Source organism: Cyprinodon tularosa, unplaced genomic scaffold, assembly GCF_016077235.1.
Source record: "Cyprinodon tularosa strain WSP-4 unplaced genomic scaffold, ASM1607723v1 ctg596, whole genome shotgun sequence".
NCBI lineage: Eukaryota > Metazoa > Chordata > Actinopteri > Cyprinodontiformes > Cyprinodontidae > Cyprinodon > Cyprinodon tularosa.
The window spans coordinates 270,133-414,311 of NW_024039336.1; the positions used below are offsets into that span (position 1 = coordinate 270,133).

The 144,179-nt window shown below is 40.4% G+C and overlaps 6 protein-coding genes and 2 long non-coding RNA genes across 10 annotated transcripts in view; 3 read left to right on the forward strand and 5 right to left on the reverse strand.

The window, feature by feature from the left end:
- Positions 1-3,967: 3,967 nt before the first annotated feature.
- Positions 3,968-32,224, forward strand: boka (BCL2 family apoptosis regulator BOK a). 2 transcript variants are annotated; one of them, XM_038306884.1, is made up of 5 exons: positions 3,968-4,124; positions 4,276-4,542; positions 18,141-18,269; positions 27,225-27,388; positions 31,548-32,224. In XM_038306884.1, exons 2-5 carry the CDS (start codon positions 4,329-4,331, stop codon positions 31,671-31,673), a joined length of 633 nt encoding a protein of 210 aa, XP_038162812.1. In that variant the 5' UTR covers positions 3,968-4,124; positions 4,276-4,328; the 3' UTR covers positions 31,674-32,224. The 2 variants fall into 2 exon arrangements, with proteins under 2 accessions (XP_038162812.1, XP_038162813.1); XM_038306885.1 differs by having other exon boundaries at positions 3,975-4,124; positions 4,311-4,542.
- Positions 32,225-34,983: 2,759 nt separating this feature from the next.
- atg4b (autophagy related 4B, cysteine peptidase) lies at positions 34,984-48,995 on the forward strand. Its single transcript, XM_038306887.1, has 13 exons — positions 34,984-35,118; positions 38,783-38,884; positions 38,978-39,049; positions 39,128-39,226; positions 39,326-39,427; positions 39,506-39,578; positions 40,920-40,999; positions 41,784-41,971; positions 43,613-43,691; positions 43,842-43,987; positions 44,081-44,137; positions 48,211-48,304; positions 48,389-48,995. The coding sequence occupies exons 1-13, from the start codon at positions 35,109-35,111 to the stop codon at positions 48,460-48,462; spliced, it is 1,176 nt and encodes a 391-aa protein (XP_038162815.1). The 5' UTR covers positions 34,984-35,108; the 3' UTR covers positions 48,463-48,995.
- A 70-nt stretch (positions 48,996-49,065) lies between these two features.
- Positions 49,066-53,307, reverse strand: dtymk (deoxythymidylate kinase (thymidylate kinase)). Its single transcript, XM_038306883.1, has 5 exons — positions 53,082-53,307; positions 52,884-52,992; positions 49,553-49,643; positions 49,276-49,473; positions 49,066-49,202 (listed from the first exon to the last, which is right to left on the reverse strand). Exons 1-5 carry the CDS (start codon positions 53,209-53,211, stop codon positions 49,092-49,094), a joined length of 639 nt encoding a protein of 212 aa, XP_038162811.1. The 5' UTR covers positions 53,212-53,307; the 3' UTR covers positions 49,066-49,091.
- Positions 53,308-57,941: 4,634 nt separating this feature from the next.
- Positions 57,942-64,356, reverse strand: agxta (alanine--glyoxylate and serine--pyruvate aminotransferase a). Its single transcript, XM_038306890.1, has 11 exons — positions 64,019-64,356; positions 63,652-63,844; positions 61,717-61,781; positions 61,527-61,627; positions 61,370-61,440; positions 60,839-60,923; positions 60,669-60,767; positions 60,500-60,569; positions 58,712-58,807; positions 58,173-58,301; positions 57,942-58,086 (listed from the first exon to the last, which is right to left on the reverse strand). The coding sequence occupies exons 1-11, from the start codon at positions 64,175-64,177 to the stop codon at positions 57,979-57,981; spliced, it is 1,176 nt and encodes a 391-aa protein (XP_038162818.1). The 5' UTR covers positions 64,178-64,356; the 3' UTR covers positions 57,942-57,978.
- A 2,416-nt stretch (positions 64,357-66,772) lies between these two features.
- Positions 66,773-84,684, reverse strand: zgc:103559. Its single transcript, XM_038306889.1, has 11 exons — positions 84,471-84,684; positions 84,227-84,378; positions 80,161-80,275; positions 79,917-80,063; positions 79,781-79,829; positions 79,412-79,505; positions 75,112-75,298; positions 74,884-75,022; positions 67,232-67,404; positions 67,127-67,159; positions 66,773-67,036 (listed from the first exon to the last, which is right to left on the reverse strand). The coding sequence occupies exons 1-11, from the start codon at positions 84,615-84,617 to the stop codon at positions 66,887-66,889; spliced, it is 1,386 nt and encodes a 461-aa protein (XP_038162817.1). The 5' UTR covers positions 84,618-84,684; the 3' UTR covers positions 66,773-66,886.
- A 16,830-nt stretch (positions 84,685-101,514) lies between these two features.
- On the forward strand, positions 101,515-103,207 carry LOC119797714. Its single transcript, XR_005282616.1, has 2 exons — positions 101,515-101,599; positions 102,930-103,207. It is a non-coding gene; the product is annotated as an uncharacterized LOC119797714 (long non-coding RNA).
- A 9,394-nt stretch (positions 103,208-112,601) lies between these two features.
- On the reverse strand, positions 112,602-118,936 carry LOC119797704. Its single transcript, XR_005282613.1, has 3 exons — positions 118,720-118,936; positions 113,047-113,185; positions 112,602-112,982 (listed from the first exon to the last, which is right to left on the reverse strand). It is a non-coding gene; the product is annotated as an uncharacterized LOC119797704 (long non-coding RNA).
- A 22,671-nt stretch (positions 118,937-141,607) lies between these two features.
- Positions 141,608-144,179, reverse strand: part of LOC119797705 (gastrula zinc finger protein XlCGF57.1-like) — a 4,549-nt gene continuing 1,977 nt past the window's right edge. The window contains exon 2 of one of the 2 annotated variants that reach the window (XM_038306878.1): positions 141,608-144,179. This exon is cut by the window's right edge and continues 615 nt beyond it. In XM_038306878.1, coding sequence (XP_038162806.1) covers positions 143,224-144,179 — 956 coding nt within the window. In that variant the 3' untranslated portion in view covers positions 141,608-143,223. The other variant, XM_038306879.1, reaches the window with a different exon arrangement.

The following is a 144,179-nucleotide window of genomic DNA, read 5'->3' on the forward strand; positions in this document are numbered from 1 at the left end:
GGTTAAAGCTGGAATTACACCACAAATGACATTTCTTCTGAAGGCAGAGAGCTCCGCTGGATCTGATCAAAGTCCGTTTCTATAGAGTTAAATTCATCTATAAACTGTTCAGATCTCATCTGCAGAACATTTTGTTCGACCATTAAACTGAACTGAAAAAGCTCAAAGGTATGAACTTTTTTATCAGTCTAAATCTTAATCATTAATCCATATATATGTATGTAATGTTATCCTCCCTGCAGCTCCACAGAATGATGCTGCCAACACCATGCTTTATTACTGGCATTGCGGTATTTCAGTTAAGAGAAATTTGTACTTATTTCCAAATCATTTTTCTAGTGTTTATTGTTGTTGTACACATGAACATTAATGAAACCTCTGTAGCTTAGAAAATAAAAAATGCTAAATGCTGAACTGGAACAAAGGAAATGGAGCATTTGTTGGAATATGTATACACTTACAAAGTCGGTTTTATTTATTTATTTTAGTTTGTAAGTTCCCTTTTTTCCCAATTAAGTTATTCGCTGAGATATACATCTACACTGCAAAAACGATCTAGAAATAAGTTTATTTACCCTTAATTTCAGTGGATAAATAACATGATCTGCCAATTAAATGAGTATTTTTACTCTTAGATTAAGATCATTAGTAAATATGCACTTGAAATAAGAGACTGCAGTTGTTTGTTCTTATTTTAAATGTAAATTGTTTTGTTTTATTGGCAAAATGTCTCACTAACCTCCACAATTCAAGACAAGAAAAATGACTTATGAAGATCTTGTATTTTTTGCAGTGTTTGGGTAGAGATGAGGTCCAGATAGTGTCAGAGGAAGTCTCCATTTGTGGGGCGGGACTTTGTATCTGCAGAGTGGGCGGAGCCTTCTGAACCTGATGTCAGTCAGTCAGTAGGAAACAAAGTAGAGCATTCCTCTGACATGCCCCAACAGCGCCGATGAGTGGGAGGAAGTGGCTTTCTCCAGAAATGCCATTATTGCTTGGCTGCTAAGGAGATCTGTTCAAACTGGTTTTCTGCTCTGAGCTCAGAGGGCGGGGATGAAATCACACCAACAAGGCGGCTGCCCTAAAACTCATTAACTGACTCTCCTTCACTGGGAGGATTTCCAATGTGCAACTTCGCTTTTATAGTCTTTGCATTTAAAATATTAAAAAGAAATGATAAACCTTTTAAAATGACCGGTTTGGAATTTCACAGGATCATAAAACATTATCATTGAAATGTTTTACGGCAGGATAAGTATGTCAGTAAAGATATATTTTAACTAATTTATAGAGCTAAAGGTCTCAAGCAAAGAAAAGTCTTCAGGTCTTTGTTCAAGGGAAAACAAACGAGCTTTTTCTGAAAGAAATGTGAGTTTAAAGGACCTACATTCCCACTTAAAAACATGCAGTATTTGGTTTTATGCGGTAAATTTCCTCTTGCTGTTTAGTCTCCATTGTTTTTATGTTACCTCTGGGTCGATCTGCGTGCCTGCATCTGTTCGTTCCTTTGATGGATAATATCTGATTTTTCTGTCAGAAAACAGCTGACAGCTCCCATGTCAGAGGATGAAGAGAGCACATCCAGTTAGTCACAGTCAGAGAAACAGGACTACACTGGAAAACAGGCCAAGCTCCAACATCTAGAAACAAAGGTGTTGATGGCAGCAGCACAGCTGATATTTCTCTCCAGGATGGAGTCACAGCCAAACAGGAACAGACCAGATGAAGCTACTATGAGGCTTAAAATGTTTACGTTCTCTGTTTTATACGTGTTTTCATTTGTTTGTTAGTAAACATAAACATTTTTGTATTTTTACCTTTACATTCATTTACTATAATATTCATATAAAGAGTAAATATAAAGTTATGCTAAACATATTTTCAAAATTTTCAAAGGGGGTAAAGCAGAAGTCGCGCTCTGAATAGAATATGAACATTGGTTTTAGTTAAAGTATTGGAAGGAGGTAACTTAATGGATGCGTAGGTAAGTACTGCCAGCAGATGGCGACGGGGTGCAACACTGTTAATATCTGTTGGTGCAAAAACTCTTTCAGGCCCAAAAAAGACGAAGCAAACAGTGATGAAGATTCTCAGTCATCCAGGTCAGAGTTATTCCATAAAAGGTTAAGAATCAATCCACTGGACTTTGTTTCCAAGTTTGAAGACGTTTCTCTTCCATCCAGGAAGCTTTTTCTATTTAAAATGTCAGAAATAGCGTTGAGTTCCAGGTTTTATCCAGCAGCCCAACTAAAAAAACCTTGTTTTGGTTTAGAAAACATGCAAATTGAAACAGACGAACGGGTCCCCCCCTTTGGAATGGGGGTCGTTTGGCTTCATTAGCCTGCAATGCCCCATACCTGTCTATGTCTCTGAAAGGGGGGTCGTTAAAAACAGACAGGTATGGGGCATTGCAGGCTAATGAAGCCAAACGACCCCCATTCCAAAGGGGGGGACCCATTAGTTAGTTACTCAGTACTCTGAGTAACAGTATTTTCTTGTGATAAAAAATGTTAACATAGCGCTACTCTTACTTGTGTAAAATGTATTTCCCATTAGGCAATTCTAGGCAGCTGCTTAGGGCCCCAAGTTCCTGGGGGCCCCATAAAACTCTGTTTCCATGTAGAATTAATAACTATTCCTTATTTGTGCACATTAATTATGTTTTTGATAAAAATCCTTTGGCTAAAATGCCACCAGAACGATTACAATATTAAGTGTGTCTCAGCCCCCCCCTTCAGTGTCCACCATATTGGATCAGTCCATTTGCTGCACATGTTCAGAAAGGTCCAATCAGACAGCAGCAAACCATTTGAAAACAAACCATGCAAAGAGCAGTGTTGCCAACTTAGCGCTTTAGTCGCTATATTTAGCCACTTTTCAGACCCCTCTAGCACTTTGATTTCTAAAAAGCTCCTAGCGCCAAATCTAGAGACTTTTTTCTGCTACTGGAGACTTTGGAGACAACATCTAAAAGCAGCGAACTCTGCTCTCCAGAGCGAGTAGATTGGTAACCCCGCCTCCTGCTCTCCTCTATCTTGTCTGCTGTCATGATTCATGCAGCTATGATTTCATCCAAATGAAAAATGGAGAACAGATAAGCAGATCATGGCTTGTCTACAGTGAAAAGAAGGACTGGGTTATTTACTTTGGCCTTTTTGGAAACACAGGAAGGAGCAATCAGCTAAGTGAGCTTAGTGCTTGGAAAAAATCTTTCATTCCTTTAGAGACAGCATGAAAAGTCAGCTGAGTACAAAACATAGAGAGGAAAACAAGAAGAAAAGGGACAAGAAGAGAGGGACACAACCTAGAACAGATAATGGATGTCTATTCTATTAACATTTCTCTATCTGGAGAATGGGGCTGTTTGATGTGTTGTTTTATTTCAGAGGGTCCCCTGCCTGTCTTTGCCTAGGGCCCCAAATTTCCTAAATCCGCCCCTGGCTACAAGTGCTATATTGTTGTTTTGGAAAAATAAGGGAGCACTATAAGAATATTAATTTAAAAACAGAAAATAAGGTTAAATTATTTATGTTTATTCTTTACAGACAGACTCTACAGCTGCAGCATAATAACCTTCCAGAATCTTCCAAAAAGCTTCTATAGAAATATTCTAGTGAATGTATGTATGTGACTTTTTTTTTTCTATTTTTGTTTTGTAATTAATTTCCAGAAGTTGAACTTATTTTCACAGTAATCGTCCCAAAGACTCCACCCTCATCTGGAACTGATCTCTGAGGCTTTATGTTGGGTTTCCTTTTTAAAAGGAGAAAAACTGTGAATCAGTGTGGCCTCTACCGGTCATAAAAACCGATGGATGATTAACTTCAGGCTCATTGTGTGTGTGTGTGTGTGTGTGTGTGTGTGTGTGGGTGGGTGGAGGTGGGGGTGGGCGGGGCCTGGATGGTTGCAGCTTATCTCCGCCTTTGGACTCCACAATAAGTGTCCTTAGAAGGAGAGCCTGTCAGGCTGAGAACTGGGGAGTATTTTTATTTTTGGGGGGGGGAAATGGGGGGCAGGGGGGCTGACTCTAGATCCTCATCCTAAAATGTAGAAAAACTTCTTTATCAAACGAAGTTTTTCGCTCAGTAACAATATTTATGCATTTTTTACCTTCAGTATTTTAGGTAAGTTTATTTAATAAACCTTTGCTTTATTTCTGCAGATGTTTGTTTGCTGTTGTTTTTCCAGCTGTTATTTATCCTGCTTGTTTCTGACTCGCTGGGAGTTTAATCCGGACTATCAATCCTCAGCCTAATCCCTGAGTTTGTCCTGCAGGTTAATCTGCTCCAATCTGTGTCTGATCATCGCAGCGCGGCGCAGGGCGCGTCATGGAGATGCTGCGGCGCTCCTCCGTGTTTGCGGCCGAGGTGTTTGACCGATCCCCCACCGACAAGGAGCTGGTGTCCCAGGCTAAAGCTCTGTGCAGAGACTACATCCACTCCAGGCTCCACCGCGCCGGGGTCGGCTGGTCCAAAGCTGAGCAGGGAGGCGCGGCGGCGGGGGGAAAGCTGGCGGAGGTGTCCGCGGTGGTGCAGTGGCTGGGTGAGTCTGTCCCTGCTGCACCGGCGGCTCTATGCGGGGGCCAAAGGGGGCCCCCTGGAACTGGTGCTGGGGCCCCTGCAGTGGTGGTTCTAGACCAAATGTAGCAGGGGGGCAGGAGGGGACCAGCGTGTTTCCATGGGGGGCCAGAAAGGTATGAAAAAACAGAGCAAGGGATTGAAATATATTAATATAGCTGCATGAAGTACATTTTCTATTAAATTAGGTTTGATTCAAATTCTATGTCTCATTAGATCAATATACATTCAGAATTTAGGAATTTTACATATTTTTGACTTAATTTAAGTGAAAATAACTGTTTTTTTTATCAAATCTGAATTAGAACTCAAGAAAAACTAAATTCAGCTGTAAACAGAGTATTTTTTTTAAATTTACCTTGAGAAAAACATTTAGCAGATGAAAACTGGAATCCTATCTATCTATCGCCATAGCAGGGGCCAGGGCATGATCTATTCAATTCAATTCAATTCAGTTTATTTATATAGCGCCAAATTCACAACACATGTCATCTCAAGGCACTTTACAGTTCAACCAGATCATACAGTCAAATTGATACAAAGTTTTCTATCTAAGGAAAACCAGTTGATTGCATTGACTCATTGACTCAAATACAATCCCCCACACTAAGCATGCTTGTAGCGACAGTGGAGAGGAAAAACTCCCTTTTAACAGGAAGAAACCTCCAGCAGAACCAGGCTCAGTGTGAGCGGCCATCTGCCGAGGCCGACTGGGGTTCAAGGAGACAGAAGCAGAGATACAAAAAGCAGCTGTAAAAGGCGGCCCCGTCCAGGAAACACACAGCCAGGCAGACGAGCTCCAAGGCAGCTCCCATGCCAGAGGACGAAGAGAGCACATCCACTCAGTCACGGTCAGAGAAACAGGACCACACTGGAAAACAGGCCGATCTCCAACATCTATTAACAAGGGTGTTGATAGAAGCAGCACAGCTGATGTTTTTTTTCAGGATGACGTCACAGCCAAACAGGAACAGACGAGGCAAAGCTACTCTGAGGAAAAGCAGAGAGAGCAGAAGGTTAGAGATTAAACTAACAGATTCTGCAGAATAGGAGAACAGAGAGAGAATGAAGCAGAATGATGAAATGGGGGTCCCTATGTCCTCCAAAAGTCTAAGCCTATAGCAGCATAACTATAGAGATAGCTCAGGATAACCTGAGCCACCCTAACTATAAGCTTTATCAAAAATGAAAGTTTTAAGCCTAGCCTTAAAAGTAGACAGGGTGTCTGCCTCACGGACTAAAACTGGTAGTTGGTTCCACAGGAGAGGAGCCTGATAACTAAAAGATCTGCCTCCCATTCTACTTTTAGAAATTCTAGGAACCACTAGTAAACCTGCAGATTGAGAGCGAAGTGCTCTGTTAGGAACATAAGGAACAATCAGATCTCTGATATCAGATGGAGCTTGGCCATTTAAGGCTTTATATGTGAGAAGGAGGATTTTAAATTCTATTCTTGATTTAACAGGAAGCCAATGAAGAGAAGCCAGGATTGGAGAGATATGATCTCTCTTTTTCATTTTCATCAGAACTCTGGCTGCAGCATTTTGGATCAGCTGAAGGCTTTTAACTACAGTTTGTGGACTTCCTGATAGTAAAGAATTACAATAGTCCAGCCTTGAAGTAACAAATGCATGGACTAGTTTCTCAGCATCACCCCTGGACAGGATATTTCTAATTTTTGCAATGTTCCTCAGATGAAAGAAGGAAATTCTAGAAACCTCTTTGATCTGGGATTTAAATGACAGGTCCTGATCAAAAATAACACCAAGATTTTTTACTTTATTATCTGAAATCAGTTTAATCCCATCCAAATGAAGTGACTGACTAATCAGCTTCTTTTTCAGAGACTCTGGTCCAAAGACTATAACTTCTGTTTTGTCTGCATTCAGAAGCAGAAAATTAAGAGTCATCCAGGTTTTTATGTCTTCAAGACATGTCTGTAATCTATGTAATGGGTTAGCTTCATCTGGATTTATAGACAGATATAGCTGGGTATCATCAGCATAACAGTGGAAATTAATCCCATGCTGTCTAATAATTCTACCAATTGGGAGCATGTATAAAGTAAAGAGAATTGGTCCTAGCACTGATCCCTGTGGTACTCCACAGGTAACCTTTGAGCGTGTTGAAGATCTATCATTAACATGAACAAGCTGAATTCGATCAGATAGATAAGATTTAAACCAGTCTAGTGCTGTTCCTTTAATTCCAACAAAATATTCAAGTCTTTCTAAAAGAATATTATGGTCAACTGTATCAAATGCAGCACTAAGATCCAACAGGACGAGCACAGATACAAGTCCATTATCTGAGGCCATGAGAATATCATTAGTGACTTTCACCAGAGCTGTTTCAGTGCTATGATGAGCTCTAAAGCCAGACTGAAACTCTTCAAAAAGTTCATTATGGTGGAAGTGATCGCAAACTTGTTTGGCAACTACTTTCTCAAGAATTTTGGATAAGAAAGGAAGATTGGATATAGGTCTATAATTGACCAAGTCATCTGGGTCAAGAGACGGTTTCTTAAGCAGAGGTTTAATTACAGCAATCTTAAAAGCTTTAGGTACATATCCCTGTAACAGAGATAGATTAATCACATCTAAAATGGAGGAGGAGATCAAAGGGAATACCTCCTTAAATAACCTGGTTGGAACTGGATCTAACATACAAGTTGAAGGCTTAGATGAAGACAATAATTTTGCTAATTCAGAGAGTTCAACTGGATCAAAGCAGTCTAAACCCGGTTCAGATTCCATGACTACCTCAGGTACAATCGCGGATAGAGGAGTGCTTATGATCTTATTTTTAATAAGATCAATCTTATTTATAAAGAATCCCATAAAATCATTGCTGCTAAGAGCAGGTGGAATGGACGGTTCAACAGAGCTATGGCTCTGGGTGAGTTTGGCAACTGTATTAAAAAGGAATCTAGGATTATTCTTATTCTCTTCTATTAATGAGGAGAAGTATGCTGCTCTTGCTTTACAAAGGGTCCTCTTATACAGCAGTAAACCATTTTTCCAGACTAGGAAGGACTCTCGCAGGCCTGTGGAGCGATATTTTCTCTCCAGTTTCCTAGCATTTTGCTTCAAAGTACGCAGCTCTGCATTAAACCAAGGAGCAAGCTTTCTATTTTTAATGGTTTTCATTTTCAAAGGAGCTGCGTTGTCTAAGGCAATACGCAGAGAACTAGCAACCCCCTCAACAAAATCATCAACCTGTGAAGGGGAATAAGCTAAGCTTTTGCACTCTGCAGCACTGCTCAGTGACACAGAGCAGAGAGAAAGTGAAGCAGATTCTTTAAAATTTATAACTGCACTATCTGATAAAGATCTACTAAAATTGAACCTTCTTTTGGGGGAGGAGAACTCTGTTAAAGTAATCCTGAAGGTTATTAGAAAGTGGTCAGAGAGGACAGGGTTGTGAGGAAATACTGTTATTTCTTCACATTCTATGCCGTATGTCAGCACAAGATCCAAAGTATGAAGATGAGAATCCGTGGGACTATTCACATTTTGAACAAAGCCAATAGTGTCTAAGATAGCATTAAAGGCTGCTCTTAAGCTATCGCCTTCAATGTCAGCATGGATGTTAAAATCTCCCACTATGATGACCCTGTCAGTATTTAATACCAAATCAGAAAGGAACTCTGAAAACTCATCTAAAAATTCAGAGTAAGGACCTGGTGGACGATACAAAGTTACAAAAAGAAGAGGTTTTCTTGCCTTGAAATTTGGATCAGGGAAATTAAGGGTTAAATGTTCAAAAGAGTTGTAGGAATTAATTGTTTTGGGAGTAATCAGTAAGTCAGACTGGAAGATTGTTGCTACTCCTCCTCCTCGCCCAGAACTTCTGGGTATGTGAAAATTTAAATAGCTTGAAGGAGTTGCCTCATTTATGCTCACATAATCCTCTTGCTGCAGCCAGGTTTCTGTAAGGCAAAACAAGTCAATGTGATTATCACAAATCAAGTCATTAACTAGTAGACTTTTAGAGGAAAGCGATCTTATGTTAAACAGACCGCATTTAATTGTTTTAACTTTTTCCCCAATTGGAGTTATTTTGATTTTAATTAGATTATCATGATTTACTCCTTTGGGAATCTTTGCTAATTTTTTAGATTTTGGTCGTGGGCAAGACACTGTCTGGATGGAGTAAAGAGTGGGTAACAGTAGAGAAGCTGCAGAGATGTGTGTTAAACTACAACTCTGCAGGGGCACTGGCCCCCATTGGCCCCAGTCTAGTACCACACGGTCCCTCAAGGAAGTCTGTCCCTCACAACATCAGAGAGTCATGTCAGCATTAGTTGAATGTCTTCCATTAACAAACCATGCTGCCACTTGTGTCTCTGCATATATATATATATATATATATATATATATATACAGGTGCTGGTCATAAAATTAGAATATCATGAAAAAGTAGATTGATTTCAGTAATTCCATTTAAAAAGTGAAACTTGTATATTATATTCATACATTACATACAAACTCATATATTTCAGATGTTTATTTTGTTTAATTTTGATGATTACAAATGACAACAAATGAAAATCTCAAATTCATCATATCAGAAAATTAGAATATTACTGAAGACCAATAAAAACAAAGGATTTATAGAAATGTTGGCCAACTGAAAAGTATGAACATGAAAAGTATGAGCATGTACAGCACTCAGTATTTAGTTGGGCCTCCTTTGGCCTGTATTACTGCAGCAATGCGGCGTGGCATGGAGTCGATCAGTCTGTGGCACTGCTCAGGTGTTATGATAGCCCAGGTTGCTCTAATAGTGGCTTTTAGCTCTTCTGAATTGTTGGGTCTGGTGTATTGCATCTTCTACTTCACAATACCCCATAGATTTTCTATGGGGTTAAGGTCAGGAGAGTTTGCTGGCCAATTAAGAACAGGGATACCATGGTCCTTCAACCAGGTACTGGTAGCTTTGGCACTGTGTGCAGGTGCCAAGTCCTGTTGGAAAATGAAATCTGCATCTCCAAAAAGTTGGTCAGCTGCAGGAAGCATGAAGTGCTCTAAAACTTCCTGGTATGTGGCTGCGTTGACCCTGGACCTCAGAAAACACAATGGACCAACACCAGCAGATGACATGGCACCCCAAACCATCACTGACTGTGGAAACTTTACACTGGACTTCAAGCAACGTGGATGAAGTGCCTCTCTTCTTTTCCTCCAGACTCTGGGACCTTGATTTCCAAAGGAAATGCAAAATTTACTTTCATCAGAGAACATGACTTTGGACCACTCACCAGCAGTCCAGTCCTGTTTCTCTTTAGCCCAGGCAAGACGCTTCTGACGCTGTCTGTGGTTCAAGAGTAGCTTGACACAAGGAATGCGACAGCAGAAACCCATGTCTTTCATACGTCTGTGTGTGGTGGTTCTTGAAGCACTCACTCCAGCTGCAGTCCACTCTTTGTGAATCTCCCCCACATTTTTGAATGGGTTTTGTTTCACAATCCTCTCCAGGGTGCGGTTATCTCTCTTGCTTGTACACTTTTTTCGACCACATCTTTTCCTTCCCTTCGCCTCTCTATTAATGTGCTTGGACACTGAGCTCTGTGAACAGCCAGCCTCTTTAGCGATGACCTTTTGTGTCTTGCCCTCCTTGTGCAAGGTGTCGATGGTCGTCTTTTGGACAACTGTCAAGTCAGCAGTCTTCCCCATGATTGTGTAGCCTATAGAACTAGACTGAAAGACCATTTAAAGGCTTTTGCAGGTGGTTTGAGTTAATTAGCTGATTAGAGTGTGGCACCAGGGGCCATCAATTTTGAACCTTTTCACAATATTCTAATTTTCTGATATGATGAATTTGAGATTTTCATTTGTTGTCATTTGTAATCATCAAAATTAAACAAAATAAACATCTGAAATATATGAGTTTGTATGTAATGTATGAATATAATATACAAGTTTCACTTTTTAAATGGAATTACTGAAATCAATCTACTTTTTCATGATATTCTAATTTTATGACCAGCACCTGTATATATATATATATAAGGGGTGGAACGGTTCACAAAATCCACGGTTCGGTTCGATTCGGTATATGTTGATTGTTAGACCGAAATCCCATAAAAATTTATGAAATTAATGAAAAAATCCCCCCAAAAATAATGGATCGTAATTATTTTAAATGATCCGTGGAAACCCTGGATCATTTCCGCATGTTTTGCTGCTTTGAATTTAATCATCTGGCGCATGCCCTCTACGATCTTCAAGGAACTCAGAGCGGAGCGGACGGGAGCCACAGTGGAGGCTGTAGGCTTTGCTTTGAGCAGCCGGTCTGCAGCGCAGCGGGGCGGAGCGCTGACGGAGTATGAGGGATTTCGGGGTTAGCATGACATGTTGGTCGTGTTGCTGTTAGCATAAACAAAACGTGTTGCACAATGCTCGCACACTGTTGCACTTTTATCCCCAGCTTTCTTTCCGCCGTCATCGTAGGTCACTCTAAATGCAAAGTGGTCCCATACAGCAGACCTATAAAGTGCTGCTGGCGCGTCTTCCAACTCCTGTTCTTTCCCACTCGCCATACCCACACAATTCTCCACAACAACTGATTTTTTTCTGCTACACCCGGCTACGCTGCTTCGCTTCTTCTTCTTCTTGTTTACTACTGGTGGTTGGCTTTGGTCGCAGTACCGCCACCTTCTGCTCTGGAGTGTAAACGCTTCGCCTATGAGAAAAAGGAGCAGCGCATGAACCAAACGCAACACACGCGAACCGAACCGAGACAGTCGAACCGAACGGTTCGGACGGTTTTCATAAATCGTCCCATCCCTAAAATAAATATATATATATATATATATATATATATATATGCAGAGATACAAAAAGCAGCTGTAAAAGGCGGCCCCGTCCAGGAAACACACAGCCAGCAGATGAGCTCTGAGCCAGCTCCCATGCCAGAGGATGAAGACCTCAGGGTCTGCAGACTTGCATTTGTTCGTTCCTTTGAGAGATGATATCAGATTTATATCAGAAAACCCTAATCCTCTGACAGCTCCCATGTCAGAGGATGAAGAGAGCACATCCAGTTAGTCACAGTCAGAGAAACAGGACTACACTGGAAAACAGGCCAAGCTCCAACATCTAGAAACAAAGGTGTTGATGGCAGCAGCACAGCTGATATTTCTCTCCAGGATGGAGTCACAGCCAAACAGGAACAGACCAGATGAAGCTACTATGAGAAAAAGCAGAACGTTAGAGATTGAACTAACAGATTCTGCAGAGTGGGAGAATAGAGACAAGTTTCTAAGTTGATCTTCCACCTTTAAACACCAGACCCTCGTGCCATGATTTATGTTTCTGTACGGGGTCGCTGGGTTACCGTTATGGGAAGCAGCAGCTGGTGGAAGTCGCATGTTTCTAGCAGGGAAACTTCAGTCAGACATTGTTTGACCAACGACATAAAAAGACGAGAAAAGGAAGAATGAATTTATAGTCCCACAGCGGTAAACTTTGACCTCTGTGTTTAACCCATCCCTTAGGGAGGGGATGGCTGCCACACTGAGCAGAGCACGTGTCTGGGGTCAAGGGTCTTGCTCAGGGTGACAGTCTGATTTTCAGGCCGGTAAATTTCTCCACTGTGAGGTCAGTTAAGTTATTATAATGCCATAGAAATGAGTCTGAACCACAGATTTGTTACCAATTTACTAAATTTATACTACTTTTTCTAAATATGGTCAAAATACGTCCCTCTGTATGGAAAATAATCACATGTGACAAAGTTGTTCCTTTTTTTGGATTTTGTTTGAAATTTTTCGGCCTTTAGTTAACCGTAAAATCCCTTTCCTTGGTTCTGGACTGGTGGGGATGGCTCACGCTCTTCAGGCCAGAGAGGAGAGCTCCTGTCTCAAGGGGAGGAGTTCAAACATCTGCAGCCGTACAGCAGATGCTGCAGCGGTTTGTGGTGGTTAAGAGAGACTGGTCAGTCTACATTCCTACCCTCAACTACAGTCTTGACCCAAAGAATGAGATCCCAGATACCAGCTTTAGCATTATTCTAATAGGAAGGTCAGGAGAGGCTCCTAGCCTCTCTACATAAAGCATCTGCTCCCTGGATGCACAAAGGAGCGCTTCCGCAGATCCTCCCAGCCGTCGTTAGACTCTATAGCCTTTGCTGCTCCCATCAGGCCCAATAAGTGTTTACAAACTGGTTGCACTGGTTCTGCATATGATCTGTTCACACACATTTTCCCCTTGATATATAATTTACAAATGTTTTGGCAGTTTTTTTCATTAACCTATTCTGGATTTCTCTCTAAAATATTGCTTATTGCAGTTTTCCCATCATTCTGTCAACCAGCAGTTTGTATTTTTCTTCTTTTTTTTCTCTAAAGTTAAAGATTTTTATTTTTTTAAGTCAAAATTTGCTGCCTCCAGGGAAGAGGCTTCAAGCATTTGATGCAGCTCCAGCAGATTCTGAAACAGCTTCTTCCCCATCGCCATCAGACTGATGAGAAAACTCTAAATCAGAGGCCACTGATTAGCGGATCCAGACCCACCCTGATTTAAAACATTTATAAATGACAGCATGTTGTCCGAGGACAGTGTCTAATTTCACTTGCTCCTCTTCTCCTGTTAATACGGTAAAGCCCTGGGGAGCGTCCAGCTCCAGGCTGCACGTGATCCAAATGAGCCAATGAGTTGTCAGTCTGGGTTGCTGCTGCTGCTACTTTTAGACACAGCAGGCAAACCTGTGGCAAGCCGGGCGATGGGAAAGAAGGAGAAGACCATGAGAAGAAGAGAGCAGAGAAAGTGTGGACTGCTGGAAGAACTGCGGTGAACTGGTGAAAGAAAAGTGAAATGGCGTGCTCAAAGATGACCCTGCACATTTAGAGGATGTTTGGCTCAACCTGCTGCTGTGAAGCAGGATTCTCCACCATGAACAGAATCAACAATAAATCTGGATCCAGGCTCAGAACGAGCTCCTTGATATGTGCTTGAGAATGGCTTAGTCTCCGGTTAAACCCAGGTTTAAAGCCCTGCAGGGCAGCCTAAAGCCCACTGCCAACATTAAGACAGAAAAAAGTATAACATGGATGCATTATTTCAGTTTTAAATTCTGTTTAAAGTAACAGCTTATAATTAAAAATGTCTCCAGACCTTTACTGGTTGATAATTTTCTTTATTTGGACCCCAGGGATTTTTAATTGTTGTTCCAAATCATGTCACAGACTCTGCATCACCCTGATGACACCAAAACCAAAATACTGCATATTTGCATCATATATATTTAATGCTCTGAATTTCCATTTCAATGCTTTTTTGCACCATGTTTTTTTCTCCCAAATTGTTTACATTTGATCACTGCTGCACTTTATGGAATGGAAATGTTCTGAAAGCTGTACAAAACCAAATTTTGTTTTGTATACACTCTGTGTGTAACAAATGACAATAAACCATAGTTTTTACCTCTGAGAGAGGCTTTTCTATCCAGCTTTAAATGCATAATCATCCTTTCCACTGTATAAAGGCTGCTGTCTCGCATATCTTGGGTTTCGATCCTGTTTTTGCCGCCTCTAGTTCCCTTCCTTCAGCTGACGGTTTACTCAACCTATCGTCGTCTTTTATTTTGCACCTGAGTGCCTCCCTGTTAGGGCTGTTGACTTAGAAGAGAATAATGATTCATTTTGAGCATTTGGAAATGTATTTGACATTTTAACATATTAGTAAATATATTTGTGGGTTTGTTTACTGTTCATGCCATATGTGACTGCCTCATCTGGTGTTTCCCTGTTCGGTGGAATAAAAAAAGCTTCTAGTGAAAAGAGAAGAATAGAAGAATGCAGGCAGGTTTGGCATAAGATTACAGGTGGAATCGAGCCATGTTTCTGCAGTCTGAAAGGAACACCCTCGGTTTCTAGTGAAACACCTTAAGGGAATTCTCTTCTTGTAAAAGATTATGCAACATTTTCTCCCTCTGGAGTTCTTACCTAATACAGAAACAAGATCTCTGTCAGATCAAAGTTTCGCTTTACATTTTATGTTTTTGACGTCACCTCAGTGTTAGTGTTGGAAATTTAACCGAAGCTTTATTAATAGGAAATTAAGCCTGGTGATTATGTTTATACTATTTGGATGGTTGTTAAAGTTTAATTAGCTGGAGACGATTAATCCCTGGAACAAATTTCATACCAATCTAGACTCTAAACTATGAGGTCAATTCACTTCCATCATTGTTGCAAATGAAAAAAACAAGATCTAGAAATGAAAGTTTCAAACATATAAATAAAAATAAGTTTTTGAGAGAAACTTTGCTGTTTTCTTAGATTTGTTTCTTAAAATAGACATAACCATTTTTATAGATTTTGTGTTTAGATTTTTTAATTTCTAATTTTCATATTTAGTTTTATGAATTACTTTCAAATTGTATTTTTCAGATCACATTTTCTTCTTTACTTCTGCGGGGATGTTTGAAAAGAATTCAATTCTTAAAATTTGATCTGAGAAACAGAAATGTGAACATATTAAACCTTGAAAATTTTTTTTTCTTTTTCGAAAAAGTTACATTTGAAAACATGAAATAGGAAAAAAAAACATTTTAAAAGAACATTGAATTAACATCAGAGAAAGCAGCACAGTTACATTATAAAAAAAAATTGTTTATGATGCTTTTAAAATTTCCATTTACAAAACACTCCATAGAAAACGTTCTTTTTGGATGAGATTTTTTGGAGAAATGTTCTGTAACAGACATTTCTTAACACTTTGATTCAGCGTGTTTTAAAGTTGATAATTAACTGTGTTTTGTTCTTGATGTCATTTTATGATTGGGTTCACCTTATTATTCAGACAATTCAGTCAGCTCATCCTCAAGCTGTGCAGATCAGGGGGCCACCCCTAGCCAATCACTGCCCACCCTCAGCCAATCACTGGCAACCCTCAGCCAATCACTGCCCACCCTCAGCCAATCACTGCCCACCCCTAGCCAATCACTGCCCACCCTCAGCCAATCACTGGCAACCCTCAGCCAATCACTGCCCACCCTCAGCCAATCACTGCCCACCCTCAGCCAATCACTGCCCACCCTCAGCCAATCACTGCCCACCCTCAGCCAACCACTGGCAACCCTTAGCCAATCACTGGAAACCCTTAGCCAATCACTGGAAACCCATAGCCAATTACTGGCAACCCTCAGCCAATCACTGCCCACCCTCAGCCAACCACTGGCAACCCTTAGCCAATCACTGGCAACCCTCAGCCAATCACTGCCCACCCTCAGCCAATCACTGCCCACCCTTAGCCAATCACTGGCAACCCTCAGCCAATCACTGCCCACCCTTAGCCAACCACTGGCAACCCTCAGCCAATCACTGGCAACCCTTAGCCAATCACTGGAAACCCTTAGCCAATCACTGGAAACCCATAGCCAATTACTGGCAACCCTCAGCCAATCACTGGCAACCCTTAGCCAATCACTGGAAACCCTTAGCCAATCACTGGAAACCCATAGCCAATTACTGGCAACCCTCAGCCAATCACTGCCCACCCTCAGCCAATCACTGGCAACCCTCAGCCAATCACTGCCCACCCTCAGCCAATCACTGCCCACCCTCAGCCAATCACTGCCCACTCTTAGCCAATCACTGGCAACCCTCAGCCAATCACTGCCCACCCTTAGCCAACCACTGGCAACCCTTAGCCAATCACTGACAACCCTTAGCCAATCACTGGCAACCCTCAGCCAATCACTGGCAACCCTCAGCCAATCACTGGCAACCCTTAGCCAATCACTGGCAACCCTTAGCCAATCACTGGAAACCCTCAGCCAATCACTGGCAACCCTCAGCCAACCACTGGCAACCCTTAGCCAATCACTGGCAACCCTTAGCCAATCACTGGCAACCCTCAGCCAATCACTGACAACCCTTAGCCAATCACTGGCAACCCTCAGCCAATCACTGGCAACCCTCAGCCAATCACTGGCAACCCTTAGCCAATCACTGGCAACCCTTAGCCAATCACTGGAAACCCTCAGCCAATCACTGGCAACCCTCAGCCAACCACTGGCAACCCTTAGCCAATCACTGGCAACCCTTAGCCAATCACTGGCAACCCTCAGCCAACCACTGGCAACCCTCAGCCAACCCCTCAGCCAACCACTGGCAACCCTCAGCCAACCACTGGCAACCCTCAGCCAACCACTGGCAACCCTCAGCCAACCACTGGCAACCCTCAGCCAACCACTGGCAACCCTTAGCCAATCACTGGCAACCCTTAGCCAATCACTGGCAACCCTCAGCCAATTCTGGCCACCCCTTTGGCCACCTCTATAATTTTTCAAGGGGGATATTATAACTTATTTAACATTTTAATTTATCACATTCACATTATTTTACTAACAATAAATTTGATTAATACGGAAGTGATTTTCAGAATTAGTATCCAGAATTTGTTTCATAAGGTAAAGATGAAAATTATATGTCTCTGCAAGTCATCCAGAAGTCTTCAGTTAAATCAAACATAAATAAAAACTAAATCCATGTAATGTAGGTATTAGTATATATATAAATATTATATTGAACAATTATTGATCAAAGTAGTTGGTTTTTTTTCTCTCCATAAAGGTAGGTAATAGTTGGAATGGATAAGATGTTCTCCCCCAGAACTCAGAAAAAAAAAGCAGGGGGTCAGAACCAGTTTGGTATGACTGCTTTTATGGGCTCGGAATCTTTTATGGGCTCGGAATCTTTTATGGGCTCGGACTCTTTTATGGGCTCGGACTCTTTTATGGGCTCAGACTCTTTTATGGGCTCGGAATCTTTTATGGGCTCGGACTCTTTTATGGGCTCGGAATCTTTTATTGGCTCGGAATCTTTTATGGGCTCAGACTCTTTTATCGGCTCGGCTGCTTTTATCGGCTCGGACTCTTTTATCGGCTCGGCTGCTTTTATCGGCTCGGAATCTTTTAACGGCTCGGACTCTTTTTTTCAGCTCGGATGCTTTTATCGGCTCGGAATCTTTTAACGGCTCGGACTCTTTTCGGCTCAGATGCTTTTATCGTCTCGGAATCTTTTATCGGCTCGAATACTTTTAACGGCTTGGATGCTTTTAGCGGCATGGATGCTTCTAGCGGCTCGGATGGCTACGATGTAACCTCAGCTGAAAACCGACATGTATCTCACCTTTGAAGGCCCAAAAGCCGCAGGCAGGTGGAAGACGAATGGAGACGGCTGCTTATGTAGACTCTGTATCACCCCTGATTACATCATTAACATTTAATCCTCAACAATGCCCATGTATCAAAAGCCACTCGTCCATTTTAGCTTTTGCTAACGCTAGCTTATCAACGCCATTCCTGTCATTAACCCAAATACACACAGTCGTTCTTTTGTTTTTTTTTAATTCTTGTTTCTTTTACATTCATACCTTATTTGTAAAATCCAAAAGCAAAAATCAGGGTTTCATTACCAGCTACCTGTTTCTACTACCAGGGAACTTTTGTTAGAGAAGTAAAAATAATTGTGTGAACCTGATGTTAGATTTATGAACCCTTCATGCAGAGAGCCAGAAGGAATGACTGAATCCAGGTTTTCTGTCCCATCAGGCGATGAGTTGGAGTACCTCCGCCCCAACGTCTACCGCAATGTCGCTCGCCAGCTGAACATCTCGGTGGCAATAGAGGGCGTGGTGTCCGACGCCTTCATGGCCATCGCTGCAGACATCTTCTCAACAGGTATGTCAAACCCCCCGTGCTGCATGATGAGGTTCTTCAGGATTTTAAGTGATAATCTATCATACAGTAATGCAGATAAATGTTTGACTCTTTCAAATGGGGCATGTGGAGCTTATGATACCCCTCAATAAATGAATTCCCCTTTATGCCATAAAAGTGCACTGCTAGCTTAGCTGCTGACTAGCGTTAGCCTACATTTTACCAACATTTGATTAGTGAGGGGAATATTTAGCAAGATATTCATGCATTTATCTTCTAAGGGGCTGTGGGTAGCGCTGCTGCCTTGCAGCAAGAACGTTCTGGGTTCGATTCCCAGTCCAGGTTCTTTCTGCATGGAGTTTGCATGTTCTCCCTGAGCATGCGTGGGTTCTCTCCGGGTACTCCGGCTTCCTCACACAGTCTAAAAACATGACTGTAAGGTTAACGGGCCTCTCTATATTCTCCTTAAGCCGGACGTACACTGTACGATTTTTTTGCGCTTTTCGGACCGATTCTCCAGTCGTGTGAGAATTTTTCAGATGGTGCCGACCTTCAGCCTGATCGTGCGTCCTGCACCATATAGTGTACAGGGGGTAACGAGGGACGACTAACCTCTCATGACCATCTACAGGTCAGGAATCGTAAAGTCGGGATAAAATCAAAAATTTTTGAAATTCAGTCGGTGTTCGTGGACAAATTCTGCTGATGAAGCTGAGCTACGAGCCGATTTACAAGAACCTTATTTACTGCGCACGTGTGACAAGGAAGTTCTTCTTCTTCCAGATTGATGAGTCCGACCATCGCCATCTCTTTGCACGGAGTCCCACGTGGTTTTTACACGTACAGCGTGAGCAGGTAGATCGCATCAGAGCGTCGGGCCGCACAGTGGGAGAACAAACATCGTGAGCTGTGAACCTTTTAACCCCGTGGTTTCGTCGTACAGTTTGAGCTGTAGCTGCGTGCAACGATTGAAAATATCGCAGTGTATGCATGGCTTTATGCGTGCGTTGGGTGCATGTTTGTCCTGTTTGTCTCTGTGTTGCCCTGCGATGGACTGCGAGGGTGAACCAGCACCCCTCGCCACCCCAGCAGAGATTAGCGTGACAGAAAACATATGAATGGATGTTCATTTGATTACACTTAACAACAGAAATGAAATAATAATGAATTAAAAAAAGGAACTGGACTGACGCTTTGACAGTTGGAAACATGAAATAGCATCATCCAGCTGCATGGAAATGACAGATGATGTTAAACTCTGGTTTGATGCTTTTTGATGTTTTGGAAGGAAAACCTTTGTTCTCCATTTTTTATTTATTTATTTTTTTCAGAAACAATTTTTCATAATTTAAGTTGATAATATTTTTTGTTATGTATTCCATATGAAAAGTGATATAATGTAAGGCATATTTAAGGATGTCGGGGTCTCTTAAATCTTAACGAATATAAATAAAACAGTTAGCTTTGAATTTTTACCATGAAAAAGATCGAATATAGCATTAAGCTTTTAATCTCCCCTTTAATCTTTTTTTTTTTGTTGTATTGTTTTTTGTTGTTACAAGGAAGACAGTTTACAGCTGATGGGAGACTGGGTAGAACTGAATATCATTTGTTAGAGAGTACAACATACACTGCAAAAAATGTAAATCTAAATAAGTAATTTTTTCTTAAAATAAGTGCATTTTTTCTTGAATTGAGGGATAAATGAGACACTTTGCTAATGGAACAAGACAATTTACATTTGAAATAAGAAAAAACTATTGCTTAGTCTTATTTTAAGTGCATATTTTCTTATTATCTTATTTTAAGTGTTAAAAATACTTATTTTCCTGCTCAAATTAAGGGTAAATATACTTGATTTAATACATTTTTACTTAATTTCAGATCGTTTTTGCAGTGTAGAACTAAGGTGGAGGTTTACCTTCAAGCACAACAACGAAACTAAGTCTTGACTCAGAGCTACGTGATGTGATCAGTGCATATTTGTGTTAGAATGATACATGTCCAAACCTAGGTTAGGTCAAATTCAAAATGTTAAGAAACGACAGAGCAGCAGGACTTTAACACTGCATGCTCCTAAACCAGCTGCATTAGACTGAACTTTATTACACAACAGAGACCTAAAAACAAAACAAAAAAAGATGCTGCAAGAGACATACCACAGTATAAATGCCACAAACTATTGACTAATTGTTTGAATCCCAAAGCTCTCCATCCTTTTGAGTTTTTAGTTTCAAAGACATTTAAAAAAACATGCATCGTATTCCTTCCACGTCGCATTCACTAGCCTGTGATTGTCACTAAATCTAGATGCTGTAAAATTTAAGTAAAGTAAATATTTTTGATTTTAAAGCAGTAATGCTCTTAAGACTGAAGGGAGGTGTTTGTTATTTTTGAGAAGCTCCTTTCAGAAGGAGGAACTTCTGAGTTTTAGGCAAACACAGCAGAGATACGGAGCAAAGGAGAAACACTTTGTACTTCTCTTATCATGCAGTTTTACTCAATTGCAAAGTAGATTAATGACTTTCACTCAATATAATAAAACCTGCTCTGAAGTCAGAATAAAGCTTTTTTTCCCCTGTTATTTTGAAGCATTTTAGGAACGCCGTCATCCCCTGCCAGGAAGGGAACTTCAGTGGAAAGCGTTCATGCCATATTAGGCTAAAATCAGACAGACAGTTTGGACCCCACCCAGGAGGCTCGGGCTTGAGCCTTCGGGTTTCTCCTCTGAGGATATAACAAACAGAGGATCTGCAAAGGTGACTTAGAGTTTATCTTCACTAAATCAAGTTAGTCGGTTCATTAGGCTGCAAAACAAGGAAGTCCAATTAGACATGAGTTATCTTTATTCTGAATGGTTCTGCTGGTTAGAATAACTGATGAGCAAAAGAATCCAAAATAGGATGGAGTTGTAGTTCGAAGGCTTCAAACGTTCAATATATGGAGAGAAAAAGTGGTTAAAAGGCTGTGATAAGAGTCCAGACGAGTCATGGTGTGGAGGGGAAGTCCTGAGCAGCTTCAGATCACGACCACAAACGCTCTATCCGCAACCGCTTAGTCACTAATGTCATGCTGCACTTCTTGGGCAGAGATAAAAGCTCTTGCAATATGTTGGGGAGGGGGGGGGGATCCATCATACAACATGTCAACATCCCCCTCCCCTGTTCCTGTCTGCTTCAAAGTCCGTACTGCTGGAAGGTAAAATAAACATCCTTTATTGACCTCATGGGCTGAAAAAATATAGAATATCAGAGATAGAATCTGAAGAAATTTGAAGAATATTTTGAGAAAATAAAAAATGAAAGCTGCAGTTGATCTGAAGTTTATAAAAATGAAAGGCTCTTCTGTAATTTGACCTCCTCTACATTTATTCATGGGTTATGCTCCATCTTAGCCCTTCTTTTGGGACCAGCTGAGCATCAAGCAGGTGATGTTATAAATGCTGAAAATGCTCTCATCTTCAGCTTTAGGTCTTAAAATGTAAATCCATCCCTGTTGAGGTAAAATGAACCCATCCAGGTTGTATCAGTCAGGTGACGTAGCTTAGCATCCATGATTAGAGGGGCTACATTTTAGACCTTTCCGTGTTGATTTGGGATGCAGAACACTGAGGCTGAGAGCAGCAGTGAAGCTCCCGCCCTATAGAACAAATACTCTATATGACAGATGTACGGAAGAGGATTAGGGCCACTGGAAAAAAAAAAGTTAACTGATTTTTATATTTTATTTCAGTTTAGTTTGGGGAAAAAAGTCGGAATTCTGACTTTAATCTCAGAATTCTGACTTTTTTCTCAGAATTCTGACTTTTCTCTCAGAATTCTGACTTTTCTCAGAATTCTGGCTTTTTTCTCAGAATTCTGACAGCTAACAAACATGTTAGCATCAAGCCGTAGCCATGTCTGTTTTAGAGACTAGCTCTCTTGTTTTAATGACCTTCTGCTCCTCCATTAATGAGGGGACCCCGCAGGCACGTAAAAAGTTGCCTAATTCCGTCGTTTTCCACCAATGTGTCACTGGCCACCTCTAACAACTCACATCTTTGTCAGTGAAGCTAAGTGCTCCACATCTCTTCCTTCATGGTGCCCATCTACATTAAGATCCACAATTCTGGGATAAAACTCAGAATTCTGAGAGAAAAGTCAGAATTCTGACTTTTTTCTCAAACTAAACTGAAATAGAATTTAAAAATTACTTAACTTTTTTTTTTCTTTCAGTGGCCCTAATCCTCTTCTGTACAGATGGGACCAGACTAAAGCTGAAAAATTTAAATTTAAAACAACTATCCGGCATGGTGTCGGAGGGGTGGTGATCTGGGATCCTTGTAGTGACTGAGTTGATCCTGATCTTCTGTGTTTTCCATTTCAGACCACAGACTGTAACTTTGTGCAAAAAAAACAAAATTCAAACCTTGATGAACTCAAGCCAATTTTGAAATGAAATGACAGTAAAATTATCCCAGAAAGATCAGAGAAACTGAGAAAATCATGTGCATCAAGTATCTTCAAACTCAACTCTATTTCTGACATTTTTAATGGAAAAAGCTTCCTGGATGGGAACAGAAACGTCTTGAAATTTGGAAACAAAGTCCAGTGGATTGATTAACTTTATGTGGAACTACTTGAGTTAAATCCCAGGTTGTTCTATTAGGCTTTCTCTATTTCATTTTAATAACCTCAGTGGAGAAGCTGACGTCTGTTTCTGCCTGTTTCAGGTATGAACCAGCTCATTATTCTTGATGAATAAAACCCTTAAAGGAGAAGTTCACTTTTTAACACTTTAAGCCCATTTTCTGTAGTGTCCAGGATGAAATCGAATGATCGACACCAAAATTTTGACAATTGGTCCTGTCTCTGCTTTTTGGCTAATGCAGAATCCCCCCCTGGCTGCTTCAGAATGGCTTCCATTGTGCATGTCCGATAATGTCCTTAAAACAACCCTAAACGTTCTTTTTTTAAATATGCTACTCACCGGGTCCTCAGCGCTGTTCAATGACGTTCCAAAAAAAGTTTCGTAAAGAAAAAACGTTCCTGTAGTGTTTTATTTAGCATTTTGTAAATCCCATTGAGTTCTGTTGGAATAGTCAATATTCCGCTGCCACCGGAAACGGAAATGGGGCCGGTTTACACAGTTGTAGTCTTTTCGCTTCACTCTGTGTACTCCGACGTCGAGAATCAAGAATCCACCTTTCGTATTCCATTTTCAGAGTTTTTTAAAGTGTTTAACAGAGACGTTAGCACCTCGACGTCGGAGTACACAGAGTGAAGCGAAAAGACTACAACTAAGTGTAAACAGGCCCCATTTCCGTTTCCGGTGGCAGGGGAATATTGACTATTCCAACAGAACTCAATGGGATTTACAAAATGCTAAATAAAACACTACAGGCACTAAATCGCACTCCAGCAGTGAAGGCTGTCCCACATCAGGAAGAGGAGGTTCTCTGCCTTGACACAGCCGACGTGTGGAAGACTCTGAGGAGGGTCAACCCGCGGAAGGCCCCAGGTCCCGACAACATACCTGGGCGGGTGCTCAAGGAGTGTGCAGGTCAGCTAGCTGGTGTCCTCACGGACATTTTTAACACCTCGCTGGAGCAAGCCACAGTGCCAGCATGCTTCAAGTCTGCCTCCATCATCCCAGTGCCAAAGAAACCTCAAGTCACCTGCTACAACGACTACCGGCCCGTCGCACTGACTCCCATCATGATGAAGTGCTTTGAAAGGCTGGTAAAGGAACACATCGTCTCCAGTCTCCCCACAACACTCGACCCGTTCCAGTTTGCCTACCGGCGAAACCGCTCCACTGAGGACGCCATCTCCTCTGCTCTTCACCTGAGCCTGGCCCACCTGGAGGAGAAGAACACCCACGTGCGGATGCTGTTCCTGGACTTCAGTTCAGCGTTTAACACCATCATCCCACAGCACCTGGTGGGAAAGCTGGAACATCTGGGCTTCAACACACCCCTTCGAAACTGGCTGCTGGACTTCCTCACCAACAGACCTCAGTCAGTCCGGGTCGGTCAGAACACCTCTGATGTCATCACCCTCAGCACGGGCTCCCCTCAGGGCTGCGTCCTGAGCCCCCTGCTGTTCACCCTGATGACATATGACTGCGTCCCCAGGTTCACCACCAATCACATCGTGAAGTTTGCGGACGACACCACGGTGGTGGGCCTCATCAGGGACGACAACGACCGGGACTACAGAGAGGAGGTGGAGCAGCTGGTGGACTGGTGCAGTGAAAACAGTCTGATCCTGAACGTGGAGAAGACGAAGGAGATCATCGTCGACTTCAGGAAAAACCGCCCCCACCATGCTCCACTGCTCATCAACAGCTCAGCTGTGGAGGTGGTCAGCAGCACAAAGTTCCTGGGGGTGCACATCACGGACAACCTCACCTGGACTGTAAACACTTCATCTCTAGTGAAGAGGGCACAGAAGCGCTTGTACTTTCTGCGGAGGATGAGGAGAGCCCGCCTGCCCCCGCCCATCCTCACAACCTTCTACAGAAGCACCATAGAGAGCGTTCTGACCAGCTGTCTCTCTCTGTGGTGTGGAGGCTGCAGAGCTTCTGACTGGAAGAATGTGAGGAGGGTGGTGAGGACAGCGGAAGGAATCATTGGGGCTCCTCTTCCCTCCATTAAGGACATTTCATCACAGCGCTGTGTGTCCCGAGCCCGTAATATCATCAAAGACCCCTCACACCCCCACCATGGACTGTTCTCCCTGCTGCCCTCTGGAAAGAGGTTCCGCAGCATCCGCTGCAGATCCACCAGGTTGTGCAACAGCTTCTTCCCCACTGCCATCAGACTGTTGAACCTTTGATCCACAATCCGAACTCTGCACCTATTGCACATTATCGGGCATCAAATGCTGCTGAACTTTTAACTTTTAGCCCTTTAAATTGTTCATCTCATTGTATTTTTCAATAACGCATTTTTTGCACAAATGCCATTTTGCACTGAACCACTGCAACTTGCACACTGTCTCTTATCCTCTGCACTGTTCACACTTTGACCACTGCTGCACTTTTTGTATTTTTCTATAACTCGTGCCATTGTGAAATATCAATGCAACGTTCATAAGCTGTATGTAACGCAATTTCGTTCTGTATGCACCCTGTGCATACAAAATGACAAATAAAGAAGTCTAAGTCTACAGGAACGTTTTTTCTTTACGAAACTTTTTTTGGAACGTCATTGAACAGCGCTGACGACCCGGTGAGTAGCATATTTAAAAAAAGAACGTTTAGGGTTGTTTTAAGGACATTATCGGACATGCACAATGGAAGCCATTCTGAAGCAGCCAGGGGGGGATTCTGCATTAGCCAAAAAGCAGAGACAGGACCAATTGTCAAAATTTTGGTGTCGATCATTCGATTTCATCCTGGACACTACAGAAAATGGGCTTAAAGTGTTAAAAAGTGAACTTCTCCTTTAACTAAGAAGAACTGACACCTGCTCATGTTGATCTATCTATAGAAATGGGCAAAACACAGTCACATGGTGTTTCATCCACATGCCTTTCAAAATGGAGCTTTAACATTTTTTATAAATACTTTTAGTTTTATATCTGTGTAAACAAATAAAATTAGATTTAAAATTCCACCTGACATGTGTGACTCTGCAGGAGTAATGCAACAACAGCGATTCATTTTTAGCCCCGCCCCCTAATGGCCGACATCTTCGGAAACTATAGGCTCAGACCTTTCCAAGGAGGGGTCAGAGGTCATTGTGTGACAATTTAAGGTGATGTAACTGACCTGTGTTTCATAAGTTTGCTCTGTTATTCTTATTTTCCATCAGTTTGGTGATATTATTTGTAAAATTCAATGAAATAACGGGTAAATCTTAGGAGCAAAGGTTTTTTTCTCATACAGAAAGTCTCCAATAATGGAAATCGGCATATTTATCTGGCCAGATTCCCTTTTATGAGTGTAAAATGCATTTGGCACAACTTGGCCACTTTTGGCACCACTGTGCCAAAATCCCATTTCCTGCTAGCACACTGTTCACTAAAACCTCTGTGGAACAAACATGCTTCAACTTATTCCGTCCAGATTAGCTTGAGTTACAGTCAAGATGTGGATCTATAAAGTCTGATGTTTTCCAATGGGATTTTTATGTTGTTTTTTTTTGCAGTGTTTATTTTGGAAATAACTTTGTTTAATCACCTCTAAATCAGACATGGTGCCATTTAAAATAACTGTTCAACCTGAAAAATATTCCTCAATGCTTTTCTGTCATATAAATACAAACTGTTCTTTTTCCAATTTATAGTTTGGGGGCTGAACTTTAACATATATATTTCAGGTGGAATTTGCTCCTAAGACCCTCTGGGATAAGGGGTTAATACGTAGATATTGTTGTTACAGAGCTGTTCTTCCAGTTGGTTTCGGTTGCTGTTGAAGATCTTTTGCATAAACTGAATGTAACTTCTCACGCCAAGCAAACTATGTCCTTAATTGTAATGCAGCTACTTTGAAATTCTTCATTTAGACTTCCTTTAAAACTAAGGTTTAAGGTAAAGGTTTTTCAGAGATTTAAACTGATGTGGTAGAAATTCAGATTCCTCCATTAAAGAGAAACCTGATCTGAGGACAGTGGATAAACCAAAGAGACCGTCTAAAGATGAAACCATAAATGGTGTTTTAGTGAAACTCTGTTCTTCTCTCTGATGAAGCGATGCTCTCTGTCTTAAAGCTCTCTGCCTGAGTGTTTTCTCTCTCCGTGGTTCTCAGAAGCACTCGGGTCTAAACCCTTGGCGCAGCAGAGGTTTTAATAATAGTTTCATGTTTCCATTAAACTCCAAACATTCAATAAGAAGCTTGTTTGTTCTGTTCGCTTTCCACAGAATCCTGCAACTGCTCCACGTGTTTCAGTTTCTAACCTTAGCAGATCTGCATCCCTCCATATGTTTGTTCTTTGCTCATTAATGCGGTGAAGTTTGCTCTGAGCTCCACATCATGTGTGTCTTTAACCAGGCGTGACGTGGGGGAAGGTGGTCTCCTTGTACGCTGTGGCGGGAGCTCTGGCGGTGGACTGCGTACGCCATGGTCATCCAGCTATGGTCCACACCATCGTCGACTGCATGGGGGAGTTCGTCCGCAAGAGTCTGACTCCATGGTTGAAGAAGAGAGGCGGCTGGGTAAGGAAAAACATTTAATTCACCCGTTCACTTCAGATGCACTTCAGGAGAACCATGCTAGTGCAGTTTTATTAATTAAAGTTGGTGGAAGCAGGAAATTCCAAAATACCAGAAAGAGTTGGATATTTAAAGCTTTGCATACGCCTCTTATTGCACAACTTACCTCCAGATATCCCAGTTTGCATAATAATAATCGAACTTTATTAATCTCACATTGGAGAAATTCACTCTCTGTATTTAACCCATCCCATTGGGGAGCAGTGGGCTGCCATAGTGCGGCGCCCGGGGAGCAGGGTGGGTTTAAGGGTCCCGTCACACCTTGCTGATTGAGCCACCGTACGCCTGACGTCTCAGAAGCTCCTAAAACGCAGGCAAACGCTGAACTTTCTGTCTATTCTTTCAATTTTGGGTGCATACATAGAATAACTTATGCATAACGCACGGCACTGCCTCATTTCATGTGTATTACGCAGCATCAGTTAAAGCTGCTCCCCTCATGATGCCACCTGCCCCCCCCAAAAAAAATACAAAAAAGAAAAGAGAAAGAAATAAAGAAGGTTTTTGGTGGCAGCAGATTGAGCATCATGTCTGCTAGAAAGGATGCTTGGATAATAAAGGTACAGATTTAAGTTACTCTGGAATGTGGAAAAGATTTGCTGCATGCTGGGATTTCAAAATAGAATCTATGAAGAACTCCTTCAGGTGTTAGGGTCCTGTAGATGCAGATTTATCCAGCCCTGATTTATCCGTCCCAGAATGTCCTGAAACGCTGAACTTTCTATTTATTTTTTCTATTTTGGGCGTATACATATAGTATTCGTAACGAGTCCAGAACTTGTGTCCAACGACAGCCTAACTTCTGCATAACGCACGGCAGCATAATGCCCATGATGACCTGAGGAGGGCAGTGATGCACCAGGAGGCGCCTGGTCTGCATAAAAACATGTCTTTGATCGCTGTATTGACCTAACTGCTGTTTACCACCTGCCAAAAAAATTAATTAATAAATGGAAAGAAAGAAAGAAAATAACCATGGTAACAACGCTGAAAAACAACTCATTAAATCACATCAGTGGCTCACTAACCAGTTAAAAATGGGAACCCTGTTGGCTGGTTTTATTCTACACTGGTCATATAAAGTCCAAAAGGTTCTGTCTAACTCAGTTATTGCTTAATGTTGTTTACTGCAATGTTTAAAGGTGCAGAGTCACGTTATATGACTAAAGACCAAAAACCATTTGATCACGATGAAAAAGCTTTTATGCACCAAGCGTCCGTCCTCATCCTGTTTAGTCCTTTTTAACCTAAATAGACTTCCAGCAGTGAATGCGATAAGCTGAAATAAACCCATGTGGCGCCATCTGCTGGCAGCTCTGCCGGAGAGCCAAATGGAGATGTTCAATACCTATTTACCCCTTTAGTTTATCCCTTAGGGGAACTACGGAGAGCGTGAAGGATCATTAGCCTATATGGAGAAAGGGAGAAATGTGGATGGATAGATAGCTACATGTTGCAGTATCTATAACAACCCAAACACAGGATTTCAGAATTAGACATCCCAGGTTATTAATTTCATTCACTCGCAAAAGTAACGCAATAGTTACTTTAACTAGTAACTAGTTCCTTTATTGTGGAGTAACTCAGTTACTTTTCGGGAGAAGTAACTAGTAACTATAACTAATTACTTTTTCAAAGTAACGTGCCCAACACTGCCCTTTCAGAGACATAGACAGGTATGGGGCATTGCAGGCTAATGAAGAAGCCAAACCACCCCCATTCCAAAGGGGGGGGACCCGTTCATCCGTTTCTATTTGCATGTTTTCTAAACATAAACCAGGCTTTGTTGGGCTGCTGGATAAAACCTGGAACTAAACGCTATTTCTGACATTTTGAATCGAAAAAACTTCCTGGATGGAAGAGAAACGTCTTCAAACTTGGAAACAAAGTCCAGTGGATTGATTTTATTTTTATTTTTTGGATTTTCTAAATGTGACAGAGAACTTTTGCCACTTTTCCGCTATCCATCTTTTAACTTTCAGGACTTTGTTTTTAAAACTTTTTTAAAGAAAGAAGTCATTTCTTTGCTTCTCTCATTAAAAAAAAAAGCTTTTGCCCTAAAAATCTTCGCCTCACCGTTCTTGCAGTTCCACTTCCAAACACCAGTAGTCAGTGTTGAGTAATATCTATACTGGTGGTAACTGCTTCCTTTTGATCTAAACTATTTATTTTGAACTGAAAGTTCATCTTTAAAAGAACATATCTTTCTTTTCATGGTATTACCATGTCAATACATATATATATATATATATATATATATATATATATATATATATATATATATACTTTTTTGAATTAAATCTAAATATTGATATAAAAAATATACATTGAAAGTTTTCTGTAAATATTATAAAAAGTTCTAATGCTCTCATTTTTCCTGTCCCATTCTGACCTTTGACCTCCAGGATGTTCTGATCCGTCGTTTCTATGGTTACCACTCTGGTTCTTTGGTGTTTCCATCTAGAACAGTTTATATTGATCTTGTTTTTGGTGTACTTCTGGTTTAGTTGAGCTCTGAGCTAACGTTTGCATCAGTTTCATCAAAGCTAATCTAATCTATATATGTCTGATTGGATCGGCACTAATGGAGATAAATATAAAGGCGATGGTGATTGGCCTTCTGTGTGCTTCAAAATATGTGCACTGCAAACACAATATAGAAAGAAGTTTAAAAAATCTGAAATGAAGTGTATTAACCCTTAATTTGAGTTGGTAAATGAGATAATTTGCCAATAGAATGAGTATTTTTACTCTTATAATAAGTTAATTGGATAATATGCGCTTGAAATAAGACAATGTTGTTTTTCTTATTATTTTAAATATAAATTGTGTTGTTCCGTTGGTAAAGTGTCTCACTAACCTGCTCAATTTAAGAAACAATTCTCTTATTTTAAGAAAAAAACGTATTTAGATTGATTTTTTGCAGTATATGTAAGAAGCAGCAAAGTCAGGCACTTGCACTGGAAAAACCATCTAGAAATAAGTAAAAATGTCTTAAATTAAGTGTATTTACCCTTAATTTGAGTAGGTAAATGAGATAGTTTGCTAATAAAATGAGTATTTTTACTCTTAAAATAAGATAATTAGGTAAAATGTACTTGATATAAGACAATCCAATTGGTTTTTCTTATTTTAAATGTAAATTGTCTTGTTCCATTGGCAAAGTGTCTCTTTTACCTCCCCAATCCAAGAACAAATGCACTTATTTTAAGAAAAAAAAATGAATTATCTAGATTTTGATGTTTTTCCAGTGAGAGATGAAGACCAAATGATCAAATGAGCTTCTCTCTTAATTTGCTGGAAAACGAACCAACAGGCGTCGTTTGGCTCACAGCCACGGTTCCCATGCTTCTGCCGTTTTGAGGACAAGTGAAGTGAAGGGTGACAAAAATGATGAGCAGCGTATTGTGCGGCTGACCTGCAAAGGCCGATGACCCGTTTTTCAGTGAGGCACCAACAAACCAGATCCAGAGGGTTCTTCTACGAGAGGTGGTGACAGCATGTTTGAAACCTCAGCGGCCGTAGGAGGATCTGAGGAGGGAGACGTGTTTAGTGTCACGGCTGATGCTGAACTGCGCTTGTCTGGCCTATTTCACTCTCTGTCAGGCTGGTTATATAAGCTGCTCCACACCAGCGTTCAGAAACCTTCAAACTTGTCCACATTTTGTCACATTACAACATTAAACCAGTTTTACAGAGATTTTATGCGGAGAGCATAACTGGAAATTTAGTTTGTTTTTATTTATGGAAAAGCAGACGTTTATCTCGGTATAAATCCAGCTGTGGAGGTTTTAGAGGTTTGTTAGAAAACTTTAAAGATAAAGACGACATCAAGGAAGAAAGCAGACAGATCAGGAAGAGATAAGAGAAGAAAGGTTGGAGAAGAAATTCCTGCGGATTTAAACGACACAGTGATTTGTTTTAATCTGCTTATTTAAAGACATTTTTACTTCTTTCTAGATCTTTTTGCAGTGCAGACGGTCCCTCTGGAGGACTGGAGTCAAGCCCCCCAGTCTAAGATTAGAACTGTTTGATGAATTTCCAACCCTGTCTTCCTCCAACCACAGCTGGAACATCTGTTTGTTTTTGTGTCTTCTTGCAGGCGGATATAACAAAGTGCGTGGTGAACACCAGCCCCCCCTTCTACTCCCACTGGTTGGTGTCTGCCGTCTTTGCCTTCGGACACTACCTGAAAGCTGTGGTGTTGTACCTCCTCAGGGAGAAGTGAAAGACTGAGTCACACTCTGGGACTTCCAGCACGGTGTGCCATATCAGCCCCACAGGAGGATCCACTGGATGGGATAATGTTTACACTCTTCTGCACTGAGCCTCAGTCGACGGTCGCCTGACCTCGGCCGGCTTCGGCCCGCCTATTTATTGTTAGCTCTGCCTGCATTACGGCACACTGCTTTTAGAGCTTACACCATCACACCTCGCACTGTATTCCTCTATAGGGGACTTGATCTCCCCCTAGTGGCCATCAAGGGTAAATGCTTCACATTTATATATATTTTTTTTTAATTCACACTTCATCATGGTGTCACTTCTTCATGAAATTACTCTCACTTTTCAGGCTTGATTTAGTCATTTCACAAGAATGTGCAGAACTTTACTATGGAGCTTTTTCTGTATTTATAGGATTTGAAGGAAAGCGGTTAGCAGTTGTTCTGAAATAAATGCCATAGAGCACAAAGATCAACGACAGTGTCTTGTAAAAGTATTGTCATGTTACATCCATGCACTGTGAGGTATTTTTACTGATCCGGTAGAGCAGGAAAATAACACGTGGGGTTTAGATTTTAATGTAGAAGTTTAAAAAAGACATTCTGAAAAGTTTGACTTTGTTTTTGTTTTTTTTTCCAAACCCTAGAAGGAATATGTTGCAGAACTTCACCTTCCTGCAAAAACCGCTCATTTTATAGCTTCTAATATTTTATATATCTAAAGCTGCTTCAAGTGTCCCAATAACTATAAGGGACTCTATTGACTAAATAGGAGAGTTATGAAAGATCAAAATCTAAATGAGTCATTTTTGCTTAAATTAAGTGCATTTTTTCTCGAATTAAGGAGGTAAATGAGACACTTTGTCAAAGGAACAAGACAATTTACATTTAAAATAAGAGAAAAACAATAGCTTTGTCTTATTTCAAGTGCATATTTTCTCATTATCTTGTTTTAGGAATAAAAAATAGCCATTCCTTTGGCAAATCATCTTTTTTATCAGCTAAAATTAGTGGCAAATAGGCTCAATTTAAGAATTTCTTTTACTTAATTCTAGATGTTTTTTTGCAGTGAAAAGATCAAAATCTAGATAAGTCATTTTTTTCTTAAAATAAGTGCATTTGTTCTTGAATTGAGGAGGTAAAAGAGACATTTTGCCAATGGAACAAAATAGTTTACATTTAAAATAAGAAAAGGCAATTGCATTGTCTGATTTCAAGTGCATTTTATCTCAATATCTTACTTTAACAGTAAAAATATTCATTCCATTAGCAAATCGTCTCATTTACCTACTCAAATTAAGGGAAAATACACTTAATTAAAGAAATTTGTACTTATTTTTCAGATTTCTATTTCCTCATTTATAAACCATGTATTATTTTCCTGCTAATTCAGTTCTATTCAGTTTATTTCTATAGCTCCAATTCACATCATGTCATCTCAGGTCACTTTCCAGTTCACCAGATCATCCAGTCAGATTGATTCAAAGTTTTCTATCTAAGGAAAACCAGCTGATTGCATCGACTCATTGACTCTTCAGCAATCCCTCACACTAAGCATGCTTGTAGCGACAGTGGAGAGGAAAAACTCCCTTTGAACAGGAAGAAACCTCCAGCAGAACCAGGCTCAGTGTGAGCGGCCATCTGCTGAGGCCCACTGGGGTTCAAGGAGACAGAAGCAGACATAGAAAAAGAAGCATAGATACAAAAGGCAACTGTCAACCAGCTCCACAGGCGGCCCCGTCCAGGAAACACACAGCCAGCTAATTCATAAACCTGGTTGATTTTATGTTGATCTATTGCATAAAACCATAATTAAATACTTCGATGTTTGTGGACGACAGAAAGTCAAAGAGGATTAAATACTTTAACGAGGCTCTGTTTACCGTTAAAGAAGTATTCGCTGGCACCGTTTTCCCAAGAAGGGAAACTTCACATCACATACCGTACCCCGCCCTTTTTTGTCTGTTTTCTCTTTCAGTCGAGAACAAAGAAATGTTTAAGAATCATTGGAGATTGAGCGCTTTTCTTTCTAAAAAAAGCTTCATGTTGTGTTCCCAATGCCATACTCCAGGCAGGCTTTCCTCTCTTTCTATGGTTAACGCTGAGGCTGTCCTGTTGCTGCACTTTAAAGGATCCATTATAAGTTGTGGTGTGTTGTCTACGAGCACAATGATGTACATTTTATTCCATGAATAATTTCACTGCTGTGTGTCGCATTAAGCTGCCTGAATAAAGTACGTATTTGTCATTCAATGCAACTATAATAAAAGCTTGAAAAACAGCCGTTCTGTCGGTGCAAGTGTTCTGATCTATTTTCTGTTAATGGTTTAAGTTACAGAATAGCCAAAGGCAGTTCTAGACAGGGGCCTGCTTCAATTGGCCCCTGTTATGGCCCCTTTACTGAAAGCGTAATATTATCACACTGGAAAAAATGGAAATCCTGATAAGTCATTTTTTTTTCTAAAAATAAGTGCATTTGTTCTTGGATTGAGGAAGTAAGAGACATTCTGCCAATGGAACACAAAAATTTACACTTAAAATAAGAAAACACAATTGGATTGTTTTATTTTAAGTGCATATTATCTAATTATCTGTTTTTAAGAGTAAAAACACTAATTCCATTGGCAAACTATCTCATTTATTTACTGAAATTAAGGACAAATACATTTAATTTAAGAAATTTTTACTTGTTTCTAGGGTATTTTTCCAGTGCAGTCAATGTTTCTTGAAAAAGGTGTAATTCCCTTCTTTTGATCAGGAAGGTAGGAAAATATACAACTGAAATAAGTTGATTTAAATAAAAAAATGCATCTCCATTGTCTACATACACGTGTGTATTTTTTTTTTTTTTTTGTATTTTTGTTCTATGCACCGATGAACACCTGTCCCAACCTCGCCCCCCTGGTAAATTTAGTCTAGAACCACCACTTCAGATGACCATACACTTTTTCATGAATACTCTAAATAAGACGGTTTCTTTTATAATCTGTTCAGTAAGGTGTTTCTGTGTCCTGTAGGTATTTTCCTACCTTCTGATAGACTGGATTTTTTTTGTTACATAAAATAAAAATGTTTTTTTTAATCTGCACACAATTTTTGTGACAAGTCATGTCTTTTATAGAAGCAGGGAGTGTTTACATCCCACTACTATGACACTTGCAAAGTGACAGCAGTCTAATAATGTAATAACTTTCATATGACACGAGTAACCGCTCACTACTGTACACTTACTAACCGTTAGAGGGCGCTAGTGGGCTTTATTTTAGAGAAACACCCCATTGTGTTCTGCAGAGACAGCTGACTTACCCTGCCAGTTCCTATTGGCGGTTGGACGAAATGTCCCGCCCCCTTTCTAAAATCCGCAGTGGTTCTCTCCTCCCATTGGTCCAACTAGTCGGAGTGCAGAGAACAACAAACAAGATAGTGTGAAGATCATCGGGATGGATGCAGGTAGGCATTTTCTGGAAAACAGTGGATTTTTTTTGTCTCGTTAAGAGCCTAAAATAAAAACAGAAGTGTTCCAAGTATCACCATTAAATACATGAGTATTTTCCTCTTAGTTCAGCTCATTACTGGCAGAGCTATATAAGATATTATGCTTTGTAGCCTTCTTAGCCAGCTAAAGTGATGACTAAAGCTAACTGAGGTTAGCCTACCTTCATCGGTAAATTAGCCGTAAATCTTCGCTTTCACAGCCTTCTCCGTCGCTTCATTAACTCCTGTCTCGATGCCGGATTGTCTGCCGTCACATTATCATGTGTTTCTGGAAAGTTTTCTTAATAAGTTTCTCTCTTTGCCTTTATTTTGGCTCCTGCGTTACGCCCAAACCAGCATCTGCTGGATTCTCCATCAGCTGTTCAGTCACAGCTAAATCATTAAAACTCTTCTCATCGCTTTATTCACCAAATAAATCCTTTTAAACTTCATAGAAGTTTAGTTTAAATAATAAAAAGAAGAGTTAGGACGTGTTTTCTGGCATCTCTGTTAAATATAGACTAATCAGCATTTTAATGATATTACTCAGCAGTGTTCATGATTTCACTCATAAATCTACTACAGTTTCATAAAATAGATATTTTATTAGAAAAGTCCTTAAAATGTTTGTTTTTTTTAGGTTGATGACATCCCAAAAAGATCAAATAGACCTTCCTGCAGAAACACTTTAAATATATTTGAAACCAGGGTGTAACTTTGTCATGAAAGTTGTTGGAGGCTGATGGACCTAAAGTTACACTTTTATTAGGCTAATTCTCCAAAAATGAGCTCAAACATCTATTTATTGAATGCTTTCCTATTATGGAGAACACAGGATAACATAATAAATTATATTTATATTTATAGAGAGATTCCTTTTAGTGCATCACATATATAGGGCCCAAAAACATTAATAGATGAAATAAATAATGAATAATAGTCGATTCCGATGCAAAATTTATTTATCATGCATCCCTAGAAGTACAATTTAAATTCCATCCATCCATAAATTTATGGATATGCTGCATTTTAAATAAAGCATATTTTCTTCTTGTAAACTTTCTGGTAATCTCAGAGATATATTTTTATTGCGTGCTGCATATCCCAGTAAATCTGTTTCCTCTTTAAACCTGCAGCTCTCCCTACTTTGTGCTCTTTTTAAAAAGATTTATGAACCTCTTTGCTAATTGAATGATGCCAGAAACAAAATGTAAAGATCTGTAGAAGCTCTGCAGTCTGATTCTGTCTGTTCAATAAGAAAACATGTTCATTTTAAGCTGTAACTGGGAGTCATGGTCCTCTGAGAAGCTTTTTTAACTAGTAAAGAAGAACAAACTATGTTTTCTCAAGCTTCTTGCATTATAATACTTGTATAAACTTACGATTATTGCCATTTTTAGCTGGAAAAGCTCCGTATGTCAAACAAACAGATTTTTCAGTGGTACGATCTCTAATTTTTTAACCAACCCGTCTCCTAACTTTTACCTCAAAGTAGCTGCTGGTTAATATTCACTGAGCGCTGCTGTGTCTCTCCTCCCCCATGCAGCTTTTTTGTGCTTCAGTGAAATGCGACCGCAAGTCAGATTTTTGTCATCGTCTCTCATGAAAACTGATCAAACTGAAATGTTGGTTGACTAATAAATTAGGAGAATGTTTCAGGGGAAGGAGCTTGTTTTGTTTAAATTTATGTACATTTTAGGGATGGGTTATCAATAAAATCAGTTCATAAATGTTTCTGTTTACGGAAATAATATTTTCCACCAGTGGAATTTTTGGGCTCCATAGCTCAGAGTGACATTAGATCATCACCTTTTGTTATTAGATGTGTATTTATAGCTAATAAATAAATAAATATAAATAAATGATAAACACCACTGGCTGCAAACATTTATATTTGTTTCTTGTGAAACATTTTTAGATACCAATTTTCACAGCTTCCCCTCCTAAGGGGAAGATTGAAATAAAAGCAATTTTTTTATAAAGTAATATATGTTATTTGTCATTTTAATATGCAACTCAAAGGATTAAAAAATTACCAAATTACATCTGGTAGGAGAGAAAAAATGCAGATTACATTTTTAAGCCCTAACACATGTATACATTTAATTCATTTCAGTTTATTTATATAGCGCCAGTTCACAACACAAGTCGTCTCAAGGCACTTTACAGTTCAACCAGATCATGCAGTCAGAATGATTCAAAGTTTTCTATCCAAGAAAAACCGGCTGATTGCATCGACTCATTGACTCTTCAGCAATCCCTCACACTAAGCATGCTTGTAGCGACAGTGGAGAGGAAAATCTCCCTTTGAACAGGAAGAAACCTCCAGCAGAACCAGGCTCAGTGTGAGCGGCCATCTGCTGAGGCCCACTGGGGTTCAAGGAGACAGAAGCAGACATAGAAAAAGAAGCATAGATACAAAAGGCAACTGTCAACCAGCTCCACAGGCGGCCCCGTCCAGGAAACACACAGCCAGGCAGACGAGCTCCGAGCCAGCTCCCATGTCAGAGGATGAAGAGAGCACATCCAGTTAGTCACAGTCAGAGAAACAGGACTACACTGGAAAACAGGCCAAGCTCCAACATCTAGAAACAAAGGTGTTGATGGCAGCAGCACAGCTGATATTTCTCTCCAGGATGGAGTCACAGCCAAACAGGAACAGACCAGATGAAGCTACTATGAGAAAAAGCAGAGAGAGCAGAACGTTAGAGATTGAACTAACAGATTCTGCAGAGTGGGAGAATAGAGATAGAATGAAGCAGAATGATGAAAAAGGGGTCCCTATGTCCTCCAGCAGTATAAGCCTATAGCAGCAGAACTATAGAGATAGCTCAGGATAACCTGAAAGTTTTAAGCCTAGCCTTAAAAGTAGACAGGGTGTCTGCCTCACATGTATACATGTCTTCCATTTAAAGTACATTTTAAGACTCCAGATCAGAGGTTCCCAGACGTTTCAGCTTCTGATCCCAAAAAATTTACCGGAGTCGATTCGTGACCCAAATCTTTAAGTTTATAAATGTTTGTAGATAATATTATCAAGAGCTTCACAACCAAAGTAGTTGGTTTTTAACAATTTTAAGTGACCTTTATATGATCTTTGATCACCATCCATCCATCCATTCATCCATCTTCCTCCGCTTATCCGGGGTCGGGTCGCGGGGGCAGCAGCCTAAGAAGGGAGACCCAGACTTCCCTCTCCCCAGCCACTTCTTCTAGCCCCTCAGGAGGCGTTCCCAGGCCAGCAGAGAAACATAGTCCCTCCAGTGTGTCCTGGGTCTTTTTATATTTGATCATTTCAAACATAAATGTTTATCACTCAGCTGAATTCCTGTTTTAGATCGCAAGAACCCAACTGTTTGATCAAGGTCCCTGAGTGAGGAGACAACCCAGACTTTGATAATCAGTGCTCTAGAAAGGCCCCCCGACATTCTTCTGTTTTCACATCTAATGTGCGCTATCATTACTCAGAGTATAGGAAGTTGTTTATTAAAAGCCTCCTGCATAAAAATAAACATCCTGGAGTTCTGCTCATCCAGCTAATGGATCATCACGCCGCTTCAGTGTCTGAGAGCTTCCCGGGTATCAGCCAGACGTCGCAGATTTCAGCGCATTACCACCTCCCCTTGGTTTGTGTTTGCAGCTACATTAACGTACGACACACTTCGGTTCGGAGAGTTTGAAGATTTTCCTGAGACCTCTGAGCCTGTGTGGATCTTGGGGAAAGAGTACAACGCGCTCACAGGTGAAACCACTCTGTGCTTCTCTTCTCTTGATGAATAAAACTGGAGCAAAGCGCTTTTTCCATGCTGATGTTTGATGTCTTTGATGAACGCAGAGAAAGATGAGATTCTGTCGGACGTCACATCACGACTGTGGTTCACATACAGGAAAAACTTCCCGCCCATCGGTGAGTCGCTCAGCAGCCGCCTGTTTGACTGCCGCTCCCGTCTCCTATGTGCTAAGCTGCAGAGGAAATGTGTTACAGGAGGAACGGGGCCGACGTCGGACACAGGATGGGGGTGTATGTTACGGTGTGGCCAGATGATTCTGGGGGAGGCGCTGATGTGTAGACACCTAGGCAGGGGTGAGACGTGCGACACGTAGCAGCTAGATTTCAGCAAATAGACTGTACCAAGCAGGGCTGGTCCAGGCAGATCCGAGATGTGGCTTTTTTGTTTTTCAGACTGGAGATGGGCCAGAGAGCAGAAACAAAGAGAAGAATACATCAGCATTCTCAACGCCTTCATTGATAAAAAAGACAGCTACTATTCCATCCATCAAATCGGTGAGCTGTCATCCTCAGAGCTCTGCGCTCTGCCTCTCACTGGTTTCCATTCAACTGTTTTTGTGGTCTCTGCTGCAGCCCAGATGGGAGTGGGAGAGGGAAAGCCGATCGGACAGTGGTACGGACCCAACACCGTCGCCCAGGTCCTGAAGTGAGTCAGGTTCCACGTCCAAAGCTGCTTTTGTTTCATCTAAACCATAAAACTGTATTTCTACAGAATGACAAACTGCATGTAGGTAAAGGAAGCCTTTGGCTTTAGAGGAGCACATCTATAGTCAGGATCTAGATTTTGTCTAAATATAAACCCTGCCTTAGGTTTTGGAGGAAAAGTCGCTCATATTCAGAATTCAAACTGCTGAAAGTTCTTTAAATATAAAATTATTCCATCCTGTTCAATAAATGATCAGTGTGTTTAGTTGAGAGTAATTTTCATTTGGATGCGCTTTACTGGAGGCATCCATGTTTGTTCTTTGACAAACGTGGATGTAGGAGAAGGAAAAGTCCGGTCTGCAATAGGGGTGTGCAAAATAATCGTCATATCGATGCATCGCGATTCTAATTCTTGTGATCTACTGCATCGATTCTTGAAGGCAAGAATCGATTATAAAAAAAAAAAAAAAAAAGAACAAATAAAATACATGAATGGTTGGCGCACATCAGCCAAACCAAGTGGAATACAACTTCCAGTCCAGCAGATGTCGCTGCGGATGTGTTGACGCCCGCTGCTTTGTGTCACAAGCATTTCTGGCTGTGGGATACTGCGACGAGTCATATTAAATAAAACATGGAGGACACTATGAAAATTCGCCCCGCGGCTCCATCACATTTCAAGTCAGATGCTTGGATGCATTTTGGCTTTAAAAACAAAGAAGGTAAAAAAGAAATTGATACGATGCACGTCATTTGCAAAAGGGGGAAATATACATTTGAATGTTTTCATTTCATTGGTTTAAAGGACCACTGAGGCCATGCAAACGACTCTGATTATCCTTATTTTGTTATTTTAAGTTTGGTGAATCCTAAGATCTTTTTGTCATCGTGTCCACACCAGTAATAGTAATATTTCTGTCCAGTATTTGTTTCCATGGCAACACCTCCAAAAGTCGTTTCAATAAATACAGCTATGTATGAATTCAGTTGATCCAGATCACACCCAGCCAGTCAGCCACTGGTAAGGGCTGCATCTTGTTCTTACAGTGTTCAGTGAAAATATCGCAATGCATCGCAATATTTCAAGTATCGTGGTGCATCGTGATAGAATCGCATCGTGACTTCTTTGCCAATACCCACCCCTAGTCAGCAAGGAATAATAATACCTGCAGTAAAGCAAATTCAAATGAAAATTACTCTGAATTTAAAATTTGTTGAACAGTATGTAATGATTTCATATTAAACTACTTTCAGAAGTTTGTATTCTGAATATGAGCAGAACTTTCCTTTAAGCTACTCTGTGTGGCTGGAAAAATTTCCATTCTTCTTCTCCTCCTTCCAGGAAGCTGGCTGTGTTTGATACGTGGAGCAGGTTAGTCGTCCACGTGGCGATGGACAACACTGTGATCATCGAGGAGATCAGTGAGTGCAGACCCCCCCCCACCCCCCATGAAGGGTGGACTTTGTTTGTTGACAAGAAATATCTAGTGAATTTTGTCACATTATTGTTTTTCTCATCCTCTTCCTTTTTTCAATCAATATTTATAAAATATGACACATTTTTTTCACATTTCACCATTTCAATTTTTATTTTTATTTTACCAAATTGCATTCTTTTGATTTTTTTTTCTTACAGATTTTTTTTCTTTCTTTTCTTTTTCTTTTTCACACATTTCTTTCAGATCGAGTTTTAGGAATTGCTTTCTTTTTAAATTGTGTTTTAGCAATCACCTTCTGTTCACTTCAAACTCCAATTAAATCCAGCAGACCAATAGCAGTGCTCCTGCAGAGGAAAGCCCGCCCCCAGATGGGAAAAAAAAAGATTCATAAAACCCAATTGAAAAGATTGCAATTTTAATCTGAAAAACAGAAATAGGATTTTTTTAAATATCAAATCAGCAGAAAAATGTATTTAAATTCAGAAAAAGAAAATCTGTAAACATGTTTTTTTTTTTAAATAAAGTATAATATAAAAAAAGTTGCCAAAGAAAACAGTAGTTACTCTTAAAACATTAAATCTTTTAAAGTTTAATGTTTAGATCGCATTTTAATGTACAAAACATGTTTGTTGTTGGTGTTTTATTGCAAACTTTCACCTTCATGAAAACTTTCATTTCATCAGATTCTGCTCTCAGGACTCATTTTAAATAAAAAAAAAATAGTTTTGTTTGCATATTATTTGAGGAATTGATTCGTTTACCCACAGAGCGTCTTTGCATGCCGTGGCTGGACCTAGCAGGTGAAGCGGAGGGCGAGGCGGAGGTGAACGGCTGCCTGGAAGGAGCGTGCGCTCTGGCTGAGGAGGAGGCGGCTCTATGGAGGCCGCTGGTCCTGCTCATCCCGCTCAGGCTGGGCCTGAGTGACATTAACGAGGCCTACATTGAAACCCTGAAGGTCAGAAAGCTCCACAGCAGGACTTCTAATCCCACGTTTGATTGAAGGAGTTTGTTTACCATAAAGAGAGAAGAAAATAAACTTTATGATCAAATGGACAGTTTAACTATTTCTTAATCATAAACTTTTGTTTTGAAATCATGAAATCACAGAAGCAGCTTTATTTTTAACTCCCTGAAGGAAAGCTGCCACCTTAAAGGTTTCATACCCCTCTCCCCCTTTTTTATTTTTACATTTCTTGATTTTATTGAAATGTATTTTAATTTGGATTTGATAGATCAACACTAATTAGTGCATAATATTTAATTGGAGGTAAAAAAAAAATGCATGTTTTTAACAAAAGAAAAAGAATAATCCAGCAACGTGTGGCTCGGTTTGTAGAACCGCCTTTTACTACATTTAAGCTTTAAATCTGTTGGTCTTTTGACTGCTTAATTTTTTATTTTTGGTTATTTTGTTTATTATGATTCTATCTAGGGCTGAAACAATCGGATTAATCAATTATTGAAATAATCATCAACTAAACTAGTAATCAATTTAGCTTTAGCTGACAGAGCGATCAACTTAGAACAGGAACTATACCAACATTTTAAATAAATATGTAAATATCTTGCATTTAAGATATAAAAAAAATCTCTTAGTCCATCGAATCGCTCTATCCAGAACTCCTCAGGTGGAAAAGTTTTAGTTTCCACGAAGTATCTGAATTCTGGAAAAAAAATTCTTGTCATTAATTAATAAAAAAAAAATATATATATAAATAAAAAATCGACAAATTAATTTGCTAAATGGCGTTAGTTGCAGCCCTAATTTTTATCCTACCACAGAGTATTAGGGCCACGTTAGAGATTTATTTTATTTTTTATTTTGAGAATAAAGTCATAACATGAGAATAAAGTCGTGACTTTATTACGACAATAAAGTCGCGACAATGCAGGAATAAAGTCGTAATATTACGAGAATGAATTCATCATTCAACGACCCGTTTCAGATAGAAAGCTTGGAGCTCCGCCCAGCAGATGACGGCCGACCAGCTCCACCAATCAGCAACCAGAGTCACTTTGACATCCTGCCCAGTTTGATGCTGCTGCTAAAAGATTTATTTGTCAAACTGATGCTAAAGTAGAACTTCACATGATGCTCCACATTCCTCATTTTTGAGCAGACGGTGCTTCTTGTGAGAGCTGTGATAAAATACAACTTGTTTCACTTAATTTTACGACAGAAAAAGAATCTCTAGCCTGGCCCTAATACTCCGTCGTATTATCCAGACCTGTGTTGGCTGTTTTTTTTTTTCCCTCTAATAGAACGACTGGATCTAAAGTCGGATTCATTCAAACATCACTGGTCTGTAATCATGTGGCTTAATTTATTTGAATCATTATTTTCTATTTTCCTTCTTCAAAAAAGGTTTTTATCCTCCACAATTATGCACTATTTTGTGTTTCTTCGTTTCAGGGCCATGAATAATTTGTAAGACGTTCCTTTAAAACAAAAGCTTGAATTCAGAGCGACAAAATTAAAATAAAGTTTGTGGATTTTTATTGCTGTAAAAAAAAAGAAAAAGTGAAATGCAAACGTTGAGACTGAGGTAAATTCATCTAGAGTCGGGGTGAGACCAACCCTGTTGTCTTTTCACAGCAATGCTTCATGCTGCCTCAGTCCCTGGGTGTTATTGGGGGGAAACCCAACAGTGCCCATTACTTCATTGGTTATGTCGGTATGTCTGATCTCATGTTTGTACTTTAAACTCTCAGCTGTGCATTGTTTAAAAAAAAAAAAAAAGCTCAGTCACATTTTTTCCTCCTTTTCTGTCCCTAAATGTTCTCAAGAAGCCATTTTGGTTGTGAACTGGTGTGTTTGTCTCCAGGAGAGGAGCTGATCTATTTAGACCCGCACACCACGCAGCCGGCGGTGGAGCCCAGCGAAGACGGCCAGGTCCCCGATGAAACCTACCACTGTCAGCACCCGCCCTGCCGCATGCACATCTGTGAGCTGGACCCGTCCATCGCAGCGGTGAGGCTCACGCCGTCTCTCACAGCGAGGAGATGGTTGATGAAGAAAACTGGAAAGTTTAGAGTGTGTCTTTTTGTTTTTTCTATTCCCCAGGGCTTCTTCTGCCAAACAGAGGATGACTTTGATGACTGGTGTCTGCGCATCCGAAGGGTACGTCCCATCTCCCCAAGGGGGGAAAGTTTAATAAAGCAGGCAATTTTAAATAAATACAACCTAATTAATCATTTTGTATTGATTCACTGAAAAATTATTGGTTTTAATGCTGATAAATATGGCTTCCAGCTAATAAAAATAAACAGGATTTAAGAACAGAAATGGGTCTGGTGGCGGCCATGTTACAGTCTGCACCTTCATGGGGGAGGGAATAGCTGACTGGCTCAGTCATCCATACTGCCCGCTCACACTGAGCCTGGTTCTGCTGGAGGTTTCTTCCTGTTCAAAGGGAGTTTTTCCTCTCCACTGTCGCTACAAGCATGCTTAGTGTGAGGGATTGCTGAAGAGTCAATGAGTCGATGCAATCAGCTGGTTTTCCTTAGATAGAAAACTTTGAATGAATCTGACTGGATGATCTGGTTGAACTGTCTCTATAAAGTGAGCTGAGATGACATGATGGGAATTGGAGCTATAGAAATAAACTGAATAGAATTAAAATACTCTTGAATTCAGTGAACAAAGGAGAGACAATCATGGTGGACCTTTCATTATAGAGCAGAGGTCTTCAACAGGGGGACATGAATGTTTTGGTTGATTAGACTTTTTTTTTAATATTCCCTCCTGCAATTATTATCCACAAATTGAAATGTCTTTAAATCCAGACTGTAGTAAACAGATAAATGGAGGCAGAAGATGTCTTCAGTCATCAATGCTCACATTCAGAGACACACAGGAGCTCTTTAAGCTGGACACCGTTTCATTCACAACACCTGTCCCATCAACCAGGAATCAGAAATACTTTAATAATCCCAGGGAGGGATTACTTTAGCAGGGTTCCCGCGGGTCCTTAAAAGTTTTAAAAGGCATTGAATTCTTCAAATTAAAATTAAGGCCTTAATTGGTATTAAAATGTCTTAAATCAGTCTTTCGTAGGTCTTAATTTTTAAAACATCATAAATAGGATCATTTTTATTACAATTAATTTTTGTAATCTAAATAAAACATAAAAATTTACTTTTTTATTTTATTTAAAAAAAATAATGTCTCACCATTATTGGTTCCGTCCCGATAGCGGAACCAATAAAGCGTTGTTGCGGCCGGGACATTTGGGAGATGCACCATTAACTTTTTGCCTGGAAAATATGAGCAAGTGTAAATGGAACCAAAATTGTCTCCAGCCAAGAGTTTTCTCCATGGCTAAAACCAGGGAACATACATGAGGCTCAGTGGATTTATGCAAGAAGCCATTCAAGCTCAGAACGATGGGAATTAAGGCAGTGGAGTCGCACATGTGAAGCACGAAACACAAAGCGTCAAAATGGAGTTACAGAGAAACAGCCGGTATTTCTCAGTTTAGTTCCACCCTTGTCTCTGCAACGCCTCCACTTATCACCAAATCAAACATACTAAGAAAACCATACAAAGAAAAATAGCTGCTAAAAAGACTTAGCACTGGTTATGTTGGGGCTTTAAAATCCACTGAGCCTCATGTATGTTCCCTGGTTTTAACCATGGAGAAAACTCTTGGCTGGATAGACGATTTTGGTTACATTTACAGGTGCTGGTCATAAAATTAGAATATCATGAAAAAGTAGATTGATTTCAGTAATTCCATTTAAAAAGTGAAACTTGTATATTATATTCATACATTACATACAAACTCATATATTTCAGATGTTTATTTTGTTTAATTTTGATGATTACAAATGACAACAAATGAAAATCTCAAATTCATCATATCAGAAAATTAGAATATTACTGAAGACCAATAAAAACAAAGGATTTATAGAAATGTTGGCCAACTGAAAAGTATGAACATGAAAAGTATGAGCATGTACAGCACTCAGTATTTAGTTGGGCCTCCTTTGGCCTGTATTACTGCAGCAATGCGGCGTGGCATGGAGTCGATCAGTCTGTGGCACTGCTCAGGTGTTATGATAGCCCAGGTTGCTCTAATAGTGGCTTTTAGCTCTTCTGAATTGTTGGGTCTGGTGTATTGCATCTTCTTCTTCACAATACCCCATAGATTTTCTATGGGGTTAAGGTCAGGAGAGTTTGCTGGCCAATTAAGAACAGGGATACCATGGTCCTTCAACCAGGTACTGGTAGCTTTGGCACTGTGTGCAGGTGCCAAGTCCTGTTGGAAAATGAAATCTGCATCTCCAAAAAGTTGGTCAGCTGCAGGAAGCATGAAGTGCTCTAAAACTTCCTGGTATGTGGCTGCGTTGACCCTGGACCTCAGAAAACACAATGGACCAACACCAGCAGATGACATGGCACCCCAAACCATCACTGACTGTGGAAACTTTACACTGGACTTCAAGCAACGTGGATGAAGTGCCTCTCTTCTTTTCCTCCAGACTCTGGGACCTTGATTTCCAAAGGAAATGCAAAATTTACTTTCATCAGAGAACATGACTTTGGACCACTCACCAGCAGTCCAGTCCTGTTTCTCTTTAGCCCAGGCAAGACGCTTCTGACGCTGTCTGTGGTTCAAGAGTGGCTTGACACAAGGAATGCGACAGCAGAAACCCATGTCTTTCATACGTCTGTGTGTGGTGGTTCTTGAAGCACTCACTCCAGCTGCAGTCCACTCTTTGTGAATCTCCCCCACATTTTTGAATGGGTTTTGTTTCACAATCCTCTCCAGGGTGCGGTTATCTCTCTTGCTTGTACACTTTTTTCGACCACATCTTTTCCTTCCCTTCGCCTCTCTATTAATGTGCTTGGACACTGAGCTCTGTGAACAGCCAGCCTCTTTAGCGATGACCTTTTGTGTCTTGCCCTCCTTGTGCAAGGTGTCGATGGTCGTCTTTTGGACAACTGTCAAGTCAGCAGTCTTCCCCATGATTGTGTAGCCTATAGAAGTAGACTGAAAGACCATTTAAAGGCTTTTGCAGGTGGTTTGAGTTAATTAGCTGATTAGAGTGTGGCACCAGGGGCCATCAATTTTGAACCTTTTCACAATATTCTAATTTTCTGATATGATGAATTTGAGATTTTCATTTGTTGTCATTTGTAATCATCAAAATTAAACAAAATAAACATCTGAAATATATGAGTTTGTATGTAATGTATGAATATAATATACAAGTTTCACTTTTTAAATGGAATTACTGAAATCAATCTACTTTTTCATGATATTCTAATTTTATGACCAGCACCTGTACACTTGCTTACGGAAGAGGATTAGGGCCACTGAAAAAAAATAAAAAAAAGTTAACAGATTTTTAAATTTTATTTCAGTTTAGTATGGGAAAAAAATACTTTAATGTCAGAATTTTCTCGGAATTCTGATTTTTTATTGTCAGAATTCAGTCAGACTTCTGAGATTAAAGTCAGAATTCTGACTTTTTTCCCATACTAAACTGAAATAAAATTTAAAAATCTGTTAACTCTTTTTTTTTTTTTTTTCACTGGCCCTATTCCTCTTCCGTACTTGCTCATATTTTCCAGACAAAAAGTTAATGGCGCATCTCCCAAATGTCCCGGCTGCAACAACGATTTTATTGGTTCCGCTATCGGGACGGAACCAATTTTTTTTTATATATAAAAAAAAAAATTGCAATTTTAACGTTTTTAGATTACAAAAATAAATCGTACTAAAAATAATCCTATTTATGATGTTTTAAAAATTAAGACCCACGAAAGACTGATTTAAGACATTTTAATACCAATTAAGGCTTTAGTTTTATTTTGAAGAATTCGATTGCCTTTTAAGATTTTTTAAGGACCCGCGGGAACCCTGTGATCGTGACACATTTTTTAACTGATTAATGCATAAATTTATGAAATCACGGCTAAGGTATTAGTTTAGGATTAAACTAATACCTTTTACCTATTAGTTTAGGATTAAACTAATACCTTACTAATAAAGATCCATTCTGGATCCGTCCAGACTGGATGTCCTCCATGTCAAAGAGCTGCGGATCAACAGACCCACATTTCTGTTTTAAAATCCTCTTTCTGATAAACTGACTTTAGGATTTCACTTCACTGAAAGAGCCAGAAATAAAACGACTCGGTGCGTAAACTCTTCTGATGCATCGGTGTGATGATGTCACTTCTAGTTGTCCTGTAGGAAAGGCGGCCTGCCCATGTTTGAGTTGGTAGACAGTCAGCCCGTCCACATGGTCAGCGTCGACGCCCTGAACCTTACTCCTGGTAAATCAGCTGCATTCTTATTGAAAATAAAAAAGCTCTAAATAAGAGGAAGGATTTGATTTGTTTTTTAAATTTCCTCTGCAGATTTCTCAGACTCGGACAGACTGGAACGGTTCTTTGATTCCGAGGATGAAGAGTTTGAAATCTTGTCCCTGTAAGGACCTTTGAGGAACAGCGATACGGACAGTAGGCGAAGGTTCGTCTCTTCTCCAGATCAGAAGAGAAGCCCGGTGGGGTGGGGGGGTTGAACATTTATTAGAGACCTGCTCCAGAGGAAGCTCCTCCCATCAGCCGTGTCCCGTAGCTGGACTGAGGCTGCAGCCGGAGCTCAGGATCATCTGTATGCACATCTTCACACGCCTGAGTTCATTCCAGTCTTAACACTTTAAATGTTTATGCTGAAGTGACCTGGTGCCTTTCCCCTCCCCCCGCCCCCCCTGAGTAAAATCGCCATTACGGTTTTATGTTGACTAGACCCACAGCGGCTTACGCAGTTCATCCACTAATCCCTGCAGTCTGTAATGAAACCAAATTTTAGCTGCTGACGCAAAGTATCCTTGCCAAGTCTACCATGTACTCTCTTTCTGTTTGAAAATTATTTATTTAATCAAAACATAGGTAAGCGATGGAACAAGAGACGTGTAAGGACTAAAAATAAATCAACTGTTTCTCTCTTTCTGGTTTAAAAAAAGGAAAGTTTATATTACATGTGTCATGATCGGAATGGAGGCCATGTTTTCTGCAGAGGCGTCTTTATTTGCTCCGTTTTTCCTCCACCTGCTCAGACTCACTTCCACAGCTCCCCGAGGGGCGTGTTCTCCGTCCGCTCGATGATGTCCAGGCTGTGCGCTTTGATGTCGTTGTGAACTTCTTCAATATTCTGTGATGCATCAATTACCTGCAGAGCAGATTAACGGTATTATTAGATTATTTGTTAACCCAGACTGAACGGGAGCAAACCACCTTCATACCTTCCAGTTCACTGAAGGATCCTTCATGATCCGCTCAAACTTCTCCTGAACCGCCTTCTGGAAGCTGCTGGTCTCGTACCTCTCTGAGCCAAACTGACCCCGGGCCGCCGCCTCCGCCGGGTTCATCTTCAGGAACATGACGAGGTCGGGCTTGGGCAGCCCCCGCTCCGGATTCATGCACCAGTCCTGACACAAGCCCTGCAGAGGAACCCGAGGAAACGTTAGCAGACGGACTCGGTTTCACCGCATCCCTGGGAAACAACAGGAGAGAACTCACCAGCTTGGCGCTGGTAAAAGCTACGCCAGAGAAGGAGTACCGGTCCACAACCAGAGTGACGCCCTGCTCCAGCTTCTTCTTCATCACAGGCCTGAGACGTCAGGAGGAAACACACAAACTACAGTTTCCCACAGTCCACCACAGAAACTAAAGGTTTTTAACAGAATGGTGTGGCTGGAAGGTCAAAGGTCATCGGTTTCATGTTTTTCAGACCAACTGAAGTTCAAATATTTTGACAGAAGTTTGCTTTAAAAAAAATGGATGTATACAGTATTACATTGGAAGGAAGGAAAAGAGAGAAATAAAGGAAAAGGAGCGATAGAACCGCGGTATGGAGTGAATTTTGTTCCCTTATTGTTGAAAGCAAAGAACGTGTTTTCTAACCAGAAAAAAAGTCCAGAAATTAAACTTTGAAAAAATAACTTCTCATTCAAAATTTTATTTTGAGAAGAAAGTCGTAATATTACGAGAATAAAGTAATCATACAGCAACCCGTTTCAGAAAGAAAGCTTGGAGCTCCGCCCAGCAGATGACGGCCAACCAGCTCCACCAATCAGCAACCAGAGTCCACTTTGAAATCCTGCCCAGTTTGATGCTGCTGCTAAAAGATTTCCTGATTTGTCAAACCGACGCTAAAGTATAACTTCACATGATGCTCCACATTCCTCATTTAGGGAAGAAAGGCCTTCTCGCAATAATAGTTATAAAATATAAATTTATTCTTGTAATTTTATGACTTTATTCTCGTAATGTTACGAATTTATTCCTGAAATAGAAAAAAAAATCTAGCCTGGCCCTAATACTCCTTTATATGGAATAACTTTGTAGTTTTCTCATATTTCAATATTTTGAGACATTTTGTTTTCAGACGTCTCTTTTTCAGATTGTTTTTTTACGTATTTCATTCTTCATATTCTGTTCACATCAGGGGGCGGGGCTTTCCTCTGGATGGAGGAGCAAAGACTCATTTCTATTGGTCTGCTGGACGTTAATTAATCCAGAGCGAGCAATCGTCATTGGCTTTTGTAAAAACTCAATCTGAATACAGAAAATAAATATATTTTCAAAGGTTAAAATATGGAAAAATAAGTTTTAGATAACTAATTTGAAAACTAAAATATGAGAAAACTCCAAATCTTTTTTCTTCTTAACAAGTTTTTCAAAGTTTACTTTCTGGATTCCGAGAAGAAAACAAGGACTTTGTTTGCAAAAATAACGGAACCAAATTCCCACCATAAATGAACGGCTGATTTTTCTTTGGAATGCTAATAAAAACAATGAAGGTCTGTATTTTCAGACAGATTGTTCTAGAATATAATAACCTTTAGAGTTTAGCTATTTTTATATCTATGTCCTGCCATGAGTTTGGATAATTGACATATTTCTGATTCCATAAATAAAACCAGATTTAAAAATTCAGCTCTTACAGTTGCTAAAACATTTCGTCAAATCTTCACAAAAATATTCAAACCCTTTAAATCTTTTCAACAGCAAAATAAAATTAACAGCTGCACTCCTGAATAACTGAAGTAAAAAGAGGAAGAATTATGGTTTTAATTCCAGAAGTGCAGCAGACGTACATATTCAGCCTGCTACCAGTAAATAAACCCCAGTCGAATTGTCTCCTACACTAGGACTAGTCAATCACTAACTCCAAGTCTTTTTATTTTTATTTTTTCTTATTTAACCAATGTTTCTTTCTACCTTATAGTTAAACATGTTTTATTCTGTCATAAAATCCAAAGCAAAACACATTGAGTTTGTAACGTAAGACTCGTTGCTTAAGCTGTTGGAACAACTTAATCTCAGAAGCACTTGAAGCTTTTATTTGTTCAGCCTTAGATAAACATTTTTTATATTTAATTACTACCATAAAAATGTAAGTCTCAATCAGGGTTTAGACAGGCCAAAATAAACAGCTTTCCACCTTCTGCCATAATGTCTCACATTCATTTTAATATTACACTGTAGGGATGGATAATGAGGCATTTAGAAGCCAAACTGTATTGATACTGTCTCACCGAACACTGACACCTGCTGGACATTTAAAGACACTACAGGCAGCTGATTTTACAGGCTTCACTGAATTGATATGAAATAGTACAATGATGCAATCTAAGTTATTGTCAGTTATATTTTATTATTTTATTTCTATGTTTAATTGAAAATAACTGATATTTTTTGATGCAGCCAATAAATAATGTAAACATATAATGTGAAATTTAGGGGGAAATGTGAATGAGGACGCTTGTGGACAGTTAAAAACAGTGAATAAACTTAGAGTAATTTTGAAATAAAGTTTAATTCAGATAACTTGAGTGATAACTGAGAGGAAAAGGATGACAGAACGAGAAAATTAAAAACGCAGCGGCTGAAATGTTCCTATTCCTTTTAGGCTGCTCCAAAAATGTCTTGATCATTTTAATGATAAACTGTAAAAGATGAGACATTTTTAGCAGATGCATCATGTTGACAGTTATGCTTTTAAACAGATTTAGTGAGTTTCTGGAAATGACACGCGCAACAACTCAGTGTTTTGCTCTATGGGCTTCGATGCATCGGTGCTGCTGGACCCATCGATACTACTACTACTTTTTATAAACATCATCAAACCAGCAGTCTTATTTATTTAAACTATTTTGGATTTAAAAATATTAAATAAAACATTTTTCAAACATAAAATAAAAAAATTAAAAAAAACGACAGTTTCAAAATGTTATGGGGGAAACAGATTATATCAGGTGGCTAAAATCTTTGATTTCCCTCTCATAACTCTGGCAAATAATGATCAAATGTCACCAAATTCAGAGGATTAATTGTTGATGAATAGAGGAATAAACACAGTGAAAGACTTGCAGGTGAATTAATTTCTTCCCATATTAAGGAGAAGGGGGGAACAGATTATTTCAGGCAGCTGAAATATCCTCTCTCCTCTCATCCTCCCATATCTTTGGGAAATAAAGAGCAACTGTTTCCAAATTCTCGTGGGATAGCATGTAATATACTATAAAATGTCCTGATGAAGGTTCTCAGTCATCCAGGTCATAGTCATTCCGTAAAAATTCAAAAAAGATCCACTGGACTTGGTTTTCAAGATTTGAAGACGTTTCGCCACCTCTCCAACTCCAACTATAAAATGTCCTTAATCTTTCATATTTTATTTATCAGGAAGTGTAAACCGTCATCTTCCCCCTCAGGGCCCCTGATCTCTTGAATCCTAGATCCGCCCCTGCATCAATGAGTCATCAAACTCTCCCTATAAAAGGTTAATGTGATAATCTGCTCCTTCCTGTGTGGCATCAGTGAGGTGGAACAGGTGTGTGCATCTTACACCAGCTCCCAGCGGTTGGCAGAGAACAGCAGGTGGACGGTGTGGTCCTCCAGCTCACTCTTCTTCTCCAGGTAAGCGCTGATCACCTGTCCGATCGCCGTGCTCCTGTCTACAGAAAGGAAAGAGAAACATCTAGAAGTTCAGCCCTCCTCACACAGCTGGAAATAAGCTAACACATCCCTGCTAACTTCTCCTCACCGGGAAACCGGATCATCTCAGCGGGGCGGCCGCTCTGCTGCAGCGCCTGGACCAGCCTCTGACACTGGGTGGTTTTCCCGGCTCTGTCCAGCCCCTCCAGGACAATCAGAGCGCCTCTTTTAGACGCCATTACAGCAGAACGGCTTTAAATATCAGCAAAGATTTCCAGATTGCACTAAAGAAAGAACGCCCAGAACAATTTACCCGCGGTTCATTTACCCGGAACTATTTTCACAAATGTCTTTTTATACTTCCGGTCAGAGTTTGCCGCGCCGCCTACTGGACTGGGGTGGAAGGGAAGAGCGCCACTTGCAGGCAGCAGAAACAAAAAGGAACAAAGTTCTTTAATTTCAGGGGCGGATCTAGAAAAATATTTATGGGGTGGCAAGAGGGGGGCAGGAATTTTTTAGGGGTGGCAACATATGGCATTTGTTTACACTGAATTTATTCACAGTTATCACAGTTTGGTGAGAATAGTATGTAGAGTAAGTGTTTCATGTGAAACAGTTCATATTAGAAATACATCGTACAATGAGATCTCACTTAATAGGAGATAGAAGAATGATAACACTACTTCTAGAGGGGCATTATCACAGGAAAGGTATTAAGGTAAGACACAGGTGCTGAGTCGCAGATGTGACAGATTGACTGTCAGAGAGGCAGCTTTGCAGCATTTGCACAAGAAGAAACTATAGAAAGAAAAAGTTCCCCATCAGAGATCTATGGACTGAGCTGTACTAAAGTCAGCATAACTACACAGTAGAAATAAATGGGTCAAGGCACCAAACAAGGTACCAGACATCCATGTAATGTTTACTCTGAACACACATTTACCCCATTTGTTTCTCAGTAACTTGACATACAGCAGTTAAGGCAACATGAAAGGGACATTTCATGCATGTAAATATGCTGTAGATAGAGCTGTATATGGAGGACCAACTCTGCCATATTTAAAAATAAATACAGAAATAAATAAATGCTCAATAAATAAATAAACATACAATTAATTGCCACCAAAAGTACAACCAACAAATAAATGTAATTAGAAATTATATTATAATGGCAGGCAGAAATGTTAAAAGGGCAGGCAGAAAGAAATAGCGGCGAAGAAATAACTAGGGTAAAAAAATATCAAGGAAGAATAAAACAGACAAAAATATGATAACATGCACATAAATAAATACTTAAAAATATAAGTAATTAAAAAATGAAGTTGAAGATAATAAATGACAAAAAAAAAATAAATAAGGTAAATTTTAAAAAGGCAAAGAAATAAAGAAGCCAATTAAAAGTTATTAAGAGTTATATACCTTTATGACTAGCTGTATAGTTTAATTTCTACTTACATTTGTTTGTTGTTTGTATTTTTGGTGGCAATTAATTGTATGCTTATTTATTAAGCATTTATTTATTTATGTATTTATTTTTAATATGGCAGAGTTGGTCCTCCATACTGCTGTATCAACAAATCAACAAAAAGGCGGGTTCTGTATGTTACATCAAAATCTCCACAAATCTGAAAAGAAGCAACATAAAAATACATTTTGCTTGTGAGTAGGTTCATACAGGTCATTTCTGGATAGTTTCATATTATATATACAAAAAAAGAAACAACAACACTGCTTCATATTAAGCAGGATTTACACCAGTATCACATTTTTAACTTTTAACACTTTTGGTTTTATTAAATTAAATATCAGATTTTCTCAGGTGCCAAAACAAAATGTAACATCTCTGTAAAGGCTCACCAGAGAGCATAACATAAAGTTACCTTGACTATAACAGCTGAATGCAGTGATTTCCATGTTGCTCAGCAAAACGCTTCACAACTTTATTTAGATCCAATGCCTTTGTGCGTTTTGATTTGAGTGCAACCAAACTATATAGTCTCTTTTCTGTCATAGTTGACCGCAAATATTTCTTTATGAGCCTGAGACGTCAGGCCTAACTAACATCATAGATAGAGAAATAACGTTCTGCAACCTGATTTTTATCATCTGTAAATCAGCATTGCAGCTATGCTAGCAACATTGTACTTTCATTATGATTTAATTTCTCGATAGATAGTTAATCAGTTTTTACCTGTTTCATCCCGTGTCTCCTCTCCCCATCACCCCTGGCTCCCTCGCTTTGCCCCGCTCGGTTTTCAAAACTAATCAGTCTCACTCGCTCTCGCGTCATCTCGTGCTGCATTCACTGCAGTCCGACATTGGAAATTAGCGGTCGCAATTCTCAAATGATCCATAATTTATAAGCCTCGCCACCCCTACCGGCAACTGGGGTGGCAGCTGGGGTGGCAAGGCAGTCATTTAGGGTGGCAGTTGCCACCCTAAGCCACCCCAGTAGATCCGCCTATGTTTAATTTTATCTTTAAGTTTGGCTGTAAGGTTGTGTATGCAGGGGCGGATTGAGGAAATTTGGGAGCTGAGACACACTTTATATTTTAATCGTTCTGATGGTATTTTAGCCAAAGGATTTTTATCAAAAACATCATTAATGTGCAAAAATAAGGAATAGTTGTATTAACCATACATGAAAACATAGTTTTATGGGCCCCCCAGGAACTTGGGGCCCTTAGGTAACTGTCTAGTAATGCCTGCTGGTAAACAGTGTGTATCTTACGGTTATGTACGTAACGGATTCTTTTTTCCCCTCAATATTTCCAGCCAGACTATTTTAAACCGCTCCTCAGGGCCACAAGGCCAGCAGAGGGCGCCAAAGAGTGTTTTTTATTTTACTTTTTATTTTTGGTGTGTTTTGTTTTTATTGCATAAAACAACTTCAAAATTCTATTTAAGTTAACACAGAACCGTGCCTGCTTTCTTATAAGCACAGTTTACTAAATGTTATAAAAAAAATTATGATTTTTTGTCATTAAAAGAATAAAGAAATTTAAAAATAATACCCACGCAAATCCCTCATCATTTAATTAATTTAAATACTGCTGTAATTTGGATATTTTCTGCTACCCATTCTTGCTGTGGCTTAAACTTCACGCACAGTATATATCTAATGAAATTCAGAGCAACCAACTGCAGTGAGAAATAAGAATAAATCCAGTAATTTACTGCTCTTAAATTTTAACCTTTTTCTGAAGCACCGTTTATTGATTAAACAGTATGGAACAGCTGATATTTTTGTAATCGATTTAGGCGATTCAGTGCTAAGTCACTGTTATCTGAGTTTGCTCCATTAAGTGAAGTGAAATGTTCCAAAGAATCATGCATGGCGATATAACAGATGTCAGGAATTCTGCAATTGCTGCAACTGGGCAACTCTAGAAAAAACAAACATTTCTGGCGGCTTAGAAACTTAAGTTTTGGTGTAGATTGAGCCTCTGACTGTAACAGTCCTGTCTGTACAGGAGGAGCTACAAAGCCTTAGATCAAAAGGTTCTGTTTAATTAATGAGGCATCTTGAAGCCAAACTGTATTAATCCTGTATTGAAGATGTCTCACAGAATACTGACACCTGCTGGACATTTAAAGACACTACAGGCAGCTGATTGGACAGACTGAACTGAATTGATTTGATGACCTAGAACAAGGATTCTATGGAGGACCAACTCTGCCATATTTAAAAATAAAAACATAAATGGTCAATAAATATATAAGAATACAAATAATTGCCCCCTAAATACAATAAACAAATAAATGTAGGTAGAATTTAAATTATACAGTGAGACATAGATTTTTATATCTCTGTTTTATAGCTTCTTTATTTATTCGTCTTTGTAATAATTATGTTATTTATTTATTGTCTGTTATAATCTTCAAATTAATTTATTTATTACTTATTTTTTAAGTATTTATTTATGTGCAAGATATAATATTTTTGTCTATTTTATTCTTCCTTTGTATTTTTTTACCCTCTTTATTTCTTCAACACTATTCATTTCTGCCTGTTGTTTTTACATTTCTGTCTGCATTTCTGCCTCATTATGCAAATGAGGAGGGGGGGTGTCTTAGAGAGTCAACTTCGAGTTATCAAGTAATCAAGTTATTGTAGGTTAAATTGGATTATTTCATAATTATGTTTAATTTAAGAAATATCTTTGATATTTTTAGATGCAGCCAACAACTAATGTCAACATATATCATAGCGTGAAAATTTATTGGAATGTGAGAATGAGGATGCTTGTGGATTTTAAACCCATCCATCCATTTTCCTTCATGATTATCCCAATGGATGCTGCTGTCTATCTACAGATGTCTACGGGTGAGAGGGGGGGTTCATCCTGTCTCCAGTCCATCGCAGGGCAACACAGAGACAAACAGGACAAACAACCATTCACACCTAAAGAGAATTTAGAGAAGCTAATTAACCTAACAGTCATGATTTTGTCGATTTAAGCGATTGTGGGAGAAAGCCGGAGTACCCAGAGAGAACCCACGCATGCTCAGGGAGAACATGCAAACTCCATGCAGAAAGGCCAGGCCAGGAATCGAACCCAGAACCTTCTTACTGCAAGGCATCAGTTTTTAAATAATATTATTAAAACAATAAGTACAGTAAAAACAGTAAATAAACTAAGACTAATTTTGAAATTAACTTTAATTCAGATAAGTTGATAACAGAGAGGAACAGGATGACACAATGAGAAAATTTAAAGGAAAAGTCCACTCATATTCAGAATTCAAAGTACTTTAATCGTGTCTTCAACATGGTGTCTCTGTCATTTTATTGTTGATTAATATGCAAATAAAGAAGGAAGAATTCAGTCTCACCAAAACAGATGTTAGTTTTATTCATTTATAATTCACAAAGTTTCAACAAATGTTGTGATGAATGGTTGTTTCATCGGCACAAATGTTAACGGGTCCGAATAAAGATTACTGCAGCCTATACAGATTAATTGTTTTTTTTGTGCTTATTTTTAATTTTTGACGGGTTTATTTTACACTTTGCTCCGGTGGCAGTGCTGCAGGGCATCTCTCAGCACTTCCAGCAACATATCCACGTTTGCCTTACTGCTGTTGAATCCCATCAGTCCCACACGCAACACCTGAGAGGAGCAGAAACAAGCCCAGCAGTCTTAGCTGGTGTGAACATCCCCCCCATTGAGCAGCTAAATGCCTCCGTCCCTCTTACCAAACCAAGTGAAGGTCCCAGCCCTCCAGAAATCTCTAAGTTGTGCTTCTTCATGATGTAGGAGGTGATCTCTTTCCAGTCGTATCCAGGAGGAGAGACGATTGTGGTGACGGTGGGCAGTCTTGCACGCTGTAACCAAGTTTATCACATTATAATGAAGCACTGATCTTTATAGAGGTTCCTCTGCCTGTTTCCTCTTTAGTAAAAAAAACTGCAGATTTACACTGCAAAAAAATCAAAATCCAAGTAAGTTAATTTTTCTTAAAATAAGCATTTTTTTTCTTGAATTAAGCAGTTAAGTGAGACACTCTGCCAATGAAATAAGGAAATTTACATTCAAAATAATAAAAAATAAACTGCAGTCTCTTATTTCAAGTGCATCATATCTAATTATCTTACTTTACACTTATTTTAAGAGTAAAAAATGCTAATTCCATTGGCAGATTATCTTATTTACCTGCTCAAATTAAGGGATATACTTAATTTAGGAGATTTGTACTCATTTTAACATAGTTTTTGCAGTGTATTCTGAACTTCACCTTTTCTTTGACAAACAGTTTGAGACCCAAGCTCTCCAGGCCGGTGTGGAAATACTCGGCCACCTTTTGATGCCTCTCCCACGAATTCTCCAAACCCTTACAGAAATCAAACAGCCGTTAGAAGAAAGAAAAAAAGACATCAACAGAGAGTTTATAAGAGGGAAGAAATTCTGTTACCGTATTTTAACACATCAGCCAACATAACGACTACCGTTTCACATGTCAATGTGTTTTATAGCAATGATGCAAAGCAAACAGAACATTTTCTGGTGAAGATTTTCAGTCAGATTCATTCGAAAAAAGTAAAAAAATAAAAACCCAAAAAATCCCAGAACATTTCAAACCAAACAGACCTTAAAACAGAGACTAGTTCATCCTAAAGACCTAATCTGAACAGAGTGGTGTCTGCAGGTCAATGCAGTGAGGAACGCTCTGATCTTTATATTGGAGAAACCAAACAACCTCTCCACAGACACATGGCCCAACACAGAAGAGCGCCCTCCTCTGGACAAGACTCTACGCTACATCTACCCCGATGGACAAAGGACATTCTTTGGAGGACCAGAATGTTCACATTTTGGAGAAAGAAGACAGGTGGTGTGAGAGGGACGTGAAGGAAGCCATCTTTGTTAAGAAACAAAAAACAACCTTAAACTATCATTGCAACCCCCAACCCCGTTTATAGGAGAACAGAAGACCTCTCCCATTCAGCCAGGCCAACTATTCCCTCTAACGACCCCCTTTCAGAGACATAGACAGGTATGGGGCATTGCAGGCTAACAAAGAAGCCAAACGACCCCCATTCATTTGTTTCAATTTACATGTTTTCTAAACATAAACCAGGTTTTGTTGGGCTGCTGGATAAAACCTGGAACTAAACGCCATTTCTGACATTTTGAATTGAAAAAGCTTCCTGGATGGAAGAGAAACGTCTCCCTTTTCAGTTCAAAATTTTTCTACTTATTTTAAGAAAAAGTGACTTATTTAGATTACATTTTTTTGCAGTGTGAGCTTCTATTTAAAAATAACAGACAGTAGTTAGAACCTCAAAATATGCCGAGCGGGTCGAGGGAGACTTTAAAACAACATGACTGGGCAAAGTTCTGACCCAGACGCTGAATATAGATCTATATTGTTCAATTCTGAAATCCATGCATCTTCTTTCTAAGTAGAGTATCATTAAACCCACCCTGGATCTAACCTGACTCCGCCAGATGGATTTGCTCCGCATATCCATCTGGAAACCTTCAGTTGAAGTAATTTTGGGAAGGGGCGAAAATACTGGTTAGCTGATTGGCCTATGTTGGTGATAGACGGGCCAAATAAACCAATCAGATCAACGAAGCATATGACGTACTAACAGCCAGGCTACTCTTGCCGAAACCAGTCGGGAGAAGAGCAAAAACATCTTTTCCTCTGAGAAAAGCCTCCAGTGTTTTGCTCTTCTTTCAGTGAAGAAATACTCTGTAATTCCCATAAAACTTGCTCGATAGCCACGCTAACGCTAGTTTCATCGGCTGAAGCCGCCATGTTCTTTAGACTGAACTGTCGCGCTTCTCGTTGCGTCACACCTCAACCCGCCTCAAAGCCAACGCTGATTGGACGTTCGTTTGGTGAACGGCTCCAAATTTTCTTTAACGGAGAGTCTCCAGACTGATTAGCGAGTGAAACCTTGAAAGCTCGCGAGATCAGGATGGTCTCACAAGGCTACCCTGGCTCATCACAGAACAACCAAATAGAATATACTGAGTTTTATGCTTATTTAATAAAATCCATTTTAAATCCCACCTCATCAGCAAGGACAGCCAGGCTCTCCCTCAGGGAGTAAAAGGCGGTAACGGGCCCCGTATGGTGGTATCTGTAAAGCAGACAGAGCTTTGCAAAGTGATCTCTCCCTTGTAGGCTCTGTGCGCCCCCCCCCCCCCCCCCCCCCCCCCCCAATCGTAGCAGACCTTACATCCTCTGTGGTTTATCATCACAGCCCCAGTAGTTTGCAAGCCAACTCAAATCCAGGAAGAACGACACAGGCTTTGTTCTCCGATTGAATACTTTCTGGCTGTGGGTCAAAACCTTCCCTTAAAAACATGTTTCTTTTTCATCACGTTTGAACATAATGCGTTTTCTCACCATGCTCTCTCACTGAAGGAAATGGGGGCTGTCCCAGGGGGGGCATTCAGAACCTTTTGGGAGCCGGTATACAAGATATCGATCCCTGCAAATAGAAGCATTGATGGAAAAGCCTTTAATTGCACCGATACCGATACCAGTATTGAGTAGGGCCCCGATCCAGCACTAAAATGGTGGTATTGTATCGGCGAGTACCAACCTATAGGGCACCGATACTATTTTGAGAGCCTAAAGTTTCTTCAACTATTGTCACCCATTCCAGGTAGGCAATAAAAAGTTCTACTGGATTCCCTTTTAGTCTTTTTTCTGCTTCACAAAGGTAGGCAGCAGCTTGACAAACCATGATGGCAATTATTTAACATCCAAGTAGTACGCAGCTCTTCATATATACACACATCAATTTCAAATGGATGGTGTTGGTATCGGCCAATGCTGCATAGCCAGGTATCGGGGCCAAAAAATGGCATCAGTGCAACACTAATTGATACTGCAGCGAACAGAGGCTTTATTGGACTAGTTGGTGCTGTAAACCTTGCTGGTCCATGTAGACGGGGGCTCCTCCTATCGAAGCCACACAGTCAACAAGAAACAGGCAGCCATACCTGAAGGACATAAAGCAGCAAAGCTCAGACATCATCTCCTGTCCTGCATCAGAGATCAAACAGTAGATGTGATCAGCAGGTCTTACTTGTGGCACATGTCACCGATGCCGTCTAAGGGATGCAGGACGCCTGTGGACGATTCTCCGTGTGCGAGGAAGAAGAGGACTGGCCTGTGTTTGGATAAAGCCTGAAGACGGACAACACAACAACTACAATAACAGTCTGTCGCTTCTTTGCTTTAATCAGTCTGATCGCTTCTGTGATGTGCAGCAGTACCCTCTCAATCTCTGAATTGGTCAAGTAGCCTCCAGGGGGCGCCACAATGGTCTCCACTCTTGCACCTGTTGGATGGACACACATTCTGATGGGATTTATACACAATATGGTGTTGATTATAAAAGGATGTGAGGGATGTTTGTTTGGTGACAAACACTAAAAAAAGAAATACTGTTTTGCTCCATTAGGTGAAATTAAATGTTCCTCCAGCTGAAGGAGAGCATCCCCGCAGCATGGTGCTGCCTCTACCATGTATCACTTTATGTGTAGAATGTGGAGTTTATCGCCCATCGTAGAAATGAACCCCCTGCCTGGCCCCTACAGGCCCATACAGTCTGAAGATGCAGAAGCTTATTAGAAAGCGTAACAAAAGGCTGAAAGGAGTTTCACCGCAGAGCTAAGCCATGCGTATGGGGCGTCTCTGCGTTGCCATGGTACCAGATACTTTCCTTTTCCACTGGAGGGAAGACGGCGTTAAATCTGTAACAACGTTGACCAAAATGCATAGAACTTTCTTTACAATAACACTTTGATATTTTAGTTTTCAGTGTTGTGCATGAACCTTTTCAATGAACGGCGTTCAATTCAATTCTATTCAGTTTATTTCTATAGCTCCAATTCACATCATGTCATCTCAGGTCACTTTCCAGTTCACCAGATCATCCAGTCAGATTTATTCAAGGTTTTCTATCTAAGGAAAACCAGTTGATTGTATCGACTCATTCACTCAAAGGCAATCCTTCATGCTAAGCATGCTTGTAGCGACAGTGGAGAGGAAAACTCCCTTTGCACAGGAAGACACCTTCAGCAGTTCAGCGTTTACTGAATCTGTTCAGATTTTTAGTGAACGGATCAGTTTTGAAGTAATGAACATGAACCAGAGCCAGTGTTGAATAGTAACGAAGTAAAAATACTTCACTACTGTACTTAAGTATATTTTGGAGTACTTTATACTTTCCAAGGGTATACATTTTTTTTGAGAACTTTCACTTTTACTTCACTACATTTACAAACTTAATTGCATACTTTTACTCCGATACATTTTCAATGTTTGGTTTAGTTACTAAGTAAAAAAAAAAAACAAGAGAGAGAGTGTTTTGACCCCCCCTACTGACTATAAAGTCGGGTCTTGCCTGGGCTCGTTCATCAACACCAATAGGCTACATTACTTGAGTACATCTATTTTTTTACAGTAATTCTTATACTGAAGTACAAGCCATTTTAGATACTTTAAGACTTTTACTCAAGTAACATTTCAGTCAGTGACTTGGACTTTTACCAAAGTCATATTTTGGAGAGCTACTTATACTTTTACTTGACTCCGAAATTTCAGTACTGTATACAACACTGACCAGAGCGACGTTCACTCTGAGAATAATGAGCGACACACACCGCTCACGACGGCGTTCAGTTAACGACTCTCCTCATTGGCTAATGTCAGGTTTAACGGCAGTTATTACGGCAAACATCCTGACAGAGCAGCATGTCTACTGCTAGTACCAGTCTGATCCATTCAGACTCATCTGCTGGGATTTCTGATGCCAGTTTGATTAACTAACAAAGGGAGACTGCGACAGAAGAAAACTGTTCCCACCGGGACTAAACAATCAAGTCTGTACATCAGCCACGTGAGGAACGGAATAAATAATTTTGGATCCAGATCTTTTCAGCAGAACCTGAATGTTTCTGAAGCTCTGTGTCGTTTGGTTAAATAAAAGCTTCACTGCACATCCAGTAAACCTGGACTGCATCAAGAATTTCCATTTCTTAGTTCTATTGTGGAGGCCAAGGGGCCCTGTCGCCCTGGGCAGCACTGAACCTAGATCCGGCCCTGGTTTTCATGACGCAGTTTGTTCACTAATGTTTGCTGACAAACCTCTGGGGCCTACAGAGAGTACATTTCTGTCTATCAGACTTGTTTCCCAGCAGTCTTACCAATCCGTTCGGCCATGTCGGCGGCTCGCTCCCCCCAGATACCGTTGACCCCCACCAGCACGTTCTCCCCAGGCTCCACCGTGTTGAAGATGGCACACTCCATTGCTGTGTGGCCGGTGCCACTGACAGCAAAAGTCGTCCTGTTTTGAGTCTGGAACATGTACTGGATCCCACTCTTGATTTGGCTCATTATCTGTTGTGAAATTTAAACCTCTTTAGGCAAAAACTGAAACATCTGTCTCTGTGTTAAGCACGTTTGTCATGTCTCCATATTTCAGAGAGAGCAATTAATCTCTAAATGTTGATAGATGGAGCTTAGAAGCTCCATCTATCAACATTTAGACAGAGGTCAAACCTCCTGTTTTACCTCAAATGTTTCGGGGTGCATGTGTCCGATGACGGGGTTGGCTCCAGCCTCCAAGATGCGTGGAGGAACATTGGAAGGTCCTGGTCCAAACATGTAACGCTGAGGGACAACCATGCGCTTCTTCAGGCACTGAGGCGGAGGTATAGAGACGGGCGACATGTTTTCACGGCAGGATGAGCAAAAATAGAGATGAAAAAGATTTAAGTGTCGCCTCAGCCAAATTCCCTCCTCTGACTGGCCAGTGGAGTCCACAGGTCAGGATCTGCTACCGTGTTTACCTTTTTTTTTATCTTCTGTGAACTCTGAATACTTAACCAGCTCAGAAAACACGTACTTTCCTATGTCCAGTGATAGGGGACACACCAAACATGGTCCTGTTTGTTAATAATTTACCAGTAGGATTACTGGCTACCAGAATTAACTGTTTGTTTCCCATATTCTTTCAAACCCCCTGAGTTGTTTCTATTGAGAAATATTTCACAGTATTTCACTGAATTACTACAAAAACAAACAACAAAAATAAAAAACATCTGAATGCAGCTTTAATCAGGTGTTCTGCAAAAAATATTGAGAAGAAAGAATTTCATGTTTCCAAAGAATCTTGAATTTAATAAAGACGAGCTGATAAATGTCCTGTTTGGCCTCATTGCTTCTTTATCTGAGCAGCAATACCTTCTGCAAAAAGTACCTGGCTTTAAATAAATTAGCAACAAACAAATGCGTTGTCCTATTTTTACCCTGTTAGCATCTTAACTACACTTTGCAATATGTAATACTTCTAAATATAACGTGATGATTGATGCTAGTTACTTGAAAAGGGGATTATATTTTAACTTCTTTTTGCAACTTACCTGCAGAAGTACAACTAACCACTAGTTTAGTTTAAAGCAGCTCTATGTAACGTTTTGATTTAGGCTTTAGCTTAATTTGGGAAATCTTCTGATCAAAACTTGGAGTGTTTTGATGCTCCATGCATACTGTCCTTCAAACAATTACTGAGTGCAGCTTTACAACAGTTAAAGAGCTAACTAAACTAAACTAAACATATTTGACCCTTACTTGATCAAATATACTCTAGGATTTAATGTAGAGGGGTGAAGCTGGCCTTATCTTTATAAGTAACTCCATAACTTCTTAATCTGGACTCTAAAACACTTAGGAATACGGGGTACATTTCAGGTTATTCTTGTGTCTTATGAAAAAAAGTTCTCCGGTCAGAGAAACAAAATGGTCCCATCTGGAAAAAAAGAAATGTCTCAGAAAAATAAAATTTGTCAGTCTCAGAAAGTTAAACCTGTTAGGTTTCAGAAAAAAAAAAACATTGTCAGGTCTCCAAAAAATAAAAGCTGTCAAGTCTCAGAAAATAAAAGCTGATGTAGGGTTTCATAGGGATTATGTTGGCCTTGTTAATGCAGTAAAAGCCTTAATCTGCTGGTCCAAAGTCATCTCCAAAAACAGAGAACTTTTCTGACTCTTGTGACTTAATCTGTGGCCTGATGTGGTGTCCTGAAACCCCCTCTCTCTTCTCCACCATTGTCCTTCCTGTTAGGAATCCAGTTTGTGTTGGTTGTGTTTTTGTTTGTTTTCCCTCCACCACCAGGTGGCGCCTGGTTCTCGTTGGCCCTCTCACACACCTGCGGATGGTTGCCTCATTAACGGAGGACTCTTAAGCTGCTGACTGCCACTACCTCGACGCCAGAGTGTTGCCAGTTTTGGGTACTCTAGCCAAGCTGAGTTTTGCTGAGTCAAACTGAGTTTTGTCAACCTGAGCCTTAATCCTGTTGTTTTGTCTTTGCCTCTCGGCAGGAGGTCATCCTGCAAACTGGATGTTTTGGACCTTCTCCCCCTGGAAGGACTGAGCTGGGGATTCAAACTGGAGGTTTGGATACTTTTCCCCAAAGGATTGTTTGAGCTTCACACTGAATAGGGGATTCATCTCCACAAGATCCGTTGAAGTACCAAAGGAAATCTAAGTGGCAGTCAGCTCCTCCGTTCCTCAAGGAAACACCTTAACCTGGGTAAACCCTGTCCGCCCTCCAACGAGCAACTCAATTACTGGAACAACCCACACCGACTGGATTCAAAGAAAGACACCTTTTCTGGAAACGTGAGTCCTGTTGCCTTTACTCCCTTTTGCAAATCAAAGCTCAAATTTCCCACTGAACTTGAACTAACCACATGAACTTCCTCTTCTCTTTTCAGTCCCGGTTCGCCGGTGTTCAGAGCAGCACTGGACCCATCCCTACCAGTTCTCAATAAACCTGTTAACCCTTCCCTTGTCTCTCTGATTGGTTTTCTGCATGTGGGTCAGATCTTTGAATAAAATCATGACACTTCCTTTCCTATGCAGCTTATTAACCGGCTCTTTTGTTTCAGTAAATCAAGACCCCAAGTGAAAAAACATCACACACATAAATAACACAGGCTATTATGTTCAAGCATTTATTTGTGTTTTAATTATTTTTTCCACTCTACAACTAATTGTTGAGTTAAAATGCTGCTGTTCCTTTATTAAGGCTTGCCTCTCTTTGCTCTTTAGCTCACATGTTTCATACAGTCAATAAGGTCAAACAAAATGAAAGTGACACAAGTTGCAGGATGGAGCCAGTGGGTTTGTCTTTAGAGGTTTTGTATCGATGAAGCCTCACTGCAAAATACCTGCTGCTCAGACCTTCCTCTAGATATTGAAGCATTGGATTTAACGCATTAACTCATTGAAATTAAAGCTTAAAGACTAAATCAAAAACTATTAGCTCATTATCCAGCTGTACCTAGATGTTTATTAGAAAGGATAGAAAGACAAACAGCAATTTAAGCTCAGAATTAAGTCCATAATTTAACAAATGAGTTTTATAAACAGAGCCTCCTTCAGAGCTGTGAAGGACTCGTCCTCTGAGGGATGAGGAGATGTTTCCCTAGAGGTTCAGAGCAGAAGCTCCCGTCTCTGAACACCAGCTGTCCCCTCAGGATGGTAGCGCGCACCACACCCTGCAGTGTGAAGCCCAGGTACGGGGTCAGCTGCGCACACACACATACACAATCAGTCGTTTGAGTGAACATCTAATCTTTGCAACATGTTTTTCCTTTGATTTATACAGGTTTAAATACCTTATTTCTGTGCTGTATGATATCTTCTTCAATCTGTGAAGTGAAAGAAAAGCTGAAACCAAATGCACTCTTGACGGCGGCTAACATCGAATACCTCACACTAACCTGAAAAGCTGTCTCTGGGTCCCATATGACCAAGTCGGCATCAAATCCAGGGGCCAGGGTGCCCTTCAGGTGGCCCAGCCCGCTCAGGTAGGCTGTGTTCCTGCTGAGGAGTCTGACCACATCAGACAGCTGGAAGTCTCTCCTACTGGCTGAACTCCAGAACAGAGGCAAACCTGAAAAATGGCAGCAGTCAGAATGTCAGAAACTTCCTTTAGTTCCTCTGCTTCCATGGGGCTGCATGAATGACCTTTCTACAGGCTGTCTGTTGCTGGGCTTTGACTCATGGAGGCTAGGCGGACGTTCAACTGAAGAAACTCATTGCTTTCCTTCATCCACCTGCGACTCAGCCAATCAGCTTTGAACCACACCTCAACGAAAGCCAATCGGCATCCAAAGTTCATCTTAAAAGGCCTCCGATCCACAACTTGTCTGCTCTGTGCTCAGGCGGCGGATGCGCTTTGACTTAATTCAGATCATCCCCCCTCCAGCCCCTCCTCCACCATCGTAGCTAAAGCTTCATCAGAGTTTCATCCCTCCTGGACTCTCAGTGTGTCCCGCGTCTCAGGTTCTCAGGAGGGTTTTTTTTTCCTATGAGGACTTTTTCCTCTCCACTGTCGCTGCATGCTTGCTCATCATGGACAGGTTCTCTCAACCTGTGTTATCCAAGCTGGACCTCCATCTTCCAGGTCTCTGATTGAAGCTCTAGTATCAGCTCACGCAGTCCACTGGATCTCCCCATAAAGCTGGAGTCTGTTATTTTTTAAATCAATAAGTTTTAAAGTCTGGACCTTGTATTTACTGTTGCAGCACACAGATTAGCTTTTTTTTTTCTCTAAAATACTTCAATATAGAGAGGAGTTCTAGTTCGACTCATTGACCTGACAATGTTTTTTCTGAGATCTGTGATCATCTGACCACAAATCAATTCAATTCAATTTCAATTCAATTCAGTTTATTTATATAGCGCCAAATTCACAACACATGTCATCTCAAGGCACTTTACAGTTCAACCAGATCATACAGTCAAATTGATACAAAGTTTTCTATCTAAGGAAAACCAGTTGATTGCATCGACTCAAATACAATCCCTCACACTAAGCATGCTTGTAGCGACAGTGGAGAGGAAAAACTCCCTTTTAACAGGAAGAAACCTCCAGCAGAACCAGGCTCAGTGTGAGCGGCCATCTGCTGAGGCCCACTGGGGTTCAAGGAGACAGAAGCAGAGACACAAAAAGCAGCTGTAAAAGGCGGCCCCGTCCAGGAAACACACAGCCAGGCAGACGAGCTCCAAGGCAGCTCCCATGCCAGAGGACGAAGAGAGCACATCCACTCAGTCACGGTCAGAGAAACAGGACCACACTGGAAAACAGGCCGATCTCCAACATCTATAAACAAGGGTGTTGATGGAAGCAGCACAGCTGATGTTTCTTTCCAGGATGGAGTCACAGCCAAACAGGAACAGACGAGGCAAAGCTACTCTGAGGAAAAGCAGAGAGAGCAGAAGGTTAGAGATTGAACTAACAGATTCTGCAGTTAGGAGAACAGAGAGAGAATGAAGCAGAATGATGAAAAAGGGGTCCCTATGTCCTCCAGCAGTCTAAGCCTATAGCAGCAGAACTATAGAGATAGCTCAGGATAACCTGAGCCACTCTAACTAGAAGCTTTATCAAAAAGGAAAGTTTTAAGCCTAGCCTTAAAAGTAGACAAGGTGTCTGCCTCACGGACTAAAACTGGTAGTTGGTTCCACAGGAGAGGAGCCTGATAACTAAAAGATCTGCCTCCCATTCTACTTTTAGAAGTTCTAGGAACCACTAGTAAACCTGCAGATTGAGAGCGAAGTGCTCTGTTAGGAACATAAGGAACAATCAGATCTCTGATATCAGATGGAGCTTGGCTATTTAAGGCTTTATTTGTGAGAAGGAGGATTTTAAATTCTATTCTGGATTTAACAGGAAGCCAATGAAGAGAAGCCAGGATAGGAGAGATATGATCTCTCTTTTTCATTTTCATCAGAACTCTGGCTGCAGCATTTTGGATCAGCTGAAGGCTTTTAACTACAGTTTGTGGACTTCCTGATAGTAAAGAATTACAATAGTCCAGCCTTGAAGTAACAAATGCATGGACTAGTTTCTCAGCATCACCCCTGGACAGGATATTTCTAATTTTTGCAATGTTCCTCAGATGAAAGAAGGAAATTCTAGAAACCTCTTTGATATGGGATTTAAATGACAGGTCCTGATCAAAAATAACACCAAGATTTTTTACTTTATTATCTGAAATCAGTTTAATCCCATCCAAATGAAGTGACTGACTAATCAGTTTCTTTTTCAGAGACTCTGGTCCAAAGACTATAACTTCTGTTTTATCTGCATTCAGAAGCAGAAAGTTAAGAGTCATCCAGGTTTTTATGTCTTCAAGACATGCCTGTAATCTATGTAATGGGTTAGCTTCATCTGGATTTATAGACAGATATAGCTGGGTATCATCAGCATAACAGTGGAAATTAATCCCATGCTGTCTAATAACTCTACCAATTGGGAGCATGTATAAAGTAAAGAGAATTGGTCCTAGCACTGATCCCTGTGGTACTCCACAGGTAACCTTTGAGCGTGTTGAAGATCTATCATTAACATGAACAAACTGAATTCGATCAGATAGATCAGATTTAAACCAGTCTAGAGCTGTTCCTTTAATTCCAACAAAATATTCAAGTCTTTCTAAAAGAATATTATGGTCAACTGTATCAAATGCAGCACTAAGATCTAACAGGACGAGCACAGATACAAGTCCATTATCTGAGGCCATGAGAATATCATTAGTGACTTTCACCAGAGCTGTTTCAGTGCTATGATGAGCTCTAAAGCCAGACTGAAACTCTTCAAAAAGTTCATTATGGTGTAAGTGATCGCAAACTTGTTTGGCAACTACTTTCTCAAGAATTTTGGATAAGAAAGGAAGATTGGATATAGGTCTATAATTGACCAAGTCATCTGGGTCAAGAGACGGTTTCTTAAGCAGAGGTTTAATTACAGCAACCTTAAAAGCTTTAGGTACATATCCCTGTAACAGAGATAGATTAATCACATCTAAAATGGAGGAGGAGATCAAAGGGAATACCTCCTTAAATAACCTGGTTGGAACTGGATCTAACATACAAGTTGAAGGCTTAGATGAAGACAATAATTTTGCTAATTCAGAAAGTTCAACTGGATCAAAGCAGTCTAAACCCGGTTCAGATTCCATGACTACCTCAGGTACAATCGCGGATAGAGGAGTGCTTATGATTTTATTTTTAATAAGATCAATCTTATTTATAAAGAATCCCATAAAATCATTGCTGCTAAGAGCAGGTGGAATGGACGGTTCAACAGAGCTATGGCTCTGGGTGAGTTTGGCAACTGTATTAAAAAGAAATCTAGGATTATTCTTATTCTTCTCTATTAATGAGGAGAAGTATGCTGCTCTTGCTTTACAAAGGGTCCTCTTATACAGCATTAAACCATTTTTCCAGACTAGGAAGGACTCCCGCAGGCCTGTGGAGCGATATTTTCTCTCCAGTTTCCTAGCATTTTGCTGCAAAGTACGCAGCTCTGCATTAAACCAAGGAGCAAGCTTTCTATTTTTAACGGTTTTCATTTTCAAAGGAGCTGCGTTGTCTAAGGCAATACGCAGAGAACTAGCAACCCCATCAACAAAATCATCAACCTGTGAAGGGGAATAAGCTAAGCTTTTGCACTCTGAAGCACTGCTCAGCGACACAGAGGAGAGAGAAAGTGAAGCAGATTCTTCCAAATTTATAACTGCACTATCTGATAAAGATCTACTAAAATTGAACCTTCTTTTGGGGGAGGAGAACTCTGTTAAAGTAATCCTAAAGGTTATTAGAAAGTGGTCAGAGAGGAAAGGGTTGTGAGGAAATACTGTTATTTCTTCACATTCTATGCCGTATGTCAGCACAAGATCCAAAGTATGAAAATGAGAATGTGTGGGACTATTCACATTTTGAACAAAGCCAATAGCGTCTAAGATAGCATTAAAGGCTGCTCTTAAGCTATCGCCTTCAATGTCAGCATGGATGTTAAAATCTCCCACTATGATGACCCTGTCAGTATTTAATACCAAATCAGAAAGGAACTCTGAAAACTCATCTAAAAATTCAGAGTAAGGACCTGGTGGACGATACAAAGTTACAAAAAGAAGAGGTTTTCCTGCCTTGAAATTTGGATCAGGGAAATTAAGGGTTAAATGTTCAAAAGAGTTGTAGGTATTAACTGTTTTGGGAGTAATCAGTAAGTCAGACTGGAAGATTGTTGCTACTCCTCCTCCTCGCCCAGAACTTCTGGGTATGTGAAAATTTAAATAGCTTGAAGGAGTTGCCTCATTTATGCTCACATAATCAAACCCAATAATTGCTCCTACACCACAGTTCTTATTGTTGTATCTGGTATTTTGTCTCAACATGGTTCTTAAACACAAAATATGTTAATGAATTAAGTCAATTTCTCTTTTTAAAAAAAAAGTGTTTTTTTCTGTTTTATTGAGGCAATTTGCCAAAGGAATAAGATAATAGAAAAATAGAAAAAAAAAATAACTCCATTATCTTATTTCAGCTGTAAAATAGCAAATTATCTAATTTTTTAGGGAAACAATTTTCATTTCACCTGTTGAAATTAAGCCAAATCCAGCTATTTTAGGAAGTTTGAACATATATTAATAATAATAATTGAATTTTATTAATGTCACACTGGAGAAATTCCCTCTTTGTATTTAACCCATGACCTTTGGGAGCAGCAGGCTGCCACCGTGTGGCGCCCGGGGAGCAGTGTGGGGTTTAGGGACCCAGAGTGGGGCTTGATCTCTTTTCAAAACATTTTTTTCTTTCTGAGAATTGAATAGTTTTGGACTTTTGGATGAACTTTCTAAAAAGTGGGAAATCTGTTATTTGGAAAACATAAACCTTCCTGAATTGATGTGCAGTAATGATTTAAGGTCACTGATCTGTTTCTACCATTGACTAACAAAAAATATTATTCCTTGAATGACTACAAAGCACCCAGATCCAGCTCTAGTTAGGTCTACATCATCAGCCCTCCACCACCGTGCTTTACATCTGAAACACAAGAATTTAAGTCCAATCAGCTCCACTCTGGTTTAATCTGCTTCTCGTGTTGAGTCTGTTAATTATTAACCTCCTTAATGCCATAGTGTGAATTGTGCTCAATTATTATTGAAGCTGTCGTGGTGAAGAGAGAGCTGAGCGAAAAGGCAAGGCTCTCAATTTACCGTTCGGTCTACGTTCCTACCCTCACCTATGGTTATGAAATTTGGATCATGACCGAAAGAACGAGATCCCGGATACAAGCGGCTGAAATTAGCTTCCTCCGCAGGGTGGCTGGGCTCTCCCTTAGAGATGGGGTGAGGAGCTCGGTCATTCGGGAGAGGCTCAGTGTAGAGCCGGTTCTCCTCCACATCGAGAGGAGTCAGTTGAGGTGGCTCGGACATCTTCTTCGGATGCCCCCTGGACGCCTTCCTCGGGAGGTGTTCCAGGCACATCCCACTGGGAGGAGGCCCAGGGAACGACCCAGGAGACTACGTCTCTCCAGCGTGTCCTGGGAGCGCCTAGGGCTTCCCCCAGCAGAGCTGGAGGAGGTGTCTGCGGAGAGGGAAGTCTGGGAGTCTCTGCTTAGTCTGCTGCCCCCGCGACCCGGTTCCTAATAAAGCGGGAGACGACGAGTACGAGTATTATTGCAGCCAAGAACACTTTTGGAAAAAATAATTTCCTTTAAATGTGCAATCCAGAAAGGCAACAAAGGACCCCCCCAAAAAAATAAAAATAAAAAGAGTGTTATTTTGTTTTTCAATTTTTCGATTTTCAATCAATTTATTTCCAACTGTGATATTTTTTTTAATTCTCTTTTCCAGATTGAGTTTTCTGAATTGCTTTTTTTTTCTTCCAATATTAATTAATTTAAAACTAACACAATCTATTGTACATTGATTAATAAAAATCTTGTTGCTAACATCAATGCAGACCAGTAGAAATGCAACCCCCCACCCCAATCCAGAGGAAAGCCTGCCTGCAGAAGGGAAGAGAATGTGAACTGTAGAACACAATTTGAAAAGAATGCAATTAATATATATGAAATCCATAAAAACATCTGGGCAGATATTCTTTTTTTAAGCTCCATTAAGCAGACACTAAATACCGTTAACTCTAGAGATAGATAACTGCAAAAAAACTGCAATAAAAAATAATGGCTTAAAGAGGCATTACAGAGTTTTCTAATGATAATGCCACCTATGGCCCAAACACAAAACTGCAGCACTCTTCTGCTCCATCTCTTAGTTCACATTTGATTCACCTTACTAGCATTGCCACTGATGTCTGAGTTGAGCTGGATGCCGCTCACTTCTGAGTATCCACAAAATCCATCTTGACTATTACGCTTCCATTGTTTGCTAGGTTGGACGCGTTAAACATGGCGCCACGCTAAGTAAATTCAGGAGAACAGGCTACAGGCTTAGAGACGTATAAACTCTGAACTTCTGAAGCGTCAAACACTGGTTTAGTCTTAAAGTTGTAGGGAAGTCATATTTAAAATTCAAATAATTCTGGCTTAAACATGTATATAAATGTTCTCTTTATCAGACCATATTGTCCCAAAAGTTAGAAAATTTCTAATTAAAAAAATCCTGTCTTAAAATCTGTGTTGTTTTTTTGTTTCCTTTATCTTCTGCAGGCCAGTTAGTTCTACGTCAGCCTGAACACCTAAATTCAGCCAATCCTATATCAACGCTCATCTGTCAATCACATGTTTTCGGTCATAGCATCTTGATTCATGTGTCGCAGCTAATATACGCAACGGTTGAAACCAGAATCCTTTCCTTTCCCATTGAGTTGCGTCCCAGTGTTCAGGGGGATGGACGTCTGTGTCTTCGGCAGGCGTAGAGCTAACAGAACTGGCAGCGTTGCGAGGCAAGGGCTCAAACATGTACGGCTGGAAGCCTTCTACACCAAACCAAGTTTCTGCCGCCCTGGCGTCCTCTTCCACAACATCTTCGTCCCCGCTTTCCTCCTCTAAATAAAAAATGGATGACGGAGGAGACTCATCCACGACCTCCGACACTAAACTCTCCTCCTCTTGCATGTTTCCGCTGTCCATAGCGTTCCTTGACAGCGTCGTTTCTAAGGCACCAATTTAGTGCTACTTGGTCCCAATGGAATTTCCCATTGGTAACCTGCTAGCACTAAGTTGCTAACTGGTTAGCAAGATGCTTCAGACAAACCGACCACAGCCATAATTTCTTTCGAACCTTCCGCCACAACAATCCCGCCCCCTTGATAATCGACCAACCACATTCACTTTATTCACTCGTGTAAAGTCGTGCACCACTGGGAGAACTCGGAAATGCAACGGTTGGAACAGCCGCTTCCCTACGACTTAAAGGGTCAAATAAAAAGGCTGTTTCAAAGATATTGTTCAGTAGAAATTACATAATGTCTCTTTAACATAAAATACAAGATTTATAAAGCCACAGAATTACATTTTTACTGTTTTTTTAAACCTTTAAGTGATATGATGATCTAGTGTGTAACTGATTTCGTGACTTTGACAGCAGCCACCAGTTCAATCAACATCCGAACACCGTACCAAACTGCAAAGATGAAATCCCTCCCCAAGCCTCCATAAAGTCGCCACGCTCCGGTTTCTTAAGGTCAGGGGTGCAGGGCGAGTGATCAGACACCACCATGTCGATCTGTCCTGTTTTCAGCGCAGACCATAACTGCTCCTAGAAAATAAAATCCACATTCAAATCATTGCTTTTACTTTTCCACAAGTGAAATGTATGTTTTTGGAGTTAAAGAAGAGTCTATCTACCTGGTTGGCAGAGTCTCGGATAGGTGGACAACACTTAAACTGGGTGGCCCCCGCAGGCACGTTTTCAGCCGATAAGCTGAGATAATGATGGGTCGTCTCCACTGTTAAGGGGGCTCCAGCTTGTCGAGCTTTCTGGATCAGTTTCAGAGCCTTTGCAGATGACAGGTGAACAATATGGCATCGCACCCTGAAACAGGAAGATTGTTGGAAGAATAATGAAACTTAAAAATCCGCCTTTTTTTGTCAGTTCAAAAACATACTAGCGAATCCTATTGCTATGCTACTAGATGAAACAAATAGTTTTAAAAGTACTAAACAGGATAAAAGTCTGTATTCAAAGCACAAATTTAGAGATACTTTGGTGCTGACTACTTGTAAATGAACGATTTGTGCGTTATAGGTTAGATTATTATTATGCAGGTTGTGGATGATAGATGTAGACATTTTACATTTTTATCTTATTTCATTTTTTGTCAATTCTATTTAATTCTATCGAAATGTCTCTTTTCAGTTGTACATTTAGCTGTTTTTTGTCGCATTGAAATTTTTTTTTTATATTTATGTTTTTTAGAAGGAACACAAAGGAATAACTGTCTGTAAAACTCAGCTAACTGGAATCTGAATAATAAACTAAACTAAAACACGACACCTAAATGGAAAAAAATGTAGAGATAAAAAAAATATATACCGTAAATTCTCTAATATTGGCCTGTATTCCATTAGCGGCCGGGACTCTAACATTGGCCGGTCTCGCTGTCAGAGAAGGTTAATAATGGCCGGTCTCTAATACAGGCCGGGGCTATAAACGTTTTTTCTGGGCATACCTCAACATTATACTTGTGGTAGTAACATACAAGTACCACAGCCCTGCGCAGCTGGACGACAGGCCCTGACTGCTGCCCGTCTGCGCGAGGAAGAGAACAGACACGCAGCAGAACAGGAGGAGCGCGAGTGATGAGGAGATTAAAGGGAGAGATGAAGAGGAGGAGAAAAACTGAGGAGGAGAATTAAACAGAATTGGAGGATTTTTTTTTTTTTTTTACTTCAAACCAAGCGAGACATGGTAACTGTACTTTTTCAATAAATGAACCTAGTGTTTTATAGGTTCAAATAGACACAAAATCTCATTTTTATTCATTCCACTGGTAGTCTGTTTTGCTCAAATAGCAATAGAGGCCTGTCTCTAATTCTGGCCTGTATCCAATAAAGGCCTGGACCGCGATGCACTTGAGTGAAATAAAGGCCCGGGCCTATATTAGAGAATTTACGGTAAACTAAAACACAACACCTCAATGGAAAAAAAATCCTCTTTCGACAAAATGGGAATGTAGAGATAAAAAAAATATATACCGTAAATTCTCTAATATTGGCCTGTATTCCATTAGCGGCCGGGACTCTAACATTGGCCGGTCTCGCTGTCAGAGGAGGTAAATAATGGCCGGTCTCTAATACAGGCCGGGGCTATAAACGTTTTTTCTGGGCATACCTCAACATTATACTTGTGGTAGTAACATACAAGTACCACAGCCCTGCGCAGCTGGACGACAGGCCCTGACTACTGCCCGTCTGCGTGAAGAAGAGAACAGACACGCAGCAGAACATGAGGAGGAGCGCGAGTGATGAGGAGATTAAAGGGAGAGATGAAGAGGAGGAGGAAACTGAGGAGGAGGATTAAACAGAATTGGAGGATTTGTTTTTTCTTTTTTACTTCAAACCAAGCGAGACATGGTAACTGTACTTTTTCAATAAATGAACCTAGTGTTTTATAGGTTCAAATAGACACAAAATCTCCTTTTTATTCATTCCACTGGTAGTCTGTTTTGCTCAAATAGCAATAGAGGCCTGTCTCTAATTCTGGCCTCTTTCCAATAAAGGCCTGGACCTCGATGCACTTGAGTGAAATAAAGGCCCGGGCCTATATTAGAGGATTTACGGTATATATATTTATACCCTTTGAACGTTTCTGTATTTTGCCACTGGAGACTTCTATGGGGGCTGGGGCCGGTTAGGCAGATGGGGGGAAGCAAGAGGCCGCCAGTGTCCAGGCTACCGTCACCGAGTCGGATTTGGTCGGTTAGCCTTTCTTGGCTGTTTGTAGTTGTGGGTTTTCTGTCATTATCCTGTTGACCTGCAACTGAGGCCAAGCTCTCTGACTCTGAGAATCACATTTCTATCTAGAATCCTTTTATAGTCTTGAGATTTCACTGTACCCTGCAGAGCTTTAAGACACCCTGTGCCAGATTGAACAGAACCACCTCCGTGTTTCACAGTTGGGACAGTCTCTTTTTCTTTATATGCTTAGGTGTTCCATCTGTTTACACAGAGCTGATATGTCTTTGTAAAAAGCTCCAGTTTTGTCTCATCTGTCCAAAGGGCGCTCTTCCAGAAGATTTATGGCTCGTCAAGATAAAGTTTGGCAAATTAAAGCTACAGTGTGTAATTTTCAGCGACATCTAACGTCCAGACTGCAGACCGCAGCAACATGAACATCTCCCCCCCACCGCTTCTCCCCCCCAACAGTACGGCGAGCGGTACGGGACAAAATGTCTTCCACGACGTCAGCATCACCTACCTTCTCAAGTGATGAGGTTTGTTTACATAGATAATTTTACAGATAGTATTTCATTAGTCTGTGTAGGGTATAGATTTCTGTACCGTCTCAGTTCATCTCTCTCAACTTGCCATAGTTACTTTCGAGCGTAATGGGCGATCTCGCAATTGCTAGCTTGTTGGCTCTGCGCTGCCGTAGCGCAAAGATGTCTGCCTCCATGGCTGCGAGACCCGCTCCTATGTAATTATAAATAACGAATTCTAAGGCAACGCAAATATTAAGGTTAAGAGGCTGAGCTCGTAGATGATGATAAATAACATAGTTATGTATAATATATTACATTTCTGACTGTATATCCCTGTAATTATTACACACTGTAGCTTTAAGTCAACTTTGGCTTAAATAACAGGGTTGTGGCCCGCTTACAGCCTCCTCTAGGTCTCTTGGTGTACTGACCTGTCTCCTGGTAGTGATTTCAGCCCCTGGACACTACGCTAACAGACACAGCAAGGCTTCTTGCCAAAGCTTACATTGATGTGCCATCCTGGATGAGCTGCACTACCTAAACCAATTGTATGTGTTGTAGAATCAGTCTCATGAGTGTGAATGCACCAACATGTGAAAGCGACTGACCCCCGGCTCACACCGACTCCGGTCTTACCTTTGCGGTGCGGTGGGTGCGGCGCCGCAGTGATTCCAAGTCATTAAAAAGACGTAAACCTCTCTCACCGGCTGCTGAGCTGTCCGGCTGCGGTTACCGAGACACTCCGGCGCTGCAGAAAATTCCGCAAGAAAGCTATCCTTGCGGCGTGCCGGAGCCCTCCGCAACAAGCTCTCGCTAATATCCTTATTTGGGCCGTGTTATCGCGTGAAGTTACGTGAACACAAGTGAACTTCTGTTATATCTCCGGACCTGTTGCCGGAGCCGCAGAGCCGCACCGCACCGTAGTCAAAAGGGCGGTGTGAGAGGGGGTGTGCGGGAGTTGCGGTTTCCGTCGGCTCGGTAACCGCACCGGAGCCAGTGTGAGCAAGGGGTAAAGCATCAGAAAGCAAAGGCATTGATCCTTCATAGAGTGAGTCTTGCTAACTGCCACTAATTTCCACCTGTTGTCTATCCCATTTGCTCAACCGCAGGTGAAATTGATCGTCAACCAGTGGTCCTCCTGAGTGGACAGTTTGATTTCACAGAAGTTTGTTTTATTTTATGTTATATTGTGTTGTTATGTTCCATATTTTTTTGTTCCCTTTATTTCCTGAGCATTGCATATCGGCCCACTCGCTGGTTACTAGATTAAAGACACCCGCTATGCTAATCAGTGAGCACCCATTGATTTAACATGCCCCTTACGTCATAGTATTTTCAGTATTTTCTAGTGTTACCATCATTCTTTTCAAGGTCTGTTTCCGATATATATTTTTTAAACGATTCTATTGAAGCACGGTTGAAAAGCAATGTGTGCCTTTGTTTTAGTTACTTTTTATAGCACTTTTATTTATCACTATGTTTGTCTGATTCAACTTGTTTCTGACACCATTGTGGGTTTTTCTTTCATTATAGAGTTACTGACAATTTCATCCAGACGTGTTTATGATAAAAAACGAAAAATGTTGGTCTTATTCTATTATAGTGTTAGTATCCCTTTCCAAATGTTTGTCTTTCTCTCATTTTGTTAGTATTGAACTAATAATCCAAATTATAATTTCAAAGCTTTGTTTGTAAAGAACTGTATTAACGTTCCAATCTCTTACTGGTATCGCAGACAGAGTTCTGTAACAGTCCGGATAGCTTCTATCTCCATAACATCTGGTCGGGACTGAAGGAAAGTGGAGTACTTGGAAGGGTCTAAACGCAGGAAGGGAGGGTTATAAAGAAAATTGAATGAAAACAAAAGTTATTTCTTTATCCTAATGAAATTGGTATTCAAAGATTTCTGTCTAAATTAATTCTTGATTAAATTAAATCCTAATTAGTTTACTGTTGTAAATTATTACAAAAATCTTTAGCAGTTTTGCCTAAAATAATTTTTTTCCTGTTCAGACAATGAATGTACCAAAGAGCAGAAAGAAAGTATTTTCACAGTCTACAACTTCATTTCATTTAAAGTGTGAGACTTTTACCACCATCAGTCTTCCCTGATGTTGGCTGAACATCCAGCTCTGCGTGAAACTAGAGGAGACAAAACAAATGTTTTAGTTCGTCACTAGAGGTTTCATCAGAGACGGTAATCATTCAGAGGTAAGTGGAGGAAATCACCAGGAGGACACTTCCTGTCCCCTGAAGCTGCTTCATGGCTGTATGGAGGTCAAACTCCTCCACATGGGGAAACTCGTCAACGCCGCTGTTGATGAGGAAACATTTGAAGCCAGCAATTCCAGCCTGGATCATGGGCCGAAGTTCAAGCTAATTGGACGGGTTGATATTTTGGTAAGTCCTTGGTATAACAATATTAAAGAGATATGGTACTCGTTTTATTTTCACTACATTTGCTCCACTGTACCTGATTTCCAGGTACAACGCCTCCCCAGAAGGCCACATCCACAAAGCACGTCTCTGTGGCCCCCTTCAGCTTCTCGTGAAAATTTCTAAGTGTCGTAGTTGGAGGGATGCTGTTTCTGGAGAGGTGAGAAGCAAATGCTTTCTTAACAAGCAGCAAGCAGCAGAGGCATCCCGTCTGACATCGGCTTCAAAGCTGAAAACGCTGTAAAGCTTTGAAGCTAAAGTAAAGAAAAAATGGACAACAATGACAATCCAGCTGAAGCTATGGAAGCTCATTGGTAGAATTCCCATATGACAGAAAGAAGGCTGACGATTCACACCATCTATCATCCGGAGGGGGGAACATTTATTTACAAAACCGAATTCATACAGCTGTCTTAAACACTTCATACATTCAGCGCTATGTCCTCACATCTGTAATTTCCCCCAACCTTCACTCCATTGTGGGCGGCATTTATAGTTTCCACATCGCACTGTGTGGATGCACGTGCACGACTGGATGCTCTTCCTGGAAATATCTTAGCTCATGACCTGATTGCGTGCGAGTCAGCCAGGAAGAACCCTGTTTTTGCCAAGATTCGTACGTGACTCCCTGTTTACATGTTGCATTCTCTGTGTTGCTAAGTGGGCATAAGGTCAGAAACAGGACTACATAACGCAGTACTACTGCTTCCATATTTGGCAAGCCAGCCAGATATTTATATTCTACAGCATTAGAGACTTTATTATTGCTAAGACTCATACTTGAACTTCAAGATGTACTGTTTTGTTGCTAAGTAAGTATAGGGCCATGTTGTAGGATACATTCTGATTTCTGATTCTGATATAGGACAATAAAACTGCTTCTACAAAGCCTACAGTTGAGACTAGATATTTACATTCCATTCATTGTCTTCTCTAACGTTAAACCAGACGAAACTTTTACCCTTTTACTATATAATGAAATAATCTAATTTAACAAAGTGTGAAAGTTTGAGAGAGAGATTATGCTCTTGAATGCCTCAAAACAATTAATAGGCTACAAACCCACATGTAGACATCAATAATATTGTCAACAACTCGAAACTTTGGACTCAATATTCAAGCAGACAGATTCAGATGATTTCACACAAGTCTTTATTTTAACAGAAAGCTCTTCAGCTGGAGCGGATTACCGGATCCCCTGAAGGAATGGAAACTCAGGTCAGTGACTCAGAATTAAAGGCTGGCATCGACTAAGAGTTATAGTCCCTGACCTGGTCCAGAGTTCAGTCCGATCTGAGAGGAAGGTGATGAATCTAAGAGAGACTGTCCACCGCTTACAGCGGGCGCTGCCTTCAGAGCTCCGGGTGAGGGGCAGAGCCTACGCCAGCCGACGCCGGGGAGCAGCAGTGTCTAGAATGGAATATCCTGAGCCGAAGTCGAAGGAGAACCAGGTTTATGGACCAGAAGATCAGAGAGCCCAAGAGGTGCCAAGGGAGAATCCAAGCCGAGGAAAGAAGGAACAGTCCAAGTTCACTAAGCCGGTAGAATCCAGGAATCAGTCCAGAACTGATCAGACTAACAGAGCCGCAGGGCCAAAGCAAAACTCGGGATCCACAAAACAGAAACAGGTCAGAATCAGAAAGTCAGAACAATAATCAAAACGCTAGAGTTACTCTCACCAAACAGCTGGAATAATCTAGCGCTGATGGCAGGAAAGCGAAAGGCATAAATAGCTGAGGGAACCAGGTGAATCAGAACGGCGCTAATCAGCTGCAGGACCAATTAGACAGGTGAGCAGCGGCAGATGGAAAAGCACAACCATCAGCACCTAAACCATGACAGATATATAATTATATTCTGATCATTTTAAAGAGTTTTTTCTGTTTGTTTTTTGACTATTTCTCCAGCTTTTGAAAATACTCTCCCATGGGGAACTGGTGTGATAAAGTACTGTCTGGCTCAGTGGTAGTGCTAGTTTTATGCTCTGCCCAACATTTAGGTGGAACCTCTGCTCAGTTCAGATGAGGAGCAGATCAGTATAGAGCACCTGTAAAACCAAGGTGAAAACCCATTATTACATTATTCATCTTCCCTATAATATATTTAGCATCAGTAAGAACTGCACCTCTAGGATAACATGATACTATAAATACTATACTACTGACAGTATATGCCGTCTGTTTAGGCTTTCTAAGCCTAAGGCTGAGCTCCCTCCCATTTGCTGCAGCCTACTGCATCATAATTTTCACATTCCCTTTTTCCCTTATTTTTTGATTCAACTTTTCCTATAAGACTTTTCCTGTTTGGGTTATAAGTTCTGTAGCTTGATATGAAGACTGCTGCAATTTCCCACCAAAATTCCTTCTTGCAGATTCCAAAAAAAGTTAAAATCAATCCACTGGACTTTGTTTCCAAGTTTGAAGACTTTTCTCTTCTCATCCAGGAAGCTTTTTCAATTTGCATGTCAGAAATAGCGTTGAGTTTCTTTATCCAGCAGCCCAACAAAGCCTTGTTTTGGTTTAGAAAACATGCAAATAGAAATGGACGAATGGATCCACCCCTTTGGAACGGGGGTCATTTGGTTTCTTTGTTAGCCTGCAATGCCCCATACCTCTATGTCTCTATGGCCCCGTTCAGACAAAGTCAAAACGAACACGAAACGCTAATATTTTCCAGAACGTTTGTCGTAAAGACGGAGACGTAAAATAAATGTGAGCGTCCACAGGAATGCATGAAAACGCTGCAAAATGTATGCCAGGCCTGTAAGTGGCGCTGTGGTGCCAAAGCAAAAATAGGCGACGAAATGTTGGCCATGCGCACTAATATTTATACATGGTTGCCCTGCGGGTCCATTTTCGTGGTTCAGTCAAATTCAGGTGCTGAACTATGTGGTCGATATTGCTCTGTTCTTCCTGGAGATATTCCAGAAGAAGAAGATTCTGTTGTAAGCCCGACAGCAGGGTGTGTAGCATTAGCAGCAACGGCGCCATTGTTGTTGTGATACTGTGTCGCGCATGCGTGTTTAGAGGCGACGCTATGACGCATGCGTGTAAGAAAAAAAATGCGATTAGAGCTTAAAGATGGAAACGCGAAAAAGGCGTTTCAAAATCTTCCCACTCTGAAGGCTTGATAAAAAAAAGATCGTTTACAGACCCCCGAAACGCCGGCTTCGTATGGATGAGAGGCTGGTTTGGTGAAAAATTTGTCCGTTTAGGCCAGGGTTTGACTTTGTGTGGACGGGGCCTATGTCTCTGAAAGGGGGTCGTTAAAGGGAATTGTTGGCCTGGATGAATAGGCGACGTCTTCTGTTCTCCTGTAAAGGGGTTGGGGTTGCCATGATAGCGGGAAGGAATCAACTCAATTACTGCATTTGTAGGTTTTTGAAAGCTGAAATCTGAGTTCCCCCCCCCCCAACATAGAGGGCCTGGCCTCAGAAACAAAGTCCAGTGGATTGTTTTTTAACTTTTTTGTAATGACTTTCACCTGTGGTCTGAGAATCTACACCAGCATATTCCTTTTAAAGAAACTATTTTTTGCTCTGTATGGCCCTTTTGGCTGTACCTGCGCTGTACCTGATGTGAACATATACATTGATTTTAATCATGTGGATTCCTTGCAGGGCTCACACCGCAAGAAATCCAACGCCATCAGTGTTCAACTTTACTGTAATTCTTCATTGAATCTTTCAATCCAGCATGCTGCTTCTAAGCGTACATGTTGACCTTGGAACAGAACATTAATCAATGAGAGTTGGAATACTATGTTCAGCACGTAGTTCATCGATCATTCGTATGATCTTTGTAATCCTGTCATACAAGACGTCAATATATTTTTCTTTTTATTCTCTCTAGCCCCTGTGATCTTTATATAGAACAATTATTCTCCAGTACCATTAGTGTTTTAGATTTCTCCTCACTGCCACACACCTAACTACCATAAAAGAAAGATTACAGACTGTTGCAGCTCTCGATGGCTGCTGAGGGATGGCATGCTATCGTTTAAATCAGGTGTGCTGCTGCAGAGAGAACATGCAGTTTTGTGAACTACTAACACACAGTTTTAACATACAACTGCAGTGATCAAAGGGTGTATTTGAAACTTACAAGGGCATGTCCACTATAGTTGTCACTCCTCCCGCTGCGGCAGCCCTGGTGGCCGTCCAGAAGCCCTCCCACGACGTGCGACCTGGCTCGTTCACATGAACATGGCAGTCTACAACGCCGGGCATCACCACGCTGTCACCCACATCCAGCACCTGCAGTCAGGCTCATTAGTCAGTGATGGAGATTCATGTCTATTTCTGACCAAACAGACAGGAAGGATTCAAAGCGTTGACCGCCAGCTTACCTCACAGCCGACATCCTCAGTAAAATTACTTCTTGAGAGTATTTGCTGTATTTTTCCATTTTTAATTATTACCACAGCCGGACTGACTTTGTTACCAATTAGTACCCTGTTACTCTTAACCGCACTAACTACTGATCCAAGCTCCATGCCTTTTTTCTTTTTTTGCTGAGAGTTAATGAGTACAGAAAGACTCTTGGAGCTCAGCCTTTGTGAGGAAGATGTAATTTCAGCATTTCAGTGGTTGAAAGCAGAGGCCCCGCCTCCTGCTCTACAGGGCACACCATCAGCAGTTGTTTACTTTTCTTCTTTTAGTGCAGCTGGCTGAATCACAAGTGCAAATAATAAGCTTCCTGAACGCTGGGAAAAACATTATGTAGTCTATTGTTTTGATATTAGTGCACTTAAGCTTTTAGAGTTTTAAACATAAAAATGTTTAGTTATTTATTTTTGAATATAAGGGTTTAATTTAGTCTCTCTTAAATCACAAAACTAATGGATAAAGTTAGTCAGTGTTCTAGTGTGAAGCAGTCTGACAGATTAAATCTGTTTCCTGAACTGATCGCAGTCTTCTTGATGAGATATTGGAGAAGCAATAGCCTGAAGCTTCTGTGCTGCTGTGAGCGAGGAAGCTGGACAGAAATGGTTCAAACACGCTGCAGGTTGCTGAGTCGGGTTCTTAGATGGACGGGTACATCATGTTCCAGATTTTTTTAAAAGGAAGGGAAGGTTGTAGATGAGCCGGAAGTTTGTGGGTTCATTGAATCAGGGTCAATGTTCATGTCTGACAGGAGTTCAGAGACATGGGTTGGAGAAATTGGTTGAAAAGTTGGTATGTTACTGAATAAAGGGAAGGGATAACTGCATATGTCAGATCTGGGTAGAAAGCAGGGCATGTGTCCAGTGTAAATGATGAGGAAATAATGTAAGGGTGTTTGAGGATTTTACTGAAGAAAAAAGAGTGTCTGAGTTATTTGGGTCAGAGAGAACGAGGGAGGAGCTGGACCTGGCTGTACGGAAAACATCATTATATTGTTGGAGATAATCCGTTCAGGATGGATTTGGTGAAGTTCTGGAGTGCACAAAGGAGCAGTGTGAGAGAATGGAAGCGTGATACTATTAATAGGAACTAGTGTGTCAAGACAGTAATGTATTGTAGTGGATAAGAGGGATTGCCAGACTGTGGGGGAGGGAAAGCAAAAAGCTTTATGGCAAGGCTGAGGATTCATAGTGTTATTGTCTTAAAAGTGCAGAAGGAAATTGTGCATTTAGTTTTTGAACTGAGTATCACTATACATACAGCCAGGTGTTCAGATACAGGTTATAAAAAGCAGAAAATGGGGGTTAGGAGACCAGTACATGCACTCTGGATAAACCCGATTAGATTAACAGAAGTAAAAAGATTACATCAAAGTTTTCAAGGTGATAAAATCCCAAGTTATCAGAAATTCATTTTCTTATTAAGTTCTACTTAGAGGCTGCACAGTGGAGCACTATTTAGCACAGTTGCATTGAAAAAAAAAGGTCCTGGGTTTGATTGCTGTGTTCTCCCTGTGCATGCAGGAGTTTTCTACTCCAGCTTTCCCAAAAGTCCAGAAAAATTACTTTTAGGTTAATTGGCGTCTCTCAACAGACCTTACGTGTGAAAGTGTTTGGTTATTAGACTCTGTGATGCTTACTGCCGATTTGTGCAGCCTCTCTATCATAGACTGCTGGAGATAGACACCAACCCCACCCTGACGGATAAGCAGGACAGGATGAATGGCTGGATTAAGTTAGTTTAATCAAAATACTTCATTACGACAAATCAAAGCATTTACTTCACTCTATTTAAAGTGTTTAAGTGTATCAAACAAAACCTTTTTTTTTTTGCAAAAACTATAAGGTTCAGTTGTTTTTAATTCTTCTGTGATCCAATAAACATTACAAAGTATTGAACAACTGTGAGGCAAGTTGTGTCTTTGCTGCTGCTTCCATCACATCACCTTCATTTATAGTGCTGATGAAGGTTCCCAGTCATCCATGTCATAGTCATTCCGTAAAAATGACTTGAGAAAGCTTCCTGGAGAGGTGGCGAAACGTCTTCAAATCTTGGAAACCAAGTCCAGTGGATATTTTTTGAATTTTTACGGAACTTCATTTATAGTCTGCCACTCAGCAACATTTTCAAACCTCATTCCTGGTGTTGCAGCACTAGTCTCACCCATTGCTAACCCGTCAGACAATGAGGTCTAATTGCCAAAATATACACAAACACCTCCTCATTACTTTTATTATTTGACACCCAAATAATTCAGATTAATCAAAAGGTTTGAGTTGAATGTACCAAAAAAATGTAGCAAAAATGTGACAAAATATAGAGTTTAAACTACTGAGTCTAATTAATCACTTTCATCATTTTGGGTTAGAGTGACCAACATTTTCACTGCAGAAAATATTTTTAAGGCAAGGCAAGGCAAGGCAAATTTATTTGTATAGCACAATTCAGTACAAAGACAATGCAAAGTACTTTACATGATTAAAATACAGGAAGATAAAACAGAATCAAAGCAAGCAGGAAAAAGTACATAAATAAATAAAAAATGCAGAAACAAAAAAGAATATTAAAAACAGTTGGACTAAAGAAAATATGTTTTAGTTGAACTGTTTAACTAGAACAGTGGAAGGCAATCCTAATCAAATGTGTTTTTAGTCTTGATTTAAAGGAACTCGGGCTTTCCGCACTTTTCCAGTTTTCTGGAAGTTTGTTCCAGATAAGTGGAGCATAGGAACTAAATGCTGCTTCTCCATGTTTAGTTCTGGTTCTAGGTCTGCAGAGCAGGCTGGAGCCAGAAGACCTGAGTGGTCTGGAGGGTTGATACACTGATAGCAAGTCTGTGATGGATTTAGGTGCTAAGCCATTCAGAGATTTATAGACTAACAGAAGGATTTTAAAGTCTATTCTCTGAGATACAGGGAGCCATGATTTTCGATTTGTTTGCATTTAATAAATATTTGACATGGTCTATATTCATTTTAAAAAGTGGAGAGGAATTGTATTTATGTAGGACTGTGTTCTGGACTTTTGCATCCAGGAAGTAATAAGAGCTTTGTTTGGTCTTGACCCTTTAGGGACAAGCAGTGTTGAAAGAACTGCAAATGTTTCAGTTTTTTTCACCCCTTGAAGGCTTACAGTCGTTCAGTGACTTTTTTCTATTTGTTTTCTGTGATACACTGATCTTTGTACCCTTTATTTTGTATCATGCATGCAGTTCATGTCAGTTTTATTTGTATTTGTACTTGTGTGCTAACATCCCCAGGTGTAATAATGTGCAATGTTCTAATGTTTAACCTGCTTTCCCAAAGCTGATCAAGGTCGATTCACCGCTGCTCTCCGTTTTCAGCAATTTTATTCACACTAACAAGACATTTACCGTCTGTTACACTTTGCCATCGCAGTACAAACCGAAAAAGTTAAAAAACAATCCACTGGAATTTGTTTTCAATGTTGAGGACGTTTTGATTCCTGTCCAGAAAGCTTTTTTAAAAATATGTCAAAAATAGCGTTGAGTTTGGGACTTTATAGAGTGGACCAAAAAAACAAAGCCTTGTTTTGTCTTAGAAAACATGCAAATTGAACCAGACGAACGGGTCCACCCCTTCTGAATGGGGCTCGTTTGGGTTCTTTGTTAACCTGCAACACCCAGGCTATAAAGGTTCGAACTCAACGCTAATTCAGACATTTTGAATTGAAAAAGCAGCAGGGATGCATGATATTGGGATTTTGGCCGATATCCGATATGCCGATATTTTAAAACTCATGTAGCCGATAACCGATATCGATACCGATGTTAAAGCTGGACAAAAATAAGTAGTCATCTAAAATAGCAGTTTTGTTATCCATTTCTGACACTTTGAAAAATAATATACTCAAATATATTTTCATATGCTGATATCAAATAGATTTTTAAAAACGCGGTATCGATCTATTTTACATTCAAAATCTGGTGAAATTTCATCGTTCTGTTACAAACTCTCGTGATATTTTGCAAATTCTTGTGAGATTTTGTTAGTAAAATAGATCGATACCGCGTCAGTATATAAACATATAAAAATATGGCAAAATTTGGTGAATTTTCGTGGGATTTCGTAGCATAACGATGACAGATAGCAATATTTCATTAGTAAAAGAGATTGATATGGTGTTTTTAAATGGCAATATATCAGCATATGAAGATATTGGGATATTTTAATGGATCAATATTTTTTCCCTCGTCTTTAGAAGTTATTAAGTCAGCAAAAAAGAAGTTTTAGAGGAAGAAGAAGAAGTAGAAATTTTTATTTTTTTTAGACTTTAGAAACTCAGAAGCTGATCAAATATCGGGTTAAATATCGGTGGGGTGGCCGATGTCCGATATTCAGTTTTAAGATTATATCGTGCATCCCTAAAAAGCAGTTAGGATGGGAACGGAAACGTCTTGAAACTTGGAAACAAAGTCCAGTAGATTGTTTTTAAACTTTTATAAAATGACAATGACCTGGATGCCTGATAATCTTTACCAGCATACAGTACAAATATTTTCACATAAACACATGAACTTAATACGTACCTAATATGTTATGGTATTGTTCAAAAGATGACATAACTGGATTAATTTACATATTCAACTTCTGCCAACTGAAAATATTGCTTTTGTTCACAAAAATCCAAGATTATAGAGGTCCATGTGATTTAGAAAGAGCATGCATAGCAGCAAGGGTAGCATTTCCTTTCTCTGCTTCTAAACCCTGAGATGTTCAGAAGCTGCTGGTTCCTTCTAATTGGTGCACAATCATTTTTGTTCATAGGTACAGTGTGTAATATTTACAGGGATTTATTGGCATAAATGGTATATATTTTCTATATGTACGATTATTATTACCTATGAACTGAAAGTCTAAATCTTTATGTTTGCCTTGCTTTAGAAATCGCTATTTATAAATACGCAGGACTTGGTTCCCATTTGTGGAGGCAGACATTTTTGTGTTATGGCAGCTCAGAGCTGAAACTAGTGACTGTAAAGATCACCTTTACGCCTGAATGAGACTATGGCAAGTTATAGAGCATAGAATCCTACACAGCTTAATAAAATACTATTTAAAAAACTATCTATGTAAACTAGACTTAATGCGGCTCCAACCAGCAGATCATTTCCAAGGTGCAAACCCAGGGTGCAGACCAGGAAGCAGAGTCGTAGTTTAACACATATCTCTGCAGCTTCTACTGTTACCCAATCATTACTCCATCCACACAGTGTCTTGCCCACGACCAAAATCTAATAATTAGAAAAGAATCCCAAAGGAGTAAATCATGATAATCTAAGTAAAATTAAATAACTTCAATTGGGGAAAAAATTTAAACGATTAAATGTGGTCTGTTTAACATAAGATCTATTTCCTCTAAACGTCTGCTAGTTAATGACTTGATTTGTGATAATCACATTGATTTATGTTGCCTTACAGAAACCTGGCTGCAGCCAGGTGGATTATCTGAGCATAAATGAGGCAACTCCTTCAAGCTATTTACATTTTCACATACCCAGAAGTTCTGGGCGAGGAGGAGTAGCAACAATCTTTCAGTCTGAGTTACTGATTACTCCAAAAGCAGCTAATAATTACAACTATTTTGAACATTTAACATTTAAAATAAAATCAGTAATAAAGCTAAAGGTTGGAGCAAGATGGCCGAATCAGTGGGAAGAAGAAAGAACTGGAAGATGGTGGAATAGTATTCAAAGAAAAGTTGGCATGATGAGGAAAACAGGAAGGAATAGAAAGGAAGAAATAATTCGATCAAGATTCTAATTTGGTCATACAGGTTTAAATAGAACCTTAATTAAATTAGGGAAATATGCTAGAGGGAAATTAGATTTTTAGTGGATCATGTTTTATTGTTTTACACTAAATATGTAGATCAGATAAATGAACTGGTACGTAGATTACAAGCCAACAAATTACAACTAAACATTAAAGACCTTTTAGACAAAGGCTCTAAATCAGCGGGTTATTCTTTATTACTGACATTTAGTTGTTTTGGTCTTTGTAGTGTTATTTGAATCCCGATCCACACTCCAGTTCAGTTGGTGGCGGTAATGCACCAAAAGTTGCTTTCAACCGCCATTAAACGCAAGAAGAAGAGGAAGTGACGTCACTATCAGCTAGCAGCGTTAGCTTCCTTCTCTGTTCTAGTTCTCCATCGTAGAGAGGCTGATAATCTGGGAGTGTTTGCAGTGAGAATGTCTTCAGTCCAGCTTCAAGGAGAGTTTATCACCGAGCAGTTAACTCCTGTTGAAGAAACATTCACGGAGTTTAAAGGGAGTTTGGTCAATATGGAGGAAAAGATGGACGATCAACATCTACTGCTGGATTTCACCAGGATCCCCCAGATCATCTTACACCGGATAGGTAGGAAACAGCTGATAGAAACGATTCCCTGATGATGCACTCTGAGGATTTTAGCCTCATCTGATTGGAAACCCGATTAGAGGAGATCAAGATGCTAAGCTAAAGCTAACTTCCGGTGTTATACATTAACTGGTTGTGGCTGCTGGAAAACCGCTGATGTTTGTTAGAAACAGGTGGCTGCGTCGATTCCTGTCTAAAAATGCTTCCAATGTAATGAAACCGTTTACAAAATGTCGGTAATCCACCGCGGTGAAGTTAGTTTTACGTTGGATATTCGACAGAAATTTGCTCCGGTTAAATCTCTCATTTGCTCCGGGTTCATTGCGATCAGAGAAAGCCGCTCAAACACTTCGAGTGCACCCGTATTATAGACCTTACGGTAATAAACACGGCTGCAGAAAACCACTAATCTCTATTTATTCCCTGATTGCTGATTGCCCGTTGGTAGTATGGCATACTCCGTCAGCGCTGCGCTCACGTACGTCGTGCGGAGCGCTTGTTTGTCATCTTAATCATGTTAATCTGTTCCACCACTACTCCTCCGCACGTCACCGTCAAAATACGGAGCAAAACTATTTTTTCTCCGCTCCGGCAGGTCAAGATCCGCCATTGCAATCGCACCAAACAGGAAAAAGAACACCGAGAAGATCCGATTTGTCAAATTAAAATAAAGTAATAACAGATCGGTAATAACTAAAAATCAGAGCAAAATTCATATATATTCCCCAAAACTAAGTGCAATTAAATAAATTACTGGATGCAAACTATTGGTACTTCAACATACCAGGAGGCAGATTTCTCATCTCCATCAAAATATTTATTTTATACCGAGAGGCTTAAATGTATCAGATCCAATCAAAGCTTCTAAGAGCGCCTCTCACAACTTCAAAAGAAACTTCTTATTGCAGGAATGGATGAAGAGATGCTGAGTTTGGAAGCAGAGAGCAAACAAAATTCATAACAAAAGCAGTTTTGAATGATCCTAATTATCCCCGTTACAAAAATCTACAACAAAATAAATATTTGGGCAGAAACTGAACATCTGCTGGATGATGGTGGGAATTTTTTAATATGTCATATTAAATTAAGCATTCACAGGGTTCATACAGGAATGAGTGACTCTAATTTAATGCTTTTTAATGCTATTAGAAATGATTTTAATGCTATCAACAAGTACCATGAACACACGTTATTAGTGTACATGAAATATGAAGGAGCGGCCCTCTCTCTGCACAGCCGTGTGTGAAGTACCGCTCGCTCTGATGGCGATTTTCTTCTTTTATTCGGCAAAATGTTCATCTGATTTGTGTTTATCTGACTGTGTTAATTATTATTCCCCCACTAACTGAAAAAAGTCATAATTTATTATTATCTAAAGACCATTAATAACAGGAGGCGAAATGCAGCTCCAGACGAGCCGGGCATGTGGTGATGTCATCAGTACGCTTCTGTTCCAATTGACCCAGATTTCTGCTGCGTTCTCCCAGAATCCAGACTTTCCTGGGTTCTTCTCAAGAACAGACTTGGTGAGAACATGATTCTCGATTAATACTCGAGTTCTAGTGAATTGAGAAACGGCCCTACAATCAAAAGTCTGTCTCACAATGGAGTCATTTCTCCTGCTGAACCATAAGCTATAAATCAAAACCTGCAGCTTGGAGGAGCAAGTCCACCCACTATGGAAATTCCTGAATGTAAATATAAATCCATTAACAAGGCCTGTCGTTCAGAACTCATCACATGTGTAAGCAGCACCTTCTCAAGAAAATTGGGCTTCTCATCCTTCCTTCCAACAATTCCCACTTTATTTTTCAAATTGTGACAAAAAGTAATTTTCTTGTTTTTAGATTCCATGCTCTCATGTTTCCTTGATTTTCAGGTCACACTAACAGTGGTTTGAGGGAAGAAACACCTTTATTTCTATTGCAACTGTGTTCAGTCTGGACGTAATTTCCAGTTCTGAGACCATAATCTCTCCAAACAAGTGGCTGCATGGTTGCCCAATCAAAATGCCGCAAAAGTAAATAAACGGGTCAGAATGATCTTATAATTTATCCTGGCCTGTTCATCTTATTCCCTTCTATTCATTTTGTCGATTGAATGCAGTACAAGTTAAAATCATTCATGGTATAAAGTTATTGGCAACTGAGTTTTATTTGGTTTAGCTTCACTGGTACAATCAGAAGGACAAATAAGGAACTCATCACAAAACACTGACTGCGAGGAAATGTTTGTCATTTCAGGGTTAGGACATAATATTATCTAGCCCATCAGTTTAAATAAAACAGGGGCAAAATGGTTGCTATGGAGACGAACCCATGACTAACCATGTTTTTTATTTTTTTTTCATGGTGTCCCTTTACCTGCCAAGCTACCCATTCTGATATATGACATGATATCACCTGCCGTATTTGACCTGTTGACCGTCTCTGATCTGTATGTTGAACAGCTGGTCTAGATCAACTGGTGACAGTTAATTTTTAATACTCCGGTGATCACTTAAATCATGTTTTAATTCCAGAATATGAGACATTATTACTATTTTCTTCCTTGTTTACTCATTGAGAAATAATTAGACAGTAGGTTCTGCAGCGTAGCTATTGACAGATAAAATGATAACTAGATCTCTTTTTCTGTTATCTACCGTTTTGGCCAGCAATGTGTCATCTTCCTGATCTTCCAAGACTTATTGACAGCTTCCAGTACATCGATGTCTTACCAGGAGAGGGATAGATGATGTCTTGGGTTTCTGGTCATTGGAAAGGACATGGGCAATGGCCTTCTGTTTGTGAATTAAAATGAGCGGTGAGAGGCAACATGCAAGGAAGAAAAGGTTTTATTTTACTCTGCAGAGGAGAACAATACAAACTGCTGAACAGTTAGAATGGCTCTGGTGAAGTAGTTGCCCACCGCTGCATATAAAGAGAATTCTCACACAAACATTAAGTCTTCCTAAGAGAACCACTTAGGTTCATCAAGGACATAAATTCAGTCAGATAAACAACTGTTTTCCGTTCACACCAGAAACAGGACGTGGGAACCTTGAACACCATAAGGACGTTTATCTACATTCCCCTGTTATCTAAACTAGGGCGGAATCTGCTTCTTTTCCTACATCTCAGCATAAAGAATGGAACCCCGCTGCTGTTCTGCATAGGCCTGAACCCCCTCAGCCAGATCATCACAAAGACTGGCTACGGATACCAATTCCGAAGCGGAACAATCATCAGTCACCTCCTCTACATGGATGACATCAAGCTGTATGCCAGGAGTGAGCGAGACATCGACTCACTGATCCACACTACCAGGATCTACAGCAACGACATTGGGATGTCATTCGGACTGGACAAGTGCGGTCGCATGGTCTCAAAGAGAGGGAAGATGATCAGAACCGAGGGGGTTGAACTACCAGAAGGCCACATAACAGATGTTCAGGACAGCTACAAATACCTTGGGGTGCCACAGGCTAACGGAAACCACGAGGAGATGGCAAGAAAGACTGCCACAGCTAAATACCTACAAAGAGTAAGGCAGGTCCTGAAAAGTCAGCTGAATGGGAAGAACAAGATCCAAGCCATCAACACATATGCCCTACCAGTCATCAGATACCCCGCTGGTATAATAAACTGGCCAAAGGAGGAGATAGAGGCTACTGACATCAAGACGAGAAAGCTCCTCACAATGCACTCACTGAGACTGTATACCAAGCGTAGCGAGGGAGGCCGAGGGCTAGTGAGTGTCAAGACCACTGTCCAGGATGAAACAACTAAGATCCAGGAGTACATCAGGAAGATGGCCCCCAAAGACAAATGGCTTGGTGAATACCTCAGGCAGGAGAAAACCGAAAGTGAGGACAAGAAAGAGGAAGGAGAACCATCATGGAGGGACAAGCCGCTGCACGGCGTATACCACAGACAAATAGAAGAAGTGGCTGATATCAAAAAATCCTACCAGTGGCTGGAAAAGGCTGGACTGAAGGACAGCACAGAGGCACTAATCATGGCAGCACAAGAACAGGCACTCAGTACAAGATCAATAGAGGCCAGGGTCTACCACACCAGGCAGGACCCCCGATGCAGACTGTGCAAAGATGCCCCTGAAACAATACAGCACATAACAGCGGGGTGTAAAATGCAGGCAGGAAGTGCATACATGGAACGCCACAACCAGGTAGCTGTCATAGTGTACAGGAACATCTGCCATGATTATGGGCTGGAAGTCCCAAGGTCAAAATGGAAGACACCTCCTAAGGTAGTAGAGAATGACCGAGCTAAGATCCTTTGGGACTTCAAGATCCAGACTGACCAACAGGTGATGGCTAACCAACCAGACATCGTGTTGATGGACAAGCAGCAGAAGAAGGCAGTAGTGATAGATGTGGCAATCCCAAGCGACAGCAACATCAAGAAGAAAGAACACGAGAAGCTTGAGAAATACCAAGGACTGAAGGAGGAGCTAGAAAAGATGTGGAAAGTAAGAGCAGCAGTGGTGCCAGTGGTAATTGGAGCACTGGGGGCTCTGACCCCCAAACTGGGAGAGTGGCTACAGCAGATTCCAGGTAAAACATCAGAGGTCTCTGTCCAGAAGAGCGCAGTCCTAGGAACAGCTAAGATACTGCGCAGAACCCTCAAACTCCCAGGCCTCTGGTAGAGGACCAGAGCTTGAGGATGACACATACCACCCCACCAGGGGGGAGAAAACAGTTTTTTTTTTTTTTATATATATATCCTCACACGTGGCCCTATACTTACTTAGCAACAAAAAAGTACATGTTGAAGTTCAAAAATGAGTCTTAGCAATAAGAAAATCTCTAATGCCTTATTCGTACACAATTAGATGATGTATGAGGAGGTTTGGCAAAACAGAGAACATCTGTATAAACACTCTTTGAGTGACTTTGACGCAGACCAGCCCACGTGAATTCCAGTAAGCTTTCGACATGATATTCCTGTGCATGTGCAGTTACGTAATGCGATGTGGAAACTATAAATGCAGCCTGAAATGGACTGAAGGTTGGGGGATAACAGAATTTTGACGATGCGTTGCTGGATGTATGAAGCGTTTAAGACAGCTGTATGAATTCGGTTTGTAATTAAATGTGTCCCCCCTCCGGATGATAAAATGGTGTGAATCGTGGCCTTCTTTCTGTCATAAGGGAATTCTACCAATGAGCTTCCATAGTAATACACCCACTTTCTGTAGCTCGTTCAAAAGAGAGTTTCCTCTTCAAAACAAGACTAAATTTACTTCATTATGAACATTGTAGCCAATTCGTCAACTGAATGTTTTATTATGTTTTATATCAATGGCATCAATTCCTTCATCCTCCAGGAACTGCCTGCATACTCTCGCCACATGAGGCCGGGCATTGTCGTGCACCAGGAGGAACCCAGGACCCACTGCACCAGCATAGGGTCTGACAATTGGTGCAAGGATTTCATCCCGATCCCTAATGGCAGTCAGGGAGGTGTTGTCTAGCCTGTATAGGTCTGTGCGTCCCTCCATGGATATGCCCCCCCAGATCATCACTGACCCACCACCAAACTGGTCATGCTGAACGATGTTACAGGCAGCATAACGTTCTCCACGGCTTCTCCAGACCCTTTCACGTCTGTCACATGTGCTCAGGGTGAATCTGCTCTCGTCTGTGAAAAGCACAGGGCGACAGTGGCCGACTAGCCAATTCCTGTGTTCTGTGGTAAATGCCAATGGAGCTCCACGGCCCAGTAGAGGACGCCGGGCCCTCAGGGCATCCTCATTAAGTCTGTTTCTGAGGTTATATATTTTAACCTAACGGAATATCTTCAGAATGGCTCCACATGACACTAAACTCATCTGGGTGAGTAGAACATGATGGAATAACGGAAAATCAAGGGCCCAATGTGAAAAAAACGGCGTTCCCCTTTAAGGACCAGCACCAAGTACCTTATAGAATCATTCTATCACCCCTTAAAGCAGGGGTGTCAAAGTCAAATGGATGGAGGGCCAAATAAAAAATTTAGCTACAAACCGAGGGCCGGACTGATCGAATGTTCATTAAAAAAATTTTAAATGAGGCATATAGTCTAGTGAACCTACTGAAAACCTAACAAATATATTCCAAAATGATCAGATAAATAAAGCAATATTTTCTTATGGCTCTGTCAGTAATCTTTAATTTTCAACAGACACAAAAGACAAATTTCCTATATATAAAAATCTCCATAACATGAACATTAAATGAAAGAAACCTGTATTATTCAAGGCACCATCAGTAGGCTATATTTTCTATTTTAGCAAAAGTGAGCTAAATTTACTTTAAAGAAAAAAATAATAGCAATTTTCTATCATCCACTCAACTGAAATATTTTAAAAATATAATTGGATTGAAATACAATAAAATAAAGTGCAAAAAATCTATTAATCAAAAACAACTTTCCTCAAGCAGTGAAAACAAATATTAAACTTTAACTTTTAAACTTGAACTGAGTAAAAACTCTAAATATGTGATTGCACAGTAATGTTCACTTGTTTGAGGTTGAGGGTGATACTTGGTGGTGTCCCATCTTTTCCACAAGTTCATTAACCCATTTAGGCCTAAAACGCCTGGAAAAAACACCTTAAAAACCTATGGCCGATTTTAAAAAATACCCCTAAAACCTGAAGTTTTTCTGTAAATTCAGCAACTGTGTCAACGCCTAAATTATTGATATCTCAGCTTCTGTAGCAGATAGAACTCAAAATATATTTTATCTTTGAAATTCTTCCAAAAAAAAAAAATGTGAAAAGCAGTAATCAAAAAAAAAATTCAACCTTTTATTTTTTCCATATGTGATCATGTCTTCATTGAGAATGTGCAATATAAAACGTTTTCAAAATAAAGAACAAACATTACATAAATAACTATCTGATGATTACTTATTAACAGTATTATTATGCATAATAATGCATATGTCTGTGTTATAAATTGCATACAACTTACCTCCAGATGGCCACAAATCTGTCCCGGGACATATTTTGGGGGAACTGCGTCCTGAAGAGAGGTTTACATACACAGCCCAATAAATGTCTTCATCTCCGTCACAGTCACGGGTGACCACTTTGCCATCTTTGCTCTTGTTGGAGTTTGGTTTGTTTGGTCACTGTACCTATTCGTCTCGGTAACTAGATGCATCCAAAGTTCTTCATTAAAAATATGCTCAAATGCCTGCAGCGGTGTGGCGTCTGCAGGCAAATCAACTTTCACTCCAGGTGTGCGGTTGAAAACACTCCGTGCATTGCGGTGGTAGTTCGATTGGTTCAGTGCGTTCAAAGTCATCATTTTCATCTATACCGTCATCAAAGCCGACACACTCCTCAAAATCACTGCCTTCCGACAACTCTTCTCTGTCAAACTCCTCCATGTTTGCTTGAAAAAAACTTCTTTCTTCTTGCTTGACTTATATGCTCTCCCGGCGTCAATGGTAGAATGACGCAACAGCGCCCCCGGCTTGAATGGTAGAAATGCGGTAATGCTTTCCCGGCCTAAATGGGTTAATGTTCGGGGCAAGGCTCTGAGCTGAGCATTTTTGATGGGTATCTGAAAGTTAATTTTACAGTTATGCTGACGACTGCTGTGCTAATAAAGACTGAAATGAAGCAGCCTACTGCTCGGTGTGTCACCATTGCATTGTTGGAAATGTAGTATTGGTGCGTGTAAAAGATCTGCGGTCTGCGGGCCGGTTCTAATAATAAATCAAGATCATCCCAGGGGCCGTAAAAAACCTTTCTCGCGGGCCGGATCTGGTCCGCGGGCCTTGACTCTGACATATGTGCCTTAAAGGGATATGGCTGAGTTACTTTGCTCTTCTATGATGGGGAACCCAGACAAGACAGAATGCAGAATGGGATGCTGCATTTCCATGTAAGGAACTGAAGGTCCAGGCCTTGCAGGCCTTCCTGCCTCCAATACAGTCTAGACCGGAGGTCTTCAACAGGGGGTCCGCGACCCCTAGGGGGTCCACAGAGGTTCTGCATGGGGGTCACGAAAGTTTTGGTTGATTAGACTTTTTTTTTATTTCCCCCTGCAATTTTTTCCACTAATTAAAATGTCTTTAAATCCACATTAACCTGAATTCAACACACTGTAGTAAACAGATAAATGGAGGCAGAAGATGCCTTTCAGTCATCAATGCTCACATTCAGAGACACACACACTGCAAAAACTGTTAATCTAATTTAGTAATTATTTCTTAAAATAAGTGGATTTCTTCTTAAATTGAGCAGACACTTTGCTAATGGAATAAGACCATTAACATTTGAAATAAAAAAAAAAATAACTGAAGTCTCTTATTTCAAGGGCATAATATCTAATTATCTTATTTCAAGGGTAAAAATGCTCATTCAATTCGCAGATCATCTTATTTACCGGCTTACATTACTCATTTGTAGAATGTTTTTGCAGTGCAGGATAGGGCTGCAACTAATGATTATTTTAAAAATCGATGAATCGGACGATTCATTTTTCGATTAATCGATGAATCGGACAAAAAATATTTTTTATATTAACCTCTTTATTCCAAAATAAACATTTTATTCAGAACAAACAAGCACACAAGTACAGGTTACCCATTAACTGTACTGGTGCAATATGAAAAATAAATGTTTGTGTTAAAACTACGCAAACTTACATGAGAAATGTAGCTGAACATCCACAAAATATAGGATACTTTGTTTCATAAAGCGCAAAAAAAGACATTTTTGTTTTTAAAAGCCCCTAAGGGGTTCAAACAATAGGCCCCCCCCATTTCAACAAATGAGTTTTTTTAGACTAGAAGAGTTCTGCCTTTTAAGACAGGAAAGTATAGCAGTTAAAGTTGCTACTTGAGAAAATACTGAACCATAGAGATAAAAATAGCCCTGAGATAAAAATTAATTGACATATTACTGATCTTGCTGGATTTTATTCTGCTTTACTTCCATAAATTGCAGGATCTTCTTTACTTTATCTTTGCCAGAAGATTTAAACTTTAAATGCCTTGCCCTCATAATTTGCAAGTTAATTTATTTATAAAGTAAATGTAAACGCTGCTTAAGCTAATTCAAATGAAACTAATGTAACGTTTCCCCACTTTAAAACCAAACAAACATGGTGTTTCCGTGCCATGTTAATTTCTTTTGAAAAAAGTTGCATGTTATCACTTTTTTCGCTTTACAAAGCGCAGGCTATTTTAATTATTGTGATCAATTTGCGCCGTCAATCCCGGCGCATGCGCGCTTCATTTGCAGTCTGGATGCTGAGGGTAAACATCCTGCGGCTCTGACTGCAGCGCTGAGAGGGACTCCTGCGGGAAAACGCGGTTGGGATGGGGGAGGCGCCCCACGGCAGAGTAGGAACGATACATGCTTTCATGTAAGAGTCTCTAAAAGCCGCCAGTGACACCGATAAAAGTCGCCAGATTTGTCGCTATTCGCTTTTTTGAAAAATAGTCGCTGGAGGGGTCTGAAAAGTCGCTGAGTTGGCAACACTGCACCTGCGGCGCTGGCTCGCTCTGCCATATTTTTTTTTCTTCCTCTTTCAGTCAAGAGGCAGTGATGACGGCGCGGCGGATGACGCAATAATCGCGCGACACAACTAATCGATGATGAAATTCGTTGCCAACGCTTTTAAAAGTCGATTTTTATCGATTTTTATCGATTTTATCGATTCGTTGTTGCAGCCCTAGTGCAGGAGCTCTTTCAAGCTGGGAACCGATTCATTCACAACACCAGTCCCAACCAGGAATCACAATCAGAAATACTTTAATAATCCCATGGAGAAATTACTTTTGTTACATATAGGACCAGTTTGATATAACACAATTGAATGCAATATATATAATTAGGGGGTCCCCGCTCCATCTAGACATCAGTTTGGGGGTCCTTGGCCTGGAAAACGTTGAAGACCCCTGGTCTAGACTTATAAAAAGTGCCAGAAGAATTCAGTTGTTGAACTGTAATTACTTCATTTTATGATTCAAACTATTTTTACAGGACACAACCATAGCCCTGTTGCCCTGCTGATTGCTACATTTTAGCGGAAAATGAGGAAGGCTTTATCCTTTAGGCCTGTTTTTCTCTTTCTTACCATAAATCTTTTTTTTTTATATATACGATAGAACAGAGAAATTTTTTTAGAAAACCATTTAAAATCTGCTCAGCCTCTCACACATTCAGCTGGGGTATGTCTCTTCCAGGTAAAGGTGAACAGGAAGTCCTGCTGAGGCTATGGTGTCGCATTACGTCCTCATTTGCCAGACAGTCACTGTGGTGTTGGATGTAAATGCTTTACTTCCTTTAATAATTCTTTATGAAGAAACAAATTTAGGCCAGAATGAACTTCATGTCTCCAGGTTGCTTGACAGGATCCACTCGTTCCTCAAACTCAAGGACAGAGTTTGGTGCTTTTATATGAGGTGTCCTTTTTTTAAAATCACCAATAGAAAGTCTTTCTGCTGTGTTTGTCTTTACAGACCACCTTCAGGATTATGTTGGAAAAGAGGAGGTTTTCTCTGACCAGCAGCTCTGTCGACAGGAGAGGATTTCCAGTTTGGACCAAGAGGAACCAGAACCTCTGCAGATAAAAGAAGAGCAGATAGAACCAGAACATCCCTGGAAAGAAGAGGATACCATGGAGCTCCCCATAAGTGAGCATGAAGAGCAGCTTGTTCTGAAGCAGGAGACTGAAGATACAGGAGAGAAACCTTTCCCAGGTTTGACATGTGGAAAACGCTTCACTCAGAAATCTAGTTTAAATAAATTCACACAGGTGAGGGAGGGACATTCAGTACAGTTCTTTGAGCTGATTGGGTACCCACCTCCTATGTTGAGCCAGTTTTAGCCAATCACAGCCGCAGTAGCAGCTGTGACCTGTCAGATTCTTGATTTGTTTTACGGCGTTAACTGATAAATCAAATTCTTACCAAATTTGGTTGAGATGATCACACAAACATCTTTTCCAACCTCAACGGCAAAAACGTGTCATTTTGCTCATATCTAAAAGAAATAGAGGGTATTCCAGCTAAAAGCAGATATTTTTGTTTTGCTTCAGCCTTCCGCCTCTGGTTGACATGTTGTCGTCATTGACGTCTGCATTTCCAATTGTTCAAAAGGAACAACTGGCTTCATTAATTTCATCCTGTATGATATCTGATGCTTTAGACTTAAGGTGCATCACATTGATGCTCAGTTGCTCCACCACAGACTGAGTCATCAAATAGGAGGAGCTTGAGCTGCATGAATCTTTGTCATGAGAATAACTAAAAGTTTGTCACAGGAATGTAGTGTGGATTAATTTTTACGCTTCAGATCGAAGTAGAAAGAAACTGGAGACGGAAAAGATTGAACTTGTGTTTTTTTCTGCAGAATAATGTGATGGAAAAATGTCATCTATGTTAACTTCAACCTGTTTTTTTTTTTTAGATGTTCTGCATTACCCATACTGTGTCTTAAGAAGAGGTGCATTATGTCTTTTTACTGTCATTTTAAAACTTTGGAGTTGGAGTCAGAGAAGGTTTACAGTGTAGCTCTGCACTGAGGTCAGCTAAGCAGAATAATAGATAAATAGTTGGATCAGACCAGAATGAGACAGAGATCTGGCTTTCTGGAGTGCACCCCCCCCCTTTTTTTTGGCCTTCTGTGATAAATGTGTGCATAACCCTCGTTTGGGGCTTATACGTAGGGTCACAGTGGAGCTGGTGCCTTTCTCCAGCAATCTCTGGGCAAAAGATCACAAAAACCTGGATGATTCAGCAAAACAAAAATCTGAAAAATAGTTAAAACATTTCTTTAATAATCAAGTATCTACAGGTGATCAGATCTTATAGCTTTGCTGATAAAAGTGGATGTCCTAACCTTGCCAGATGGTGGAGCATTAACCAGTATTTTATAACCTGTGATTGTGGCGTCACAGCTGCGGTGCATGCTGGGAGATGTAGTTCCAGTCTGTTTATATATAGTTAGATCAACACAATGATGATTAAAGTGAAGTGTCCTTTCTTTAACCTACAATAGAAAGTTTTTCTGCCGTGTTTGTCTTTACAGACCACCTGCAGGATTATGTTGGAAAAGAGGAGGATTTCTCTGAACAGCAGCTCTGTGGTCAGGAGGTAAATTCCAGTTTGGACCAAGAGAAACCTTTGCAGATAAAAGAAGAGCAGATAGAACCAGAACATCCCTGGACAAAAGAGGAAACCATGGAGCTCCCCATAAGTGAGCATGAAGAGCAGCTTGTTCTAAAGCAGCAGACTGAAGATACAGGAGAGAAACATTTCCCATTCTTGACAAGGGGAGAAAACCTTCTAAAAAAAGAATATTTTAAGGTTCACACTCAAAATGGTCGGAAGATTTATGAATGTCTGTCCTGTGGAAAAATTTTCCCAAAGAAATATTATCTTGATAAACACATCAGAATTCACATAGGTGAGAAGCCTTTTTCCTGTACTGTTTGTAACAAGAATTATACCAAAAAGAGTCATTTGGCTTATCACATGAAAGTTCACACAGGTGAGAAACTTTTTGAATGTCTGTCCTGTGGAAAAAGCTTCACTCAGAAATCTAGCCTTGAAACACACACCAGAATTCACACAGGTGAGAAACCTTTTTCCTGTACTATTTGTAACAAGAATTTTACTGACAAGGGTAGTTTGACTAGACACATGAGACTTCACACAGGTGAGAAGCCCTTTTCTTGCACCCTTTGTAATAAGAATTTTACAGAAAAAGGTCATTTGACATCTCACATCAGGGTTCACACAGGTGAGAAACCCTTTTCTTGTACCGTTTGTAAGAAGAATTTTAATCAAAAGAGTAGTTTGACTTCTCACATGAGGGTTCACACAGGTGAGAAACCTTTCGAATGTCCGTCCTGTGGAAAAAAATTCACTCAGAAATCTAGCCTTAATACACACTCCAGAATTCACGCAGGTGAGAGCCGTTTTCCTGCACCATCTGTTACAAAGATTTTACTAACAAGAGTCATTTGACTCGACACATGAGGGTTCACACAGGTGAGAAGCTTTTCTCCTAAATTATTTGTGACAAAGGGTTTAAACGAGAAGGTAATTTGAGTATTCATATGACTTTTATTCATGCATGATGTGAAATGATTTATATTTAAAAAAGAACCATTTGTTTCACATAAGTCAGAGCAGTTAGACGCTAACATAATAGTGAAGACTTAACCTCTTACACCCTCAGGGAGTATAAATAAATTTCTGCCTGACAAAAACACACAAAAGTAAATCACTTATAGCCTCACAGCTATTAGATTTAAGAAGAAACTTTTGGTACCTCTGTAAAGGTAAGATGTCATAGAATGGTTTTCTGGTGTCAGCACCATTGTAGCTTTGACCCTGCCTGAAATATTAGGGACAAAATACAAAATATTTTGCATTTTTTGAACCTCGCCAAAATTTTCTTTGAAATAAACATTGCAAAACACTACCAAAATATTATTTATAGCACAAAAAAGTAGTACAGACTTTTAAATCTAAATGTTGTGTAAAAATATACCAAATTTGGACTCAATCAAATGAATCATATTTATTTTAGAATGGTATTAGTGAGACATTTCTTAGGCGGAGGGTCATTTTGGCACATTTATCCAAAAATGTTACCAAACTGTGCCAAATGTGTTTTTTACATTAATACTGGGGGTTTGGTAAAATTACGAGGTCACGTAGCAGCTGGACCCACCTGTGGGTCCGTAGGGTTCAAGGGGTTAAGGAAAAACAGTAACATACTGTACTGTAAAGTGATTTAACAATATCAAACTGCGCACCTGGAGAATAAATAACCAATATCCAGCTATGGACATTTTACAGTAATAGATATTTGAAAAAAGCAGCAATGTGCAAAATGACAGCAGCATGTTAAATTAACTAAGGTTTTATATAATCACGTTGGTTTTATTCCACTCTGGATTCTCATGAGTGTAGTCTTTGTTCACTTACCAATAAAAAAGAAAATTCAAACAAAACATTGTTCAGTTCGGTATTCATTCTTTTCCAGCTTTGTGTGTCACCTGTCATGGTTGCTAAGTGATAGATCGTATGCGGAGGAAGACGTGGAAGGAAGGCCGGACCTGTTTGAATCTGCAGCCAAAACTCTTCAGGTCTCATTATTTTTCAAGGACTTCGAACGATCCAGACCGCGTCCTTGGAGGATGCAGCCCATCAATTGGAACACAGCCGTCGTCTTGTTTTGTAAAGCTTTCAGACCATTTCCTTTCCATAAAGTGCAGCAGTGATCAAATGTAAACGGTGTGAGAGAAAAGACATGGTGCAAAAACCTATTGATATGGAAGTTTGTATAGATGTGTGGTAATATTCAGCAACATTAAAGGTGCAGTAGGAGATCTTTTCTGATGCATTTTTTACCATGTGGCTTAAAGATCTCCCCACAGCCGCTTAGCAAGTAGTGAAATAGAATTTCTGGAAGTGAAACTAAAATAAATGGCCCCCGCTACAGTGAGAAATCGATAAGCAACGTCCACCAATCACAAAACACGGCCTGTTGTACACTATTGGTTCCTGACACATTAGTCATGGTCATCTGCTTGCCCCTCTCCCCTGTGTGCCCACGCTGACTCATGAGCGAATAGCCAACCCCCCCCCCCCCCTATGCTCGTGCAGGACGCCATGATTGGAAGCTAGCCACCGTCGTGCTACGTTCACACCTAAAGCAGCGAGAGCAGCAGAAACACGCTGAAGCATCTTTGCTGCTCCGGCTGTGCGGGCGAAAAGTGGGTCTGATGCGCGGTGGGCGGAGCTACCCTATCCTTTCTCTGCCTGGAACAATGGCAGCTATATTAGCTGTGATCAGCGGGTAAAAAGTAGTTAGAATCTATGTTGAAGTGAGAAAGTCCTCCTGAAAACATGGTCTGTGCAGTCAGTTCATCCAGTTTACCATCCTGCCTTCAAAGATTATTTCTCTGTGGGAGCCGCTCAGACCCCCACATACCGGCGGGGCGCTGTCACTGGGAATCCCCAGCAGCAGCTGCCTCTGGCCCAGTCGCCTCCTTGCAGTTTGCTGCAGCGGATGGAAGATGTTTTTCATGTAAGTAATCCAAACTTCAGGCACCAGGATATTAAAAGCAAACATTTTTTGTAGGCAGATTTCGGCATTTTAAGTTGATTTTTGGCGTTAATAAACTGTTTCAGAGGAGTGATCACAGCGCTCTGCATCAGCAGTGCTGTGTCTGACTCCCTGCCAGCTGCTTCTTCACCTGCTTAGACAGCATGCACGTTCATCTGTTTTGAAGGGGTGGTCTGAAGGGAGGGGCATGGTTGTTTAAGTTAAAAATTTGGCTTGCTGGAACCGTTTTTCCAACAACTCCTACAGCACCTTTTAAGAGCAGTCAGTTTTTCTAAAGCAGCTAATCCAAGTTATTGATCACTGATTACTCCAAAGGCAATTGATAATTAAACTATTTTGAACATTTAACCCTTAGTTTCTTTCATCCAAATTGCAAAGCCACAAAACCTCTTCTTTTTGTAACTTTGTATCGTCCACCAGGTCCTTACTCTGAATGTTTAGATGAGTTTCTTTCTGATTTGGTATTAAATACTGACAGGGTCATCATAGTGGGAGATTTTAACATCCATGCTGACATTGAAGGCGATAGCTTAAGAGCAGCCTTTAATGCTATCTTAGACGCTATTGGCTTTGTTTAAAATGTGAATAGTCCCACACATTCTCATCTTCATACTTTGGATCTTGTGCTGACATACGGCATAGAATGTGAAGAAATAACAGTATTTCCTCACAACCCTGTCCTCTCTGACCACGTTTTAATAACCATTAGGAATACTTTAACAAAGTTCTCCTTCTTTATAAGAGGGGTTCACTTTACCAGTGCAGTTATACATTTTAAAGAATTAGTCTCACTTTCTCTTCTGTGTCGCTGAGCAGTGCTGTAGATGGCAAAAGATTATTTTATTCCCCTTCACAGGTTGATGATTTGTTGATGGTGTTGCTAGTTCTTTCAGTACTGCCTTAGACAACGTAGTCACTTTGAAAAAGAAACACTTTTGCATCAAACCGGCTCCCTGGTTTAATGCAGAGCTTCAACTCAAGCAAAATGCTAGGAAAATAAAGAGAAAATGGCACTCTACATGCCAACGGTAACCTTACCTAGTCTGGGAAAATTGTTTACTGCTGCATAAGAGTACTTTTTGTAAAGCAAGAGCAGCATATTTTTCTCATTAATAGAGGAGAATAAGAATAATCTTAGATATAATTTTAATACAGTGGCCAAACTCACCCAGAGCCATAGCTCTGTTGAACCGTCCATGGGCGTAGGTTTGCATAGGGACCATAGGGACATGTCCCTACCAAAATTTGGAACGGACCTATTTGTCCCTACCAATAATTGGATGTAAACAACATGTTTATAATTTACTATACAGCAGCCGCTTCTTTCCCTCTCGCAGCTTCTCTGCCTGGTAGCTGCAGCTGCTGCTCTTTCCTGTCCCTTTCACATAGCAGCGCATCAACTGTGCTGCGCGGTTTAACTCTCTGATTATTCTGCCTTAAGTTCCGCCTTCTCTCTTTCTGATTGTGTGTTTTCTGGTCTGTATGTTCGCGCGCGCGGGTGCTTGGAGCGCGGAAAAAAGACGCTAAAATAAATTAATATTGGGCTACGAAACTAGTCCGAATTAAAAAAAAAATTACGCTAAAACAGGCGAAAGCTTCTGATTGGAGTTCTGTAAAGAAGCAGGAGAGAGTTTTTTGATTTGTGGAACTTGAGAAATGTAAGTTAACAACGTTAGGATTTCTTTTATTTTATCTTTTAATCAGATAGCCAAAGGCTCCTTAAAGAAGATCTTTTATGAAATGAAACCAGGTGAAACAGAAACGTTTAAACGTTTCCTTTGGAGGAGTTCTGGATGGAGAATATTGACAGACAAAAACTTTTTTTTTTTTACCTTTGAAATGCTAATATTTTTTTACCATCTTGGTATAATTCCTGCTCTAAGTGGGTCACTCTGTCGGCTAAAGGCACATTTTAGTGGCCCTATACTCCAGTTTACGATTAATCAATTACTAAATTAGTTCAGGATTATTTAAATAATTTGTTAATATGATTGTTTCAGCCATAGATAAAATACATGAAATTATCTACACAGAGTAACTACAGCCCAGATGTACAACTTCTAATATTAATACTTTAAATGCTCAGTGTCAGTTCCTCTTATAGTTCCAGTGCACATGTAAATACAATACATTTATTTTCCGTCCCTTGAATGTATTATTTTGCATTATCCAGAGAGAGCATATTAGATTAAAAAAAAAATAAGAGTGGGTTTTACCTCTGCACAATTCTATATCTTCAGAAGAAAACACAGGATAAATCCACATATTAAAGACTATATTTGGTTAAACAGACACTGTCTTAGTCGCAGGTAAATTTAAATGCAATCCTTTTCAAAGTGGAAAAAGTCCTAATTCCACATTCATCAGAGCAAGTTATGCTTTAAATATTGATAAACAGCATCTAGTGCATGTAGTGCTTATAAAATTTGTATTAATGTAGCAAGAAATGCTGCTGTTCTCTTTAAACAAAATGAGCCCTGAAGCTCACATTAAGCATAAAAAAGAGCATGAATATTTTTTGCAAAGGACCAATGAAACTGAAGAATAGTGTCCCTACCAAAGTTGAAATCAAACCTACGCCCTTGGAACCGTCCCTTCCACCTGCTCTTAACAGAATTGATTTTATAAATAATATTGATTTTCCAACTCTTTATCTATTGTCACGCATGAATACATGCACGTGGGGGCCATACAAATTACCGATTACCATTTTGAGTTTCGTGTATATATATATACACTCACCGGCCACTTTATTAGGTACCCCATGCTAGTAACGGGTTGGACCCCCTTTTGCCTTCAGAATTGCCTCAATTCTTCGTGGCATAGATTCAACAAGGTGCTGGAAGCATTCCTCAGGGAGTTTGGTCCATATTGACATGATGGCATCACACAGTTGCCGCAGATTTGTCGGCTGCACATCCATGATGCAAATCTCCCGTTCCACCACATCCCAAAGATGCTCTATTGGATTGAGATCTGGTGACTGTGGAGGCCATTTGAGTACAGTGAACTCATTGTCATGTTCAAGAAACCAGTCTGAGATGATTCCAGCTTTATGACATGGCGCATTATCCTGCTGAAAGTAGCCATCAGAAGTTGGGTACATTGTGGTCATAAAGGGATGGACATGGTCAGCAACAATACTCAGGTAGGCTGTGGCGTTGCAACGATGCTCAATTGGTACCAAGGGGCCCAAAGAGTGCCAAGAAAATATTCCCCACACCATGACACCACCACCACCAGCCTGAACCGTTGATACAAGGCAGGATGGATCCATGCTTTCATGTTGTAGACGCCAAATTCTGACCCTACCATCCGAATGTCGCAGCAGAAATCGAGACTCATCAGACCAGGCAACGTTTTTCCAATCTTCTATTGTCCAATCGATGAGCTTGTGCCAATTGTAGCCTCAGTTTCCTGTTCTTAGCTGAAAGGAGTGGCACCCGGTGTGGTCTTCTGCTGCTGTAGCCCATCTGCCTCAAAGTTCCACGTACTGTGCGTTCAGAGATGCTCTTCTGCCCACCTTGGTTGTAACGGGTGGTTATTTGAGTCACTGTTGCCCTTCTATCAGCTCCAACCAGTCTGGCCATTCTCCTCTGACCTCTGGCATCAACAAGGCATTTCCGCCCACAGAACTGCCGCTCACTGGATGTTTTTTCTTTTTCGGACCATTCTCTGTAAACCCTAGAGATGGTTGTGCGTGAAAATCCCAGTAGATCAGCAGTTTCTGAAATACTCAGAACAGCCCTTCTGGCACCAACAATCATGCCACGTTCAAAGTCACTCAAATCACCTTTCTTCCCCATACTGATGCTCGCTTTGAACTGCAGGAGATTGTCTTGACCATGTCTACATGCCTAAATGCACTGAGTTGCCGCCATGTGATTGGCTGCTTAGAAATTATGTGTTAACGAGCAGTTGGACGGGTGTACCTAATAAAGTGGCCGTTGAGTGTGTGTGTGTGTGTGTGTGTGTATGTATGTATGTATGTATGTATGTATGTATGTATGTATGTATGTATGTATGTATCCATCCATCCATCCATCCATCCGAAGAAGATGTCCGAGCCACCTCAACTGACTCCTCTCGATGTGGAGGAGAACCGGCTCTACACTGAGCCTCTCCCGAATGACCGAGCTCCTCCCCCTATCTCTAAGGGAGAGCCCAGCCACCCTGTGGAGAAAGCTCATTTTAGCCGCTTGTATCCGGGATCTCGTTCTTTCGGTCATGATCCAAATTTCATGACCATAGGTGAGGGTAGGAACGTAGACCGACTGGTAAATTGAGAGCTTTGCCTTTTCGCTCAGCTCTCTCTTCACCACGACAGACCGGTGCAGCGTCCGCATTATTGCAGCAGCCGCACCGATCCGTCTATTGATCTCCCGCTCCATTCTTCCCTCACTGGTGATCAGGACCCCAAGATACTTGAACTCCTCCACTTGAGGCAGGGACTCTCCTCCAACCTGAAGGGGACAAGCCACCTTTTTCCGGTCGAGAACCATGGCCTTGGACTTGGAGGAGCTGATTCTCATCCCGGCCGCTTCACACTCGGCTGCAAACCGGCCCAGGGCACGCTGTAGGCCTTGGCAGGAGGGAGCCGGCAGAACTACATCATCCGCAAATAGCAGGAACGAGATCCGCTGGTCCCCAAACCAGACCCCCTCCGGTCCTTGGCTCCGATCCCAAGCCCTATAGCGTGTTGGGAAAGGGAAAGGAGACAAACAGGAAGTTTTGGATGGATAGTGGGGACAAAACTAACAGAACTTAAATTAGATCAAATTAAATGTAGTCCAACTGTACCGTTAGCAGCAATCCCTCCCAGGATCATACCTGAAACTACAGTGGATTTGACTTGGTTAGAAAAGAACAAGAAGGCAATATTTATGATAAACGGATACAGAAATATGTTAATAGTTATTACAGTTACATTCAAGTATATACAGATGCATCTAAAAGAGTGAGTAATAGGCTACATTTTGCATTTTATATTCCAGTTTGCAATATCAAAGTAAATAGGAGAGTAAATAATGAATTATGAGTTTATACAGGAGAATTATTAGCAATTCTATTAGCATTACAATGGATAGAGAAAGTGAGACCATTAAGATCAATTATATGTTCAGAATCAAGTTCCGCTTTAATCAGTATAGAAAATCATAGTTCAGAAAGTAGATCAGACATTTTAATTGAAATACAGCAAGTTTTATATCAAGTTTAAATGATGAGTATTAGTGTTATATTTATTTGGGTTCCAGCACATATAGGGATCAAAGGAAATGAAAATACAGACAAGATTGCTAAGGAAGCATCAAAAAATGAAACCATTGATATGATGATTAACTTAAGACAGAAATTAAAAGCACCATTAAGCAAAGGATGAAGGAGGTAAAAACAATGGGAAGAAGAAAGGAGAGGAAGATGGTTTTATAGGATTCAACAGAGTCGGAGAAGAGGAGAGGAGAGCAGAAGGAAGCAGCAGAGAGGAAACAGTTATTTCAAGACTTAGATTTGGGCATAAAGGATTAAATAATACATTATTCAAAATAGGGAAACACATTTAGGCAAATGTGAACTTTGTGGACAAGATGAAACAGTAGAACATGCAGTGATGTAAGAAGTATAAGAAGAATTTGGTTAGAGACATAAACAAGGAGAAAGTGAAATTTGATTTGTTAGATATTCTGCAGAAAAAGTAAAAAATCTATGAATATTTATTTAAATATTTGATAATAGCAGGAATAATTAGGAGAATTTAGTTTTATAAAGTGACATTATAGATATATAGATAGGTATCTTTATGAATAGGCCATTCTGGTCCACACTCCTCACCAGTTGGTGGCGGTAATGCGCACACTGAAAAGTTGTTTGCCAACCGCCATTAAACAAAACAAGACAAGACAATAATGATCACTCAGAGAGTTTAAGTAGCATGAAATAATAACCGCATTCATCAGTCAGAACGCTTAATAACTTAAAGTTGACTTGATGGTGGATTTTATTGTTTTCTTTACTTTTGAGTCAGTAGTAATGAAATGAGTCACTATCGCAGGAAGTGGAATAGGACTAGAATAGTTTAAGTATATGCTTTTAAATTGTCCCTCTGCTGGTAGAAAACAATGTCTCCTTTAAATGAAAGTTTATTTTTAAGTTAATATAATAAATAAAAATAAACAATCAAGTTTTTCTTCAGAGTGTTTCAATCTCCTGGGATGCAGTCGGCTGAAACTCTGTAGATCCCTCCATCAGTCTTTCCACTTCTGCTTTATTCTTGGCAGTTTGACTGTGCAACAGAAAAACAGGCAGTTTCCTTAAATCTTGTTAAATGATGTAAAACTGGGCGTCTAGACCAGGCATCCCCAAACTCGGTCCTCAAGGCCCGCTGTCCTGCAGGTTTTAGAGGTTTCCTGCTCCAGCACAGCTGATTTTAATTGAAAGCTGATTAACTGGCTTTTGGTCTACTGCAATCATTATAACCAGCTGTGCTGAAGCAGAGAAACCTCTAAAACCTGCAGGACAGGGGGCCATGAGGACCGAGTTTGGGGATGCCTGGTCTAGATGCAACGAATGTGGAAAGCTTCAAAAATGGCAGCAGCAGCAGCACAGACTTGGGAAGAATAATCTACAGAGCAGGAAGGATGGAGATGGTTCTGGTTCTGCTGCCGGTCCAAACAGTAGTGCTAACTTTGAGCTTTTTCTTCTACAGATTCTATCAACAATCCAGCTGTGGCCAAAGTTAAACATTGATGCAGCAACATGAGAAAAAGGGAGAACAAACCGTGCAGGAGATTTCCTGTTCTGACTGAAACCAAAGTTCTCCTCATCATTTCATTCATTTCCTAACAAACTAGCAGCCATCAAAGAACGACGAGTCTAAACTGTTGAATAGATGCTTTTCAACCTGCTGCTGACGGAGGGAGCAGGAGGTCCAGGTCTCCAGGTCTGGGTTTGGCCATCTGCTGAATGCTGCTCTCTATCGTCACCATCTTCTCCTCCATGAACCTGTCAGAGCTTTAGCTGTCAAACTGAAACCGTGATATGGGCTTCTAGCTGTAACATCACTCACTTCTTCTGCTCTTCAATTGTGTGGACCGTAGAGCTGAACTGAACCTTACGCTGCATCAGCTCCTCCTTCAGAGGCTTGTTCTTCAGGATCTGCTGCTCCAGGCTGACCAGCTGCTGCTTCTGAGCCTCTAACCTGGCAGCTGATGATCAGGAGCAGAAAATGAAGACAGGAATCACTAACATGCTGCTCTCTACAGTCTGGTCAAAGTTTGTGTTTGAGAAAATCTGGATTTGATTCAGTTGAATTGTTTCTGCTGCAAACAGAACTGATCTCTCTGAGTCTGGAGGCATAATGTGGGTCAGAAGCTGAAAGCTGCTGTAGATGTTCAGGTTGGACCTAAGAAGACCAGCTGATCTTTGCTGACTGATCTGAAATGTTTGGTTTTCAGTTCAGAGATGCTGGTTCTCTGATGGAGATGATCTGATCTTCACAGACATGGAGGCCCAAACTAGCGTCCCTAACAGGAAGCCGGCAGCAGACAGGAGCCCAGACTGATCAGATCCAGGAAACCTTCAGCATCAGACATCAGGAGGGATCAGATCTACATCTAGACCACCTTCAGGTCCCTCAGACTTTCAGGAGGAGCAGCTATTCAGTCTCTGTCAGCATCTTACCCTGCATTCTCTCCACTACGACCAGTTCCTCCTCCTCCTCCTGCAGCTCCTTCTTCTCCTGACTGATCAGCAGCTCCAGGTCCTCTGTGGCCTTTCTATCTGCCTGCACCTGTAGCTGTTCTTCCATCCACTCGCTGTTCTGATCCTCTATTTCCTGCTGCTGCAGAACCTCCTGAATATCAGGAGTGTCTTCATGCAGAGCTCTGATCTTCACAGCAATGTCTATGTTCTGTTCCCTCAGTTTGTGGCACTGAGCCTGATACCTGCAGGACGATGAGACACGCAGAGGGAAACCAACATTAAAGAGTCACAGAGTCCGATGGAGGCAGATGCACTGGCTGAACTGGAGACAACAACCAGAAATCAGACCGTTTACTGGTTTTTAGCAGAAAAAAAAAGTTAGAAATCTCTGCATGTTTACAAGAAGAGGAGCGAACACAGCAGGAGAAATGATCAGAGCTCAGTTCCTCCAGAACTTGCAGATGAACCCTGATAAGCAGATGTTAACTCGCCGTTCATGTTGGATCAGAACCAAAGAAAAACCCTCCAGACCAGAGGGAAGCATGTAAACCATCCAGGGCCGTCATTAGGTTTGAGAGACATGGGTGGCTTAGCCCCTAGGTAAGATATTGCGCGCGCGCAGCGCGCGCCGAAATTTTTTCAGTGCACTTTCTAAGGCGCTGTCTATAAATTCATTATTTTAAGAGCAACATACCTGGGAAACACTTCCCTCACTAATGCTACTTCACCAACTAAACTACACCAGTTAAAATGTGCTAAATTACAAAGAGTAAATGGTAGGTGCCATGCATTACTGCATAAATGGAAGAAGGCAAGTGGTTCGCCACTCATCATAATGGAAACCTTCTACAGAAGACAGTTGTCTAACCAACAGACTCCCAACATCTTCATAAACCCTTAACCTGGCCATTCATCTTTCCCCATCTCCCCTGCACCCACAACCTGTCAGGAACCCCTGTCTGCTTTGCAATAACCCTGTTTCTGTGTGTGTGCTTGGTGTGTGTGTGTGACCTGGACTTTGGCATGTCTTTCTCTACACCTGGCACAGAGAGAAACACATATATGTGAGGAACTTAACAATAAATGCAGCATTATCTTTGATAGATTTCTGCTTAATCTAAAGTTTAACCACAAAATACAAGTTGCATAAATGGACAGTAGGCAATAGGCAATAGCATCATTGCAAAGAAGGATATCCTTGAGACTTTTTCACATCAGTCTGACAAAGTTTTAATGCAAATAAAGGAAGTATTTTTAAGTACAATGTATTAATGAAAACACAAAATCAACAGTATATGAAACGTACAACTTAGAACTATAGTCAACCCAAGGAAGCACTACCATATCACACAGTGTCGCCCTATCAGACTGGTGGCACATAGATATGGGAGAATTATCCTGCCATAATGCAAGAGCACATAACTTCAATTAGAGAAAAGAATTTCATCTTCTTGCACTCAAAACTTATAATGCTCACACTCAAAACATGCGCTCTCTCTCAAATATTTTCTCTTCTCTCAAAAATCTTTGTTTCTTCTCTCAGATTTAAACATATTTTCTATATTATCACAGATATTTTTTCCTCTCGCTTGCCTCCATCTCCGCTCTGCACGGGTCTCAGTTACGCTCTGCTTGCGGATTTGTTTTGCTCTCTCAGACTGCAGTTGGATCGTTGCCTAGCAACCTTTCCAGCCAATAGAACGACAGCCTCGGAAAAGGTGCGCTTGTTTAACCCTACGGAGTGTGCCTGTGCTACTACGCCACTTATAAAGCGTCAGCTGAAACTGCTATTTACAGTAGTTTTGTGGCTGATTGTTGTTTAGAAATAGAAAACCTGGTTTCATTTCTTAGTTTTGCCCTGGATTTTGTAGCGTTTGTGGACGCTACGTCGCTACTTGATCAAAACAATAACGTCGCTACAGGAAAGTTACTTGATAAATAAAGCAGCGACGCTACGGTCAAGCTACTTGAAAATGTAGTTAAACTAATAGCTTCGCTACATGTAGCGGCGCTACTGCCCATCACTGCTCCTGTGACAAAACTATTATAATGATGCTAGTAGGCTACAACAACATCGTGTTTTCCCACACCACTGACTTTGTTCACCATGGTAACGTAATTCCTACTGAATCAGACAAGCTATTAGGCCTATATTGTCTCTTTCCTCACTCCAGGTAAAGTGAAGAAAATGTAAACCGCTGACATCAAATGGCAAACTCACCGTATGTATCTGCACACAACCATAACTTTCCTAATCAAGCTCGATGACTGTGTGGAGATTCAAAGGGCGCGCTGTTGCTGCACTGCACAGCTGCTATGGTCCAGTTGATGGCCGTGTACCACGTGACGTGACGCTGGACGCGGAGCCAATGAAGGAAATGAATATCCTAACGATATTAATAATTGTATAAATAATTGTGTTTGTAAATAAACTAACAGGAACTTATCTTCAGATTAACTTGCCTTCTTGGTGGCTCGTTTTCAGTGCTTTACTGCAATTGTTTGGGGTTATATGGAAAAAAAATCAATAAATAAAAAAATAACAATAAAAATCGCAAAATAATTATGGGGTGGCTAATACCAACGAAGGGATGACTTCAGCCACCCTAAAATAGGTCTAGCCACGTCCCTGAAACCATCTTTAACTATTGCAGATTCCTCATCACCTCTAGTTCCCTCAGCACCACGGGGCTGTGATGTATAGCATCTGTTTGGGGGGGGTCAGCTTCCTTCCAACAGACCTGCAATCACCACTAACCCCCTCAGCCCCTGCCTGCCCCTCACTGTACCGTGCAGACCAGTGCTGCACTGAGCTTCCACACCAAAGAAGGAACAAGAGCAGCTGGAGAAACAGAAGCTGTGGAGGAAAGCCTCGTCATTGCAGACCATCTGAAATGTTTTATGTGTTGGTCTTGGATTCTGGTCAAATGGAAAAACACTCAAAATATAAAAAAAACATGCTTTGTGATTTATGTTTTCCTCACAAATCCCCAAACAGCTTATTGTTATGTAACTTCTAGCCACTAGGGGCGCCAGAGGCCACTGGCAGCACTGTAGGATCCAGTATCTGGTTCTGGTATTAGACCAGTTTAGACCTAACCTGACTCCGTCAGATGGATTTGCTCCTCATATCCATCTGGAAACCTTCCGTTGAAGTAATTTTGGGAAGGGGCGAAAATACTGGTTAGCTGATTGTCCTATGTTGGTGATAGACGGGCCAAATAAACCAATCAGATCAACGAAGCATATGACGTACTAACAGAGCGACGACGAAGAGGAGCCAATTGAAAGATCAAACTCTTGCTGAAACCAGTCGGGAGAAGAGCAAAAACATCTTTTCCTCTGAGGAAAGCCTCCAGAGCAGTGTTTTGCTTTTCTTTCAGTGAAGAAATACTCTGTAATTCCGATAAAACTTGCTCGATAGCCACGCTAACGCTAGTTTCATCGGCTGAAGCCGCCATGTTCTTTAGACTGAACTGTCGCGCTTCTCGTTGCGTCACACCTCAACCCACCTCAAAGCCAACGCTGATTGGACGTTCGTTTGGTGAACGGCTCCAAATTTTCTTTAACGGAGAGTCTCCAGACTGATCTGCGAGTGAAACCTTGAAAGCTTGCGAGATCAGGATGGTCTCACGAGGCTAGTTTAGACCAGCAGCTTGAGAAGTCGTGGAGTTTCTGGTGAAGACGAAACCAAGAGCTGAATACTGACCTGAAAAATCTATTAGTTTATTTAAGATTCAGCTAATCTGGGGTCAAAGGTTACACAGCGCTGCTTTAATAAATAAAATCCTCAATCCTTTAAAAAAGCATTTTGTATTTTATCAGTTTAACTTTGTCTGAGATTGAACTGTGTTTGATAATCGGATCCATTGGAGGCGTTCAATAAGCCAGATTGAACCCCCACTGTTAGAGCTCTCTGCAGGGAACATCTTTTTTTATTCAAATGTATGCATCTCCATGCATAATTCCAATTATTTCCACCAAAACCATGGGCGTTTCTCAATTCACGAGAACGCGAGTACGTACTTGCGTTCTCGTCAAGTCCGTTCTTGGTGAGAAGGCAGGAAGATCGGACTTGACGAGAACGCGAGCACGCAAGCACGTATGTGTATTGGAGCAGAAGCGTACTCGTGACGTCATCACAGGCAACGTTGTTTAGCATTTCTTTAACAGTCAAAACTATTTATTCTCTACACAAAACATTTTGAAAACAATATTTTTAATTTCTAAAGCTTAAAAAACATTTTAAAAAAATTACCGAACCGCCATCAGAACGAGCGGTAGTTCACACATAACTAGACCGAGAGAAGTGCACTACAGACGGGGTAAATTTAGCCCTGGCTGCGGTTACCCTCGGAGGTCTGCTGGTCACTCTGGTCCGCTCAACGTCGGACTTTTTTTTTTAAATTTCGCACTAACTCTGTAAACAGGCCACACAGGGAGGCTTCAATGTATAATGTTATCGCCTCAAACGATTTCAAAACGTACTTTTTAAGAACAACAGCAGCAGAAAAGGGAATGTTTAACTTACCACTGTGAGCGCTGTCTGGAATCAAGCTGCGGCCGCGGGGCATTCTGGGGAAGCGGTCAGTCTGAAGAACGCACAAGTCTGCTCTGATGCATGCTCGATAAAGAGGGCGGGGTGAGAACAACATCCGGGGATTTGGTGCGTTCTCGATCTGGCGTTCTTGAGAATTGGAACGGTACTCGGGCTGAGGCTGATGACGTGTCACGAGTACACGAGCACACGAGAACGCTCAAGAACGCATATTGAGAAACGGCCCAGGACTGAGATCAGAATATTTAAACCTCATAGAGCATCTGATCAGGTCTGTTTGACTGAAAATCCAAAAAATCTAACCTTAAAACTCTCCTGTTTTAACGGATCTCTGGGACTCAGTGTGAGATCAGAAAAAGTTGATTCATACAGAACAGCTCAGGAAATGCAGCCATATAAAGTGGAACCAGACTTAAACTGGTTTCCAGTAGAATGCAGTAAAACCAAAGGATGAACTGGTCGTAGTTCCCCGTCTCTCACCTCTCCAGCCGCTCCATCAGGAGTTGAAACAAATCCAAAGGTTTGTCTTTGTCCGGAGCGAAGTCTCTGTTCTCCATCTCACACCAGTTTACCTTCTGGCTCTATGAAGTAAAAGATGCTACAGTTGGGTCTGAGAGCGGCAGATTACATCAGAGGAGTTCAAAGAACATCAACAGGCATTTGCTGTTGCTAGGCAACAAAGGGTTCAGTTTCAGATTCCAACTGATCTGAAATCAGTTCCTCTGTAAATCACCAACTAACAGATCCTAACTGAACTTCTAACGAGTCTAAAGATTCGGTTCATTTTCATTCTGATGTTTTTAAACTTTCTGTTCTTCTTTTTGTTTCCTGGTTTTATGTTTTAAATGTTTCTTGGTTTAAATCTGCAGCACTTTGTGGCAGCTGGAGTTGTTTTGAAAAGCATTTTAAATGAATGAATGAGTCATTCTGTTGACTAATGCAGAGCGCTGCTTACTGGGATCTTCAGGTATTACATTTTATTTTTATTTTATTATTATTTTTTTTATCCTTTATTTAATCAGGTAATACCCATTGAGATTAAAAATCTCTTTTGCAAGGGAGACCTGGCCAAGATAGGCATCAAAATTACATCACATCATTACATACTGTTACTGTCCAAGGCCTTTTCCTCTGGGTCTCTAACCTCCATGTTTTGGACTCCTTAATTGGTGCTGATTGGAAGTGGAGGCAGCTGGCCAGTGTCTCCAGATGACGTCAGATCCACTTTAAGATGTACCACTTTCTTTGACTAAGCCCCTTATTTTCTTTCTGTCTCCCTGCCACTCTCTCCCCCTTCTCTCTTTCTTCCCCAACCAGTTATGATTTTTGTTAAATAAATTCCCTCTTTAAGTTATCCCTAGTGTTGCTTCCCTTTCATTTGTTATGGTTTAAGAGCCGGACCATAGCAAATTGGGGGCTTGTTCAAATTTATGTTAGGTTTGTTACGTTAGTTAATTAGTAAACATTGTTTGTTAATTTAATTGGGAAGCTAGTGTGGAAATCTTGAGTTTAGTTTTGGGCAACTGTTTTTTTTTGTTTCTTTTTTCTCTGGTTTGGGGTAAGTGGCTTGCTTTTATCTCATCTGATGAGCTCACTGGTAAGTCTTGATTGTTGTCCGATTTGTGCAGTTCATTATGTCTGATCTGAACGCGATTCCCCTGTAGGCCTCAGCGTGTCTCCCCTTTGGGATTCATGTGCTCAAAAACAATAGTGTGAGATCATATGGTTGGAGCAGTTGTCTCGGGGGCACAGCCATAGTGTTGGGGGGGTTGCCGATTTTTTTTTGGTCGCCTCTTCCACTCCACTGGTATTAAGTGCGTAAATACCCACCGTCTCTGATCTCTGAAGACTAGGGTTGAGCTAGAAAGTTTTGATAGGCAGTTAGAGGGGAGGTTCGGGTTGGTTGTTTTGTGTTGCACGGATTGTCAGCAATTAAACTTTTGAATCATTGTTTTTTTGATTAAGACTTTAGTCATGTCTGTGGAGGACTTTAATAAATCCCCATCAGTAGAATTTTTGGAGCAATGTTCTAGAGAACAATTGGTAAAAATTGCTGAACACTATAAAATAAGTGTTGGTGACAAAAGGTTGAAAGACAATGTCAAAGCAGTTTTAAGGGAGAACCTAATTGAGATGGGTGTTTTGTTTTCACCTTCCAGACCTGAAGATTTGGGTGCTCGCGTTGTAAAGCCTGACCTTTTGGATTTTGAGCAACAAAAAGAGATGTTAAGGTTGAGAATGCAACTGGAGAAGGAAAAGGAGTTGGCTTTAGAGAGGTTACGACAGCAGGCAGATTTGGATAAGGCTCTTGCTGTGGAAAAGATGAGACAGGAAACTGAATTGGCGAGAATAAATTTGGAAAGTGAAAAACTAAATCTGGTGAAAGATGGCAAATTATCTGTGGAATCTTGTGGTGGGGAAAATGTGGTGGGGAAAATGCAAAACCTCTGATATTTTAAATGACTTGCGTTTGGTGCCCAAGTTCAGTGAAAAGGATGTTGACACTTTTTGCACTTTTTGCACTTTGTTTGAAAGGGTTGCAGACACAAGAGATTGGTCTGATTCAGACCGCATAATTTTGCTTCAGTGTGTTTTGGTTGGTCGTGCTCAGGAAGCTTTCTCTATGTTGAGTTTGAATGATAGCCAAGATTATGCTAGGGTTAAAGCTGCAATATTGAAAGCATATGAATTAGTCCCTAAAGCATACAGACAAAAGTTTAGAAACTGGAAAAAAGGTGACAAAACTTATGTGGAATTTGCAAGAGATTTGGAAATTCATTTCAACCGATGGTGCACTTCCTCTGAGGTTATAACACTTGGTGACCTCTGTAATTTAATGGTTTTGGAACAATTTAAAAACTCTGTTTCTCATAATATTGCAGTGTACATTAGTGAACAGAAGGTTAAAACGGTGTCAGAAGCTGCAGTGTTGGCTGATGATTTTGTCTTGACGCATAAAGATACAAGTGGAGAGCATGCAGATGGAAGGAGAGTTCCAAACTGGCATTCCACACATTCTGGAGGTTCTTTTCTTGATCGCAGTAACCATGATCTGGACAAAATTTGTAATTATTGTCACAGGAAAGGTCATTGGAAGAAAGACTGTGCTTTGCTGAAATCCAGAAATAAAAATGGAACTCAGGCTAAACCAGCAGCGTTTGCTGCATCAGTTTCTGTAAGTGTTCCTCACAAAGTGGCTGAAGTAAAATCTCCCGTGAAATCTGATTTGATTTCGTACAAACCATTTCTGTTGGAAGGACAAGTTTCTTTGGTTGGGAGTGATGTTAAGGTGCCAGTTACTATCTTAAGAGATACTGGTGCATATGATTCGTTCATTTTGGCATCTGTTTTACCTTTTTCAGATGATTCTGACACTGGATTATCTATACCTGTGTTGGGTATGGGCATGTCTGTGTTTTGTGTTCCAGTACATAAACTCATGCTCCATTCAGAGTTGTTTGAAGGAGAAGTAAGGATGGGTGTGAGACCTGCGCTGCCTGTGATGGGTGTTACAGTTATACTGGGGAACTATATAGCTGGAGGGAAAGTCTGGCCTGATCAACCAGAGTCTCCAGTTGTTGTTTCAGTACCTTTGATCAGCAGTGGTCCTGATGACAGTGAAAAGTCACACCCTGACATTTTCCAAGCATGTGCTGTGACACGGGCAATGACAGCATCCACTGATGTACATCAGGATGTAGACTTGGGAAAAGATAAATGGATTCCCTCTTTATGTTTGTCTAATATTCCTCTGTCTATTTCACAGAATGATCTGGGACAGGAACAAAGATCTGACCCCACCATACAGCATTTATTTCAGTCTGCATTGTCTGCTGAGGAGTTGCAGAGCCATGCTCATGGGTACTTTGTTGAAAACGAGATATTGTTAAGGAAGTGGATGCCATGTGGTGAGAATGTTATTGGGGAGCCAGTTTATCAGGTTGTGGTGCCTTTGAAATGGCGTGACTTGGTTTTACAGGTGTCTCATGATGAATCTGGACACATGGGAGTTAGGAAAACCTACGATCGCATTTTGAGAAATTTCTTTTGGCCACGACTGAAAAAGGATGTTTCTTCTTATATTAAAACTTGTCACACCTGTCAACTTACTGGTAAACCCAATCAAGTGCTAAACCGGGCACCACTGTATCCTATTCCAACTATTGGTAGACCGTTTGAGCACTTAATAATTGATTGTGTGGGTCCTCTTCCCCCTTCACGTTCAGGTGCGAAGTACTTATTGACTGTTATGTGCCAAAGTACCAGGTATCCAGCAGCATATCCATTGCACACACTTGCTGCAAAGTCTGTGGTGCGGGCTCTTATGCAGTTTATTGGTATTTTTGGGATACCTAAAGTCATTCAGAGTGACCAAGGATCTAATTTCTCCTCTCATATGTTTGCACAGGTTTTGAAGCAGCTGCACATTAAGCATAACCAGTCTACAGCATACCATGCGCAGAGCCAAGGAGCACTGGAACGATTTAATCAAACATTAAAATCTTTGCTCCGTGCTTATTGTGTTCAGATGAATGCTGATTGGGAGGATGGTCTACCTTGGTTGTTGCTTGCAGCAAGAGAAGTAACACAAGAGAGTACGGGCTTTAGCCCTAATGAATTGGTGTTTGGTCATACTGTGCGTGGTCCGTTAAAAGTTTTGAAAGATGAGTGCCAGGATGCTGAACCACCACAAAACCTGTTGAATTATGTTAATGGGTTTAAGCAGAGACTCTTTACTGCTACTCAGTTGGCAAAAGAGAAACTATCATCTGCACAGGAAAAGATGAAGCGTTTGTATGATAAGAAAGCTGAACATCGTGTTTTCCTTTCAGGTGATCAAGTAATGGCTTTACTTCCTGTTGTGACTTCGCCATTTCAGGCCAAATTTTCTGGTCCGCACACAGTTTTGAAACGGCTGTCTGACCAAAACTATCTCATTGCAACTCCAGAAAGGCGGAAGAAACGGCGAATGCTTCATGTCAACTTATTGAAACCTTATCATGCTCGTGCTGATAATGTCTTGGTGGATGAAGTTCACCCTGTGTGCATTGCTGAAACAGTGACATGTGCTGGTGATGAAGGGAGTGGTGATGGGTTGCCTGTTCCAGATTCAGCCATGTTAACTGGTCGACTCAAGAATTCCGAAGTATTGGACAGCATAGATACTGTACTAAGTTATTTGTCAGAATCTCAACGCTTTGAGTTGATTCAGTTGATAAAATCCCATTCTGGTTTATTTGCAGACGTCCCATCCTGCATGCACCTGATCGAACATGATATTGAGGTGGGTGATGTACAACCCATAAAACAGCAGTTTTACAGGGTTAACCCAGAGAAACGTAAACATCTGGATGCTGAGGTTGACTACATGTTAAAAAATGGCATCACTCAAGCATCATGTTCAAGCTGGTCTTCACCTTGCTTGCTGGTTCCAAAATCGGACAAAACCTATAGATTTTGTTGCGATTTTAGGAAAGTCAATAGCATAACCAAACCTGATTCGTATCCTCTACCTCGTATGGATGATTGCATTGACCAGATTGGTAATGCTAAATTCATTAGTAAGATAGACCTGTTAAAAGGTTATTGGCAGGTCCCTTTAACTAAAAGGGCACAAGAAATTTCTGCTTTTATTACACCAAGTGGCTTATATTCATACAATGTTATGCCTTTTGGCTTGAGAAACGCGCCAGCGACTTTTCAACGCTTGATGAATAAAGTTGTTGGGGGTTTAGAAGGCTGTTCTGTCTATTTGGTAGCCTGGGTGCCATTCCGAACTTAGTCCCGCCCACAAAGTTTGAGGTCGGGGAAGTTCGGTCTGGCTCTGCTCCATAGTAGCGCGAGTATTAAAGCCCACTGTCAGGCGATCCAATCAAATTGTCAGGGCGGGCTTTATACGATGATGGACAGATGACCAACAGTAACATAATCAACCACGTGACCAATGCGCGCTTGGGTGACAACAACAATGGCTGCCGCTGGAGAGTTGAGGTGAGTAGATTCTGCTATTAGGTCTGTTCTAGAAGATATCAACAGCAAATTAATTTTAAAAGAGGAACACACTGCAAAAACAATCCAGAAATAAGTAAAAAATGGCTTAAATTAAGTATATTTAGCCTTAATTTGAGCAGGTAAATAAGATGATTTGCCAATGGAATGAGTATTTTCACTCTTAAAATAAGATAGTTAGATAATATTTACTTGAAATAAGACGATAAAATATTTTTTTCTTATTTTAAAAGGAAATTGTCTTGTTCCATTGGCAAAGTGTCTTACTTATCTCCTCAAATCAAGGAAAAACACACTTATTTTAAGAAAAAATAACTTATTGAGATTTATATTTTTTGCAGTGCAGAGAAACGCGATCAAGTCTCATCTTCTTATTATAGGCGTGAAACTGCACGCTTTGATTTTTGTGGACAACAACTATGCCTCGCTTAACATACGTCACGCACTCCGTTGCTCTTATTGGTTGTAGGTCTATCCAATTGAGTGCAGAGGCATTTTTTTTCCTGGTTCGTTCGAAACACGCCCCATAATCACAGCTCTATGGAGCAGTATCAGACTCATATTCTGACTAGAATTGAGTCGGACTACGTCAGGCTATCTATTTGGATGACATTGTCGTCTATTCTGATAGTTGGTCTTCTCACATGGAACGACTCACCGCTTTGTTTGACCGTTTGCGCGATGCGCGTTTGACAGTGAATCTGGCCAAATGTGACTTTGCTCAAGCGACTGTTACTTATCTTGGTCATCAAGTGGGTCAAGGTAAAGTACGTCCAGTTAGTGCAAAAGTTGGAGTGATTGAAAAATATCCAGTACCAACGACTAAAAAGGAACTCATGAAATTCTTGGGTTTAGTGGGATACTATAGAGCTTTCTGGCGGAACTTTTCAACTGTGGTTGCACCTCTGACAGACCTTTTGAAAAGCAATGTGAAATACATTTGGTCCTCTGTCTGTCAGCAGGCTTTTGAAGATGTTAAGATGATGCTATGCAATTCTCCTGTCTTGTTAGCTCCTGATATGACTAAGCCTTTTCAGCTCCAAGTTGATGCCAGTCATGTTGGTGCAGGGGGGGTTCTTTTGCAACAGGATGGCTTTTCAATTGAAAGACCTGTGAGTTTTTTTTCTAAGAAATTTAACAAGCATCAGCTGAATTATTCAGTCATTGAAAAAGAGACCCTTGCTCTTATTTGGTATTTACAGCATTTTGAGGTCTATGTAGGTTCAGGGCCTAACTGTTTTTACAGATCACAATCCTTTGACCTTCTTGAATTCTTTTCGTTGTCCAAATCAAAGACTTGTGAGATGGTCATTGTTTCTGCAGTCTTTTTCCTTAGATATTTATCATATCAAGGGGAAGGATAATGTCATTGCAGATGCGTTATCAAGAGCACGAAGTCAGTAATTTGTTTTTTTGTTTTTTTTCTCTCCTTACCTGTCTAATAGTCACTTCAAGGTACCTGTCGTTGAGTTATGGATGGGGTCGGAGAGGATTTAAGTTTTTGTTTTATTTCAGCTGGTCTGAGATATTGTTAGTGCACTTCATTTTGTTCTTTTTTTCCCCAGATGTTATTGTACAGGTTGCCCAGGGTTCCAGTGGGTACCCTGTCTTGAAGAGGGGGGGTGTTACGGCCCAAGGCCTTTTCCTCTGGGTCTCTAACCTCCATGTTTTGGACTCCTTAATTGGTGCTGATTGGAAGTGGAGGCAGCTGGCCAGTGTCTCCAGATGACGTCAGATCCACTTTAAGATGTACCACTTTCTTTGACTAAGCCCCTTATTTTCTTTCTGTCTCCCTGCCACTCTCTCCCCCTTCTCCCTTTCTTCCCCAACCAGTTATGATTTTTGTTAAATAAATTCCCTCTTTAAGTTATCCCTAGTGTTGCTTCCCTTTCATTTGTTATGGTTTAAGAGCCGGACCATAACAATACGTACAAAGACACATACATAAAAGCCAAATATGCACTTATAATAAAATTTCAATTAAAACATTGACATGTGAGGGAGTCCAACTCAAAACATCTCATTCTCAGCTTAAAAGTAGTCAAAGGAACCAATTTACTAAGTTTCAAGTTATTTTGCAGCAAATTCCATGTAAAGGGAGCAGAGTCATCAAACTAAAATAAAACTTAAAACTTTGTTTGATCGTCTCAGATGCAGATAAACAGAAATCGATACTAATGAATACTGGTCCTCCAACTTTGTACAGGCCTTCTATGTGAATCTACCGCACTCTGCGACGTCACCACCTTCGGTGTGAACGCACCGTAAAAAATTTCTTTACACAGAACACAGAAATATTGCCACAGTTGTGGAAGTCCCTAAGGGGCAGGAGTGGAAGGAACTCTGGGAGGACAGGTGGATTTGATTCAAGCGGAACATGAACGGCAGCTTGATTTGGAAAAAGAGTGTGGGAGTTCTTACTTGGGAGATGAAGTGGATGCACCAGGGAGGAGTTGAGATGGGATCTGGGTGTTGGAGCTGAAGGGTTGAATCCAAGGTGGTTGTGGCTAAGAAGGTTAGGAGGGTTTTAGAGGCCAGTGGAGGGCAGATCAGGTTGGAACAGAGTCGACTGTGGAGACGAGTCAGTAGCTGCCAGCCAGTTTCATTTACCAGAGAATTCACAGCAGTGAACAAGTAACACTGATAGACGTTATAGAAATAACATTCAGAACAATCCACAATTCAAATATATATGTAATAATAGGCTATGCTTGGCTGATTGGTCAGTACTTTTCTGCAGCGGTGGAAGAGTACTCAACTATAATAAAAAAAAGTAAGTTACTAAAGGCTTATCTATCCATATGTTTGATTATATTCTGAATTTAAACCTAACTGATTGGGAAAACTATAGCTTGTTGAAACAAAATTATTTTCTTTTTTATATAATTTTATTAACTTAATTTCTTCAAATGTTTCTTTTATACTGAATAATTAATCTTTTATTTCTTTTTCTTTTTTTTTATCCATTGCTAGATGTTAGATTTTTTGTAATTCTAATAATAGATTTGATTTAGTGGCAAACTGATAAATTGTTTAACCCTTTTCCTGAACAGAAATCAGAGAAACGCTTTAGGTAGTAGCACCGGAACCCTGTTAACATAGATTTCACAGATATATCGGCTTTAAGCTAATTTCACTTTTATTACTGAAAGGTTTTCAAATAGCTTAGATAAAAAAATAAAATTAAAATCAAACCTTTACTACATACTGTATGCAGCCTATAAGTTTTAGTTTGCTGAGACCAAGCAGTTTGTAACACATCTCACCCTCCAAATGTTGCTACTGTCTTCTTAGTAATTATGTGAAAAGAGCCTAAAAAAATCTGACAATTTATCTTCCTGTTTATCTTTTAAAAAAAAGAAGAAGCCTTGTCAGATGGTGAATTCTGTAAAACTGCAGGACATTTTAAGTGTAAATTTGATGGAGCCATCTAGCAATTAGAACTTTTGATCTATCTAGCACCATTGTTTTGAAGCAGGGGTTTGAGCTTCATGATACGTTTGGAAGTAAACCCTTTAAGTTTTTTGCAAATACTCCTTGTCCAATTATTTGTTGGCCTCAGCCTTCTGGGACTTGTAGCAGTCATCTTTGCAGCAGACAATTGAAACTATTGAATATTTTCCACCCAGTTATGTTTTCTATACCCTACTAACTTCTCCTTCAGTCTTGTAGTAGAGTGAGTTCTTGTCTTTATCTGTCATTGCATGAAATGAAGGCAGCAGAGAGTTCTTGTTGCAACTTAACCTGCAGTTTACCCTCATTTTGCAGTACGGTAATCTGCCTGAAACCTTTGCTTTATTTTGGAGAAAATATATTTTTATTTAACCCATTTAAGTAGAATTTATAGGTTAATCACAGTATAAAAGTCAATAATGTTGCCTCCTTATCTTCAAATATCCTTGTCCTATGTCTCCACCATACTCCAGGAACCAAACACAAGAACAATCAAATAAACGTTCTGGTATTAGTTTCACACTTGGAGGAAAGTTTGAGGCTCTAAAGATAGTAAATTATAAACAAGCAAAAACTCACAGAACAGACTGTTTCTCTTAGACCTTGTTGACAAATGCTTATGTAGGCAAAACCAATTTATATGCTCATAACAGTAGCTTTATGACATGATGAATCAAACATTTTGCAAGATATTTCTATTTACGAAATTGTAGATTGTATTGTCTTCCTGGTCTGCGCCCTGACCACCCAGGGTGCAGACCAGGAAGCAGAGTTGTAGTTTAACACACATCTCTGCAGCTTCTCTACTGTTACCCACTCTTTACTCCATCCAGACAGTGTCTTGCCCACGACCAAAATCTAATAAATTAGCAAAGATTCCCAAAGGAGTAAATCATGATAATCTAATTAAAATCAAAATAACTCAAATTGGGGAAAAAGTTAAAACAATTAAATGCGGTCTGTTTAACATAAGATCGCTTTCCTCTAAAAGTCTACTAGTTAATGACTTGATTTGTGATAATCACATTGACTTGTTTTGCCTTAAGGAAACCTGGCTGCAGCAAGAGGATTATGTGAGCATAAATGAGGCAACTCCTTCAAGCTATTAAAATTTTCACATCCCCAGAAGTTCTGGGCGAGGAGGAGGAGTAGCAACAATCTTCCAGTCTGACTTACTGATTACTCCCAAAACAATTAATACCTACAACTCTTTTGAACATTTAACCCTTAATTTCCCTGATCCAAATTTCAAGGCAAGAAAACCTCTTCTTTTTGTAACTTTGTATCGTCCACCAGGTCCTTACTCTGAATTTTTAGATGAGTTTTCAGAGTTCCTTTCTGATTTGGTATTAAATACTGACAGGGTCATCATAGTGGGAGATTTTAACATCCATGCTGACATTGAAGGCGATAGCTTAAGAGCAGCCTTTAATGCTATCTTAGACACTATTGGCTTTGTTCAAAATGTGAATAGTCCCACACATTCTCATCTTCATACTTTGGATCTTGTGCTGACATACGGCATAGAATGTGAAGAAATAACAGTATTTCCTCACAACCCTGTCCTCTCTGACCACTTTCTAATAACCTTCAGGATTACTTTAACAGAGTTCTCCTCCCCCAAAAGAAGGTTCAATTTTAGTAGATCTTTATCAGATAGTGCAGTTATAAATTTTAAAGAATCTGCTTCACTTTCTCTCTCCTCTGTGTCACTGAGCAGTGCTGCAGAGTGCAAAAGTTTAGCTTATTCCCCTTCACAGGTTGATGATTTTGTTGAGGGGGTTGCTAGTTCTCTGCGTATTGCCTTAGACAACGCAGCTCCTTTGAAAATGAAAACCGTTAAAAATAGAAAGCTTGCTCCTTGGTTTAATGCAGAGCTGCGTACTTTGAAGCAAAATGCTAGGAAACTGGAGAGAAAATATCGCTCCACAGGCCTGCGAGAGTCCTTCCTAGTCTGGAAAAATGGTTTACTGCTGTATAAGAGGACCCTTTGTAAAGCAAGAGCAGCATACTTCTCCTCATTAATAGAGGAGAATAAGAATAATCCTAGATTTCTTTTTAATACAGTTGCCAAACTCACCCAGAGCCATAGCTCTGTTGAACCGTCCATTCCACCTGCTCTTAGCAGCAATGACTTTATGGGATTCTTTATAAATAAGATTGATCTTATTAAAAATAAGATCATAAGCACTCCTCTATCCGCGATTGTACCTGAGGTAGTCATGGAATCTGAACTGGGTTTAGACTGCTTTGATCCAGTTGAACTCTCTGAATTAGCAAAATTATTGTCTTCATCTAAGCCTTCAACTTGTATGTTAGATCCAGTTCCAACCAGGTTATTTAAGGAGGTATTCCCTTTGATCTCCTCCTCCATTTTAGATGTGATTAATCTATCTCTGTTACAGGGATATGTACCTAAAGCTTTTAAGGTTGCTGTAATTAAACCTCTGCTTAAGAAACCGTCTCTTGACCCAGATGACTTGGTCAATTATAGACCTATATCCAATCTTCCTTTCTTATCCAAAATTCTTGAGAAAGTAGTTGCCAAACAAGTTTGCGATCACTTCCACCATAATGAACTTTTTGAAGAGTTTCAGTCTGGCTTTAGAGCTCATCATAGCACTGAAACAGCTCTGGTGAAAGTCACTAATGATATTCTCATGGCCTCAGATAATGGACTTGTATCTGTGCTCGTCCTGTTGGATCTCAGTGCTGCATTTGATCCAGTTGACCATAATATTCTTTTAGAAAGACTTGAATATTTTGTTGGAATTAAAGGAACAGCACTAGACTGGTTTAAATCTTATCTATCTGATCGAATTCAGTTTGTTCATGTTAATGATAGATCTTCAACACGCTCAAAGGTTACCTGTGGAGTACCACAGGGATCAGTGCTAGGACCAATTCTCTTTACTTTATACATGCTCCCAATTGGTAGAATTATTAGACAGCATGGGATTAATTTCCACTGTTATGCTGATGATACCCAGCTATATCTGTCTATAAATCCAGATGAAGCTAACCCATTACATAGATTACAGGCATGTCTTGAAGACATAAAAACCTGGATGACTCTTAACTTTCTGCTTCTGAATGCAGACAAAACAGAAGTTATAGTCTTTGGACCAGAGTCTCTGAAAAAGAAACTGATTAGCCAGTCACTTCATTTGGATGGGATTAAACTGATTTCAGATAATAAAGTAAAAAATCTTGGTGTTGTTTTTGATCAGGACCTGTCATTTAGGTCCCATATCAGGGAGGTTTCTAGAATTTCCTTCTTTCATCTGAGGAACATTGCAAAAATTAGAAATATCCTGTCCAGGGGTGATGCTGAGAAACTAGTCCATGCATTTGTTACTTCAAGGCTGGACTATTGTAATTTTTTACTATCAGGAAGTCCACAAACTGTAGTTAAAAGCCTTCAGCTGATCCAAAATGCTGCAGCCAGAGTTCTAATGAAAATTAAAAAGAGAGATCATATCTCGCCTATCCTGGCTTCTCTTCATTGGCTTCCTGTTAAATCAAGAATAGAATTTAAAATCCTCCTTCTCACATATAAAGCCTTAAATGGCCAAGCTCCATCTTATATCAGAGATCTGATTGTTCCTTATGTTCCTAACAGAGCACTTCGCTCTCAATCTGCAGGTTTACTAGTGGTTCCTAGAATTTCTAAAAGTAGAATGGGAGGCAGATCTTTTAGTTATCAGGCTCCTCTCCTGTGGAACCAACTACCAGTTTTAGTCCTTGAGGCAGACACCCTGTCTACTTTTAAGGCTAGGCTTAAAACTTTCCTTTTTGATAAAGCTTATAGTTAGAGTGGCTCAGGTTATCCTGAGCTATCTCTATAGTTATGCTGCTATAGGCTTAGACTTTTGGAGGACATAGGGACCCCCATTTCATCATTCTGCTTCATTCTCTCTCTGTTCTCCTATTCTGCAGAATCTGTTAGTTCAATCTCTAACCTTCTGCTCTCTCTGCTTTTCCTCAGAGTAGCTTTGCCTCGTCTGTTCCTGTTTGGCTGTGACGTCATCCTGGAAAGAAACATCAGCTGTGCTGCTTCTATCAACACCCTTGTTTATAGATGTTGGAGATCGGCCTGTTTTCCAGTGTGGTCCTGTTTCTCTGACCGTGACTGAGTGGATGTGCTTTCTTCGTCCTCTGGCATGGGAGCTGCCTTGGAGCTCGTCTGCCTGGCTGTGTGTTTCCTGGACGGGGCCGCCTTTTACAGCTGCTTTTTGTATCTCTGCTTCTGTCTCCTTGAACCCCAGTGGGCCTCAGCAGATGGCCGCTCACACTGAGCCTGGTTCTGCTGGAGGTTTCTTCCTGTTAAAAGGGAGTTTTTCCTCTCCACTGTCGCTACAAGCATGCTTAGTGTGGGGGATTGTATTTGAGTCAATGAGTCAATGCAATCAACTGGTTTTCCTTAGATAGAAAACTTTGTATCAATTTGATCTGGTTGAACTGTAAAGTGCCTTGAGATGACATGTGTTGTGAATTTGGCGCTATATAAATAAACTGAATTGAATTGAATTGAATTTAGTATTGCACATAATCACTGTGGCTGACGGAGCAACAGCGTGTGTATCTGTTGTCCCAGCTTCATGTCGATCTAGACAAAAACCTGAGATCTACAGGACTGTGGATGGAAAAATAATTGTGGAGGATGAGCTCTTGAACTTTTTGGCTGTAAAAATCAGAACTTTGAGCCAGGATGAAATAGTGCTGATGGCTATTAACACTTTCGACACCGAGTCTATAGAGGCCTCCAAGAAAGTGCTGTTTGACCTGTGCACTACTACGCAGCGAAATGTAGCGCACAAAGGAGCGCAAAAAGACATAAACAACATCAAAAGCTGTCTAAAAGTCCTAAATGAATGTGGGGAAAATGTGCCACGTTTTGTCTCTCATTATTTGGATGATTTGCCTCCTGTTACTTTCTCAAACATGGATGTCTGCGCTCTGCTCAAGAGAATGGAGCAACTGCACGCTGAGGTTGGAGCGATGAAGTGCGCACTCAAACTTCAGGTGGACGTATGTGAGGACCTTCGTCTGATCACAACAGATGTGAACCGCCGGGTTTCCAGCCTGGAATGTGCAGCGGATGCGGTACCTGAGGACCAGGGTGGGTGTGGATCTGCACCTGTCACCTGTGCTGGCGGCGTACACGGAAGCGATGGACACAGTGACAGCGACCGCACGGAGGGTGAGCGCAGAAGTGCCGAAGCAAACGCTGCGAACCCGCCAGTTACTCAGGCTGCTGGGCTTGCAGCAAATGCTGGGAGAAGGGATACGGATCGGGCGAGCGTACTGCGCGGGGAAGCTGCCCCTGGAGATAGCAAGATCTCTGGTCAAACTACGTATCCACCGGAATCCCCAAAGTGGAGCGCGGTTGTGAGGAGAGGAAAGCGACAAGCGGGATTACGCGGTACTACACCTGGAGTGAAAACAAATGCTAAAAGTATGGCCATTGTGGGCACAGGGGCAGTGAAAAACATAAAAACTGTGACAACAAAACTGGTGAGTGTTTTTGCTTCTAAATTCTCGCCTGACTTGGATGTACAGACTTTAACTGACTATCTTCAGGGCCAGCTGGGTCGTGAAGTTACATGTCTGAAAATAAGCTCTGATAATAGCAGGTTTGCCTCTTTCAAAGTCTCATCTGAGTGTAATGAAGTGGCGGAGATGTACAATCCTGATCTCTGGCCAGTGGGAGCTTATGTAAGGCGTTTTTATGAGCCGCGGAGGGCTGGAGCTGTGGGTATGAGTGGTGCCGTTCCCCCGGGGATGCAGATGAGTGGGGCCTCCTTTGCTTGTGGCACCAAGGCCAAATAAAACTGAACAGATGGCTCTTAAAGTTCTCTCATATAACTGCCGTGGCCTGCGCTTGGGCCATAGTGCAGAGGACAAAGCTCGCCGGGTTGTTGTAGACCAACTTCTGAGTCAATGTGATGTGCTGTGTCTACAAGAGACTTTTCTGACAAAGCAGGATTTAGAAGGACTGAACTCTATAAATGAGCGTTTCCACGGGGCTGGGGAGTCCAGTGGTGATATTGGGGATAGAATAATACGAGGACGGATTGCCGGTGGTGTGGCAACATTATGGGATAAGAGACTAGATCCTTGTGTTAAAATAATCCGACTGGAAGTGGACTGGTGCATAGCAATACACCTGACACAACATGACAGGGAATGTGTTATCCTGAATGTGTACACCCCATATGAGTGCATTGCTAATGAAACTGAGTATCTTAACAAGCTTGCTTTTATTAACTCTTTTATACAAGATAACAAATTTTTTAATGTGTTTGTTATTGGTGACATGAACTCTGATATCACTGACAGTAAATCTATCTTTGGTACTCATTTAAAGCAGTTTTGTGAGGATAGTGGGTTAATTCTCTCAACGAAAGTTCTGCTGCCTACAGATAGTTTTACATATATTAGTGAGGCATGGCATACAACCTCATGGTTGGATCACTGTGTAACCACAGCAGATGCACATGCCTCATTGACCGACATGAAAATCCTGTATGAATTCTCTACTGCCGATCATATTCCATTTGGGATGCAGATAAATTTACAGTGGTTACCAATGACAGAAAAGTACTCTGAAAGCAACAAATTACACTTAGACTGGAGCTCACTGTCAAAGGAGGATCTGCTATCTTATTCGATGTGCACAGATAACTCACTCAGGAATATCTACTTGCCCAGAGAAGCAGTTAGCTGTAGAGATGCTAATTGTAAAAATTCTGAGCACATAAGATCCATTTGTTCTGTGTATAATGAAATAGTTAATGTTTTGATTGCATCAACTAAACACTTTCATAAACAAATAAAAAAGAAAAATAAGATCAGGCCAGGTTGGAATACCCATGTGGTTGAATTTTTTAATAGAGCTAGAGAGGCTTCTAAGGAATGGATTGAGGCAGGTAGACCAAGATCAGGGCCTGTCTTTGAACATAAAAAGTATACCAATGCCCAATATAAGTATGCTGTGCGTTATATTGGTAAAAATGAAAGAGCAATGAGGTCTGACTCAATGGCCAGAAAACTCTTCTGTAACAATACCCAAGGCTTCTGGAAAGAAGTTAGAGGTATGACATCCTACAAAACATCCCTCCCATGTTCGGTTGATGGCATATCAGGCACTGCTAACATTGTGGAGCTGTGGCGCCAACATTACAGCAGATTATTTAATTGCATCCATAGTGAACCATGCACTGCAAACAATGTTGACCATATAGACGAAATCCTGCCTTATGAGGTTCATAAAGCTATTTCCAAATTATCTAACAATAAAGCCACTGGGCTGGATGGAGTCTCAGCTGAACATTTAAAGTATGCAAATGCAAGGCTAGCTCCTCTACTTTCCATTTGTTTCACATCGTTTTTTATTCATGGGCTTTTACCTGACTCTATTTTAAGTGTCCTGTTAGTACCCGTCATTAAAGACAAAACTGGAAACATTGGCAATTCTGATAATTACCGTCCGATAGCGCTGGCCAGCATAGTTTCAAAAATTATTGAATCAATCCTGCTGGACAGGATTTTAGAGGTTATCAAGTCTACAGATAACCAGTTTGGTTTTAAGGCTAGGCTGGGCACAGATATGTGTATATATGCTCTAAAAGAGATTACTTATAAATATAATAAGCAGAACTCTTCAGTGTTTATGTGTTTCCTGGATGCATCAAAAGCATTTGATAGGGTAAACCACAGAAAACTATTCACAAAACTGACACAAAAAGGAGTACCAGAGTATATTGTTTGTATTTTGAAGTACTGGTATACTCAGCAAACACTGCAGATTAAATGGGGGGAATGTGTCTCTGCTCCATTCAAAGTTAGTAATGGGGTGAGGCAGGGCGGGATTTTGTCCCCAGTTCTCTTTAACTTGTATCTGGATGAACTGTCACACAAGTTGAGAGCTTGTCACACTGGTTGTGTGGCTGGTGACTCGGTACTTAATCACCTGGTGTATGCAGATGATTTAGTAATATTTAGCCCTAGTACTGCTGGGTTACAGCAACTACTAAACATCTGCTCTGAGTATGGTCTGGAACACGACATAAAGTACAATCCATCTAAAAGTGTGATCATGATCTGTAGGAGTAAGGAAGATAAATCTACTGAGTTTCCAGATTTTTTGCTGTCAAATACTGTGCTGGGCGTAACAAATAAAACCAAGTATCTTGGGCACATCATCACAGAAAATCTGTCAGACGATGAAGATATTTGCAGACAGCGTAGATTGTTGTATGCTCAAGCTAATACCCTTGCACGTAAATTCGGTTCATGTACTGATAAAGTCAAAGTGGAACTGTTTAATGCATATTGTACCTCTCTGTACACTGCTCACCTGTGGACTACCTATAGAAAAGTCAACCTGCAAAGGCTGCAGGTGGCCTATAATGATGCTATGCGGTTACTTTTGAAACGTCCAAGATGGTCCAGTGCAAGTGAGATGTTTGTCACAGCAAGAGTTAATACCCTACAAGCTGTTCTACGAAAGTTAATGTATAAGTTTATTTGTAGGTTAAATGCATCTGAAAACGATATTATTTTGTCACTCACTGATACCACACGTAGTGCAATCTGATATCAGTCTAAGCTGTGGAGACACTGGTATTCCTGTCTTCTTAAAGATCCTATTTAATCGATAATGGTACTTGTATTGTGTTTTTATCATTAACTATTTTTTATTTTATTTTTATGTATGTATTTATTGGACCATGAGTCCGGAATAAAGTTTATCTATCTATCTATCTATCTATCTATCTATCTATCTATCTATCTATCTATCTATCTATCTATCTATCTATCTATCTATCTATCTATCTATCTATCTATCTATCTATCTATCTATCTATCTATCTATCTATCTATCTCCATTTTCATCATTTGGCCATAAATTTTTTTTATTTTTTTATCTTTTCAGGAGAACCTATTTTTCTACCCCTTTTTAATAAACATCTACTTTTTTATTTCCCTAACTTTTCTCAATACAAACAATACACAAAATAACATTTTTAGATAACGGCATTACTTTGTTGACTCATTCTATCGGAGACCTACTAGTGTAACATGGAAATAAGATTTACACAAGGGAAGGTAATAGGGAGAATGTTCCAGTAGAGAAAGACCTGGAAAGATGACCGTATCTGCGGAAGGAAGTGCGTTGAATTAGGAGTTGTTACAGGGTGTTATGTGCCCCAAGCACATTATGATTTTTGTCCATTTCTTTTCTTTGTTTCCTTATAAACTTTAGTTGAAGGATCTTTTGTTAATATATTTTAGGATTCTTTTAGTAAATTAATTATGTTAATTTGCGGTGCTGTCGTCCGCCTATAAATAGGCTGGCCTTCAGCACGTTAAGGCGCGTTCCTTGCGCGTTCCTTTCCAACCTCATTTTTGGACGCCGCTTTCCACCTGCTCATTTGCTCCATCGTGCGCGGTGCGCACTTGTCTTGTCGCTGCGGCCTGCAGCGGACGTTCCAGCCTGCCATGTGGTATTTTTAACTTTTTCTTACTTTTTTTCTCAAGGTTTTGGCCTGGCGGGACCGGTAGTCCTGTTTTCGATTTTTCTTTTGCTTAGGTTATTTTTTTGTCTTTAGTCCGGTATCAGTAGGGGCTTCGACGGTCCTGTATAGGGTTGGCCCCCTGCTGTACCGTTTTATTCTGTTTGATCGGCCTGCCAGGTCCAACTTTCTGTTGTTACTTTGGGTTTCTTTTTTTTACTTTTTGGGGCACGGGATTTGAGGGCCGTTAATTATTTTTCTCTTCGCAGAACATCTGAAGAAGCCGAATCAAGAACAACTAAACGGAGAGAATTTATTAATAAAACATCTTTTTTTGAACACGAGACGAAAATGAGGGTTCAAAAAAAGTACAAGATGGTTGTGCACCTGTTCTGGGCCAAATCCAGCCCAAGCTGTGCTAACAGCGCTTTGCAGAGGATGGGAAAGATAGGTCGTCACCTGAGGCAGTAACCACAATTCTGGAGCACTTCTATGTAGATGACTGTCTTGTCTCAGTGTCTGATGAGAAGAAGGCTATTACCTTGACCAAAGACCTCATTGCATTCTGCAAAAGTGGATGATTCCATTTGGCTAAGTGGTCTAGCAACAGCCTTGAGGTATTGTCATCACCCCCCGAACATGAGCGTGCGAAGGAGATCAAGAATCTAGATCTGGACAGGGATGAGCTACCCATGGAGAGGGCGCTTGGAGTGGACTGGTGCATAGAATCCGATTCTTTCAAGTTCTGCATTCTTGTGAAGAACATGCCTGTCACCAGAAGGGGTATCCTATCAGTCGTAAGCTCAATTTACAACCCCCTTGGCTTCCTGTCACCGTTCATCCTTTTGGCTAAGATCATTGTGCAAAATCTCTGTCGATTGAAACTTACCTGGTACAATGACATTCCTGTAGAAATTGCGAACAGATGGTTTGTCTGGCTGTCTGACTTGAGCCGGTTCGCCAGCTTCTCTGTCAAGAGGTGCATCAAACCAGAGGGATTTGGTTCAGTAGTGTCAGCGCAGCTACACCATTTTTCTGATGCTAGCGAGAAGGGCTATTGTTAGGGCATCAGTGGTTTTCTCCCCTTTCCTTGCAGGGTTCTGGATGCAGGCCTTCTACAGGTGATCTGTTTTGCCCTAATTGGTGCTTGTCTACTTTAAAAGCTGTCATGCAAGCAGCAGAGAGGAGGCTTCTCTCTCTTACCTCCTCAGAACCCTGTTTGGCTTGGTTTGGTTTGTATCCTGTCCTATGGTTGGGTTTTGTTAGGTTTGGTTGCATTTGCTTATTTCTGTTTAGTTACTAGTTTTGCAATAAGCCTTTTCCTATTCCCCATTTTATTTATTCCTTTTCAGGTATTGTTTCTTTAGTATAATTTAATAAATTCAATTTTCACTTTAAAGAAAATCCTTGTGTGGTCTCCTTTAATGTTACCCCCACCAAACAAGCTATGGAGTCGTCAGCTACATTCGCATTGAGAACAGCCACGGTCAAGTCCATTGCTCCTTTCTTCTAGGAAAATCTAGTATGACGCCGCTCAAGCCAGTTACTGTCCCACGTCTAGAGCTGGCTGCAAGCTACCATCGTGGTGAAAATGGACAAGCTCATGAAGCAAGAATTTCGGATGGACCTCAAGGAGTCCATGCTATGGACACATAGCACCACTGTCCTCCGATATATTGACAATGATTGCGCTTGTTTCAAAACCTTCATAGCGAATAGTGTCGACAATCAGGGAGTACACAAGGCCAGCACAGTGGAGATACGTCTGTATATCTTCTAATCCAGCTGACCACGCGTCACGAGGAATGAATGCAGAGCATTTCATGAGGTGTCAGAGTTGGATTGAAGGACCTGACGTCCTTGCCAAGGACGAGTCTCACTGTCCAGTTCTCTCAGAGTTCCCAAGAGAGATAAGCGATGATGATGCCGAGGTGAAGCGCAAGATCACTGTGAACCTCATCAACCTCAAGAACAGACCCTCTCATCAAGCTGATTTATCATTATTCTAACTGGCACAGTCTAAGGAAGGCCGTCGCCTGGATGTTGAGGCTGAAGGAGTTGCTTAGAAATCTGTGTGAACAAAGGAAGATCTTTGAGTCTCAAACCCAGTCTCAAGATAGTCAAACTGTGAAACCCAAGATAGTTGAAAACCACATCCAGAAGTGGAAATCTGGCCTGAAAGGAACCAATCTGTCCTGATAGGAACCAATCTGACCGTCAAGGACACCAGGAGACCGGAAACTGCCATCATTCAGTTCAGCCAAAGACAAACCTTTCATAAAGAGCTTTGTGGACTGCAGAAGGGTGATAAGGTCAAGAGAAGTAGTTACATCGTGAAATTGGATCCGTTCCTCCAAGATGGTGTCCTCCGGGTTGGTGGAAGACTGCACCAGGCAGCCTTGCCTGGACACACAAGGCATCTGGCTTATCTAGCCAAGAATAATCATGTCACAACTCTGATCATCTTTGAAGCCAAGCGTGGACGAGCGCGAGTCAAGCGCTATGGAGTCTTGTTTACTTGCCTTACAATACGAGCCATCCACATCGAAATCGCACACTCACTGGACACAGAACCATGTATAAATGCAGTGAGATGTTTTATTGCTAGGCAAGGACAAGTGAAGGTTATGAGATCCGATAACGGTACAAACCTTGTGGCTGCAGAACACGAGCTCCGCAAGGCTTTGAAGGAATGGAATCAGTACTAGATTTCCGAAGCTCTGCTGCAAAGAGGAGTTACCTGGATTTTCAACCCGCCTGCTGGGTCGCAACCTGGCTGAATCTGGGAGCGCCAAATAAGAACAGTGCGCAAGGTACTTAGCAGTGTCCTAAAGCTGCAGTGTCTTGATGACGAATGTCTGCACACTGTGATGTGCGAAGTGGAAGCAGTGATAAACAGCAGACCCCTTACTTATCTGATTATGTCGATGACCTCGAGCCACTGACACCGAATCATCATCTTCTGTTCAAGGGAAGGCCAGCACTCCCCCCTGGCATGCTTCACAAAGAAGATCTGTACTGCAAACGAAGATGGAGGCAGGTCCAGTATATCTCCAACATCTTCTGGTAGCGTTGGTCTAGAGAATACTTGCCCCTCCTACAAGAACGGCAGAAGTGGCTGGAGAAGAACAGGAACGTGAAAGAGGGGGACGTCGTACTCATTGTGGATAGAAGGGCTTCAAGAGGGTCCTGGTTGATGGGAAAGGTGGAGAAGACGATCCCAGACGCCCGAGGATTCGTTCATCGGGTCCTTGTGAAAGCAAGACCAACACCCTTGAGAAACCCATTGACAAGTTGTGTCTCTTGTTAGAGATGTAAGAATCTCATGGACAATGAAAGACATTTTATTCAGTTAATTGACTGTTAACTACTGGAACTTAAGTTAGTTCATGTTTAGACTTCAGTACATTTAAGTAATGGGGATTTGAGTATAGAAAATGACTCTATTTCGTTTAGTGTAATTTTCATCCCCATGATCAGCAATTAGGGGCCAGAAATGTTTTTGCCATTTTCTATTTAGTAATTTACTTTCATATTTAGTTATTATTTTTGGATATGTTTAGGATTTGCATATTATAGAATATTTCTGATTGCATTATAACTACGTTACTGCTTTACTATTTTAATAATTTTCTGTAGTTTCAATCTGCATTTGTTATGTAATGATTTGTATGTTTGTAATGATTAGAATTATCTTGAATGGATAGCTGATAGGAATTGATGCTGAGCGATGACGTTGCAGAGGCGCGTCTCTGGAATGCAAAAAAAAAACAAACCTGATGTGCTTTGTTCTGACTGGAAATAAAGACGGGGCGAACACAGTTTTCTACCATCGTTCAAACAACACACGTAAACTCGTTCTTTCCGTCTGAGTGGTTATTTGCATTCATCAGAAGAAACATTTGAGCACGGACATTTAGCCACTACACTACTGAACAACTAGGCCACATGGCAACAACTAACGTCTTAATAAAATGTGTTATTTCTCTCGGTTATGGAACTTCATTAAATCTCTAAAACAGTGGTGTCCAGATTGAGTTCTAAGGACTGCTATCTGCCATGATGAATTTAAAACAGCAACAGTGGATTACAGAGCTAAGCTGAGCTAGTTTCTTGGTTGCAGCGGCACTGGACACACAGTTGTAGCAACTGAAACACTCGTTTTATCAGGCGCCAAACCAACTGGGCCAGAATACGTACCTACACTATTTCTTAATCTAAGTTCTCCAACAAGCACAGGAGGATTTATTTATGGCCAGATTTGAACACACTCAGGCTCTAAAAAGCAAAACAGATTAATGCTGACGGAGGAACAACGGGAAAGACTGGAGAAGGCAGATGGTGAACGCCATTAAACTATTTATTCTAGAGCTTTAGTTTGAATATATCAGAGAAAACACGGAAAAAGGTTGTTTGCAATTTATTAAACCATATAAAGAAGCAAATATTTACAATCCATGAGGTTTTTATTGCTGCTCGTTCATCAATTTAGAAGTGATTACAACAATTTAAAAAATGTACAACAGAATATAATACATTAAATCAGCTGCATAAAATAGATCATTCTTTTCAATCATAGCAGGTAAATAGAACATCTAAAGAATCAAGATCAAAACTATTAGCTTCAAAGGAAAATTATACTTTCAAAAACCTTTAAAAAGCAGAAACTTTACACTTCTAGAGGAGTGTCAGATTTATTTAATACATTATTAAGACAAAGGCTTTTTACCAATTTAAAGCAGGTACAAACTGATCTGCAAAAATAACAGCAACATCATCAATCTTGTTTTATCTTTTTAAACAAACATGTTTCATCATTTTAGGACTTCAATTTACCTGAACTACAGACTCCAGCCTCTAAACTGAGGTCTTTGATGTCCCGTAGTTTAACCCCATAATCCCGAGCTACTTTGCAACATTAATTAGCTTGTAGCTGACTAACTCTGAGACTGACTCACACTTATAAATGTCTCTAATCTTCATCTTAGACTCCTCTATAGATGATCTACTTCATTCTAATATCCATTGACCATAGCTCTAACACTGTGCCATAAAAAGTTGGAGTTTTGGTGGGCCTGGTTTCAACAACACATGCAGCAGGGCTGATTGATGCATTGCTAATGAAACCCAATAAGACACTGAATTTGTAAAAACTGATAATTTGCAGCTGATTTTTAAAAAGAAAAAATCCTCCAAAAACATCAGAAAAACTGAGCAAAGCACATCACATCTGTCTAACAGTTGTTTTTGTTTCCATCTGAACAAATGTCTGTTTCTGGAATATATCCAACCAATAGCTTAGCATTCAGCTTAAAGTTCTTAGTCCCAAAAATAAAACTTGTGAGGTTTATTTTCTGAAGAAATTCATTCAGAAAAAGTTGTGCCACATCATGCCAAAATGACACATTAGGTGTCCGTCTGGATTTATTTCAATTTAAATATCTATAACTTCTCAATTGCTTGTTGTATGGTCAGCAAACTTGCTTCATCTGTAACCAAGATGTTGTAGTCGGACCTTATTATGTTTATTCCCTTCAATACATCAAAAGTAAGAAATTGTGAATCTAATCATTTTCTTATTGGTTTAGGCAATTATCTTTTTCTGGCAAATAAAATCTAATTTACTCAAAATAATTAACTTTCAAATGTTCACATCCATATATTCGCCCTGAATATTTACCGGGTTTGCAATATAACACCTTATCTGTTCTGGTTTCTATGTAAACAGAGCTGTTCATTAATGCTTTCTCAAAACTTTGCTTGAAAAAGACCATTAACCAGTGAGTTTCTCGTGTAATGATGTGAAGAAGTTTTTAGATGTACATTTTATCACCAAACATGGAAAACGCCTCTACTGTTCATTCCTGTGGCATCTAACTGCTCTGACTTATGTGAAACAAATGGTTCTTTTTAAAATATAAATCATTCCACATCATGCATGAATAAATGTCATATGAATACTCAAATTACCTTCTCATTTAAACCCTTTGTCAAAAATCATTTAGAACAGTTTCTCACCTGTGTGAACCCTCATGTGTTGAGTCAAATTACTATTTCGATTAAAATTCTTGTTACAAATGCTGCAGGAAAAAGGCTTCTCACCTGCGTGAATTTTCATGTGTTGAGTCAAATGACTCTTTATTTTAAAATTCTTGTTACAAATGGTACAGAAAAAAGGTTTCTCACCTGCGTGAATTCTGATGTGTTTATCAAGATTAGATTTCTGAGAGAAGATTTTTCCACAGGATTGACATTTAAAAGGCTTCTCACCTGCGTGAATTTTCATGTGTTGAGTCAAATGACTATTGCGATTAAAATTCTTGTTACAAATGCTGCAGGAAAAAGGCTTCTCGCCTGTGTGAAGTCTCATGTGTTGAGTCAAATGACTCTTTATTTTAAAATTCTTGTTACAAATGGTACAGAAAAAAGGCTTCTCACCTGTGTGAACCCTCACGTGTTGAGTCAAATGACTATTGCGATTAAAATTCTTGTTACAAATGCTGCAGGAAAAAGGCTTCTCGCCTGTGTGAAGTCTCATGTGTTGAGTCAAATGACTCTTTATTTTAAAATTCTTGTTACAAATGGTACAGAAAAAAGGTTTCTCACCTGTGTGAATTCTGATGTGTGTATCAAGATGAGATTTCTGAGTGAAGCTTTTTCCACAGGATTGACATTTAAAAGGCTTCTCACCAGTGTGAACTCTCATGTGATTAATCAAACTACCCTTTCCAGTAAGATTCCTGTTACAAATGGTACAGGAAAAAGGTTTCTCACCTGTGTGAACCCTCATGTGTTGAGTCAAATGAGTCTTTTGAGAAAAATTCTTCTTACAAATGGTACAGGAAAAGGGCCTCTCCCCTGTGTGAAATCTGATGTGATTATTAAAAACACACTTCAAGTTGAAGCTTTTTCCACAGGACAGACATTCAAAAGGCTTCTCACTTGTGTGAACTCTCA

Bases quoted from the DNA above. Each gene is read 5' to 3' on its own strand.
- boka (XM_038306884.1), top strand. From the start codon at position 4,329: ATGGAGATGCTGCGGCGCTCCTCCGTGTTTGCGGCCGAGGTGTTTGAC. The intron at 4,543-18,140 runs GTGAGTCTGTCC...CTGTCCCATCAG, and splicing joins CGCGGTGGTGCAGTGGCTGG to GCGATGAGTTGGAGTACCTC. The intron at 18,270-27,224 runs GTATGTCAAACC...GTCTTTAACCAG, and splicing joins TGCAGACATCTTCTCAACAG to GCGTGACGTGGGGGAAGGTG.
- atg4b (XM_038306887.1), top strand. The intron at 41,000-41,783 runs GTGAGTGCAGAC...GTTTACCCACAG, and splicing joins TGTGATCATCGAGGAGATCA to AGCGTCTTTGCATGCCGTGG. The intron at 48,305-48,388 runs GTAAATCAGCTG...TTTCCTCTGCAG, and splicing joins CGCCCTGAACCTTACTCCTG to ATTTCTCAGACTCGGACAGA.
- dtymk (XM_038306883.1), bottom strand. From the start codon at position 53,211: ATGGCGTCTAAAAGAGGCGCTCTGATTGTCCTGGAGGGGCTGGACAGA. The intron at 52,993-53,081 runs GTGAGGAGAAGT...TCCTTTCTGTAG, and splicing joins TGAGATGATCCGGTTTCCCG to ACAGGAGCACGGCGATCGGA. The intron at 49,203-49,275 runs GTATGAAGGTGG...TCTGCTCTGCAG, and splicing joins ATCCTTCAGTGAACTGGAAG to GTAATTGATGCATCACAGAA.
- agxta (XM_038306890.1), bottom strand. From the start codon at position 64,177: ATGTCGCCCGTCTCTATACCTCCGCCTCAGTGCCTGAAGAAGCGCATG. The intron at 61,782-63,651 runs GTAAGACTGCTG...TCCATCCAACAG, and splicing joins CGACATGGCCGAACGGATTG to GTGCAAGAGTGGAGACCATT. The intron at 61,441-61,526 runs GTAAGACCTGCT...TATGTCCTTCAG, and splicing joins ATCGGTGACATGTGCCACAA to GTATGGCTGCCTGTTTCTTG.
- zgc:103559 (XM_038306889.1), bottom strand. From the start codon at position 84,617: ATGGAGCTTGGATCAGTAGTTAGTGCGGTTAAGAGTAACAGGGTACTA. The intron at 80,276-84,226 runs GTAAGTTTCAAA...TCACCTCTCCAG, and splicing joins ACTATAGTGGACATGCCCTT to AAACAGCATCCCTCCAACTA. The intron at 67,037-67,126 runs GTATTTAAACCT...GTGTGTGCGCAG, and splicing joins TCATACAGCACAGAAATAAG to CTGACCCCGTACCTGGGCTT.